This window comes from Ceratotherium simum, chromosome 21, assembly GCF_057802395.1.
Source record: "Ceratotherium simum simum isolate JZ-2026a chromosome 21, ASM5780239v1, whole genome shotgun sequence".
In the NCBI taxonomy this organism is placed as follows: domain Eukaryota; kingdom Metazoa; phylum Chordata; class Mammalia; order Perissodactyla; family Rhinocerotidae; genus Ceratotherium; species Ceratotherium simum.
The window spans coordinates 27,687,812-27,810,118 of NC_141920.1; the positions used below are offsets into that span (position 1 = coordinate 27,687,812).

The window sequence follows — 122,307 nt, forward strand, 5'->3', positions numbered from 1 at the left end:
TCCTTCTGACTGATGTGGAATCCATTTTGGGGGAGGGATTACAGAAACCTTAGCACACTGATTAAAAGCAATAGACTAGAGGAAACAACCCAAATGTCCACCAACTGATGAATGGATAAATAAAATGTGGTAAATCCATACAATGGAGTAGTATTCTTTAATAAAAGGGATGAAGAACCAATACATACCACCACATAGATGAACCTGAAACGTTATGCTAAGTAAAAGAAGCCAGACTGGAAAGGACAAATATTGTATGATTCCATTTATGTGAAATTTCCAGAATAGGCAAATCCACAGAGACAGAAAGTAGATTGGTGGCTTCCCGGGGCTAGGGGTGGGGGTATGGAGAGTGACTGCTAATGCAGGGGGTTCTTTTCAATAAGTTCATGTCAGGTCAGTTGTAGCTAGGCTCAAGTGGGGTCTTTGTCTTCCTCTGGGAGTAGGAAGAAGGGAATCCCTTGAAATTCCATCCTCTGCATTTGCAGTGGGCAGTGGCTTGGTGCCTCGGCCAAGGTACTTTAATATTTGAGATTTTTCTATTTTAAAAATATTTTTAAATTACAAAAATAATACAAGCTTATGACAGAGTGACAGTATATGTTAGTTGCTGGACATTCATGACATCATTTAATCATTGCAGCACCCTTACCAGGCAGGTGCTATTATTTCCCATTTCCAGATGAAAAAAACTGAGGCTCAAGAGAGGTGACAAGATTTGCCGAAGGTCACAGAGCACAGTTAAGATTTGCAGCCGGATCCATCTGGGTTCATAAATATATGAAAAGTGAAAATGTCCTATTCCTCCCATCGCACCCCATCACCAGTCCCACTCCTCGGTTTAAAAATAAGAGCTAAGGGCTGGCCAGTGGCGTAGCGGTTAAGTTCACGAGTTCTGCTTTGGTGGCCTGCAGTTCGCCGGTTCGGATCCTGGGCATGGACCTACTCATCGCTCATCAAGCCATGCTGAAGCGGTGTCCCACATAGAAGAGCTAGAAGGACCTACAACTAGGATATACAACTATGTACTGGGGCCTTCGGGAGAAAAAAGAAAAAGAGGAAGATTGGCAACAGATGTTAGCTCAGGGCCAATCTTCCTCAAAAAAAAAAAAGAGAGAGAGCTAAAAGATGAGTGTGTGTCCTTCAGAGATCTTCCAATGCAAATACAAGCCCTCATATTGCTATATCTATACACACACACATATATGTATTTTTATATTTTTATATATGTGTGTTTGTTCACATATTTTATATTTCTCATTTCAAAAGTAATGCCTTCTTGTTAGTAATATTTGGAAAATATGGGAAATAATGAAGTAGAAAAAAATAACTATAACCTAGCCTTTAGAGGCAACATTTCCACTATTAACATTTGAGTCTATTTTCTTCCAGTCCTTCTAAAATTGGTTTTATTAGCTATTGAGTAATACATGTGTATATATACATATGTATACACAAATATATATATACACATATATATGTAAAATGTATAAAATATATAAAGAATAACAAGGCAACTTGGGGCTGGCCTGGTGGCATAGTGGTTAAGTTCACATGCTCCACTTCTGCAGCCCGTGGTTCACAGGTTCAGATCCCAGGTGAGGACCTACACACTGCTCATCAAGCCATGCTGTGGCGGCATCCCACATACAAAATGGAGGAAGATGGGCACAGATGTTAGTTCAGGGCCAATCTTCCTCACCAAAATAATAGTAATAATAATAATAATGAGGCAACAAACTCTGTGTACATATGTACAATTCAGTTTAATAAGGACATTTCCATTACCTTTCAAGCTCCCAATTTTATCCTGTTCCCCAGTTCATCTTGTACCCTACCCTGTTAATGTGTAATGGCTATCTTGAATTTCGTGTTTATTATTTCCTTACCTTTCTTTGTAATTTTACCACATAGGTATATATCCCTGTATTAGTTATCTATTGCTGCAGAACAGACTACTCCCAAATTTAGCTTAAAATTATAAACATTTATTATCTCATAGTTTCTGAGGGTCAGGAATCCAGCTTAATGCAGTGCTTCTGGCTCAGGTTCTCGAGTAAGGTTGGAGTCAAGTTGTCGGCTGTAGTCATCTGAAGGCTTCACGGGGCAGCAGGATCCTCACATGGCTGTTAGCAGGAAGCTTCATATCCTCACCACACATGGGCCTTTCCACAGGGCTGCCCACAACATGGTAGCTGGCTACCCCAGAGTGAGTTATAAGAGGGAAAAGAGAGTGGTAACCCAGTCTTGGAAGTGACATACCATCAACTCTGCCATTTGCTATCAGTCACATGGAACAACTCTGGTACAATGCGGGAGGGGACTGCACAAGAGTGTAAATACCAGGAGGCAGGGATTTGGGGGGGCCATCTTGGGAGAAGCTGGCTACCACAAACTCTCAACAGTATGTTTGTTAGTTTTGCCTGTTTTCAAACTATATATAAATGGAATCATACTGCATTATTCTTTTGCATTTTTTTCATGCAAAGTATTTCCGAGATTCTTTCATGCTGTGTAGCCAAATCCACTTATTTTCTTACTGTATCATATTACTATATATGAACATACTCCTATTTGTTTAACCGTTTTGCTATAATGGACACTTGGGTAGTTTCCAAATTTTTGCTATTAGAAGTAGTGCTGCTATAAACATTCTTATACCTGCATCTTGCACATGTGCAAGAGTTATTTTAGGGCATATATCAAAGAACAGAATTGCCAGGTCATAGGTCATGGGCACTTTCAACTCCACTAGATAACAATAACTTTTTTTCCGAAGTTATTTCACATTCTTGAACCACACTTGATTTGATCAGATTTTCTCAATTTTGCCAATCTGGTGAGTGTGAAATGGTATCTCACTGAGGTTTTAATTTGCATTTTCCCTGATAACTAGTGAGGTTAAGCATCTTTTCAGGTTTACTGACCACTCTGGTTCCGTTCCTCTTTAGCATCTGTGCAAGGGTTTTTTCCATCTTTCTTTTGTCTTTATCATATTAATTTCTCAGCCTTTTTCCTATGCATGGTATTTAGAGTTGAGATCACATCACACATCTACTTTTGTATACTTTTATTTTTGTATAAGCGTTTCCTCATTGTCTAAATCTCAGCAAACATGTTTTTAAATAGTGTTTTCTAATTTAAAAAAATACAATCATGTTCGGATAATACAGAAAAGTATAAAAAATAAAATAAAATCATCCATAATTTGACTACTCAGCAATAACCACCTTTTTGCATTCTGGTATAATTCCTTCTACTATATTTTGCATGTAACGTACGTTTTTTATAAATTAGAATAATTCTCAGTAAACCTATTTTTTTTTACAAAGTATTATGTTTTGAGCATTTTTCCATGTCATTAAATATTCCTCAATTACAATTTTAATGTGTGAATTTAACCCATTTAACCATCACCCTATTTATTGAAATTCTCAGTTTTAATTTTTCTTTCCTGTGTTATAAATAATCTTGCATAAACATCTCTGTGGATAAATCTTTGGCTGTATTTCACTTCTTTTCTTAAATTAGATTCCAATCAAAGATCATTTCTCAATGATCTTTCCAGAGCTGTTTTTAAGGCTCTTGATAAATATTATAAAGTTCCTTTCCCAAAAGACTCTATCCCTATTTCCAAAATATAAACCTCTTCATGTCCTTTCTGTTCAAAAAGCCTGGTAGGCTCCTCCGGTACCTATTTAGTGTCCTGCACATTCGAATACACACATACATTCAGTCTCCTCCACCACATTCTACTCTCAGCCATCCCAGTTTATTTCTAGGACACACCATGGGCTCTCGCATTAAACCTCCGTGGCTTTGCTCAGGTGGTGCCTTCCACCTAAAATGCCCCTTACCTCATTTCTCTCCCAGGCAAAATCCTATTCTCCCTTTAAGGGCCAGTTCAATAAAAACCATGTTTCTGGGCAGAGTTGATCTGCCCTCTGCTGGGCTCCCAAAGCACATCATAGACTTCCATAAGGATAATTTTCACATTGAAATAATTGTGACACCACAGGTTTTAAAAGTGGAAATCAGATCATGTCCTGCCCAGTTTAAAACCCTTCCATGGAATATAATAGAAAGTTCAGAAATTGACCCAAATACAGTTGGGAACGTAGATTATGACAATGGAGACATTTCAAATGAGTTGGGAAAAGATGATAATATTGAGATAACTAGGTAGTTATTTGGAAAAATTTTTTGGATTCCTGTCTCAGACCTTAAAACAAAGTAAATTTATGGTGGAACAAGGATTAAAATGTAAAATATGCAACCATGTAAAAACTAGAAGAAAATAGAGAATTATTTGTATAATATCAAACTGGAGAGGGTCTTCCTAAGAATGGCATAGAACCCGGAAGCCACAAAGGAAAAGACTGATACATTAGAATACATACAAAATAAAAGTTTTTCCATGGTAATAAATAATAAACTGGAAAAATATTTACAACCTCCATATAGAAAAAAAGGATCAAATTTTCTATAAATCAATGAGTAAAAAGTTCAACAGAAAGCCCAACTGAAAAAAGGGCAAATGAAATGAACAGAGAATTCATTAGAACAAGACTCCTCCCCCAAAAGACTCACAAATATGAAAAATTAGTCAACTTCACTCTTAATAAAAATAAAAATAAAAAATGAAAGTGTCTCCGTTTTTATCTATCTGATTGGCAAAAATAAAAAGCTTTGATAACACTGTATAGTTCAGGATGTGAGGAAATAGGCACTCTCATATTTTATTTGTGGGAGAACAAACTGGTACAACTCCTATATAGAGCACTGTGCCAATATCCATTAAAACGCAACGAAAACATTCTTGTTTATTGGTGATTCCACTTCCAGGGATTTACCCAACAGATAAACTGCCACATGCAAAATAAGGAATGGACAAGTTATAACTTTATTCGTAATAGGAAAGGACTGGAAACTACCTAAGTATTTCCAAATAGGGGATTGGGCAAGGAAATTATGACATGTCTTTACAAAGTTGTGCATTAATTTAAAAAATTGAGGCAGACCCAAAATACAGAGCTCATGGAAAAAAGCAAGATGTGAAGTGTTTATAGCAAGCTACCATTTGTGTAAAACATTTATACACATAAATTTGCTTGTGAATATAGCAACCATCTCTGAAAGACTACAAAAGGAAGGGGTTAAGAGTGATGACCTCGGGCAGGCCCCGTGGCTTAGCGGTTAAGTGCACACGCTCAGCTACTGGTGGCCCAGGTTTGGATCCTGGGTGCGCACCGACGCACCGCTTCTCCGGCCATGCTGAGGCCGAGTTCCACATACAGCAACCAGAAGGATGTGCAACTATGACATACAACTATCTACTGGGGCTTTGGGGGGAAAAAAAAGGAGGAGGATTGGCAATAGATGTTAGCTCAGAGCCGGTCTTCCTCAGCAAAAAGAGGAGGATTCGCATGGATGTCAGCTCAGGGCTGATCTTCCTCACAAAAAAAAAAAAAAAAAATGAGTGATGACCTCTGTGAGGGGAACAGGGGACTGGAAAGCAGGGGTGGGAAGAGGACTTTTTCATCCTATGCTCTTTGGTATATTTTTAATATTTGGTGTTCCTGTATACGTACCTATTTTTAATCAATTACATTAACATAAAATAAAACAAAACACCTTTCAGTGTTTAGAATCAAGCGCAACTCACTTCCATGGTCAGCTTTCCAACTTCCTCTCACACCGTATTTGCCCTCCCTCACTACCTTCCAGTCACATTGCTTCTGGAACATGCCAAGATCTTCCTGCCTCAGGACATTTTACACAAGCTGTTCCCTCTGCCTCTGTTGGTGTTCTCTAGGCTCTTCCCATGAGTTGGCATTTTCTTATATTTCAAGTCTTGTGTTCCATGTCATCTCTTCAAAGATGCCATCCTTGGCTACCCTACAAAACAATTGTTGAAAAAATGCCTCCCTCCCTCACTGGGCAGGGAAGGCTGGGCTTACCTCCCTGAGCCTCAGTCTAAAGCAGCACCTCTCCCTTCACCCTCTTTACAACAATGCCCTGATTTATTTTCTTCATAGCACTAGTCACTATTTGAAATTACCTCGTTTGTGTAGTTTCTTAGTTGTTTACTGTCTCTCTCCATCTCAAGGGTTTAAATCTCAATGAAGGCAGGGACTATGGCTTGTCTTGTTCCTAAATCTACCTTCAGCAACCCAAACAATAAACATTTGTTGAATGAATTTATGCAGCACATCCTATGGACGGTGAACTCTTCTATGGACTTTACAAATAACTCTTTTAATCCTCACAACAACGCAATGAGGGAGGTTGTTTTTTACCCATTTTAGAATTAAGGAAATTGAGGCACACAGCAGTGGAGTAACTTGCCCAACTGGCAGAGTTGGAATCCCAGACGCAAGCTTGTTAGCTACAACGCGATGCTTTTTCGATCTATAAACTGACGGATGGATGAAATTGACTGCATGGAAATGTGAACGTAAACGTGGATTTTTTTTGCGTCTCGGGATTCCCCAGCTCTACAGCAAGGGGGCGCTCTCTCCCAGGTCTTGACGCCGGTCCTCAAGGCGCGCACTCCCTGTGCGTCTCGGGCTCGCGCGCGCTACCGCGGCACCGGAAGTGACTGAGCTTGCAAGTTCCCCCGGTCTCTTCAGGGGAAACTGAGGCCGGCTCGTTCGGAAGAGACAGCGCGAGCCGTCAGCCAGGTAGGCCGGCCCGGGTCCGCGGCGCGGAACTCGGCCGCGAAGAACCCTCCCGTCTGGAAACGACTTGGCCGATGAAGGGGGGATGTGGCCCCCTACGGCTGGCGGGCCGCGCAGGTGAGAGCGCCGCCTCCCCTACGCGTGGCAGGCGCTGCGCCCAATGAGAGCCCTCGCCGTTCCGCTTCCGTGCCGTCTGGGCTCGCTGATTGGCTACGCTGGGGCGGGCCGCCGGGGGCGAGACCCCTCCTCCCAGAAAGGTCTAGGGGGCGCCCCTGAGGGAGAGCGGTTGCCTAGCAACTGGGCGGTGGCCCGGCGGGTACCCGGCCTAGCGCGCGCGCGAAGCCGCGAGGCCGCAGCCCACCCACTGCGGCCGCCGGAGAGGTGCTGCCCCCGGCCCCCAAGCCTTCCTGGGGGCGGCACGAATCTGCCTTGGGCCTGCTCCCAGGAAAACGTGGTCTTAGCCGTGGGGGGCCTCGAGCAGGCCTCGACCCCTCTCCCTGACCCGAGGAGAGGCCCGGCGCCTCGCCCTCAGCCGGTCTTTGTGCAGGGTGCCGGCGGCCATTGTGTCCGTGCCGGGAATGGAGGACCCGGCAATCCTCCTTTGCCACCGCCACGTCCAGGGCCTTTGGGGAATTCAAAGAAAACCGGCGGCGTTTCTGGGAGGTCCCCGGCCTTCAGCCTCCCAGAAAGGCCTGGGGATGGCCTTTCCGAAGTCACACCGCAGATCCGAGGCAGTTTCCCCCTCCCCCCGTCCCTCATCGAAACCTTGAGCCCCATTGAGAAGTCCCTTCAGGGTTTCGGAAGCCTCACCCTGGGCTGGTACTTAAATAGGAAAGAAAAAAAAAAAAAAAAACAAACCCTAAACCCCACACCAGCCACCTCCGGGAGAGTTCTCCTGGCTCCCAGTAGGAGGCGGAGAGCCAAGGGGCGTGCAAGAGCGAGGGGGCTGGGCTCCCGGGTGGCAGGAGGCCGCGGCTGCGAGCGGCCGCCCTCGATCTGGGCGATGGAGGAGGAAGCAGGCGAGGGGGCCGGTTCCTGAGCTTCGTAATTCCTGTGTCGCCTTCTGGGCTCCCAGCCTGCCGGGTCGCATGATCCTTTCAGCCCGAGCTGGTTTTTTTGCCAGCCGCCGCGAGGCCGGCTGAGTTACCGGCATCCCGGCTGCCACCTCCTCTCCCGACCTGTGATACAAAAGATCTTCCGGGGGCTGCACCTGCCTGCCGTCGCTTGAGAGGGATTTGAATGTAGGTGGTGCGGAGGCGGGGGTTAGGGGCCCGACTGCCCAGGGGGGTGATTTTCCGAGGAAGGCATTTCGGAGAAAAAGGGGTGGCTGGCGTAAAAAAGGCCGGTGTGATGATTCAGAGCCCACTGGTGCTTTCAGTTTGACTTCATTGAAGTGTCCTGGAAGCTAGACCAGACCTTCAGAAGAGCCACAAAGAAACCAGTTCTGGTACCTGGAGGGGGAATGGGATGTTTGTAGGGTAAATGGCATGCATATTAATTTTTTTTTCCTGAAGCTCTTTCTCTCCCTTCAGAACCTTATCTTGGCTTTGGATCTCAGAAGAGAAGCACCAAGCAGAGACCAGACTCTGTGAGTGAGCAGGTGTTTTGGACAATGGACTGGTCGAGCCCATCCCTATTATAAAAATGTCTCAGAGCAACCGGGAGCTGGTGGTTGACTTTCTCTCCTACAAGCTTTCCCAGAAAGGATACAGCTGGAGTCAGTTCAGTGATGTGGAAGAGAACAGAACTGAGGCCCCAGAAGGGACTGAATCAGAGATGGAGACCCCCAGTGCCATCAATGGCAACCCATCCTGGCACCTGGCGGACAGCTCCGCGGGGAATGGAGCCACTGGCCACAGCAGCAGTTTGGATGCCCGGGAGGTGATCCCCATGGCAGCGGTGAAGCAAGCACTGAGGGAGGCGGGCGATGAGTTTGAACTGAGGTACCGGCGGGCATTCAGCGACCTGACATCCCAGCTCCACATCACCCCAGGGACAGCGTATCAGAGCTTTGAGCAGGTAGTGAATGAACTCTTCCGGGATGGGGTGAACTGGGGTCGCATTGTGGCCTTTTTCTCCTTCGGTGGGGCACTGTGCGTGGAAAGCGTAGACAAGGAGATGCAGGTATTGGTGAGTCGGATCGCAGCTTGGATGGCCACTTACCTGAATGACCACCTAGAGCCTTGGATCCAGGAAAACGGCGGCTGGGTAAGGACCACGCCCCTTGTGTGTCCCTTTTCCTTGGCCTTTGGTCAGAGAGATCCCCAACAGCCTCTCCCCTCTATCTCTTTATGTTGTGCTGGGTGATTGTTGGAGATGTTTTTTGTCAAGGAGATGTGAGTGGCCTCATTGCACCACAAGAGGTTAACTGTTCTGAAATACAGATGACCCAGATCTTGAAGGACCAGGCATCTTTCATTCTAGTCACCCTCATGACCCCACTCTTTCATACTTGTGTTCCAGTTTCTCAGCAGAGCAAAAGACAGCCTGTGTGTTCATTTGGCCCAAAACCTTTGAGAGTGGGAAGTTAGTCCACTGTTTTCCTCCCCCTAATATAAAGGCTTGCCACGCAAAGGGGGGATGAGTACAATGCCTGGAGAAGATAGTATCACTGACCCACAAGCTCCTCCATTCTTACTCCCCCGGGATGTCAGTCCTGTCCTGGGCTTCCCTCCCCCAAATCAAGTTCCCTTTTTTTCAGGGTTTGCATACATGGTACTCTCCTCTCAGAACAGGGCATGGCCAGGCAGGAGTTCCCCCTGGCTTGGATGGCTGAGGATGGTCTGATTTTAGGGCAATGTAAGCTGTGCCAGTGGGGCAGTTGTGTTTGTGCTGCTCGCCTATGGTCATTTGCTCTGAAGTGTGCAACTTTCTGCATGGTTGGCCTGTTTGCGGAGCTCTTGCTGTGTCACGCATTAGGCCTGGGGACTTTGCACCTCACTGCCTAGGGTCGGTTGGGGAGCTCTAGCTGTTCCGCCTGTTGCTTTCCGGCCAGGGCCCTGGGGCCTTTTCACCCAGCACTGTTTGCTGGCAAAGCAAGAATCCGGTCTGTGGGCCTCTGTGGGACATTGAGATTCAGTGACAGACTTAGGAAACAAACTGACACATGGGTGTGAGTCCCAGCCCTGTCACTTAACTAGCCGTGTGACCTTGGACAGGCCAGCTTACCTTAAGCCTCAGTTTCTTCCACTAAAAAAATGGGGCAGGCTCTCCTTTGCTTGCAGAGTATTGTAAATCTTGGAGCTAACGTGAGCCCAGTGACTGACACCAGTAAGTTTGCTGTGGTAGTTGTTATTGGTCCCAGACACTTTCTGGGCCCAGGAGTCATGCCTCACACCTTTGCCAGGGAGGGAGAATTCTCTTGCCCGTCACCAAGTCAAGATGAGATAGTGGTGAGAGATTCTTTACCAGTGGTCATTGTAGGCAATTTTTGCTTTTCTACAGTGGACTCAGTCCTATTTCCTTGCTTATCTCCCTGCCTCCTGCCTTGGGGAGGGAGGTGCAGGACTTATGAGAGGTATTCTGTCTCCTCAGAATACCCAGGATATCAAGCAGGGTGTGGAAAATAAGTCATCTATTGAAGGCGCTGAGGTGGAAGGGGGCCATTCACCATGGACTCAGGAATGTCAAGAATGCAATTATCCATAGGCTGGGCCTAGGGTGTGGCAGGCACTTCAGTTTACCAGTGAGCGAGAGACCTCCGAGTATGCCCTGGAACCCCACCTCCTGTCTTATTTCCCATTTCTTTACAACTTTATCAACTTTTCCCACTGCCAGTTCTTGTAAAAGGCAAAGGGGTCAAGTCAGTAGAGGTCAGATGACTAGGGTGGGGTTGGGGGAGGTAAAGGCAGAGGGCTCTCTTGAGCTAAGGCTGACCAGATTTGAAAGCCATTCTGTAAATGAACTCCCTGGGGGGATAATGATTAAATAGTTCCTGTTGGTTTGTGCAATGACCTCTCTTATTCCCTCCTGCTTTGATTCTCTTTGGGGGCAAATATTTGTTCAGCTGATTACAGGAGGGACAGGATTCCAGCGCTTCAGACACACCCTCTGAGGCATCTCCAAGAAGAGACTTTGGCCATTTGCCTGCTTTGCCTGACTATTGTCTTTGGCCAGTGGTCCTAATACCAAGTGGGTTGTTGCCAGCTATTAACAAAAGGCAATCTGGAAGAGGTGCCTGGTCTGCCAGCCAGCCTCTGCAGAGGGCTACCTGGACCAGAGAATTGCTGGTCGCCCAGTGTTGCGCGTGGAAAGAGGTTTTAGACACAGCAGCACTGGGCAAGTTTATTAGATCACCAGTGGATTGAAATTCCATCTTCCCTCTCTTTGCTCAAGAATTATCAGAGCCCGTTGGACAACATACCATATGTTACTTCCTCTTGGTGAACAGAGGGGATGTGTGCAGAAGAGCCAGTTATGTCAGAACAATTTCTGGGCACACATTCTCCCTGACGCCAGGAGGTAAAGAACATTTGACTGGGGATCCTTTGGGTAGAAGGTACCCGCCCACTTCCCTCTCAGGTACCGTCCTATTTGAGCTGCACAGATTGGCTACTGCAGTGGCATCTCATAATCTTCCTGGAGGCTGTGGCTGGGGGATCCATGAGTGTAAGAGTTATGGGCCATTCCACTGTGGAGTATGCTCTAAATTTAGCATTCCTACAGGAAAGGGAAAGGAAATGAGCCTTTATGGGGTACATCTTATGTGTGAGGCATTGTGTTAGGTTTTGTACTCATGCAACCAAAATTTATTGAGCATCTCCTATGAGGCAGGCACTGTACTAGGTGCTGGCCATAAGCCAGACATGGTACCTTCCCTCTTGGAAATGACATGCTATTTCATATATTCCACACGATAACCTTCCAAGGTAGATGGGTTTATTCCCAGTTTACATGTGAAACTCCTGGTAGCTAAGTGGCCCCAGGTGTCCCTCAGCCAGTTAAGTCACTGAGTGAGAATTTACACCTAGGTCGGCCTCACTCCAAAGTCTAAACTCTTTCCATCCACATCAGGCTGTCCAGGAGTAGTAAAGCGATCCGGACATACCGGCACAGAAAACCAAAGATGCTCTTGGGCCAAGCAAAACATGCTCGTGAAGGTGCTCATTCTGGTCTGTGATCCTGGTGTTGTTCAGGTAGCTGCAGGAAGAACAGTGCCTTTGTTGGCAGTAGCAGCTTCCCAAAGGCGTGTGTGTAGTCTCAGATTCTGGCACTGGTAAAATTCAAGTGGGTATCAGGGTATTGCCCAGTCAGAGTAGGCTTCTTGTTAATTTTTTCATTGTTAAAACCCTCTCAGGCCCTACCAATAGGTAAGAATCATTTGGGTGTGCGGTGGCCTACCCCCAGGTATGTCTACTTAATTGTGGCTGATGCTCCAAAGACTGGAATTCCAGACTCATAACCACACCACTGCCTGCCTGGAGTCACCTGGCAAGACGCTGAACCTGTTTGTCTCTCCTGTCCATCCTTCATTCCCACCTATAAAATGGAATAATGATAGCCACCTGCCATAGCTTGACTCTAGTAAAGGATCTAGAACAAAGGCCCTTCCTGGGCCTTAATTGCAGGGTGGAAGCACCCCTTTTAATGAATGGGCTACTTGCCTCAGAAAACTGAACTTTGCCCTGAGAGTTTCTCAGGAAACAAAGCCAGCCCCTGAGATATTTACCTAGAATGGTTTATAGATGATGTGACCTTCTCCAAAAGGACAGAGTGTTTCTGGGGCTTTCCATTGGGAATGTAGACAGTTATGGGGCAAGGAGCCAAGTGGGCCAGACCATTTTGGGATCACTGTTCCTGGGAAACCCCTTAGCTTGATGGAAATGTCATTGTTGAGAGTAATGAGCTGGGAGTAGGGGCAGAAAACATAATTTGGCCTTTTCCAGTCTGCAGGGCTCTGTAGTCTTCTAGTTTTTGTAGGTTTCTTCTTGCCTGTTCTGGCTTCTTTGATTTGGATATATGCTTAGTTGAAGCACCTCAGCAGTCTGTGCAGATCTCAGCAGCTGTTGGCAATTCTGCGGTTTTCTTGGGGAAACCCCATTAGAAACCCCAAAAGTGGAAATTTTTAGTAATCTCATTCAGGTCCCAAAGTGAGGTAGAAGTGTCTCAGGGACTCCCCCTCAAAACAGCCAGTTCTTCTGGATGTACATTTGAGGTTACTCTTAAAACTCTGTTACCACCACAGGGTTTTCCAGACTTCCTAGGACTGATTTCCCCAGTAGCCCCAAAGAGCCCTCAGCTTCTGGTAGAAAATTACCCAGGTATTTTTTCAAGGGGCCCTAGCGGAACCCAGAGGGTTTTCTTGACTTTTGTGTGGGCTGTCACCAGATTTATTTGGGCTGCAGGAAGCAGCAGTTGTTAGTTGTTGCTTCCCCACCGGGTATCTGTCCTGAAACCAGTGGGCTTGAGCATCCTCCTCTGTGCCCAGCCTCCCTGGTTTTTCCAGTGCCCTCAGCCTTCCGTCTTGGGCCTTTCTTTCAGCAACTGTGGTTTTGTCTGGGTTTAGCATGGATAGATTCAGGGGTAATTTCCAGTGAGCTGCTCTTCTACAGAAACATAATCTTCTGCTACCTTAATTAGCAGGGCCCTGTCCCCACCCCCAGCCTAATTCTACGGAGTCCTCCCTAAGGACTCCCTCTCTTTTCTTTGAAGGAGTCACTCTGCTCCTGGATCCACTTCTCTTCTGTCCCTCCAGCCAACAGTCTGTCTTCCCTGTTCCCATTTGGCAGACCTGAGTCAGACAATCCCACTGGGTCTTTTTGTTTAGCCTGGGGAAGAGAAGACCAGGGAGAATATGATCACTGGTTTCAAATATCTGAAAGAAGAGGAGCTAAGCCTTTTTTATTGGTATAATACCCAGCAGAATTTGGATAAACCAGAGGAAAATAACAGTGGTAGAGTTTAAATTAGTTTAAGGAAGACATTTCTAGCACTACCATATCTCTACCAGGTTTAGGAGCTTCCTGAGGGCGGAGTCCACATCTTGTCCGTACTTGTTTCCTCAGCCCTGAGCAGAGGTCTTAGGCATAGCAGGCGCCTAGTGAAAGAGAAACCCACTAAATTTCTGAAGAAGCAGACGCTTATCAAACCAGAATAATAGTAATGGGAATTGCCCTTTACTTAATCATTTAGTCATTGATTCAAACAATATTTATTGAGCTCCTACTATGTGCCAGGCTGTCCTAGGTACTAGGGGTACAGCTTTAAACAAAACTAAGTTTCTGTCCTTGTGGAGCTCACATTCTAGTGGGGAGAGACGGGTGTAAACGTGTAGTTATATATATATACACAACATATATCAGTTGATAGTAAGTGCTATGGAGAAAATAAAACAGGTTGAGCTGTAGGGCACACCTAGCCAGGGAGGTGGGGCTGCAATTTTAAAAGAGTGGTCAGGGAAGACATCTCCAAAAGGTAATATTTGAGCCAAGACCTGAAGAAGGTGAGGTGGTGGACCATGAGGGTGCCTGTAGAAAGAGTGTTATAAGCAGAGGGAATAGACTCAGGAAGGAATAGGCTTGGCATTTTCAAGGATGAGCAAGAAGGCCAGTGTGGCTGGAAAAGAAACAGCAAGAGGGGGAGTGGTAGGAGGTGAGAGGGGAGAGTGGTTGGGATTGAGCAGGGAGAGGTAGCCAGAGGCCAGATCATACAGGGCATTACAGGCCATGGCGAGAACCTGGCTTTAGTTGTATGAGAGAGAGGCCAGGAGAAAGTTTGGAGCAGGGTTGAAGGGATCTGAATTCTGTGAGGGTAGCATCTGGGAGCCCAGTGAAGAGGCTAGCGCAACTGCCAGGTGAGAAAGAATAGTGGCTTGGATCAGGAGGTGGAGGTGGAAGTGGTGAAAAGGGCGCAGAGAATAAGACCAGGCTTGCGCGTGGTGTATTGATGTGTCCAGCCACCTTGGAAGTCACATTTGTTAACTGCTTGGAGGTCATAGAATCAGGGCTAAATAAGCTAGATGTTCTTCAGGGGTAGTTCTCTCATGTGGTATCCTGAATGGTCCTCCTCCATTCTAGCAGTATTTCTGTCTGAATAACTGCACCATCTCTGGGTTCAGGTCCCAGCTCATGTACATCTAGCTGTGTGATCTTGGACAAGCTCCTCGAACTCTGAACCTTGAGGCAAACAATACCTGCTTCCCAAGGTCATGACAAAGACCTAATGAGGTGTGCCTGAGGTGCATAGAGCCTGGTGCACGTTGGTATCGTAATTCTTACCATCTCAGCCACAGAACTCGTGTCGGACTTCCATTCACAGAATCTTCAGCGTCCATTCTCCTTTTTTGGACTTCACAGTGACCCTCCAGCACATCCTTAGGGCTGGCAGGCCCTAGCAGTGTTCCTGTCATGGCAGCAGCTCTATAGTGTTCCTATGCTGTGTTGGTACAAGGACTGGTCTTCGAGTCGGGATTCCAGTCCTACTCTCCATCTGCTCCAGTTCACAGTCTCACCTTGGCCAAGTCACTTCACCCCCAGGCCCCAGTTTCCTCATCTGTAAGGTGGAGAGTTGAAGTAGGCAGTCTAGGAATCTGGTTCTTACTGGCCTTGAGCCTTGTGGCGGATTCTGCCATTATGGCGTAGTTCACATTAGTTACCTTTTAGGATGGCTCTTTCCTGTCAACAGCTGCAGCACTTCAGCTGCAAAAATTAACTAATCTCAGTGTCAATGTAGGGTAGTTTATCACTGACCCTACAGTAATATTCCACACTTATGTAGCAGTTTAGGGCTTAAAGAGGGCTTTCATATCCACCTTGCCTTTTTGATGCTCACAGCCACCCAGGGAGGTGAGCAGGAGGGAACTCAGGCCGAAGATGCAGGGTTTGGACTTTCAAATCTGGATCTTACCACTTACCTACTGTGTGACCTTGGGCAGGCCTTTTAATTTGTAAATGGGTATACTAACAGCACCTTGTTCTGAAGATTCAGTGAGTTAATTCTGTCTTAAGGCTCTCAGAATAGTGACTGTTAGTATCAGTAGCCAACAGCAGCCGCATCCTGGGGCTCCCTTAGTCACATCATCTGGCTTCCATTTATTACATATTGATTTTTGCAATAGTATTTTTGCAGAAAGAAACTGCCTTTGGGACCTTCTGCTACTTGGTTTCATCCCTGATGAGACTCTCAGGCTTGGGGCCTTACAGCTAGCTCCAAGCTACAGGACTTTTTGGCAGACTCCAGAGCTCCCCTCGGAACTAGAGGTTTTTCTCTCGCTCTTCAGGAAATGCCATTGCAATGACTTCCATGGACTGCTTCCTGTCCCAGCCCTGCAGCCGGATTCCTGCTGGTGAGAGTGTAGAAGCTGGAAAGTAATGTCCCTAAAGGCTCCCCACTACAAACTACTTTTTTTGGACATGTCCCTCCCTTTCCTCTTGTCAGTTACTTTCTTGACTCCCTCCCCCTTCACCCTTCACCTAGCTTCTCTCTCTAGCCTGTGATCATCCCTTTAAGATATAGAAAATGCATTTCCACTTAGTTCTGTCAGACTTTTCCCCCCACCTCTCGCTAGGGGGTTGGTCACAACTCCTGGGTTTTGTCCATGGTTCCCTCACTCAGTAGCAGTTTCAGTCTTAGACTCCCCCTAGAGGAACATTAAGCCTGTCACTTGCAGTGCCTTGTGTCATCCATTAACCCTGAATTCCCCCAGGAGTCCCTACCCCACCCCTGCACAGGACGGAGACTCCTAAGAGAGATCTTAGAGGTTTGGCACATATAATTCCTGCCTCTTGGAGACTGATGACAAAGGGTAGAGTGAAGCGGAGCCTGCCACTGCCTCCCACACAGTCACCTTTCAGGAGGAAGCTAGAAGGTTGAAAACCTTGTTGGACAATCATCTGAGGAATGGGAGCTAGCTTGGGAGGGGTTTGGAACGCACTCAACTATGCCTCAGATCCTTTGTTCCGCTCTTGAAAGGGAAATACTCCCCTCCCTCCTCCGTGGCCACACACACGTGCCTTTGTTCCCCCGAGTCAGGCAGGGCCGGGAACACAGTGTCCCTTCCAAGGAGCCTGACTTGCCTCCCCAGAGGCTGGCCTCCTGGTCAGTAGGACTGGAATTTTTGCTCAGGAGCCTCCGGTCTCGTGCCCTTTCTGTAGAAGAGTCTCTCAGACACGGAGAACTTGCCTACAAACAGCTGCCCACAGACTTCCCTGGAATTATTCCATGGGATGCCCGTGTCCCAGGATTAAACAGTCCCTCCCTCTTATTCCACTTGGTGATTAATATTATTGTTAACATTGCTATTAATAGCACCTAACATTTATCAAGTGCTTACTCTGTGCCAGGCATTGTTCAAAGTGCTTTACGTGTATTAATTTGTTCCATTCGCACAGCAACACTCTGAAGTTGGTACTATTATTATCCCCATTTTACAAATGAAGAAACTGAGGTACAGAGAGGTTAAGCAACTTATGCAAGGTGGCACAGTTAGTAAGTGGCAAAGCCTGGGAGGGTAGCTTCCAAGCTCCCATTTTTAAACACTATACTGTGTCCCCTTCCCCTGCTGTACCAATGTCTGGGTGATTGTTGGCATTTATCCAGTGCTCACTATGTGACAGGCCTTTTACCGACATCATCTCTGTGTTACTATCCCAACCACCTTATCATTATAGGACACTGAGATTTGGGAGGGCTCAGTTAGCAGCAGGCAGAGTCAGGATTTGAAACCAAGTCTATCTTACTCCGAAGCCTCCAAGTCTGTCTTACTTTGAAGCCTGTGTTCTTTATCTCTAATTCTTCTTAAAAACCCTACAAGGTAGGTGGTGTTTTATGGTTGAGAAAACAGAGGCTCAGGGAAAAGTGACGTATACAGGAGGACCTCACCGGGACGACCTGGGATTCAAACTCGAGGTGTTTGACTTTACAACACTTTACCACCTTAGTAGTCTGCAGCATGATGATAATTGCTTTTATGTGCATGATAACACTTTATAACTTACCAGACTGCTTTGTATACATCATTTCACAGTGAGATAAGTGAGGTGGGTATGTTCAGTCCCATTTTAGGGAGGAAACTAAAGCAAGGGGGTTTGTCCCACAGTAAATGACAGAGCCAGACTTAAAATCTGTGTTCTGGCTTTTAACACAGTGTTATCTATGTTGCTGGCGTTCCTTAAGGCTGGATTCTTTGCTCAGAGCTGTCCTCAGATTTTTGTTTCATTTGTTAAATCAGCAAATACTGATGAATGCTTTGTATGTGGTAAGTGCTGGGGTTACTATGGATACTGCGCTGAGCGGGACTGGGTCCCATCCCTAATGGTCTGTTTCCGTGCCCCACACCTTGGGCCTTGCTGGTATCCTTCTATTATCTGAATCAGGCTGTGTGCATCACCCATCTGTGTCCTCACCTCCCAGTCACACCAGGCAAGGTGTTTGTTATAGTTAGTATGTATTGATCACCTTCAACAAACCCATAGATAAAACTCTGGACTCAGATTTGAAACTTAGCTTGTTTTCTTGCTGGTGGCATAACACTAGGCAAATCAGCTTCAAATTCTCCTCTATTAATCTGAGAGAATAATACCAACCTACCAGCGTAAGCAAGGCTTAAATGAGAAAGTGAGAGGCAGAAGTGTCTTTTTTTTTTCTGCTTGAAGAAGATTAGCCCTGAGCTAACATCTGTGCTGGTCCTCCTCTATTTTGTATGTGGGTCGCCACCACAGCATGGCTTGATGAGTGGTGTAGGTCTGTGCCTGGGATCCGAACCCACGAACCCAGGCCACCGAAGCGGAGAGCATTGAACTTAACCACTACACCACAGGGCTGGCACCAAGAAGTGTTTTTTAGTAATAATAACAGATACTGTGTGTTGAGTGCTTGCTCTGTGCCAGGTGCTATGTTTATGCCTTTGACGTAATCATCTTGTTTGGTCCTCACAACTTCTCTGGTGTGAAGATGGAGCATCCAGAGCTTCCAGAGGCTTTATAATGTGTCCACAGTAACACACTTTGTAAGAGGCAGAGCTGGGTTTTCACTCAGATGTATCTGGTGCCAAAGCCTATCCTCAAGCCACTGCGTCATTGCCTCTTTGCAGGCCTGGACTGGCTTATTTTACCCTGAGTACCTGGCACAGAGCCTGGGGTTGGGCAAGGGCTTGGCCAGGGTCTGCTCAGTGAACATGAAGGGTTGTTATTGTTAGGTGCAGATTAGGCTACAAAAATGTCTCTGTCCTAAGGAAGCAAACTCATTTGAAGTAGTAGGAAAAGACCCAGAACACTTGATGAATGGCTCCAGGCAAACTGTGCCAAATCTGTGGTGTAGACTCCAGAAGCGGAAGAGGACAGACCCACTGGCTGCATCCCACAGGTGCCCTGGGCCTCTAGCAAACTGGCCCACTTCCACCATAAGCTACTCAGTTGATGACTCGGCCCAGAGGTCTCCACCCCCAGCCCGCATCGTCCGTATGCGCCTTCTCCCTCGCCAACTGTATCACCAACCAGAACCTCTTCTGTCCTAGTAGTGGAAAGTGTCAGGAAGAGGAAAGGTCACTAGAGGCTTGAATAATAGCCTTCTCAGCAGTGTGGCTTTATGCAGTTCACACTGAGTCCTCAGTTTCCTCATCTGTAAAATGAAGATAATAGTCATCCCTTAAGATAATAGTGGTAATCTCTTTCTCAGAGGCTTGCTGTGTTTCTTCTGCCTGGATCACTCTTCCCCTAGATCTGATCAGGGCTGTCTTCTTATCATTTAGGTCTCAACCTAAATATCACCTCTCCAAAGGCCACCCTTGTTTACATGTTTACTGTCTGTCTCCTCCAGTAAAACCTAAATTCCCAGAGTGTGGGGGCTTTGTCTCATTTTTTCCTTCATCCCCAGCATCTAGCAGAGTCTTGGCACATAGGAGACACTCAGCAAATATTTGTTGAATGAGTGACTGACTTGGTAGCCCACCTAGCACAGTGCCTGACATACAGTATGCTCAGTCAATGTTAGGCATCATTATTACCTAGTAGGAAGATGTGGACCATGAAGGCCTTCAATAGGTGAAAAGAATGTGGCAAGGGCAGGCTCAGTAGGTAAGAATCACCCAGACAGATCTGAAGAGTAGAATGTGTATGAAGCATCTGGGAGGCAGGGAGGAGCCAGACTGGCTGAAGAGGGTCTGGGTTATCAGTAAAGCTGGTCAGGCAAAACGGAGCAGTGACTGATGGTGGAGGCCTTTGGGCGGAGGAATGGGCATGGTTGATGGTAGGGCGGGCCCAATGGGGAGAGGCCCAACACTGGAGAGATGCAGCCAGGTCTCCCGTAACCCCTGGGAAAGAGAATCTCTCGCCAGCTGGGGCTCAGCAGGCAGAGCTGCAGGGAGATAAAAGCCAGAGGCACCTGCGACCTGCAGATCAGGTAGGCTGCCCTGGTTGTTATTTTGGGGCTCCAGGCCAGGTGCAGATTCAAAGGCTTGATTGAAGCCTTTTGGCAACTCTGGTCTCAGCAGGGTAAACATCACCTGTCTCCTGCCACCTGTGGCAACAATGCCAGGAAGGTACCCTGGGCAGGTCCAAAGGGGCCCAGCTTTCTTACTGCCCTCATGGAACAAGAAATACCCTCCAGGAGAGGCCACTCCTTCCCTGTCCCACAGCTCCCTTTCTGAAGGGCTCAGGTGGCAATAAGGTGCCAAGAGGCCCCCATGGTTCCGGCCCGTGGAAGGCAGGGGCGGGGCACTGGGAGCGGTTGACAGCTGGGCCCAGCTGGGGGGAGGGGTCAGTTTGGGAGCAGGTGCAGATTTCGAGGAGGGCGGGGCCTGAAGGGAAGTAGGGATATTGGTAGGCTGCAAAATTTCCCTCCCCATCCCCCATCACCCAGCCACAGCTGGCTTCTCCAGGAACCTGATGACCTAGTTACAATGCCTAGAAATTGTTAGTTTAGCTTACAGTTCAGGGCTGTGCTAGTCTCTCCCCTCTGAGGCTTCTTGGGTCCAAAAGGTGCGTGGCATTCCCCCAAGCGGGTTCCATGTGAAGGACACACACCATATCACATGTACAGGCTTCTTGCCCAAGAAAGGAAACAACCAATCAGGCTCCTTCCCTTTTTCCCTGGTGTGCCCCCCCATCTCAAGGCGAAAAGACTCCCTGCCCCCACCCTCACCCCTTTCTGTTTCTCTCTGGGGGATTGGTGGGTGGCAAGTGGAGGTCACAAACTTCTTCCCTGGAGGTTCAGCAGAGAGAGAGAGACTCCTGTTACCCTAGGGATAGCTCAAGCATACCTAACCCTTCCCTCCTCACCTTCCCATCTCTGTGTGATGTTCAGACCTGATGGAAGAGGGTGAGGAAGAATCTCTTGGGGGCTCTGTCAGCCCTCCCAGGCGGCAGCTGCTCCTGGTATTCCTGGTGTCTGCCTCTCCACTGCCTCCTTGGGAGAAATTCCATCACTCTTAAGAGTCAGGTACAAAATTTGACAAACCAATGCTGAATCCCACTTGCTCTATAGTTATCTTTGGGGGAATTACTTAATCTTCCCCAGCTTTAGTTTCCTCATCTATAAAAAGGGGATAATAATGTATAGTACTTTTCTTGAGAGCATGAAAATAATTAGTAAGATACATGAAGCACTTAGCGTGAAGCCTGGCATAGAGTAATTACTCAGTATGACAGCTATTATTACTGCTGTTATTATCAGATTGCCTTCATAGGTGATCAGGTTGCTGTGATCACTATGGGAAATATTCTCCAGGAGCAAACTTTTAGGCTGACAGAGTATGTAGATATCCTTTGAACCAAGAGCTTGGAGATTTTAAGATTCCTAAAGCTGGGGACTGTGGCTCATTACCTTGTCCCCACCTCCTCCGCTAGGGCCCCAAGTCATGCTTTGTACACATGCTTTGTAGGGGTTTGGCCAGTGTTGCTGACTAGACATTTAGCAATGGAGCATATATTCTTCGATTTTTGCCAAGTGCCTCCAAGAAGGCAGGGACCTCTTCCTGTGCTTTATTCACTGCTGTGTCCCTAGATCCTACCACAGAACCTGGAACATAGAAGGCGCTCAATCACTATTTGTTGATTAAGTAGAAGACTTAATGAGTTGAATACTTCAAGTGCTTAGGAGCATGCCTAGCACATAGTAGGTGCTTGTCCCATGTTTGAATGATTAAACAAGGTGTCGTGGGACTCTGAAGTTTTTCCAGTATGGCCCCACTCCTTGTTTGCTCTGTGGCTGTAAGCCTCTTGCCCAACCTCTGCCTGTTGCCTCATCTGTTGAAGGAAGATAACACCCGCCTTGCCTCCCTCGTGGGCTGGCTGTGAGGCCCAAGGAGCTGATAGATGAAAAAGCACTTGGAGAGCTATAAATGTTTGGTCTTGTTGCTGCTCCTTGACTGAGGTCACAGCCATAGCTGTGTCATTCATTTCATTCATTAATTCATTCAGCCAACAAGTATTTTGGAGTGGAAGCAGTATCCTACCTCTCTCACATATCTGGCTTCATGAATTTGGACAAATTGCTTCTCTAAGCCTGGACATCTATAAAATGGAAGTAATACTCATTTCATGGGATTTTGGGGAGAAAGACTAAGCAAAGTGCTCTGAGCTTATTGAGGGTGGAAACAGTGTCTCATTCACTGTTATCTGTTAGGGCTAGCACTCGGTGGTGGAGTGTTTAGTGACCGGGTTAACCAACATTCATAACGATGAATGGTGTATGTAAAGTGCCCTGCACAGTGCCTGGTGTAGAGTAAAAGCTCACAAAATGCTGGGTCTTTCCTTTTCCTCTCACTGTGAAGTTTGGTCATTCATTGATTCAGCCATTGCTTATCTTCTGCAGTCAAATTACCAGGCAAGGCCAGACCTCTGAGTGTGACTCAAATGAGAAGTAGAAATGAGTATTAGCTCCTAACCCCAGGATGTCCTCGCCCGCCTGTGCTGGACTGCTGAGTGGGAGCTCTGACCTGGCCAGGATCAGTGCTGCTTCAACGTAAAATTATGAGGCCCAGCAGGCCTCACCCTATGCTCACCTCTGACTCAGAACAAGAACAACCACCCCTTGTGCTACCCACTCTCCGTCTGCTACTCAGTGAGGAAAATTTCCCTTTGCTCACAGCACCCACATTCATATGGAACCAAGGGGTTACCATATCAAGAAAGTCCCCAGGGAGTCACTCAGAAATGGCCCTTTGGGGCAGGGTCCAGAGAGGGAGCCCAAGTCTAAGGCTCAAGGTCTCCTGAGACTGGGTCAAGGAGCAGGTGCAAGCATGAGGCCCCAGGCTGGTGGCTCAGTGATGAAACTGAGAGATATCTAGGGCCAGACGAGAAGTCAACCCAGAGGAAACTGTCCGCCTGTCCATGCAGGTGTCTGGGCACCTGGGGTCAGTTTCTGGGTCTGATTTAGTGGTGGAAGTTGGGGTTCCAAATTAGTACTCCAAGCCTCGGTGAGAGGAACCCGTGGAACTCCAGAGCAAAGCCTGCAGTTGGCACTCAGGTCAGTACCTTTGAACCTTTCTCAGACCCCTTCAGGGTGAAAGAGGCCCTTCCTCTGGGCTACACAGCACCTACTACTGGAAGATCTCCAGGGACAATGGAATAATAACCATAGTGCTCTTTATGGGGCCCGTGCTGTGTCATGGGCACTGTGCTGGGGGCTTTTTAAGAGAATGGGATCATTTCCTTGCCAGAAGCATGGGCTCTGGAGTTCGACAGAGCTGAGTTTGCATCTGCGCTCCATCACATACCAGCTGTTTGATCTTGGGCACATTCCTTCCCCTTTGTGAGCCTCAGTTCCCCTCTCTGAAAAATGGAGATAATAATACCTGCCTCATAGGGTTTTTGTAAGGATGAAATGAGATCATACATGTCAAGCTTAGCACAGATGTTATAATTTTTAATAATAGCTAACATTTATTGAGCACTTACACTTGTGTTTCATGTGTATTAATTCATTGAATTTTAAAAACAGCACCATTGAGGTAGGTACTCTTATTATTCTCATTTTACAGAGGAGAAGAGTGAGGCATAGGGAAGTTAAGGAATTTTTCCAAAGATGCACAGCTACTAAGTGGTGAAGTCATGATTTATACCCAGGTAGTCTGGCTCCAAAGCCCACATGTTCTACCTCTGGATAAGGAGGGCCTAGCAAATGTTGCTGCTGTTACTCTTGTATCCAGCATCATAGCTCTCTGTGGTTTTTGGTCTTTCTGCTGAATTCTGAGCTCAGTGAAGGCAAGAAACCTATCTTAATCACCTTGTATCCCCAGAGACAACATAGTACTCATAGTCCTCATTAATATTTGCTTAATGGCTGAGAATATTCCCTCTCTTCATTAATCAATCACTAGCTCTTTATCGACCATTTCCTGTAGGCTAGATTTGAGCTAAATCCTTGGAGGAATGCAAAGGACAGCTATGCCTCTGTAAACGGAAGATTGGGTGTGTGTATGTGGGGGGGAGCATTCCAGAGCACTGTGTCATTGGCAGAAACTTCCACACAGGAGGCAGAAACAATACAGGTGGCTTGGGGATGTTTTCCAAGCTGGGATTCCCACCCCTCCCTGATTGGACCACTCCCTCCATCTCCTGCAGAACAAGGTGACACAGATTCCCTCCTCCTCCCCAGAGCAGAAACCACTCCTTCTCTTTGCTCCCTCTCTGGTGAGGAGGATGCATCTTTCTTGCTCAGGCAACCAGTTCATGGGAGCCTAGAATGACAGTGAAAAAGTCAGAAGTTTGGAACAGGGAAGAGACCTTAAAAAAGCGCTTCTGCCCCAACACTGCAGCCAGAGTGATCTTTTAAAAACCAAGTTCAGATCTTATAACATTCTTGCTTACAGTCCTCCATTCACTTGGAATAAAACCCAGAGTCCTTACCCAGTCCTCTAAGGCCTGCATGATCTGGTACTGGCTGCCTCTGCATCCTCCGTCACTCCACCCCTCCCTCTCTGCACTCAAGCCACAGGGGCTTCTGCTGTTCCTGGTTCCTGGCACACTTGTCCCTGCCTGAGGGCCTTTGTAGCTGCTGTTTCCTCTGCCAGGAATGCTCTACCCTAGTGTTTGCCTTGCTGATTCTTTCAGTTGACTCAGCTCACAGGTCACCTCCTCTGAGAGATTCTCTTTGACCTTTGGTCTAAAGTAGCCAAGCTACTTCTAAATCACTCTTTAGTGTGTTACCTTTTTGTGTTTTTGTCATAGCGCCAACATCTAACTGAAATTTTTTTTTTTTTTAAGATTTTATTTACTTATTTTTCCCCTCCAAAACCCCAGTAGATAGCTGTATGTCACAGCTGCACACCCTTCTAGCCGCTGCATGCAGGACGCGGCCTCAGCATGGCCGGAGAAGCTGCGCATCAGTGCGCGCCCGGGATCCGAACCCCGGCCGCCAGCAGCGGAGCGCGCGCACTTAACCACTAAGCCACGGGGCTGGCCCGTGAAATTTTCTTTTTGTTTGTTTACTTGTTTTTTGTCTCTTCTACTAGACTATAAGCCCCATGATTATAAGGACTTTGGATTATTCATCATTATATCTCTAGTGCCTAGAACTGTTTCTTACAGGTAGTAAACATTCAGTGAATGATTTTGGAATGAATGATTGAACAAATGAACAAACCTAAGATGTTGTTTTCATTTCACACGTGAGAAAACTGAGGCCTGGAGAAGAGAGGGTATAAGAATTGAGAGTGTTCTTTCAACTTTCCTTTTGCATGCTCACTACCTGCCAAGCACTATACTCAGTGATTCACATGCATTATTTTTGTCGCTTATCTTTAATTGTTATAATGAGTTGTTTGGAACATCATTTTTTGTACACCATTGTAACATTGGAAAGAAAACTGGACCAACTCTTATTTTTTATTGAAATCTCACTGTTTTACAAAGAGTTGGAAACAACTTAGGAAAATTCATATAACCAAAAGGATAAAATATTTAGGAGAGTCAGGTGAAAGGAAAGTCTGGGTGAGAAGACAAGAGCTAGAACTAAGATTGGTTCACAGAAATGGGTACCGCACAAGTGCCTTTGAACTGAGCAAAGTTTTTCTACTATTCGTTATGATTGATAACTAAATTGTGCCCAGATGCTTTAAAATGATGGTTTTTAAAAAATCCAGTCAGACACATGACCTTGGGATTGTCCCAGACTGCATATGATAGTCCAGGATTTGCTGGCTCCCTCCCTGCCTCATCAGCTGGGCCCCTGGACTGAGGCAGCATGATCTCTTCCTCCTCGTTTACCAAAAGGACCAGTCCAGCGGGGAGGAGCCTGGCCCTCTCCCCAACCCTCTCTGGACTTGGCCAACTTTGTTTCAAAGAGAGCCTTTTTCCCAGAAGGTTTATTAATTGAGATATCACCATTGAAGACCCAGTTCTGCTCTCAAGACACTTCGAATTGCATTAGAGAGAAAAGACAATGCACGTGAAAAGAGATCTTGTGAAAGCCAACAACAAATGCTAAATGCCAAATAAGAGAAGCATTTCACAGAAGAGGTGAGATTTGTGCTGGGACTTACCATAGAGACAGGGAAAAGAGGGGCTGGTGCTCCCGGCAGTGAATCCATGTGAGCTAAGATGTGCAGGCTGGGATGGACTCTCAAGAAGAGACCATACGCAGTGGCAGTCCAGTTTGGAGTATGTGTGAAAGGGTCTCTCTTATTAGGTGACAAAGCCAGAAAGGTCAGCTGGAGCCAGATTTGTGGGAGCCTCAAGTGCCAGGGAGAGATTCTGAGGCCCTCCCTCTGCAGTCCTGGTATCCCAATAGATGAGTCATTGCCAGGCACGGATGCCCATTCTGGCTGCCTGTTGGTCCACTGATTCCCAGGTAGAAGTGACAGCATCTGAAATGGGAGCCAGGACCTTGAACTGACAGTGAGCAGAGGAGTAAGTGTGGGGCCCTTGTCAGTTTAGCCTTTGGCTGTCCCAGGTGCCTTCATTCATTTGGTGATTCAGCAGATGTTTATTGAGCACTAAGTATGAGCCAGGCCCTGTGCTAAGTGCTGAGGGTGCTATGATGAACAAGACAGTCAAGGACACTGCTCTCATAGAACTCTTATATTAGTGGGGGCGACAGCTAGCCTGAGAAACAAACAAATAAGATGATTTCAGGTAGAGAGTTAAATGCTGTAAAGAAAATGAAACTGAGTAATGGAGTATCTAGGAAAGCAACTTTATACAGGGAGGTCAAGGAACGCCTCTCTGAGGAGGTAACACTTGACCTGAGAGTAGATTAAGGAGAAAGAGCTAGCCTGGGAAGATTTGAAGCAAGACTTTGCAGACAGAAATGCAATGCAGGATTGAACTTGACTCGTCCAAGCTTTGGGCCCATGTAGATACTCAGCTCTGACACTGGTGGGCCCAGTCTGGGCCTTTGTTTCCCTTTGTGTTATAGATGAAGATGATCTTTCACACCTCCCTCACAGAGATCCAAAGGAAATGATGGTGACTACGATTTATTGAGCGCCCATCCCATGTCAGGCACACTACATGCATTTTCTCATGTAATTCTCATTACATGAGAATTACCTGTGTAGTAAGTGGTCTGTTGGCCCCAGTTTCTTTTCTCCTGAGAAAACTGAGGTTTGGAGAGATGAAGTTCCATGTCCAGCTTCCTGCCGCTTGTACACGGTGAAACCTGGATTCAGATTCAGATTGGTCTGGCTGCAGAGCCAGGCTTCTTTCCACTGCTCCACCCTCAGAATAAATGAAGCATTGTTAGTTCAGTACGTGCAGAAAGCTGCTTAGCAAAAGAAGCTAAGCATCTTTTAAAGAAGGGAAGCATCTTGGAATGAGGGCCTTAGACACCTGCTGTCCTCCCAGCTGAGAGGACTCTTGTTGCTCCTCTGCAGGAGGATGCCCCAGAGCCTGGGGTTACTGTTGGCCTTTGCCAGAGGCATGTTCAGACTTAGCCAGTTGAGTATCCCCCAGTTTCCTGCTTTTACCATCTCAGCTGCTGGTCAGGAGGTTTGGGAAGGTGACATCATCTAGCTGAATCAGCTGCTGGTTCTAGACACATTAACGGGAACTGAAAGTCATTGCCCCTTCCTTCCCACTCTGCAAGTCTTTTCAGAATGAGGCTGGGGTATGGGTATTCCACCCGTCCACGGGCTCTTGGCTGAAACAGTGCTCCCCACTTTTAAAAAGCTGGAAGGTGCATTTTCTTGGAGAAAGCTATCCTCAAAGCTTCTCAAGCTAAGGGAACAGAGTGCCCTTGCAGGATAGGAGGATTCACAGGACGGCCCCTATCCCTCTCTTCCACCCTCTTTTAGCCCTGTGACCTCAGCAAGAACTCCTGACCTTTCCGATCTCCTTTGCCCAAATCGAAGGCTCAGGCCCAGCCCTGTAGGATGGGCAAACAAAGTCTTATTTGTGGACTTTGACCTTAAGGCATTTGGAGTCCGCTCCAGGGGACAAAAAGACAGCTTAGATTTAAGAGCAGAGCAGCCACCACACTATGATCTATTGCATATCCCCCCTTGACCAAGGACTAAAAAGGAAAAAAAATAAGTGAAATACATTAAAAAAAGAAAGTAATAAAAAGATGGCTGAGTGCCAGGTGAGTAGGACCACAGACAGCTTCCTTGCTCTGTGACTTTGCCTCTCTCAGCTTCACTGTTTTCACATGTAAAATGGATGTCACCAGGGTATGTGGCTCCGTGGCTCATTTGAATATTATATAACACATGTAGAGCATTCAGCAGTGCACTCAGCACCCAGGGAGTGTGCAGTGAATGGTAGCCCTGTAGATAGGTTCTTAAAAGAGAGACAAGCCATTGGGTAAGGTCAGGGAAGGCTTCCTGGAAAAGGTGGGCTTGGAACTGGACTTCGGAGCTTCGGAGCCTAGATAGGCTGTGGATGGATGCTGGCTGGAAGTAGCCTATTCAAGTGGGAAGAGGACAGACTTTGGATGCTGACAGTCTGCTGTACAATCTTTGACAGGTGACTTTACCTCTTGGAGCCTCAGTTTTCTTCTCTAAAACGTGGCTACTGCTAGAACCCAGCTCACAGGACTGTTGAAGGGGTTAATGAGTTGCTATATGGATAATGGAAACCGCTGTGTAGAATCCCCAGCATCTGCTGTTGCTGTTTCTCATTTGGCAGGGGAACTAGCCTGGTTAAAGGCTAGAAGTGGGATGTGTGCGGGCACAGCTATTGCTCATTCCCCCTTTCACCTGGACAACTCTCCCACCTGTCTCCCTGGTTCTGCCTTTGCCCTCGTCTAATCTGATACCCACATAGCAACCAGTGATCCTTCTATAATAGAAGTCAGATTCTGTCATTCTTCAGTTCAAAACCCTCCAATGATTCTTCATTCGAGAGACTAAAAGCCAAAGTGTATACAGTGCAGGAACAAATGGAGGACAGTCCCCAAGAAATAAGTGCCCTAGGTTCATTTCTTCTCAGAAGCAGCCCTCTTCAGCTCCCGTGTCACTGCGTATGTGCATGTGTGCAGGCACACATGTGATGACACAGTGATGATGCTATGCACCTAGGACATTTCGTAATAGGGAAGGACATTGACCACTGCCTTGGGGTTGCCAAAGTTCATCAAGGCTGAGAAAGCTAAGGGCACTCAGGCAGGCCTTCCTCCCCTCTGAATCTGAGTCATTTCCTGAGAGATGTTGGTCATTCATCCATTTGTTCATTAACAAATGTTTACTGAGTGCCTGCCATGTGTTAGGCACTGAGCTATAGGTTGGGCATACAGTGAACAAACCAAAGTCCCTGTTTTCACTTTAGGAGCAAGGGCGGGAGCAAGAGACCAGTAAGAAGCTGGGCGGGTGATGATGGTGGTTTGTATGAGGGTGGAGACGCGGTGGAAGTGGTGAGCAGTGGTCAGAGCTTCAATATAATTTGAAGGTTGGGCCAACTGAATTTGCTGATGATTGGATAAGGGGTGTGAGAGAGAGAGAAGAGTCCAGGTTTTTGGCCTGAGCAACTGGAAGGCACTTGCATTTAATGAGAAGAGCAAGAAGTCGTGGCCAGTAGTGGTTTCCTGCAAGGGCTGTGGAGTCCTACTGCCTGCATTCAAGTCCTCTTTTGCTTGGGCAAGTGTTTAACTTTACCAGGCCTCAGTTTCCTCAAATGTAAACCTACTGCCTAGGCCATAGGGTGCTATGAAAACTATTTAGGGGTAATTTGTGTGAAGGGTTTAGGACAGTTCCTGGCATATAGTAAGGCCTCAGTAAGAGTTAGCTCTGATCATTATTATTGTGGAAGGCAGGGAATCCCGTGACCAAGCAGGCAGCAGGTCCCACCCCACCTCCACCACCCCCTCAAGGAGCCCACCCTCCAAGAGGCAGCTCAGACACCATCTGTCTAGCAGAGAAAAGCCACAGGGAGACAGCTTTTGGGGGGGCATTAGTTAGATGAGCCCTTCCCAGGAAACCTAATCTCATTCTCAGCAGGTGCTAATCCCAGCAGCCTCCCTTGGTATCTGAGCCCAGCCCACCCAGTTCCTTCCCCACCCCCACCATGAGTCCCAGACCCTCTTCCCCTTCTCACCAGCTCCAAGCTGCTCCCAGCACACTTCCTTACCAGATGGAGGGGCTCCTACAGGAGGAGGCCACCATCCGTCTGACTGGGCCCAGTTCCTTACATGTATCAGGTCACCAAGGGCTTCAGGTGCCACCTGTCCAGAGGCTCCCCCACCTCCCCCCCAGGTGCCAGTTCCTGGGTGTGGTGCTTGATCCAGGCAGATCCAGGCTGGAGCCAGCTGGAGCCAGGGACTCCCACTGTGCTCCAGCTGCTGCCTGCCCTCCCACCCACAGGCCAAGAAACAGGCTTAACCCTTTGGACACCACACATGTAATCAGAGTTAGTGGTTGCAATTGTGGCTCTGAGGATTGTACTGTTCCAGCATCCTTTTTTTTTTTAAGAAATGTATCATAAAAACAGCAGAGAATATCTAATGCGTATGTTAAATTTCAAGAATAGGAAAATGATCACCTATAAACTTATCACCCAGTTTAAGAAATCAAACATGTATTAAACCTTAGAGCTGCCTGTGTGCCCCTCTCCAATCACAGCCACCCCCACCCATTCTCCTGAGATTTGTGTTTATCATTCCCTTGCCTTTTTAAAAAAATAGCTGTACTACATATATAGAGTATTCTTCTACGTGATTTTAAACTTCATTTAAATATCATACTGTGTGTATTCGCCTGCAGTTTGCTTTTTTCACTTACGTTGTGAGATCCATCAATGTTATGTGTACAGCTGTAGTTCGTTCATTTTCATATCCCTTTGTATGATTATGTTTCAAGTTATGTATCCATTCTACTTTCAGTGGTTGTTTGGGTTGTTCCTTTGTTTTTGCTGTTTCGAACAATGCGGTTTTGAACATTCTGCGTGTGTCTCCTGCGCATGCACATATTCAAGAATTTCTCTGGGGCAGTGGTTCCCAGATTTAGCTGCCAGAATCACTGGAGGGCTCCTTAAACAGATTGCTGGGCTCAACCCCCACCAGTGTTTGATTCTGTAGGTCTGGGTTGGGGCCCTGAGAATTTGCATTTCTAACAAGTTCCTGGGTAATGCTGCTGCTGCAGGTCCTGGGATCACTCTTTGAGAATCATTGCTGTAGGGTTTATACCTAGGAGTGGAATTCCTTGATGGAACATAATGCCTGATTGTTTTCCTATGTGTTTGTAAGAATTTATGCTGCCACCAGCGGCATGTGAGTTTCCATTGCTTTACATCTTTGTTAATACTTGATACGGTCAGACTTTAAAATTTTTATAGAGCTGGTGGATGTGAAGTGGTATCTTGTGGTTTTAATTTGCATTTCTCAGATTACAATTAGGGTTGAGAATCTTTCCTCACATCTATTGACCATTCATATTTCCTCTTTTGTAAAATACCTGTTCAAGTCTTTGCTCTGTTTTCTTTTGATTTGGCTTTTTCTTATGGATTTGTAGGAGTTCTTTATATATTCTGAATACTAATCTTTTGTCTACAGGTGTTACGAATATAGGCTCTCAGTTTGTAGTTTGTCTTTTCACTTTTTATGTATGTCTTTTGATGACTAGAATTTCTAAATTTTAATCTAGTTGAATATTTTCTTCTATCATTTACATCTTTTATGTTTTGTTGAAGAAATCCTTTCTCAACCTCTAGTCCTGAAGACATTTGTCTATATTTTCTTCTAAAATTAGGTTTTAAAGTTTTGCCTTTCACATTTGAGTCCTTAATAGAACTGGAATTGACTCTCGTGTCATCTTAGTATTTTAGTTGGTGGAATACCTTTATTTCAGTAGGTTTTAAATGTCTACAAATTTGAATTATTTGTAACTTGAGTTGTACCTAGAGCTTATTATATACACTGCATTAATATTTCATATTGAACAAAGGTGCCTTCTTTGGGAAAGAGTTTTGATCACCTTTAAAACCCTTTCAAGATTTTTGTTGGATTTTTCAAATTTTAGATATGATAATGGTATTGTGGCTATGTTTTTTTCTCCTCTTTAAGATTCCTTATTTTTTAGAAATACATACTGAACTATGTCTGGAATTTGCTACATGGGTGAGGGAGAGTGGTTGAGCAATAGATGAAATCAGATTGGTACTGAGTTGATAATTGTTGAAGCTGAGTGATGGGTACATGGTGGTTCATTTTATCATTGTCTACTTTTGTATGTTTAAATAGTCTCATAATAAAAAGTTAAAAATATCCAAGGACTATTTCCAGGGTGATTTATGAGGTAAAACATCTTTTCTTATATTTTATTAGCCATTTGTATTTCTTCCAGAGCCAGTTGGATCTTCAGCTACTTGCAGGATTCCCTGATAGAGTGTTCTTAGCATGCAGGCAAGAGATTAATTGTAAAGGAAAACAGGAGGAGTAGTGGTAGGGAGCTTAGGGGAAGACAGGTGAGAGGAGGGGGTTCTCACACCTAGTTGCCAGCCCTTCCCCTAGAGCCTGACTGCCCCCACTCCCTCCAGGACTAGGTTCCCTCCCTTCCCTTTTTTCTTCCAGGGCTATCAGGGATAATTTTTGTTTTAACTAGAACCTTCTTTCCCTATTATTCTACCTGGACAGTCTTAACCTAGAAGATAGAGGAACCTCATCATGGATCCTTGTCCTCTCCTAGCTTAACAGCAACCAGGGACAAAGGGTCAGAGATGGTGGCAACCCTAGTGCAGTTGGTCACACAGTAGTGGTGTTGTTTTGGTGTTACAGGATGCAAGTACCAGAGTTGTCATTTTTCTCTGATGGAGTAATAACTGGCCAAAGAGTCTGTCTCTGGGGAGTCCCAACTGCTTCTTGTGGGAAATTCTCTCTTTCTCTTTTGCCCCACCCCCTTTAATTTTTTATTTATTTTCTTGGAATAGGTAGTATATTGATGTGGTTCAAAATTCGAAAGGAAATGTCTCCCTCCCACCCCTGTCTCCTAACCATCCAGTTCCCTTCCTGGGAGAATAAACTCTATAGACACAAGCAAACACATATATGTTTCCCCTGATTTTTGCACAAATGGTTGTGTGCTGTACATGGTTTGCTGCCTTGATTTTCTCACTTAATAGTGGCTCTTAGAGATCATTCCATATCAGTCCATCAAGAGCTTTCTCATTCTTTCTAATAACGGCATAGTATTCCTTATCTGGTACTGTCCTCTACTTTATTTAACCAGTTCCCATTGGTAGACACTTTTTTGCAGTCTTTTGCAGTTATAATAGTGATACTCAGTGAACAGCCCTGTATTTGTCATTTGTCCCATGTGTGAATGCAGGGTATCTATGGGAGCTAAATCCCTAGAAGTGGAATTGCAGGGTGAGAGGGTGTATGCACTTGTGATTTTGATAGATATTGCCTACCTGGGCTGTAGCAGTGGTGCCAGTTTACAGGAGTATCTTCTCTCTGCACACCCCTTCTACTGGGGCAGGGTTTGATTCAGCACATTTATTGAGTGCCTGCCAGTGCCAGGCCATGGATACAAAGATAACACTTTCATGTATCAAGTGAAATTGTTACCGTGTGCCAAGCACAGGCATATTATCTGGTAATACGCATAGCTACCCAACAAGGAAGGTTTTTAGATGAGAAAACTAAAGCTCAGAAATGTTAAAGAGTGTGCCATGGTCACTGACCCAAGCTAGTAAGTGGTAGAGCTGAGATTTAAACCCAGGTTTGAATCTTCTAGTGCCTGTGCTTTTAAAGAACGCCCTTGACTGCCTCTGAGGAGGAATAACATATGGTCCTGGAGTCTAACACAGATGAGGAATCAAGCTCAGAGAGAGGAACTGGCCAAAAGAATACACAGCCAGGAAGCTGTGGAGCCCCCCGGGGGAACCCACATATGTCTGGTCTGAGGCCTATGGTCTGTACGGAGCTGCCTGCCATCCTTCCATGGAAAGAATTTCCAAATCTAATAGGATTCCATCAAGAGAACTTTCTCCATCCAGAGCTCCAGTTGCTATAGAGAGCCATGTCACTGGTTCTTGGTGTGCATCTGTTGGCCATCAGAGGGGCTCGTAGACATAACCCATCTATGATTAATATACTAGTGACAATATAGTTGCTGCCATTCATTGAGTACCTACCAGGTGCAAGATGCTGTAAGGTGTACTGTGTTGTGTTTTTAACCCTCACAATAGTCTTGCTTGGGAAACATATTATTGTCCCCATTGTCCAGATGAGAAAACTGAGAGTAAAACAACTTAAATAATAGCCCCAAGTCAAGTGCTAATAAGGACAGAATTCAAATCCAATCTCTTAGACTCAGAAGCCCTCACTCACTCACTCTGGTGTCTGTGGGTTTCCCTTGGCTCTCTCTACTTCTACTTTTCTCTATTATTTGGTGCCCTCTACAGAGGCTGAGTCTGGCTTCTCCAACTCAGTGTCTGCTGTAGAGGGGAGGGCTTATAGCTTCCATCCCCCACCACCACACACACTGCTTAACACGGGGTAGCCAAAGAGTGGGCTGCCACGTGTCGCCTGGAGATTGGTGGGCAATCGTTGGCGATGGCCCCCACTGATACTACTTCAGAAAGGACCCATCTCCCAATCGTTTAACAGGTGCTCTTTGTACACCTGTCATGTGCTTGCTGCTCCAAGGGAGGAACAGAAGGATAAAGTACAGGCCTAGCTCTCAACAACTTAGATCATGAGACTGCAGGTACCAAAGTAAATGGAAAAGACTACGGGGGTTAGAGGAGTTCAGAGGAGAGAGGAAGCATAACATAATTACAATAGTCGCAAACATTTATTGAGCACTATGGGGTAGGTCTTATGCCCATTTTATAGATGTGGGTCCTGAGACTCAAGAGTTTAGGTGATCAGCCCAGGGTTACACAGCAAATAAGTCTCAGAGTTAGGACTCTGAACCCCTCCACAGCCTCTCGGGGAGAGCACTGTAGACTCTGTGCTTGGTGGCTTGGAGGCTCCAGGTAAAGGGAGTCTGGAAGGATGGACCAGATATGGACAAGAAGGGAGAGGCCAAAATGTTGTAGGACGAAAGGCTGAGAAGTGAAGCTGTAATATCCTTAAGATGTGGGGAAACCTTTAGATTGTGGGGAAACCCAGGCTTGGATCACATAGTAATGGCACGGGATCATTAACTAAGGTTTGTCTGGTGCTTTTTTGTGTCCATACATTATGTCATTGAGCCTCTGGCCATGCTGGGAGGTAGAGGAGGTCTTCCTCTTACCATGGAGGGAACTGAGGTCTTCTAACTTTAAATCCCAAGTCCTTTCTGCTATCCATGCTGCCTCCACATTTCTATAGTGGGAGAACACAGGCTCTGCAATCAGACAGACCTGGGTTTGAACCCCACCTCCTCCATTTTGTGTCTCTAGAATCTTAGGGTTGCAAGCTGGGGCAATTCCAGGGTAAAGAACAGGCCCTTTGGGAGGCAGGCGTATGCTAAGGAGTGAACGACATAAGGGAGGCATAATAACACCAGAGTTCCTACAGTGCTTTTTTTCAATGCACTTTCAAGTCTTTGATTTACATATGAAGAAAGTGGAGTGCCCCCAGAGGTGAAGTGACTTGCCCAAGATCACACCGTGAGTTAATAAATGGCAACGCTGGGATTAGAACTTGGGTCTCTTGTCTCTTAAGAGCGCTTACTTTTTCCTTACACAACACTACTCACCTGAGGGAGTACAGGAGCAAGGCCTAGGGACAGGATCATAGCTCCTTTGGAGCTGGAGAGGGGGCCTTAGAGATCATCTGGTCCATCCTCCACACTTGACAGATGAGAAAAGGAAGGCCCAGGGTGCGTAACTGACATGTCCATAGCCGGATAGAGCCACCACAGAGCAGGAGCAAACCCACGTGTCCTGACTCTGAAGTCCCAGGTCCTTCTCACACTACCACGCAAAACTTCCAAATTGCCTTTTTTCTCTGTAAATCTAAAGCCTCACTCCAAATGCCAGCAGTTTACAATTAGAAGAACTGTTGAGTTTGGGGAGTTCTTTTTCCAAATAGAGTCTCGTTTTCTCTCTCTCAATTCTTACTGAGATAATATACTAGAAAAGGAAAAAAAAAAAAAAAACTTCAGTCGAAGTACTTGATAGAAAAAAAGATAAAAACTTGATAGAGTCTCTCAAATCTATGGAGGTCCTCAAAGCCAGGAAATAATTTAGAGGCCAGCCCCGTTGCCTATCCCAGCCAGCTCACCACTTGTCCTTCTCTACTCACAACAGGTCTTCGGAAGGCCCAGCCTTCCCTTGGCAGCTGCATCTGGTGAACACCAACGGAAATCCCTGGTATTTTTCTTTGCATGCAACCAACCATGGAGATGTAGGTCAGGCATTGCTGGCCTGGCAGTTAGAACAGCTCAGCTTTACCCCCTGCACCTGCAGCCATGTTTGCTAAGCCCCACGGGGATGGGAAAAGGATGTGCCCCTCCAAAAAGGGATCAAATCCTCAAGGCCCCTTGTGGGTGGAGCTGGCTAGGGCTTAGGAGGGTGCTAGAAAAGACCATCTGGAATGTGGGAACTAGGAGAGTGACTCTGTCTCTTTCCGCCTTAATGTCTGCTGTGACTACTAGCAGGGTTGGCAGTGTCTCTGCTGAGCTCAGCTTAGAGTCGTCATCACTGACAGAAGGGACTGGGAAGGTCTCATCCTCCCCCTGGGCTCAGCTGGGCCCTCAGGCCTGCACCTGAACCCCCACGCCTGTCTAGTGTTTACGGGATTGAAGCTGCCACGCTTTGGGACCTAGCCTGTTTTCATTTTTGCTCTCAGCTGTCTGGTCTCCATGGACCTCACCTACAGGTTTGTGCGTGCCAGTCCTCCACCATGCAGCCCCCTGAGGCTCCTCCAGCCCGGCACACTCCTCTTTGGCCTTTGTTCTCTTCAGCAGAGCTGCCAGTTCTGAGCCTGACCCAGGGGAGAGCTTCCCTGGCCCCTCAGAAAGGCTCTGTTGGTCCAACCTAGCTCCCCCTTCCCAAGATTCAGTCTCTGTCTGCACTCAGTGGGGCAGGGCTGTGGTTCCAAGGCACTCAGGGGGCACCTGTGTGGCCGCTCTGGACCGGCCTCCAATTGGCTGGCTGATTCTGTCCTGAGCTTTCTCCTACCCTGGGCCTCATGTGTCTCCTTTGTAAAGGTGTGGGACCAAGATTGGTACACATACCATTGATCTTCAAGATAACTTATAGGTGATATGCAAATGAACATTTTAAAGATTTTATTTATTCAGTTTTTTCCCCCCAAAGCCCCAGTAGATAGTTGTACGTCATAGGTTCACATCCTTCTAGTTGCTGTACGTGGGACTCGGCCTCGCGTTGGACGTTGGACGGAGAAGTGGTGCCTCGGGGCGCTCCCGGGATCCGAACCCGGGCCGCCAGCATCAGAGCGCGTGCACTTAACCGCTAAGCCACGGGGCCGGCCCGCAAATGAACATTTTAAAAAAAATTTTAATAGTGTTTTTATTTTATCTGTGGCAAATAATACTGGCTTTCTATTTATAGTAGTAATAATATAAGTTGCCTTTTTGTTTCATTTATTCATTTAGCAAATACTTATTGAGTATCTACCCTGTGCCAAGCACCATTCTAGCTACTGGGGATATCTGCCTTAGTGGGGTTTACATTCTAAAAAGACAGAGAGTGATGGTGGGGGTGGCTAGGCAGCTTTTGGTATTTGTTTGTTTTTTTAATAAAGAGTGATTGAGGAAGGCTTCTCTGAGGCATGTGAGCAGAGATATGCATGACCTGAGGGAGTAAACCATGTAACAATCTGTGGTAAGAACATTCCAGACAGAGGGAGCAAGTACAGTGGCCCCAAGGTAAGAAGGATGTGCTTGGTGTGTTTGAGGAAGAGCAGAGGAGATGAGTGTGGCTGGAACAGAGTGAGCAAGTGGTAGAAGGTGAAGGTTTGTGTGAGCCATGGTGAGACACTGGCTCGTCCTCTAGGTGAGATGGGAAGGCAGTGGAGTGTTTTGAACAGACAGGATCTGACTGCTTTTAGAAGGACCCTTTTGGCTGCTGTGTGGTGAGGGACCATATGGGGAGGTAAGAAGCTGGGAGACCAGTAAGAAGATTGTTACAATAGAGGCAGAAAATGATGTTGGCTTGAACAAATGGTGGCAGTGGAGGTGGTAGGAAGCAGTGGGATTCTGGATAAATTTTGAATATAGATCCAAAGGAATTTGCTGACAGATCAGAGCTAGAGAGGACTTACGGATGACTCAGGGTGTTCAGGCTTCAGCATGGAAGGATGAAGCTACTACCATTTACTAAAAAGGGGGAAGATGCAGGAAGAACAGGTTTTTGGGGGGAAATTAAGAATTTTCGGGGCTGGCCCCGTGGCTCAGCGGTTAGGTGCGCGCGCTCTGCTGCTGGCGGCCCGGGTTCGGATCCCGGGCGCACACTAACGCACCGCTTCTCTGGCCATGCTGAGGCCACGTCCCACATACAGCAACTAGAAGGATGTGCAACTGTGACATAACAACTATCTTCTGGGGCTTTGGGGGAAAAATAAATAAATTAAAAAAAAAAAAAAGAATTTTCAATACGTTTAAAAGCGAGTCAATTGATAGAAAAATGTTAATAATAACGATTATACCTGGATAAGGCCCGAACAGTGATATCTGCAGTTGTGGGAAGAGTGGACCGGGTGTGGCTGTGCTTCCTTCCAGCTCTGAAATTCCGCTTTGGTGATTTCAGACCTCACGTCTCCCATTCATGAAGAATGGGAACTTGAGACTCTGCCTAGAATGTAATAGAGCCAGAAGGAATGACACGAGAGGAATCCCATGGACCAGGCTTACCTCTTGTTAGTTTGGAAGGACTTGAGAAGTCCTTGCGCACAGTCCTGGCCTCCTGGCACTGCCTCACTCACTCACTGAGCACCGTCTGCCTAGTAGGTCCCGGACACAGCCTGGCTCCGATGCCCCTTCCCTCCTGATATAGATGGAGCTACCCCCACCCCCACCCGGGCCTAGCTACTCCACGGCCCTGCACGTGCCTGGTGGTCTCCAGTCATGCATCTGCTGAAAGTCGGCAGCCACAGCCTTCCCTTTGTCTCTGTCCAGCTCCAGCCTTCCTCCTCTTATTGCCATTCACCACTCAGGGGCTGGAGAGCAAATGGCTTTACTTCCATGAGAGTAGAAACGGTTTTGTCTCTTTCTTCATCCCATAGGGTTCCCATAGTTATCAAGCTGGAAAAAAATCCTCCAAGGCCTCTTCCCCTGGCTTTTGTAGATGAGAAACAGAAGGCCAGAGAGGCAAGCAACTCCCACAGTTGACATCCAATCCATTAGCAAATCCTTTCAGCTCTACTTTTAAAAATAAATTCTGAATCTGACTGCTTCTCACCAGCTTCCCTGGCACCATCCTGGCTAAGCCACCATCATATTTCTCCTGCGTGACGGCATTAGCTCCTCACCAGATCTCCTGCTTCCACTCTTGCACCTGGAGGTCTCCATCCAGCAGCCAGAGGGACCCTGTTAAAACCAAAGTCAGATCATGTCCCTCTCCTGCTCAGAACTCTACAGTGTTCTATGTCACTCAAAGGACAAACCCAAGTCCTTAAATGGCTTTCAAGGCCCTGCACAGTCTGGCCCTTGGCTACTGTCAGACCCCATTGCTACCATTCTCTCCTCATTCACATGGCTTCAGCCACACTGGTGTCCTTCCTGTTCCTGGAGCACCCTAAGTATGTTCCTGCCTCAGAGCCTTTGCACTTCCTGTTCCATCTGCCTTTCCTCAGAACCTTGTGATGCCTGTTCCCTCACTTCTTTCAGGGCTCTGATCAAATGTCACCTCCTTAAGAAGCTTTCCCTGACCACAGGTTCTAATCTTTCCCTCTTGCATGTTTCTCTCTAACTCTTTTCTCTCATTTATTTTTCTTTTTAGCACTTACCACCATCTGTGGCATTTATTTATTGCCTATCTCTTCCCATTCAATTGTAAACTCATGCAGGTAGGAATTTTCATCTGATTTAGTCACGGCTTTATCCCAAGCACTTAGCATAGTGCCTGGCATTTAGTGGGCACTTAATAAAGATTTAAGGAATGAATGAGTGTCCAGAGCTAAGCAGGGCAGCTTGTCTGGTCCTTCCTGCAACCCCACAGGTCAGGCCCACAAAGGGGTCACAGTCTGTCTTAGAAAACTCAGCTAACAGCTCCACCGAAGCTACTTGTCATCACTTTTGTTTCCAAGACAATGACCAGATACAGGGAGGGACTGTGTCTGCAAGGACTGGCCTTGCAAGGGCTGTGTTGGGCGTAGGGAGGAAGCACAGAGCAGCCGTCAGCACACCTCTTCCTTTCCCACCCCCAAGGTACCCAGGGAACCAGGGGGCATGCCTCTTCCCTGCCTTCAAAGTCATTTCTGACTTCCAGGGCCCAAGAATAGCAGATCCTCAGTAAATAGTGGGCGGGTGGGTGGTGCAAAGTGGGAAGGAAGGGTTTGGTAACATCCCTCTGCGTCTGTCCCGTTGCACTGGCAAATGCAACGTGCGGTGGAGTCACACACCCTCGCTTGGTCAGTGGTGATCTCAGGCAAAGTCTCATCGCCTTTCTGAGTCTTAGTTTCCTCATTGGTAGAATGGGGACAACACCTACTTGCAAGATTTTGAGAATGCAAGCAGGGGCTCAGTAAACATTAGCTGTTATTTTTTTGTTTGTAGCTACAAATAATGAGATACACCATGAGAAGCACAAATAGGGCCACTCATTTTTAGCTATAAAAAATAATAACAGCTAACATTTCTTGAGCACTTTCCATGGATCATTTAATTCTTGCTGCCAAGCCTGTGATAGAAATAGTGTTCTCACTTTACAGACAGGACTCCGGGCTTGGAGAAGTAAAGGGTCTTGCCCCAGGTCCCACAAGTAGACAGTCATAGAGCTGGGTCAGAACCCACACTGCCGGACTCTGGGGTCAGGAGGCCTTGCAGGGGAGTCCCTTCACCTCTTGTGGGTCTCAGTTTCCCATCTGTTCAGGGAGAGGGGTTGAACTGCTCTGTGAACCACAGATCATGACACATGATTTCTGGGTGGTCCGCATGCCACATCAGGTGGGACAGTGAGTTGCTTTTGGGGCTCCTTGTGCTGATGGTGGTGGTGGTCTTCTGCAGTTCATTGGTGCTCTGGGTGTTGACTGTGAACAGCAAACCTCCAGGTGGCACCTCCTTGGGCATCATCAGCTACAGAGTCCTCCAGCTCTCCTGGCATCATCTCAGGCATCTTGCTATTCTGCACCTTGAGGGGGCTGGTGGACTGGGGTGGAGATGAACCAGGAGAAGAGTAGAAGGAACCGGAATGTAGGAAATGCAACCCCGTGGGAGCCTTCAGCTGAGTTTTTGGTTACAAGGGGTGTGTGTGAGAGCATTCACATGTACAGTGGGAGGGAAGGGTGTTGCAAGGATTTGCTCCTGTCCCCAAATCCTCCAGAGCTGTTGCCTTCTGTGGAATTCCAAACATTTCCGATCAGATAAAGGTGGCTGAAAATACCCGGGACTTGTCTGGACTAGTTGGAGGCGGTGCTGGGGTTGAGGAGGTTGAGGCCATAGGGGCAGAGCCCAGCAAGGTCTGGCCTCTCTGAGGAGCTTGCCCTGGGTCACAGATGTACCCATTGCCCTTTTCCCCCTGGAATCCTGCAGGTTTGAGGGCAAGGCTCAGCAGGTTTTGAGGTGGAGGAGGATCAGACCCTTTCGTGACAAGTCCTTCTACTCCAGAATGTCACCTCTCACCTTCCACACTAATTACTGGATCTTTTGGATACCCCTGAGAGAGAGAACCCAAGTTGTCACTCATTTGTCCATGTGCGAGTTACTTTCATCCTCCTCATGCTACAGCACTAGTAGGAGCCCTTTGAGATGATCCCCTTCATTTTACAGGTGGAGAAAGTCGCAGACTTTCCCAGCATCCCAGACAGGGGATTGGATTCACCCCAAGCAAGCCAGTGATAGAGCTGGGACTCAAAACCCACGTTTGCTGACTTCTCAGCCAGTGCTCTTTTCTTCACAGCGTGTAGCGTTGATCAGCACCAGACGAGGGAGTGGGGACACTTGGGGCAGAAAGGAGGAGGGAGTGGCTGCTTTGGACCATAGAGTACCTGGAGGCATAGACCCCAGAAGGAAGCAGAGTTTTAGGGAGGGGATTGGCCCCAGAGACCAAGCCCCTGTTCCTTGTAGGTTGCTACCCCAGTCCCTCCTGCCTGTTGCCTCAATACAGTGCAGAAGATGCTTTTTTCAAAACCTCCCCAGAAGCTTCTTGTCTCCCTTCCTAAGCCTGGGAGAACTTGGTGTCTGGAGAGTCCTGAGCACCCTGCCCAATCTCCTTGTGTCTTGGGGCCTCCTCCTAATTTTGCCAGGTGGTGAGGGTGGGGTTGAAGAGACAGGGAACTGGCCTTTCTTCTCTTCCCTTCTCACTGTCCATCAGTCAGCCATACTCATCACCACCTTCTCTGGGCCCAGCACGGGCTAGGCCTGGGGGATAGAGCTCATGGTCAACAATGAGCAGCTCAGCAAACTGACGAGAGAGCTGAAAGGAGACTTGGAGGCAGAGAGCAGGAGGCCTCCTTGAAGAAGTGGCCTACAGGTTAAGACCCAAGAGATAAGTAGGAGAGAGCTTGGCAGAGGAGCCAGCATGGGCAAAGGTCCTGAGGCTGAACAGAACATGGCATGTGAGGAATGAAGCAGCCTGGCCCTAGACAAAGCTGAGGAAAGCCTGCAGGGTCTTGCAGACTATAGAGACGGCTTTAAGACTCAAGCTGGGGGCCAGCCCCGTGGTGTAGCGGTTAAGTGCGCGCGCTCCACTGCTGGCGGCCCGGGTTTGGATCCCGGGCGCACGCGCCCACTTGTCAGGCCTTGCTGTGGCGGCATCCAACATAAAGTGGAGGAAGATGGGCACGGATGTTAGCTCAGGGCCAGTCTTCTTCAGCAAAAAGAGGAGGATTGGCATGGACGTTAGCTCAGGGCTGATCTTCCTCACAAAAAAAAAAAAAAAAAGACTCAAGCTGAGCCTTGGTCTAATGATAAGAACAGTAATAATAACTGACATTTACTCAAAGTCTGCTGTGCACCATGCACAGTTCTAAGAGCTTTACATGTATTACTATTGAATCCTCACAATGTTCTTGTGAAATAAGTACATTTTTAATCCCCATTTTATAGATGAGGTCCAAAGCTGAACATCTTAGTCTAGTTGTAAGACTTATTGGGTACTTGCCTAGCCTTTGCTCTGGCAGCCCAGCTCAGTGGAGAAATAGAAGTTAATTTGTCACCAGCCTTGGCCTCATCCAGATAGCACCGCCATTTTACAAATGAGGAAACTGATACTCGGAGAGGAGCAGGACCTGGTCCAGGGCCCAGAACAAGGCCACCAAAGCTTCCTCTGCCAGCTCGTGTTGCCTTCTTGGGCAGCCCTTGGGACACAGTTGGACGAGAGCAGCAGAGGAGAGAGGACCAGAACTAAGGCCAGCCAGTGGGGGGAGGTAGAGGGAAAGAGGCAAAAGTTCTCCAATAGAGCTGTCCGAACATCAAATGCTCCACCTGGGAGGGAGGGAGCCCCTTATCACAAGTGTGTAAGTGGAGAATGCCCTGGAGATGACTGTCAACTCCACAGGTATGATGATCTGGAGTGAAACAGACCACTACGTGACCTGGGCACTTCTCCTTTCTGAGCCCCATCTGCAAATGAGGATGTTAGGATGAGCTTGAGCATCACATGAAGGTTGGATGAGTATGTTGTAAGGTCACTTTTGAGGCTCTGACTCTATTTCAAGGGTGAGCCTTGGTCCTTCTCATCCTGAACACTGGGAGAAGAATGAAAGGCTGTGGCTACTTGTAAAAGAATGGGGAGTCACCAGGGATGGGATGAGAGAGGGTTGAGATGAAGGGAGGCCTTGGGATTCCAGAGAATGAATGCATATGAGCCTGTAGCAGCTGCCCAGGAGCCATTAAGTGCTTGGGCTCTGGAACCAGACTGCCTGGATTCAAATCCCAACTCTGCCATTTATGAACTGTATGACCTTGGGAGGGTCACTTGACCTCTCTGTGCCTGTTTCCTCATCTGTAAGATGGAGAGTAATAATAGTACTTACTTTATGGGTTTATTGTGAGGATTAAGTGAATTCATATAAACGACGAAGCTCTTAGCACCATACCTGGTACACTGTAAGTGCTCCATAAATGTCAGCCATCACTCCCAGGCAAGGAGGTCATGAGCCCCTAAATGAGCATCTGTGCCCCCAGTAAATGCATTTCTGCATTCTCTCTCTCTGCCTCCAAGACTAGCTCCCTGGTTCTGAGCTGAGGAGGTGGAGAGCCCACGCTCGCACTGCTGGGCCCTATAGCTTTCTTGATTCCCCAGCGGAGGTATTATCTCCTCCCCGCACAACCACTTCCTTTTCTGAGAAATGAGCACATCTGTCAGGCTTAGCTTCTTAGAACTAATGGTGGGGGAGGAGGCGGGGGAGGAGAGGCTCCAACTAACAGGGGCAGAGTTGGAGAAAGATTAACACGAAGTTTGCTGTGAGGATGCCTCCAAATATTCCCTAAAGCCCAGATGGCTTGGGCCTCCCGTGACACTCTCTTCAGCCAGTAGCACCAAGGTCATTTTGCTTTACCAAGTGCTTTCATCCCCTGTCTCACCACCGCTGCCTTGTGAGGTCAAAGCAGGAGAAACTGAGGCTCAGAAATAGAGAGGCTTGCTGTGGCGCCCACAGCTGGGCTGGCTAGACGGAAGTGTTGGCCCCAGCACAGTCTGGCCACCCATCTCTTTGCCTCTGCCCCACTGAGCTGCCTCTCTAAGTTGCCCACATCCAGGTCCATGTTTCCCCTGCATAGAGAGAGGCTGCATTCCTCTCACATTGCTGAGACCAACAGCTCCCCCGGGAAAGCCAAGGGAAGTGGATTCCAACCACAAACCTCACTTCTTCCAAGTCTCCGCCTGCAACTCCCTGCCAGGAGAGTGATAAGGCCTCTCATTTCCCCACCCCCACTTCCTGCCATCTCCCTGGGATCTTCCTGCCATCTCCCAAGGCCTCATTTGTCTACTCAGCAGGCATTTATCAGCCTCTCCCTCAGGGAAACTGAGGCCGGGAGCAGAAAGTGACTCTGCAAGTGACTCACGGCCTGCCCATGCAAAGGGCTGTGATGAGGCCAGGGCAAAGTACAGTCCTGACGTCCCTGGCACTTTCCCTGGGCTGCTGGGAGCCCCTTCCTCTTCTCCACCTACCTCTTTCTCGAAATAACCAAGCAGGAAGGAAGCGGTGGGCCTGGGCCCTTCAGAGTCACCCTAGAGGAAGGAAGAGCCCGTCTGGCACAGGCGCTTGTTCCCCACTGAAGCCAGGACGGAAGGGTTTCACTTTCCCTCCTGATCTTCGTCACATCCTTTTCCTGTGGCACCCAGTTCCCCTCAGCTGGCTGGGGGCCAGAGCTCATTCATTCAGCTGGTGGCCTCAGGCTACCTTCCCCCTCCTAGAAGGACTCAGGACTAGAGCCCTGGCCAGAATATGAGATTTGCTGCTGCACATGCTGGGGCTTGAAACTGGCTTCCCCACTTACCCACTTTGGGCAGGTCTCTTGGTATCTCTGAGCTTCGATTTACCTGGCCTTAGAACAAGGACCTCCTTCAGTAACAGAAGTGCATGCACCTGGCCCACAATGGGGCCTCGAGAAGTATATTCCTTCTGAAAGTGAGCAGAGGTTAGGAACAAAGGCACTGGAGCCAGATTGTTGGTGCAGGCAATCCAGCCGGGTCACCAGCTCACTGTGTGACCTTGGGCAAGTCACAGATCTTCTGTGGGCCTCAGGTCCATCAGCTATATGATGGGTTAACAATAGTACCCACTGACCGACAGACTATGGAGACAGTTAAATGAACTAATCCATAAAGAGTGCCCTGCAGGGTAGGTGCTCAGGAAATAGCTGCTGCTGCTGCCACAGAGGAGGGTAGTTCTCTGTGGGTAGAGGTGCAGAGACTGAGATGGCACAATTGGACATCAGAACAAGCAAGAAGCGAAACTCAGACGAGTTCCCACCACTTCCTAGTTAGAGATTGTGGGTGACCCCTGAAGCTGCCATTTCCACATCTGTAGAACGAGGCTATTGATAAATGTTACGAGGATTAAATGAAAATAGTCATTCTCTTGTTCATCTAAAATAGATTCATTTAGGGGCTGGCCCAGTTGTGTAGTGGTTAAGTTCACGTGCTCTGCTTCGGAGGCCTGGGGTTCACAGGTTCAGATCCCAGGCGTGGACCTACACACCGCTTATCAAGCCATGCTGTGGTAGGCGTCTCATATATAAAGTAGAGGAAGATGGGCACAGATGTTAGCCCAGGGCCAATCTTCTTGAGCGAAAAAAAAAGAAGAAGAAGAAGAATGGCACCTGCTGTGTTCCAGGTACAGCAGCAGGTTCTGGACATACAAGTGACAAAACCACACACAGTCTAGTGGGGGAGACAGGACAAAGAGTAATCACTCAAATGCATGTGATTATGCACATGATCACGGACTATAGCCTAGTCAGGGTAACATGCCGTTTAGCTCAGTGCCTGGCACAGGTAAAACACTCAAATGTGGAGTAAAGGTCAGCTGCCATAATAACAGTTACGATTATTTTATTGTTATTTAACAAGTGAGGACACTATGGGCCAGGGAGGTGAAGGAGCCTGCTGAAAGTCACACCTCTAGGAAGAAGTGTGGACACGTGAGAGGTGAGAGGAGTAGGAGGGGAATCGGAGGACTGATCAGATTCAAGCAGGGACCGCACTTCAGCCCCTCGCAGGGTGGGCGGTCCGCTGGCACTTGGGCCGCTGCCCAAGGGGCATCGTTGTGCCAGCCTTTTCCTGACTTCTCCAGGGCTGTAGGTGGCTGCAGGGTGACCTGCACTGTTCAGTTGGCTGTCCCTGGGCAGAGACCTCGCTGAAGTCAGTCTGTGCCTGTCTGGATGGGCGCCTGGCTTCAGACCTGGGTCAGACTTGGTCCCTGCCTACACTGAGCCCCCAGACTGGTTGGGGAGACTGACACACATACAGAGGGCCTCAACCTAGCGACACCCTGCCTCTCCTTCCTGCCTCAGGACCTTTGCATTGTTGCTTTTGCTGGAACATGCTCTTTTTCACCCAAGATTTTTGATCCTCCCTTGGCCACCACTGCCTTGTCATTCAGGCCTCAGCTCAAACCTCACTTCTCCAGAGAGACCTTCACTGACCACTGCACCTCTGTCAATCTCCCAGGTGTTCTCTCTCGCTTCCACATGACTTCCTGTCTTCAAAACCCCATCATCTCTGAAATTGTCTTGTTTCTTATTATCCTCTCTGCTTCCCACTAGAACAGTGTCTCTCAACCTTTTTTTTTTCCCCTTATTACCACTCCCCCAAGGAGTCTTTTTAGACATTTTTGCCTTCCCCTGACATTTGAATAGCACAGCTGTACTGTGTCTCTCTTTATGGGCTGTGGCCCTGTGGAGAGCCACACACCACTGTCATATCCAGGAATTTTTTGTGTCGCCCCGTCGGAGGTGGTGGCAGCCCCACTGAGAATGCATGGACTAGAACATAAGCTCCATGAAAGCAGGGACCTTGTTTGTCTCTTCCCTGCTGTGTCTCCGGGACTGGGCTTGGGGCATGGCAGGCGCCCAATAAATATTTATGGTGTGAATGGAAGTTCAAAAACCCTGGGAGCACGAAGGAGACATTTGTCCCCGAGTTGGAGGAGGGACGAGTAGGGAAGGCGTCTTGGAAGACAGGACTCCAGAGTGGAGTCTTGTAAGCTGAGCAAGGGGTGGCTGACTGAGAAAGGGAGATGTGGGGAGGGTGACCAGTTGGGGGAGGACACGGTGTTGGCAAAGGCTCAGGGGCATGAAGCACTCTGGAGTATGTGGGGTGGGGCCACTCCATATGTGCGGCCAGGACTGTTGGAGGCAGGACCTTGAAAGTGGTCCCAGCCTGGGCTTCTCCTGGGTACCCTGGTTCTTGTCTCACTGCTCTGAAGGGCCCCGATGCCAAGTCAGGAGACCCTGATTCCTAGTTCAAGCTCTACCACAAACCAGCTGTGTGAAACTGTAGAATGGGCGGGTGGATTGGCCTTGCTGACTTGTGTGGTCTGCCTGGCTAGGAGTTCATGATTCTCCCATGGAGCTCATTAGCCACTGCCTATCCCCAGTGGCCCCGAAAACCTCCACATGGATCTCCATGGTTGTGGTCACAGCTAGAAAGGAAACTTCTCCCACTTTGCTCTAACCCAAGCTGAGGATGCAGACTGTCTCAGGCTTGGATCTCCTGAAAGCCTCTGTGACATCAGAGACCTGCCTACAACCCACCCTTACATCTCACCCCCTGCCCACCATGCTAAAACCAGTGGGAGCCACTGAAGAGTAGTGGGGTCTTATCTCTGCTTTTCCAGACCAGGGCTGCTCTGCAATCCTGTTTATTTATCCAGAGCAGCCGCCTGCTGAGAAAATGGCTGTGTTTGTTTCCAAGTGTGTCGTGTGAACCATGGGCTAAATATACCCACACCACTGCCTCCCCGGCACCCGCCCTGGAACAACATGCCCCATTTTGCTTGTGCTGTCTCTGCAAAAGCAATCCCCAGAATCCATGGCCCTTGGAAATCCTACTCCCCACTCCCCAGGAGGAGCTCCTGAAATGGAGATGAAGGTTATCCTGGCCAGGAATGCATGAGTGGGGGCTGGGCAGGTCAGAGCCTTGTTCTCTATGGCACCAGAATGAGAATGTTCCCTCCACCCTGGAATGACTGTTCCTGGACAGTGAGTGCTTTGTGTCCTTGCAAGGACCAAGCCTGTTTACTCCAACCCAGCCTCAGAGCTGAAAATTTCCTGTGGCTGCCAGCCGTCTACTTCAGGAAAGTTCCCATCAAGGGAGCCAGGCCTCTCCCACTTTGGCTGCAACCCCAGTGTCCCTGGTTTCTTGTGGGACATTCAGCCCCTTGGGATAACCAGGGCCTCCTGGCCGGGGCCTCACTTCTCCCATGCTCCCCACAGCCCCGGACTGTCCCCCCTCACAGATCAGTCTTTTTTGTGGCTCCATCTGGGCCTACTTCACTTGGGACGAGAAAAATTGAAACTCCTGTAAGAATTTTCTTGTCCGCCCACACCCCTGGAGGCTAGTCAGGATGAGGGAGGAGGGACAGGGAAGCATATCCACACCAGCCATGCCTGGGCGGCAGCAAGGCCACAGAGCTCGGAGGCTACTGCCGCCACTGCCCTTCTCTCTGCAGACGCAAGGCTCCAGCTCAGCCCCACCCCCACATCCCGTTTCCTCAGAATCCATTCAGCACTAGTGACAGGACAGGTCCTCCCCAGCACCTCACACAGTGGAGTGTCCTGCTGTAGCAGCACTCCCTTTGGAGCTGGCAGTCCTGGGCCCTGATCCTGGCTCTGCCACCTGTTAGCTGGGTGAGCCCAGGCAAGGTCTCCCCTATCCTAAACCTCAGTGTCTCATCTGTGACCTGGAGCTCAGATCTCCTCCTCTGGGAATTCTGATGAAGGAGAGATAGGATAACAATGCCTGGCACTTAGTAGACGTGCAGTACCTTCATTCTACTCATGTGTTTATTGGGCACCAACTATGTGCCAGATGCTGTTCCAGGCACTGGGTGTATAGAAACAAGGCAGGATCTCTGCCTCATCAGCCACATGTAGTGCCGGAGACAAATCAAAACAGAAGCAAAGTGTAGACTCTGGTTATGAAAAGTGCTGAGAAGAAAAATAAAGCAAGGTAAGGGGAGACGTGGAGAGAGGTGGGGGTGGGTACCGTTTTAGACAAGGTGTCCGGGGAAGGCCTCTCTGAGATGACACTGGAGCAGAGTCAGGAGTGAAATGAGGGAGTGAGGTGGGTGATGACATGGGGTCGAGTGCCCCAGGCAGCTCCGGAGCTCAGCAGATGTCCGAGAAGCAGCAAGGAGCCAGTGCAACTAGAGTGGAGTATGCAGTGGGGAGGGGCTGGGTCCCATGAAACCTTGCTGGCCTGGTAAGGACTTTATTCCAGGTGTGATGGGAAGCCGTGGGAAGGGTGAGAGCTTGGAGTGACATGGTCTGAACGGAGGGGCTTCCCCGACCTGCCTGCTGTCCCCCATGCCTTTTCCCCAGCACGTGGTAAGCTGTCTGGTAGGGGCTCTGACTTATGTGTCACTGCTGCCTCCCTAACGGCTTAATAAATGGTGAGGATTCTTTGAGTCAAGTTGGCAGCTCAGTGCGTGTGGCACTCTGCTAGGTACCAGGGATGTGAACAGAAATGACACTGGCTTTCTAAGTGCGAGGGAGAGCTGTTGGAGGACTTTAAGCACAGGCATGCCATAATCTGATCTACATTTTTAAAAATCTTCTGTGTGGAGCACGGCCTGAGGGGTGTTGTCAAGACTAAAAGTGGAGGGGGTATCACGGGCGGGTATCACAGTGAGCAAAGTGGCAGGAGGCACCTGAGGCCAACTGGAGTTGGTAGGCACTATCTGAGGGAGCAGCCATTGGGACCAGGTGGAGATGTGGGCCCAGGGTGCAAGCTCTGGGTGCAGAGGCAAAAACACAGGCTCTGGAACCAGGCGTGATCCATTCCCTCCCTAGACATGCACAGCACACTCACTTCTAGGTGCCAGACACCAGGTTTGGACTCTGGTTCCACCACTGACAAAGCTGGGTGACCTGATAAGTCCCTGGGCCCTCAGAAGCCCAGCTTCCTGGTCTGTGAGTGGGAGAGAGAGCCGGCATTGCAGCACTGTTGGGAGGATTGGAGGACAAATGGGTGCGAAGCTCAGCCATTAAAGGGTGCTCCAGCTCCCCTCTCCCCGCCCCCAGGCCAGCTCCGCCCTGGGCTGGGTAATTGAAGCCACAGCCCCTCCTTCCCACATCATGTGCTTCCCTCCTGACTAGCTTCAGGGCAGAGGGCTGTTGCTCACCTCCTCTTGGGCTCAGAGTCACGCCCCCCTGGGGTGGGGACAGGGACAGGGCCTCATAGACCCCAACCCAGTCTTGCGTTGCTGTTACCGTCTCTACTCTGCCCTGGCCAGGGCCTCCCTCCAGAGGGAGAAGGAGCCTCTGGCCAAGGGTCCTCAGACCTGCTCTTGCCCCAAATCACCCTGGGAACCTCGCCCTGTCCATTTTCTTTCCTTTCCTCCCTCGCTGCAGGAGTGGAAAGGCTGAGGCCTAGTGGTTCCGCACTACCCTCAGACTCGACTCCAAGCTGCTCCGTGGCTTCCAGACCACACATGGTCCAGCTCTCGCTCACCCCTGCACCCTCATCTCCCCTGTCCCCTCCTCTCCTGCACTCTGCTCCAGCCACCTGGCCTCCTGTCAGCTCCCTGACCCTGCCCATCTCTTTCCCACCTCAGGTTCTCTAGTACCACTTCTGACTGTCTGACCTTGGAAGAAGCTCTTTCTCCACTTTGCACCTGTTCTCTCAGCAAGAAAATGGGTTGGTCATCCCCAATGAGGGGTCAGGAAGGGGGCAGCCCTTAACCCTCTATCTGGCCCAAAGTGGCACAGATGGCTACAGTTTTTCAAATCACCAAGACCATTGCATGCATTGCATCCCCTTCCTCCCTCCTACCCACATTACTGTTTGAGGACTCAAACAGCACCTTCCCTTCTCTTCTCTCGCCCTGCAGGACACCTTTGTGGAACTCTACGGGAACAATGCGGCAGCCGAGAGCCGGAAGGGCCAGGAGCGCTTCAACCGCTGGTTCCTGACGGGCATGACTGTGGCTGGCGTGGTTCTGCTGGGCTCGCTCTTCAGTCGGAAATGACCAGACACTGACCACTCACTCACCCTCCCACCCCCGTCCTGCCGCCAGCACGTCCCTCCGTCTAGCCACCGTTGCCACCAGGAGAACCACTACATGGCAGCCCACAGCCACCCACTCATCACAGGCTTGGGCCTAGACCTGGTCCCCCGCAATTAGTTTTCTAGAATCTACCATGCTTCTGTGAGAGCCACCTTCCCCCACACCTCAGTTCTCCTGGCCTCGAAACCCACCAAGTTTCCCCCAAAATCTGCCCCATGGAAGCTGACAGGTGATGGGGGGCGTGGTTTGTGGCTGGGGGCTGGAGGGCCCTGCCTGATTGATGGAACCCCCTTACCCCTTATCCTCCTGAAAATGCTTTCCTGCCAGGGAGCTGGAAAGTTTTCTAACACTTTTCCCCAAAAAGAGAGACTAGATTGCCTTCGTTTTGATGTTTGTGGCCTCAGAATTGATCATTTCCTGTCCACTCCCCAGGACCTGGGCTCCCCTTCCTTTCATCCCCACCCTCCAAGAGCCACTTAGGGGCCACTTCTGCCTAATTTAGGGATTCAGGCTGCTTGGGATAAAGAAACAAGGACCAGGACCCCCTCCCCACCTCTGGCCTGGCCAAAAGTCCCTGCCCCCAATCCCAATGTCCTCCAGAGGCCTCTGGCTAGAGGTCAGCCCTTCCTGGCAGGGAGGAGGCTGTCGCTGCAGGAAGCACCCCATGCCAAAGCTAGGGTGGCCCTTGCAGTTTAGCTCCACCCCAGTTCCCTTCCCCTTCCTCTCCCCTGGCTCCTATGACCATGACTGAGGGACCAACTGGGCCCAAGACAGGCGCCCCAGAGCTGTGAGGGCCTCAGCTGCCTCACTTCCTGCAAGGAGATCAGCCTGTGGCATCTTTGCCTTTGGCTGCTGCCCATGGAGTCCGGGGGTTCAGGGGCCTTAGCCCAGAGGTGAAGGGGAGCTACAGGGAGCAGCTGTGGGAGCCCTAGGGTCTTCCCTACCTCAGGCAGGAAGGGCAGGAAGGAGAGCCTGGTGCATGGGGTGGAGGTGGGGCTGGCTGGAAGGGCCGGTCCTGCCTGGCCAAACAGATTCGTGCCCTAACCCCATTCAGCCTGGGCAGTCAGTAGCCTGGCCAGGAGCCCTTCAGGCCTCCATCTCTTCTCTGCTCCACCCATGGCCTGTCTCATCCCTGGGGGTCCCGGCCTAGCCCTGGCCACCCAGGGCTCTCTGCTGTACATATTCAAGACTAGTTTTTATTCCTTGTGAAGATGATATACTATTTTTGTTAAGCGTGTCTGTATTTATGTGTGAGGAGCTGCTGGCTTGCTGTGCGTGTGCACGTGGAGAGCTGGTGCCCGGAGATTGAACAGCCTGATGCTCCCTCCCCTGCCCTGGTCCAGGGAAGCCAGCCAGGGGTCCTGGCTCCTGCGAGGCACCTGTCCCTCCCTCAATCCCCACCCCACACTTGTTCCAGCTCTTTGAAATAGTCTGTGTGAAGGTGAAAGTGCAGTTCAGTAATAAACTGTGTTGATTCAGTGAACGCAGGGCCTGGGCTCTTGTGTGTCTGGGATGGGAAAGGTGGGGTGGCTTGGCTGGCAGAGAGGCTGCAGGAGAGCTGGGGACTGTACTGGCTCTGCTGCCCTCAGGGGAGGACCTTGGACAAGTCCCTTCCTCACTCTGGGCCTGAATTTCTCCACCTGTACTTTGAGGGGTTTTTATTGAGCACCTGCTGTGTGCTGGGCATTAGGGCTGTGTGTGAACAGGACAGACACAGTCCATGCCCTCCAGCTGACATTCAGTCAAATAGCCACTTGGCAAGTGTTTACTGACTGAGCCCTGCTTGGCACAGACAGCCCTAGGCACTGGGAGTTGTGCGGTGAACAACCATTGCCTTTACGGAGCTTCCATTCTAGTGGGGGAGACACACAGGGCAAAGGTGGCAAGAGGATGACCATGAGGGAGCGTGGCAAGACATGTAGGACCTAATGGGACAGGAGGTAAGAAGGGGTCAGACTTGAGATAACATTTTAAAGGTAGATTTCACAAGATTGGCTGATGGGTCAGAGATAGCTCTAGAGAGAAAGAGGAATCGGGTGATTCGAGTTTTTGGAGTAGTGATGCCATTATAATTACAAAATGAAGCACAAGTCTGAGGCCAGTGCAACCCAAGAGGCTCATTGTGAGTGTTCCGTCAGCATTTAATATGGCACCTGAGCTTGTCTGGGAGTCAAGAGTCAGGGAGGACTTCCAGGAGGAAGTGACATCAGAGCCAGGGCCTGAAGAGTGTATAAGAGTTACCGTAAGTATATAAGAGTTGTATAAGCAAATGCACAGGATGAACAAGCGTTTTCTTCAGGCTGAAGGAAAATGGCTGTGTCTGGAGTTGAGAGGGGTCTCCTGGGTCAAGATGATGCCAGAGAGGTGGGGTGAGGGGACTGAACTTGATCCTGAGGGCAGTGAGAGCCAGAGGAGGGTTGTAAGTCAGGGAGTGACATGCCCCCTTCGAGCCCCTGAAGTGCCCTCTGGCTGCTGTATGAAGAAGGCTCTGGAAGGAGAGCAGAGTGAAGAAGCCATGGTTTGCTTAACGCTCCAGTTCTGAGGGTGGACAGGCCAGGTGTGTATCCTGGGTCACCATTTCTGGTCTTTGGGCGAGTTATCTAACCTCTCTATGTCCCAACTCTCCCTTCTATGAAATGGGTTTGTTGCCAGTATCCATCTCACACGACTGTGGTCAAGATTGAATGGGATAACCCAGCAGAGCTGGGGGAGGACTGGATGTTGAAAGGGCGCGGCAGCGATGATCCCGCCATTAGGTGGGCTCCCCAGGAAGAGGGATGAGATGCTCCTCACGGAGTTCCACGTGGCTGTGGCCGGAGGTCGGGGAGGGAGGGGTCTGGGAAAGCGAGTAAGGACTCCAGGGACGGGCGCTCCAGCTGGGGGACGGGCCTGGAGGCGGGACCTGCCTTGGGCGGTCCGTCTCGCCCGCTTTCAGGAGCGAGCTCGACTGCCCCCTGGTGGCTGGGGGGGGGGGTGCGACCTGACGGCCACTTCCCGCCCCAAGATGCCCGCGAGCAGTGCCCACGACCTCTTGTGTCCTGCCTGTCTTCCTTTCCCTGGTATCGTCTATCCTCTGCCCTGCTCACCAGAGGACATCTACACTTCTAACCCTTGGATGCTGGATTCGGAGCTTGCGACGGCTCTCCCGGGGCTCAGGATCACCATTCTCCTTAGTTCAATACCAAAGCCTCCAGCCTCCCACCCTTTCCTACGCCCACGATGCATCCCTGGCCCCTGGCCCTTACCCTAGCCACTCAAGTCCCCTCCCCAGATTTTTGATATCCTTCCAGAAATGTCTTTTCACATACAGTCAAATACTAGATATAAATATATTTTGATCCTCTCTTTTTTTTTAAACAAATGGTAACAGACAGACTGTCCCTTGCTTTTTCCACCTAAATAATGTATCTTATAGAGGTTTCCATATTCGTATATGAATCCCCGCATACTCATCATGCAGTTTCAACAGTTAACAATTCATGGCAGCTTCATTCTTTTTTCTAGCTGTGTAGTATTCCACAAATTTGTGTGTGTGTGTGTGTGTGTGTGTGTGTGTGTGTGAGAGGAAGATCAGCCCTGAGCTAACATCCATGCCAATCCTCCTCTTTTTGCTGAGGAAGACTGGCCCTGGGCTAACATCTGTGCCTATCTTCCTCCACTTTATATGGCACACCGCCACAGCATGGCCTGACAAGCAGTGCCTCAGTGCACGCTTGGATCCGAACCCAGGCCACCAGCAGCGGAGTGCACGCACTTAACCACTACGCCACGGGGCCGGCCCCTCCACAAATTTTTTAACCAGACCTCTAACTCAGTGATTCTCAACCTTAAACATGCCATGGCACACAAATAAAATATTGGAATCGTGCACTGAGGGAGAGCTGGAAGGGGTTTTGGACTATGTGGGTCCTGGGGAAAAATTCATTCCATTTCTATATATTATATGTATTTTTATGATAAGAGAAATGAAAAACAATACAACATATTTCATAGAAAAGATATGAAGTATTAACTTTGATTAAAACACTCAAATACATATTTAAAAATTTATTTCTTAATAAACTTGATCTTGTTCCTGTGAACACAACTCCTGAGCTAACATCCACTGCCAATCTTCCTCTTTTTATATGTGAGCCACCACCACAGCATGGCCACTGACAGATAAGTGGTGGAGGTCCACACCCGGGCACTAGGCTGGGACTGCCGAAACAGAGCATGCTGAACTTAACCACTAGGCCACTGGGGCTGGCCCTGAATGCAGCTTTTTTATGTGAGGTTTTATAATCGAAATGGTTTACACAATTCCTGGTCAAAGCTTATTAATGGTGATCTCAGGGCAGGCCCGCTGGCATAGTGGTTAAGTTCGTGTGCTCCGCTTTGGCGGCCCAGGGTTCGCAGGTTCAGATCCCTGGTGCCGACCTACACACCACTCATCAAGCCGTGCTGTGGCGGTGACCCACATACAAAATAGAAGACTGGCACAGACGTTAGCTCAAGGCCAATCTTCCTCAACAACAACAACAACAAAAAGATGATCTCTTCAAATTCTTGGTAGTCAGCATCCACAAGAGACTTTGTAACCTCAAGTAGGTGATAAAGGAAAATTTTAAGCCATTCCGAAGCTTACAGTTAAAATTGTATTTAATGCTCCAATAGATCTTCCCTTTTTTTAATTGAAAAATATAATGCAGTAAATCAAGTGGATTTCAAATCCAAATGAACTTTTTCATTTTGGGCATTTGAAACTAATGATGAGTTCCAGAACATAGGAAATGATGTAAAGCTTTCAAACTTTTTTTTTTTTTTTTAATTATAACTGTTTTTAAAATTAGGCAAGGCTGTATAGCACAAAGGAAGAGAGAGGGAGGGAGGGAGGAAGGAAGGAAGAAAAAGGAGGGAGGGAGGTAGGAAGGGAGAAAAGGAAAGGGAATTCTAGGCCAATTTACTTTTGAACACACAAGCCGAAGTTCGAATTATAATATTAACAAATAGAATCTGACAACATAGTAAGAGTAAAATATGTCATGACATAGTAGAGTTTATTCCAGGTAAACAAGATTGACTCTCACTATACAAAATCTTTTGATGTAATTCATTATACTGAAATATTAACAAAGAAAATCCTTATGGCATTTCAGTAGATATCAAAATAATGTTTTGTAAAATTCAACATCTATTCATGATTCAAAAAAAAATCTTTTAGCAAGCCAAGGATTGAAAGTTAGCTTTCACTTTTTTGTACTCTTCTGAATTCTATAAAAGTTTAAGATAATGATTGTGTGCATTGCTTGTGCAATTTTTAAAAATTAACAAGTCATGCTGAAAAACCAGCAACTTATATCATGATCAACTTCATTACATAACGTCCAGCTCTCCATTTTTCTATCTCCACCATCACAGCCTTTGGCATGAGGCAAAAATAACAAGAACTTTTTCTTACTATAAAATGAACATATATGATCTCTATAAATTTATGTCTTCTTTGATTTTTAATAAATATCCATGTACCGATGTTAGAATTCTGGGCATACGAAGTATTAATTCCCTCCTAAATTATATAAACTATCCCATTTCAGTAGGTTCATACATGAATAATTAGCTTGAATAATTCCATGATAAAGAGCCTTGTGAATTCTTATGAAATTTAAATGGTTTTACTACAAAGTTTTAATACGTCAATCTTAAAATTTGAGGAAGTCATCCTTTAACACTATGGTACAGAGACTATGGACACAAAGTAAGAAAAGTGTCTTCTGAAAATAAAATAAGAAAGAACATAAACATAATGTAGTGGCCTAACCAACAAGATCCTTTGTAAATTTGTTGCTGAATGGGAAATGACCAGTCCCCACATCAGGAAGGCTTGGCTCAAACTGCACTGATATAAAAAACGCACCCCCCCAACCCCCACCCCGCAACCCGCCAAGCAAAACAAAACAACCATTCTGTGTCCTATTGCATTGTAAAATAATAACAATAGGGCCGGCCCTGTGGCTTGGTGGTTAAGTGCGCGCGCTGCGATGCTGGTGGCCCGGGTTCGGATCCCGGGTGTGCATTGAGGCACCACTTCTCCATTCATCCTGAGGCCGAGTCCCACATACAGCAACTAGGAGGATGTGCAGCTACGACACACAACTATCCACTGGGGCTTTGGGGGGAAAAATAAAATAAATAAAATCTTTAAAAAAAATAAATAATAATAATAACAATAGACAAAAATAATGATAAGGCCTCCATTTGCAGACCATTTACGTGGTGGAGCATCCCTCTTCAGCTGGGTTGGCCATCCGTCTTAGGCACATCAGTCTCACCTGGGCTTCATGCCAAGCTCCCTGGGCACCTGGGAAACAAATTCCTCCAGTAGCTCCATGGACTTGGTGGAGGGTCCTTGGGGAGGGTGAGTGGCCCTCCCAGATGGGTGGCCACGTGCTCTGTGGCTGACCACTGCAACAGATGTCTAGGAGGGAAGAGCCCGACCTTGGCTGTGCTCAGCTCATCTTGGTGCCGCGGCAGGGGCCAGAGGAGAGACAGGCTGTGTAGTGGTTAAGAGCAGAAGTCTGAAACCAGACTGCCTGGGGAAGTTGGGTGCTCTTGGACAAGTGACTTAACTTCTCTGTGCCTGAGTTTCTTCACCTGTAAAATAGGGATGATATAGTCCTAATGGGGTGGTTATGCAGATTTTATGCTTATAAACCGTGCTTAAGAGTGGTATCTGGCGGGCCAGCCTGGTGGCTCAAGCCGTTAAGTGCGCATGTTCTGCTTCGGCGGCCTGGGGGTCGCGGGTTTGGATCCCAGGTGTGCACTGCCACACCGCTTCTCACGCCATGCTGTGGCAGCGTCCCATATAAAGTAGAGAAAGATGGGCACAGATGTTAGCTCAGGGCCAATCTTCCTCAGTGAAAAAGAGGAGGATTGGCTTTGGGTGTTAGCTCAGGGCTGATCCTCCACACACACAAAAAATGGTATCAGGCACCATAAATACTATATAAATTTTATCAGGCTGTGCTATCAGAGCCCCCACCTCTCACCACCACTGCTCTAAGGACCACTGAGGGGACTAATCGGGGGACTCCAACTGTCCCAGGCTCTAACCTGGATATGGATATCCCCCAAGAGCAAAGCTTAACATAAGGATTCAGATATAAGTAGTTTAAGTGGTGATCCCAGGGCAGTGGGGACAGTGAGGCAGGGAAGGACAGGAAGACAATACAGGGGGCAATGATGAGCAAGTTGCCACCTGAGGCAATGTAGCTCATTCCCAAGGGATCCTTTGAAAGACCCGTGGAACATTCTAGGGGCAAGAACACCGAGGTATTTATCCACCAACTCCCATCCCTCATCAGCCGAGGGCTGCTCCTAGGTTATTTCTCCTCAGCATTTGGCACTTCCTGCCTGCCCTGTGCTTGGGCTAAGCATAAACTTATGGCCAAAGAGACATGGGCGCCTATTCCCTTGAACGAGAACTGTCCACCAAAGCTGCACATGCCCTCTGAGGTGGGCTGAGGGTATATGGCAGGGCACCAACACGTCTGCCACAACTTGTGAAACTTTGTGGCGCACAGGTTGGGAAACTGCTTGAGGGAGGAACAATTTGGTAGTTCTCAAATTTTGCTAATCCAAACAATACTGCAGTAAACAACCTCACGTATCCATCATTTTGCACACGCGCGAGTGGATCCACAGGATATTTGTAGAAGTCGGATTGCTGGGCCAAAGGGTATGTTCATTTGTTGTTTTGATGGAGACAGCCAACACCAGCATCCTGTGACACTGCCTGTCTCCTGCACCCTTGCCAACATCCGTGCTAACGCTCTTTGATCTTTGTCAATCTGGTTGATGAAAAAATAGTATCCCGTACTTTGAATTTTCATTTTCCAAACTGTAATTGAGGTTGGCATCTTTTAATAATTTGAAAGCCATCTGTACCCCTAATAAGTTAATGAATCTACACAATGACCAATGGAGGCTGCAAATAGCACAAAAAGACAGGTAGGCATCTTGTGCCTCCTGGCAAAGGAACACAGCACATCCATGAAATATTCTTGCCAAAAAGTCAAATCTGAATTTGACCAAAGCCTTTAAACGTAACCATCATTGATGGAAACTACAGGGGACAGAGGGACGTAATAAATGATACATGGGAATATAATCAGTAAAATGCAGGCTGGGGGGACTTCTCAGGACAAATAATCCCACTTCTGCACTTCCACTTCTGAGAAGATGGAGCAGATGTACTTTTCCCTACCTCTCCTGCTAAGTAAAAGCAAAAACCATGGACACTGTATGCGAAACAAGCATAAGAAAGCTATGGGGGCTGCCCGGTGGTGTAGCGGTTAAGTGCGCATGCTCCACTTTGGTGGCCCGGGGTCCGCAAGTTCGGATCCCAGGCGTGCACCGACGCACCGCTTGTCAAGCCATGCTGTGATGGCGTGCCATATAAAGTAGAAGAAGATGGGCATGGATGTTAGCCCAGGGCCAATCTTCCTTGGCAAAAAAAGAGGAGGATTGGCATCGGATGTTAGCTTAGGGCTAATCTTCCTCAAAAAAAAAAAAAAGTAAAGAAAAGAAAAGAAAGCTCTGAAAGGTGGAGAGAAAGCAGACCCGCCAGGGACCTCAGGACCTGAGGAACGACATGGTGGTGAGTTCTCCGGGTGTTCTTTCTGCCTCAGAGATCCCAGACTTAGAGCTGAAGAAGCTGGAGCTGGCTACCCAAAAAAGCCAATGGGCAGAGCAAACCAAAAACAGCCCCAACAAACGCCTGCACTCTCTAGTCAAAGGATTAGGAAAGGAACAACCTAGCAAAACAGAAAATTTTTAGACAATAATAGCTCTACTCCAGCCAAATACCACTGAAAAAACTATGGCTCTATCCACATCAGCAAAGGCCGAGCGGACAGCCCCCACTTCCACCCTCACGAGTCAAAATGCTCCAACACCCCTACCAATGTGAGGTGTTGTGAGATAAGACCAAGGGAGCCAGGACTTGATCTCTGCTGCCAGTAATGAGCCCTATCCTGCCACCTCCTCTCCCTGAAATGTCAATGGAGATCACATTGGGAGCCTGGAATTCCTCCCCTATCTGGCAATAATGAAAGTGGGTAAAGGGACATAAAGGAAGGTAAAGTTTCTATACCTCACTCAAACTGGTAAAATGATGACACCAGTAGACTGTGTTATGTATAAATAATGTAATACCTAGTGCAATCAATAAAAAAAAATTATACAAAGAGACACACTCAAACACTATAGATAAATTAAAATGGAATTGTAAAAAAATATTCAAATAACCCAGAGAAAGGCAGAAAAAAGAAAACAGGGAAATGAATAACAAAGAGAACACACAGAAAACAAAAGTAAACAAAAATTGAAAGATATGTCTTAACATATCAATAATTATATTAAATGTAAGTGGTCTAAATATACCAATTAAAAGATAGATATTGGCAGAGTGAATTTAAAAAACCAACTATGTGCTGTCTGTAAATGATTCACTTCAAATATACAGGCAGGTTGAAAGAAAAAGGATAAAAAAGATATATCATGCAATTACTAATCAAAGGAAAGCAGCAAAACTTGATAGAATTAAAAGGAGAAACAGACAAATCCAAAATTAATACCCTTCTCTCAACAATTGATAGAACAACTAGACACAAAATCACCAATGATACAGAAGAATTCAACGACACCATCAACCAACAGGATCCAATTGGGATGTTTATAGGACACTCAACAGCAGTGTAATACACATTCTTTCCAAGTGCCCACAGAATATATACCAAGATAGACCATATTCTGGGCAATAAAACAAACCTCAACAAATTTAAAAGAATTGAAACCATACAAAGTGTGTTCTCTGACCACAATGGAATCAAACTAGAAATCAATAAGAGAAAGATAATATGAAAATCTCCAAACATTTGGAAACTAAACAACACATTTCTAACTAATTCATGGGTCAAAGGGGAAGTCTCGAGGGAAACAAAAAGTACATTAAATTGAATGAAATGAAAATACAACATATTAAAATTTGTGGGACACAGTTAAAGCAGTGCCAAGAGGAAAATTTGTGCAATAAATGCATACATTAGAAAAGAGAAAAAGTCTCAAGTCAGTGATCTAAGCTTCTACCTCAAGAACCTGGAAAAAGCAGAACTCAAAAAAGTAAACTCAAAGCAAGCATAGGAAAGAAATAATCAAGAGCAGAAATCAGTGAAATCTGAAGACATACAGAAATAAAGAACTCTGATGAAGATAACTACATAGGTAAATATAAAAGGAATATTATTGGATTTTTGGTTTGTAACTCTATTTCCCACATGATTTAAAACACAAATGCATAAAAAATTAGAAATCTATATTAATGGGCATACAATGTATAAAGATATAATTCATGACAAATATAATATAAGAGGGGAGGCATGGAGCTGTGTAGGAGCAGTTTTTGTATGTTATTGAAGTTAAATTGGTATGAATTCAAACTAGATTGTTATAAATTTAAGATGTTAATTGTAATCCCCATGGTGACCATTAAGAAAATATCTTAAACATATACACAAAAGGAAATGAGAAGAAATAGAGGACTTGCAACACTATACACCAATTAGACCTAACAAACATCTATACAACATTCCACCCAACAACAGCAAGATACACATTCTTTAGTGCACACGTAATATGATCCAGGATAGACTGTATGTTAAACCACAAAACAAGTCTCAATAAATTTAAAGGATTGAAATCATATAATGTATCTTCTCAGACCACAATGGAATGAAGCTAGAAATCAATAACAGAAAGAAAACTGGAAAATTCACAAATATGTGGAAATTAAACAACAAACTGTTAAATAACCAATGAATCAAAGAAGAAATCACAAAGGAAATTAGAAAATACTTGGAAACAAATGAAAACAAAACATACCAAAACTTATGGGAAGCAGTAACAGCAGTGCTCAGAGGGACATTTATAGCAGTAAATGCAACTTATTACTTGAAAAATACAAACTACGAATATGAAATAGATCATTTGAATAGCCCGGTAACAGTTAAGGAAATTGATTTCATAATTTAAAAACTCCCAACCTTCCAAAAATCTCTAGGCATAGATGATTTCATTGGAGAATTCTACTAAATGTTTAAACAAGAATTAACACTGTTTCTACACAATCTCTTCCAAAAAACAGAAGAGGAAGGAAGTGATTACCGTGATACTAAAACCAAAGATTCAGATGAATCAACTGCAATGTTTAGATTTAAGGTGGATCCTCATTCTAAGAAAATTCAAATGAGTAAAACTTCTTTTATAAGGAAATTGGGGAAGTTTGCATACTGACTGGATATTAGATATTAAGAAAATATTAGTAAGACTTTTTATGTATATTAATAGTATTTTGGTTGTGTGTATTAAAATAGTCCTTCTTGGGCCAGCCCCATGGCTTAGTGGTTAAGTGCACGCTCTCCACTACTGGCGGCCCGGGTTCGGATCCCGGACATGCACCGACGCACCGCTTCTCCGGCCATGCTGAGGCCGCGTCCCACATACAGCAACTAGAAGGATGTGCAGCTATGACATACAACTATCTACTGGGGCTTTGGGGGGAAAAAATAAATAAATAAAAATCTTTAAAATAGTCCTTCTTGTTTAGAGACACATGCTGAAATATTTATGGATGAAATGATGTGACACCTGGGATTTATTTATTTATTTATTTATTTTTGTGAGGAAGATCAGCCCTGAGCAAACATCCATGCCAATCCTCCTCTTTTTGCTGAGGAAGATTGGCCCTGAGCTAACATTCGTGCCCATCTTCCTCCACTTTATGTGGGACGCCGCCACAGCATGGCCTGACAAGCAGTGTGTTGGTGCACCCCCAGGATCCAAACCCGGGCCACCAGCAGCGGAGCGCTCGCACTTAACCTCTACGCCACGGGGCTGGCCCCTGGGATTTATTAAAATCATTCAGGCATGGGGGTGGGGAAGTGAGTGGGCCGTGAGCAGATAATTGTGGACGCCAGGGAGGCACATGGAGGTTGTTAGACTATTCTTCTCTGTATGTTTAGAATTTTCCATAAGAACTTTTTATGCCACTTGTTTTCTTTTTTTGTACTCTCCCTGGTCATGACTTTTGCAACACTTTCTACTGCATTCTTGTTTTTTTCTTACTGATTTGTCGGGCTTTTTTTTTAAACTTATTAAGGAAATCAGCCCTTTATCTCTCATACAGATAAATACTTTTTAGTTCTTTGTCTTTTGAGTATCTTTCTCTTTTTTCACAGAAAATTTTAAAATTACGGGATATTTTGACCCAAATGTTTTGACCTTGTAGATATATTTCCCCCAAGACTATTTTGACTATTTTGAGTTTTGAATCCAAATATTTTTGTCAGAATTATACTAATCCAAATACACTAAGAAAGAGTTTTCTTGAGGAAGCTGCAGGAAGCCAATTTAATTCCTCAATCAGTTATTTTATGACCAAAGTTAAATTGTTTCTAATGTCTCCTATTTTGAATTTAATTTTCCAAAATTAGTATTTCATGAGAATGACTTGGTTTCGTGGAGTAAATGCCAGCACGAAGATTTAATTATTCTCTCAGTCATTTTTAGTCTACATCTGATTTCACTGGTTTCCTGCCATTGTGTGTTGTCTACTGTGTCCATTATTTCTAATTGGTCCAAATTTTCGGGTCAAATTTGATTCTCTAATTGTCAAAATTTTATTCTCTGTTTGATCAGTCAATATCCAACTTAACGTGGTTTTAGTTTCTGTCAACTTGATTTTGTGTTGACTATTTCTACACATCTGTGGTAGGTTGTACTATTTGCTCACAATTATGCCTTCTCTCCCCACACTCACCACGAGCAGTCTGCTGGAGGACATTTCTCTATCCATTGATGTTGGGCTTGACTGTGGGTGGCAGACTATATTTTCCAAAGATGACCATAACAATATTTCCCATCTCATATGCATCTCTCATCTTACACTGTGATCTTGACATACTCCCATCAAGTAGGGAGATTTATGGCATCTCCCTCTTGTACCTAGGTGAAACTTTGCAAGTACCTTGACCAACAGGGTTCTGCAGAAGTGATGCTATGTGTTTTCTGAGGCTAGATCATGAAAATGCAATACGCTTCCCTCTTGCTCTCTTGGAACCCACCTACCATGCTTTGAGGGAGCCCAAACTAGCCTGCCGAGAGAGAGCACTTAGGGATGGCACAAAGAGATGTTTCAGTTGACAGCTCCAACTGAGGTCCCAGCAGATAACCAACATTGACCACCAGATATGTGAGTGAAAACACCTCCAGAAGGTTCTGGCCACAGCCTTTGAGTGTTTCCAGCTGAGGCTCCAGATGTTCTAGAGCAGAGGCAAGCAGTTTCCACTGTGACTTGCCTGAACTCCTGACCTGCAGAATCAGTGAGCATAATAAAATGGTCGTTTGATGCCTCTGAGTTTTGGGGTGTTTTGTAATACAGCAATAGTAACTGGAACACCATGGGACCTCAGAAGGTGACAGTATTTGGAGACAGGGCCTTTAAAGAGACAATGAAGTTAAAATGAGGTCATTAGGGAAGGCCCTAACCCAATCTGACTGATGTCCTTATAAGAAGAGGAAATCTGGACACACAGAGAGACGACGAGGGATACACACACACACACACACACACACACACACACACAGGAAAGACTGAAGACACAGCAAGAAGATAGCTGTCTGCCAGCCAAGGAGAAAGGGATCAAAAGAAACCAATCCCACTGACACCTTGATCTTAGTCTTCTACCTCCAGAACTATGAGAAAATACATTTCTGTTGTTTAAGCCACCCTGGCTGGGTATTTTGTTATGGCAGCCCTAGCAAACCAAAATGCCAACCCGCAGTCCAGAACTAAACCTGGTGGATCCCAGCAGAGCCTCAGCCAACCCACAGGCCCATGAAGGATAGAAATAAATGCTCAAAGTTGTAAGCCACCAAGTTTTGGGGTTGTTACACAGCATTATTGTAGGGGAAAAATTGACTAGTACAACATCTAATCTTTCCCTGGGCCAATTTTGACAATTTTCTTTATTATCCACAACATGATTCCTTAACAATTTATTAATCTAAACAAATTTTACTGCCCACGTATTTCAACATCTTCAGTTATGTCCAAACTGCTCCTGCTGCTAGCAGAGCATCGGGATCTGGATCAAAACATATCACCAAATATTTCTTTTTTCAGTTTTATTGAGAAATAATTGACATACATCACTGTATAAGTTTAAGGCCTACAGCATTATGGTTTGATTTACATATATTGTGAAATGATTACCACAATAGGTTCAACTAACATCCATCTTCTCATACGATACAATAAAAGAAAAAACGAAAAAAATTTCTCCTTGTGATGAAAACTCTTCAGATTTTCTCTCAACAACTTTTCTATATTTCCTACAGCAGTGTTAGCTACAGTCATCACATTGTACATTACAACCCTAGTACTTACTTATAAGCGGAAGTTTGTATGACTGTGTCCATGCCAGTCCCACCCAACGGGCTGGGAGACCTGGAGGGCAGGGCCCCTGTCTGCTCCATGTCTGGATCCCCAGAATCTCCCATGCTAAGGCGGTGACTAATAAATGGATCCCTCACGCCAGACAGAGCCTGGGATCAAGGCAGCTGCAGGCAGCTGCCAGTAGAGGGTGCTGGAGGGGCCATTTCAGGAGGAAAGGAGGCTTCTCTTCCTGGTTCTGGAATGTGAGTGTGTGTGTGTGTGTGTGTGTGTGTGTGTGTGTTATTGCTCCTGCCGTGTAGTTGGTCAGATAGAAATTAAATGGATGTTCAAGGCTCCCCATACTCTGGCCCCATATACCCCCCTCTCAATCTTTCCCTGCTTCCCCCAGAGTTGTCTCTTCAGTAGAAGCAGCAGAGACTCCAAGGCCCTGTGAGTCTCCCACCTCCCTATCTTCCCTGGTCCATTTCTTCCTTCTCCTCTGACAGTCCATAGACTCCTTTTATTTCCTCTATCATGCCATGGTCCTCACTACCACATGGCCTTTGCACATGATTTTCTCTGCCTAGAATGCTGTTCCACCACCGCTTTCACCTAGTTTACACCCAGTCGTCCTTCATATCTGAAGTCTGAGGACACTTCCTCCCCAATTTCTGTAGATTACGTCAGCTCCGTCTTGTTGGTCAGTCCAAGTCCCATGGACCTCCCCTTCCTAGCACTCATATGTGCTATCATTTATTAGGGTGACCATCTAATTAATGTCTGTCTCCCCACCCCTGACTTTCAGATCCATGAGGACTGAAATGAGGTCTCATCCTCTCTATTCCCGAGCCCAGTACATAGTGGATGCACAATAAATATTTGTTGATTGAATGAATGTTGTTGTCCCAGCTGCTCTGCTAAATCCCTCCTTTGGCGTCTAGGGTGTCCATGGAGGTGTGCTGCTCAGATGGCTCTTCAAGAGAACCTTGAGGAGGTTATGAGGAGGGTATGCTGTGAGGAGGGTGGTTGTATGACCACCTCCAGCTGCTGCACTTTCAGATCGGCTGCAGCGTTCACGCTGAGGCCACAGTCTTCGGGGACTGCTCCCAGCCAAGGGCTGAGCACAGTGGGGTTCTAGGGATGGGTCAATTTTGCACAACACAGGACTTGCTCTGGGGCACCACATTGTCCTGGCAAAGACTTTCTCAAAGATGCTGTGCCAGCTATCAATTTATTGCCTCTCAGCCCCAAATTCACCCTTCAGTGCCTGCTCTACTATAATGAACTGGGCTCTTTGACCGTTGCCTCTTTTACAGCGAGATGCTAAGTGTTGCCACTAGAGGGTGCTGGAGGGGACATTTCAGGAGGAAAGGAGGCATCTCTTTCTGGTTCTGGGGGGGATGTGTGTGTTCTTGCTCCTGCCGTGTGGTTGGTCAGCAGTCTGTGAGAACATCTGGACCATCTGCTGCAGCCATGAGCAGCCTTGCAGTCCCCAGGCCTGGAGGCCATCTTCTTGCAACCCTCCTAATGCAGATACCACATACTCTATGCCTCACATCTGCAAAGTTGCCCCAATCCCACCCGCCCACCAGCCTCAGCTCCCTTGAGCCTCTGAGGGCTGCTTCCTGCTTGCCCAGTGACAATGGACCAGCTCCGGCCCAGGCAACCCAGGAAACTTCCCCACCATCCAGTGGGCTTCAACCACACCTTCTCCAACGAGGTCTGAACCCCAGCGTGGGGAAGGCACCCCCCCCAAGGTTATCCTTCCTTGGGCATGCTCCCTAGGATACCCTTTAAAGTTCTCTTTACATCTGTATGGTTACTCTCTTGTGTAAGCTTAATAATTCTTTAATATAAAGAATTACAGCCCTTGTTTACATACTGTGTGTTTTGTCTCCTGCTTGGACTCAGACTGATAATAGTGCACTGAAGTCTGAGGCTCTTCCCACCCAATCCTCCTTCCTTCCCTCTCTCCTCCCACAGGGCCAGGCCTGTGTCACCACCTAAAGGTTCTCACCACCTACTCCTGACCCTCCCCCCCCTTTATCCTTCACAGGCATTACCTCCAACAAGTCTCTTCACATCTTTAACTCCTTCTTGGCATTTGCTTCTCCGAGGACTCAAACTGGTGCAACTTCCCATCACACTCAGCATAAAATCCCATGAGGCCCATAGAATATGCTTTCTGCCCCAAGACCAACCCTCGCCCCCCACAGGTATCTTCCTTCTACTCTCCAAGTCATTCCACTCCAGTCACTCCAGTCCAATGGAGTCACTGTGGCCTCCTTGATGTCCCCCATACATACAAACCAGAATCCCACCTCAGGGTCTTTGCACTTGCTGTTCTTTGATACAAGGCTTGTTCCCTCATTTCTTTCAGACCTCTTCTCAAACACCACCTCCTCTAAGAGGCCTTGACCTACCATCCCCCAAGCTCCCTGGAATTCCGTCCCTTTATCCTGTTCTGCTTTCTTTCTTCATAGTACTTATTACCATGCAACATGCTAGATATTACACTTACTGATTCATTTTTGTCTCCTCCATGAGGCCAGAAACTTTGTCTGTCCTGTTCACTGCTGCATCTCCCGGGGCCTGGACTAGTACCCAGCACACAGTACGTGCTCAATAAGTATTTGTTAATTGACTGAATAAAGGAGTGTCCTTGCCTTTGTTCAGGCCATTCCCTCCACCTGGACTGCCTTCCCTTCTCCTTCCTGCCTTTCCTAATCCCTCCTATCCTTTAAGACTCAGCCCTAGCCCCTCCTCCTCCAGGGAGCCCTCCCTGACAAGCTGGGCTCTGAGCCCTTAGAAAGTGGCTTATTCTTGCCCCTCACCTACTATACTAAAATTATGCCTAATTTTAGGTATCGTGTAGGCTTTGTGGCAGGTAAAGACTGAGGTGGAGAGTAAAGGCAGAAGAGAACAGGCCAGCTTTATTGGGGTGAAGGAGAGGCTCTGGGCCGGGGTAGAGCTGCAGGGAGAGCAGCCTGGGACGGCGTCACTTCTTCCACTCCTTCTTCTCGTAGTCCCACTGGGAGGCCAGGCCCTGCACAGGGTTGCCCCTCATGTCCAGGATGCGCTGGAGCTGCCGGGCCTTCCACTCATCCGTCAGGGTGATGGGCTTCTTAGGGAACACTGCCAGGAAGGCGTGGGGCAGGGACACGGCAGCTCAGCACCCTGCCAGGCCCGCCCCTCCCGCGGGGCCAGGTCTCCAGGCCCAGGGTTCCAGTGCTCTGCACTGAGGGGCTCCCTCCACCCTGCCCGTCCCCCCACCACACTCCCTTCTGAAGCTTCACTCCAGGGACCCCTGGGTTCTGATCCCAGCTCTGCCTTAGATCGCTGTGGGAACTGGGCCAAGGTCCTTCCCCATTCTGAGCCTCACTTTCCTCACCTACTCTGAGGCCCAATGACAACAGGAGCACTGGTTTTGAGTCTGTCTGGTCCAAATCCCATCTCTACCATTCCCTTGCTGTGTGACCTTGAACAAGTCACTTCATCTCTCTGAGCTTCAGTTTCCTTACCTGTCAAAAACAGGTCCTATCCACTAGGGTTGTGGGGATTGAATGAGTTAGTATTTGCAAAGCAATTGGCACAAGGTGGGACAGATATCAAGCCCCTAATCATGATAGCTACTATAGTTATAATTACTGAGTTGGCTCCCACTTGTTGGGAAGGGTCCAGGATGAGATCATTTCTTTTACTGCCTGAGGGGTTGGGAGTAGGAGGTGGTGTAGGCGTGTTCACTTTAAAAATCTGGGGAGAGAATATTAACGCAAAGGCTGAAGCACTCATGGAGGCATTTTAGGTGCCTTGATGTGTGGATCAGGGAAGGCCTGGGGGCCAGAGCCCCCAACACCACACATATCCTACTTCCAGGTCCATCTGCCCCTGAGGCTGACTCAGCCTGACCGCCTTTCCTGGTATTTTCTATCCCAGTGGGTGGGCAAGAAAGAAAAGATCTATATGGGCACCTATTAGTACCAAACATTGGGCTAGACTAGAATTGTTTCCAAAGGCTCTGTCATGTTATTCTCATGCAAGGTAGGAATTCCCATCACACTTTTACAGAAGAAGAAACAAGATCAGGTGAAGTCAATTGAGGCAGAGCCTGCCAGCTCTTCCCCAATCTCCTCTCCCCTTCTTCCAGAGCAGTGCTTCTCAAACCTGAGTGGGCATCAGAATCAGTTGGAGGTCTTGTTTGTGTGTGTGTGAGGAAGATTAGCCCTGAGCTAACATCTGTTGCCAATCCTCCTCTTTTTGCCGAGGAAGATTGGCCCTGGGCTAACATCTATGCCCATCTTCCTCTAATTTATATGGGATGCCACCACAGCATGGCTTGACAAGCGCACCCGGGATCTGAACTCACGAACCCTGGGCTGCCAAAACAGAGTTGAGAATTTAACCGCTACGCCACGGGTCAGCCCCTGGAGGTCTGTTAAAGCACTGATTGCTGGGCTCCACCCTTAGAGTGACTGACTCGGTAGATCAGAGTGGGGCTGAGAATTTGCATTTCTAACAAGTTCCCAAGTGAAGCTGTTGGTCCAGGGACCACACTTTGAGAATCACTCTTCTGTGGTAATAAATGGTCAGTTGGGTATGTGGCCACCCAGCTAAAGACTACATTGCCCAGCTCCCCTTGTGGCTAGACATGGTCATGTGATCATTTTTAGCCCATAGGATGTGAGCAGAAGTGGTGTGTGCAACTTCTGGACCTTAAAGAGGAATGCATCCTCCCTTTTCCTCTTCTTGACTGGAATGTAATCTTTATGGCTGGAGCTGGAGCAGCCATTTTATATGTCAAGAAGGAAGTTACATGTTAAGGATGTCAGAGCAACAAGACAGAAGGAGCCTGACATTGTGGAGTCCCCATGCTCCCCCTGGCCTTTTTTGTGAGAGAGGAACAAAACCTCTACCTTCTTTAAGCTCTTGTATGTTGCGGACTCTTTGTTACAGCAGCTGAAACAATATGCTGAAAAATTCATGGTTAATAAAAGCAATCAGTAACGTCATTCATGACTACGTGCCAGGCACTGGCCTACAGCTCTCATTAAATCCTCACGGGAACCCTGAAATGTAGGCACTATTATTCCCATTTTACAGATGAGGAATGGAGGCCCAGAGAGGTAAAGTCCCCACATCCCAACCCAGGCAGCCGTGCTCTGCTCTTCTCCCTACACCTCTTTGGGGGACTTTTCAAAACTCTTCAGATGAGTGCCCGCATAGTTCCCTTAGAAGAGCTTGGCTGGTGGCTGCGGTCACAGGGATGTGGCCCAGGGCTGCAGCCAGGTAAGGTGTTGCCACTCACCATAGACCCGCTGCCACCAAATCAGCAGAGCTGTGAATCCAAAGAAGAAGAAGACACCGCCCATCACTGTCTTCCACTCGTTGGAGCGACGGTTCATCTCCGCGAAGGTCTCATGGAACTGGAGACGGTACACTGGAGGCAGGTGGGGGGTAGGGAAGTGGGGGCCTCAGGTGCATCCATTCCAAGGACCCTGGCCAACTCTTGGCCTCAGGGATCTCCAGCCTCCCCCTCCCCCTCTCTGCAGCAGATGCGGTCCATTCAGCAAATTCTTATTGAGCATCTACTGTATGCAAAGCATGGCCAGCTGGTGACAAGGCTCCAAATATCAAAGAGTCAGCCTGGGGCACTACTGGTGGGCAGGACTTGGGGTCAGACATCTCTCCTGCTCCCCAGGGTCAGGCCCCTGCTCCCTCCCCACCTCACTGCTTCTCTCTTCTCCTTCCTCCCACAGCACTCACTGATGCCTAGGACCTTCCATGCTCTCCCGCTCCCATATCCTTCCCTATGCTGTTTCCACTCCCTGGCAGCACCCTTGTCCTCACCATTCAAGGCCAACTGGAATGTGCCCTCCTCTGGAAGGCCCACCAGGATTCTATCTCTCTCTCCTTTGGGTCCTCATAGCCCCTTGAACGCACCTCACCCTAGCCACATATCCTGCATTACAGTTATCTGGGTTTGTATTGGTTCCCCCACTGGACTGGGAGCATCCTGAGGGCAGAACCCATCTGGGTGATTCACTTCTTTGTCCCCAGCATCGCGTAGCATAAGGCTGTGCACAAATAGTTGAGTGAATAAAAGAATGAATGAACAAGGAATGCACTTCATGCCTCAGGTATGCATTCAGGTGTCTGGGGGTTTCTGGCTGTCTTGAGTGGGGGGTGTCTCCCTGCCCACTGCTCTTGACAGACCCTTCTTTTCAAAGTCACCCCCAGGCTACTCTCCCCGGCCAGCCCCACCCTGAGACCTACAGGCCACCTTCTCAGCGTGGCTCAGTTGGGTCCAGCTGCCCTTCTCCTTCTCCTTCAGGGCCCGCTGCTCCGCGTTGAGCTCTGTGCAGAAGGGCTCGTCTGGCATGGGGTAGGAGCGCTGGGCGTGGTAGTTGGTGTAGGGGGGCATCTTCCCCTTGCTGTGGGCTGCGGGCACAAGGGAGGAGCTGAGTTCAGGCTGCCCCTGGGACATCCCAGCACTAACCATGATATTAACAGAGGGCTGCGTTTATTGCGCACTTACTGTGTGCCAGGAGCCATTCTAAGGCCTCTAGGTGAGTGTACTCACTTACTTCGCATCACTCGGAGCCAGGTGATATTGTTATCTCCATTTTACAGGTGAAGAAACTGAGCCGCTAAGTGACTTGCTGAAGTTCACAAAGCAAAAAGGAGCAGGGCCAGGGCTGCAATTCAGCCAGTCTGGCTTCAACTCCCGTATTCTCCGGGAAGATCTGAGGTGAGGAGGGCATGTCAGGCAGAGGCAACGGGTGGGCACAGGCTCAGTGAGGTGAACCTAAGATGACAATGTGAAATCGCTCTGCACACTGCAAAGGGCTATCCATCTGCCTTTACTGAGTGGTCAAGGGCACGGATTTGGAGTCAGCTGGAACCCAGTTGCATCCCAGCCCAGCTCCAACAGGCCCCTTACCTCACTGTGCTTCAATATCCTCACCTGGGAAGCAGGGATAATAAGAGAACCTGCCTCATACTGTTGTGGGAGCTTCAAGATTATACAGTCAAAAGGCTTAGCGCACAGCAGATGTTCTGTAAATACACTGATACAGAGAGGCTGGTTTTACTACTGGCTTCCATTCCTAGAAGCTTTCCCTGATGGCTAAGCCCTCGAGGGCTCCATGTGGGTGTCCAGAACAAGGCTGGGCATGAGGAGGGTCTCAACAAAGCTTCTTCTGTTTGTCACCAGAGATGTCCACAAGGAGGGCATTGGTACCACCTTGCAGGATGGCATTAGAACTGCCTTGGGCAAGGAGTCCTGGCTCTTTTAATATCTAGGTCTCCAGGCCTCAGTCTGTTCATCTGAGAGATGGAGATAACAGCACAACATCCACCTCACATGGTTGTTGTGAGATAAATGTGTTAATCTGTGTAGAATGTTTATCACAGCTTGGGGTACACAGTAAGGGCTCAATAAATGCTATCTGTTATTATTCTCCTGAGGGTCAGGACAGCCCTTCTGCTGTCTGGCTGAAGTCTCTCCTGCTTTAGGCCTCGTTCTTCTGACGAGCACTGACATCAGGGTCTGGAAAGGAGGTCCAAGGTTCTGTCAGCACCCTCCACCTCAGGACACAAAGGCCCAAGGGGCTGAGGTTTGGGCATTAGGCCCTGAGCAAGCTTGGAATGGAGGGAGCTGCTGTCTGCTCACCCTGTGAGCTCCATTTCTTGGAGGGAACATGGCCCAGGACCAAGGAGTGGGACTGTGGGAAACGGTTTTGGGGTGGGCCCAGGGCAGCATGGAAGGGAACGGGGCAGCCTGCAGAGGACTCCTGCCCCTAGTCTTGGAGTTAGGCAAGGGAGGGGGGTGCCCAGGTCTTACCGGTGTCTCCTGGGCTGTGGATCCCTCGCATTCCAAGTCTTCCTTTCCTCAGCGCCAAGCTCCAGGCAGCTCTGAAGAACATCTAGGGTGTGCGTGGATGAGTCCTGCCCCCACAGTGCCCTCCGCCCCTACCCCTCAGGGCCCAGACAGCGAAACCCTTTTTCAGGTGTTGTGGAAAGGGGGCAGGATTTCAAGGTCACCCTCAGGCCCATGACCCTTCTAATTTTGCCTGATATCCCTATGGGGGTAGATGGGGGTCCGAGACATTTGGAGCCCTCTCCTGGGACCTCAATTACCATCTGAGAAGTGGGAGGAGGCCTGACTCTTAAGGCAGGATCTGAACAGTTTGGGGCTGGGGGCCTGGGTTCTGGTTCCAGCCCCAGCTCAGCCTGGCCAGGTTGGGAGACCTCCTTCAGTTGTTTGACCCCCAGAGGAAACTGGGTGGGAGTCCAGGTAGGGAGGGAGCAGGTCCTGGGGCTACCTCTCTTCCCTACAGGGCCATCTGCCAAGGTCTTGGGCAGATGGTCTGGCCCCCACCCCTTCCCCCCTAATTGGCTGCCTACGTGCACTGCACAGAGAGCCTGCTCAGCTAGATCTGGTGGGGGAGGGGGACAGGCAGAGCCCAACTCCCCTCTCCCCCCGGGGAAGTCTCAGGGTCTGGCATCCCATGGGGGTGGCTTTAGAAGAGGACAAGGACCAAACTGGGTCAGAAGGAGGAAGAGGAGCACACATCTGGGGACAGGAAAGGGGTATCCCACTCTGGAAAGAGAAAGCGCCCCTCACATCTGGGGAGAGAAAGGGGCACCCAATAAGTAGAGGGAGGGGGTATACCATATGTGGTAAGTGGGAGGGGGCCCCCACATCTGGGAAGGAAGGGCTCCCCATCAGTGATAAGTAGATGAGGGAGCGGCACACATGGGGAGAGGGAAGGGGTAATCTACATTTGGGGAAAGAGATGGTGCCCCATATACGGACAGAAGATAATTCCCTAGGAGTCCTCAACTCTGAGCTGCCAGAAGCCCCCCGACCCTCTTCGATGGGGCGACCACACGGGCCCTGACGGGGTGTTGAAAGCCGGAGACCAAGCCGCATCCCCACCCCCCAGCCGGGGCTCTCCCACCCACTCACTCACCTCGCAGCTCGTGGCAGCAGGAGCACGACCCGGGTCTGCCAAGCGAGTAACAGAGAATGAGCTGCTGCAGAGGGACCAGAGCGCTGGCGCCCGCCGGCCCGCCCCACAGCCTTTTCCAGGGCCGCCCCCTCGTGGGAACGTCCTGCCTCGACCGGGCGTGGGAGCGCCCAGCCAGCGTCCCTGGGGGCGCCCCAGCCCGCAGCCTGGGGAGAGGGACTGCAGAGTGACTCCCCGCCTCAATTTCCCCGCCCGCGGGGGTCCTGCCTCTGGAGAGCCCCAGCGGATGGCGCCCCTGGGACCCAACTGGCTGTGTGTCCCGGGCTGGCCCAGCCCTGAGCTGGGAGGTCCCAGGAGCTGGATCTTGCTGCCTCCACACCTTTGCTCATTGCTGTTCCTTCCACCTGGGATGCTCTTAGGGCCTTTGCAGACCCAAGTCTTGTGAGCTTTCCAGCCCAGACCCCAATGCCTCTTGCTCCAGGAAGCCTACAACCATCTAGAATCTAGCAGCTGGCCTGTGGTCTACCACCTCACTCCCACACCCCCATAGTCAATGAGAGGTGAGAAGAGCCTCCCTCTAGGGTTCAAATCTTAGCTGAGTTCCTGGGCTTTTTCTATAAAAGGGAGCTAATGATAGTTCCTACCTTATGTGGCTGTGGTAAAGATTAAATACGTCAATAGAAAAGCATCAGGCACATTTATTCAAGAATTATTTATTAAGACCTATTACAGGTGGCATTTATTGAGTGTCTATTGTTTACCAGGTTAAATGCTTGGGGATATAGAGCCAAACAAAACCAAACACAATCCCCACCCTTATAGGGCTTACAATCCAGTTCCAAACAGAAAGAAAGGCCTGTGCAAAGGCCCAGAGGCAGAAACACACAGGTGTGTTCCAAGAACAGAGAGAAGCCATCTTGGCCAGAGTGTAATGGGCAAAAGGGAGAGTTGGAGAGAGCCGGCCCCGCGGCTTAGCGGTTAAGTGCGCTCGCTCTGCTGCTGGTGGCCCGGGTTCGGATCCCGGGCGCGCACCGAGGCACCGCTTCTCTGGCCATGCTGAGGCCATGTCCCACATACAGCAATTAGAAGGATGTGCAACTATGACATAACAACTGTCTACTGGGGCTTTGGGGGAAAAATAAATAAATAAATAAATAAATAAATAAGGGAGAGTTGGAGAGGGGCTGGACCACCAGCAAGGCCTCATAGGCCATGGTGTGGATCTTGGATTTTATTTTAAATTTGCAGGCCGGCCCCGTGGCTTAGCAGTTAGGTGCGCATGCTCTGCTGCTGGCAGCCCGGGTTCGGATCCCGGGCTCGGATCCCGGGCTCGGATCCCGGGCTCGCACCGACGCACCGCTTCTCCGGCCATGCTGAGGCCGCATCCCACATACAGCAACTAGAAGGATGTGCAGCAGTGACATACAACTATCTACTGGGGCTCTGGGGGGAAAAAAATAAATTAAAAAAAAATTGTTTTAAATTTGGGAGGCCACCAAAGATAGTGGTAATGATGTGGTTAAATGGAGCAGAGCATGACTTCAGTAAATGTGGCCTGGAATTGTTGGGAATACTGATGGTGGACTGATGGGTGAAGGCTGTGGGTCCCTTCTGTGGCCTGGAACCAGAGCTTTCTAGCTCTCCTGGCTCTGGATTCATGAGGTGTGCCCAGTGCCCACCCATCCATCAGGGTTCTTGTAGCTCAGTGAGGCCATAGGGACCCACTCCAGCCAGTGTCTGGAGGATCTTAGTCCCTGGGGGGCAGATGAGCCTAGAAGGGCAAGGACTCAGGGGAAGGTGCTAGAGAGACCCTGGAGTGGGCAGGATACACATCACCTCAATTCTGGACTTTAGCGGCCACAGACATAAAGCCATGAGAAGGCAGTGTGGGAGGCTCTCCAAGAGACCCCCAGCTCCTAGGACTAGCCACGGTTATTCTTTTTTTGTGTGTGTGAGGAAGATCAGCCCTGAGCTAACATCCATGCTAATCCTCCTCTTTGCTGAGGAAGACCGGCTGTGAGCTAACGTCTATTGCCAATCCTCCTCCTTTTTTTTTTTTCCCCAAAGCCCCAGTAGATAGTTGTATGTCATAGTTGCACATCCTTCTAGTTGCTGTATGTGGGACGCGGCCTCAGCATGGCTGGAGAAGCGGTGCGCTGGTGCGCGCCTGGGATCCGAACCCGGGCCGCCAGTAGTGGAGCACGTGCACTTAACCGCTAAGCCACGGGGTCGGCCCCCATGGTTACTCTTGAGAGCTGCTCCTCCCCCTCCCCCATGACCAAGGGAATTCCAGATTTGAGAGACCCCCAAGAGGACCACCTTACCTCAAGGATGCTGACTAGGGTGTTGTAAAGAGCAGCCCTAAAGGGCCGGCCCCGTGGCTTGGCGGTTAAGTGCGTGCGCTCCGCTGCTGGTGGCCCGGGTTCGGATCCCGGGCGTGCACCGAGGCACCGCTTCTCCGGCCATGCTGAGGCCGAGTCGCACATACAGCAACTAGAAGGATGTGCAGCTACGACATACAACTATCTACTGGGGCTTTGGGGGGAATAAAATCTTAAAAAAAAAAAAAAAAAAAAAGAGCAGCCCTATGGACAGAGGACAAGGGAAGACCCTCCTTTGGGCAACCTGGGGAGAACACTCCTTGAGTCTTGTCAGGCTTTTCTGGGGGCAGGCGGGTGCTGGCTGCACTAGAGTGACTAGCTGATGTGTAGGCTCTACTGCTGCCATGCTGGCAGCCAAGCGGTGCCATTTCTGGGCCTCAGTTTCCCCAAGCCTCACAGGGCCTCCCAAGGGAAGGCATTTGGGGAACATGACCCTCTGTTCTGCCCTGCCCTCTCCCACCCCCGCCTCTGTGGGAACTTCAGGCCCAAGATGTGGGGTGATGCTGTGATGAGGAACATCTGTTGGGGAAGCCCGCCCCCAGAGCTGAGGGCTATGGGGTGGAGGAAGGCCATGGGCTGCTCAAGGTTAATATAAGGCAGCACCACCGCCTGCGGGGCTATGCAGAACAGTGTCTCGAGGTCCCGAACCTGGAATGGACGGACTCTCCCATGGGGTAGGTCACTCAGGTGTCCCGGGGCCGAGGAGTAGGAGTCTTCCCCAGGAACCTTGGCGGGCACAAGAGAGAAGGGGGCTCTGGATGGAGCATTACAGGCCACTCATCGCAATGTGAGGGCCCTACGTGTGAATGCAGGATGAGACTGCAGAAATAGAGATAGGAGGTGAGAGGAATCTGTCCCTTTCTGCCGGCCCTGAGGTTCCGATCCGCCAGTGGGCGCCCCTACAGAAAGGGGCAGCTAGCATTCACTTGATCAGATCGCATTCACTTGATCAAAGCCCACGAGATTCTGCCCAGACACGAAGACCTGAGCCACGACCCCAGCATCCTGCCGCTACGACCGGCCTCGCCAGCCCAGAGCGGACAGTGAAGAAGACCTCGGCCTCACGTAGGACCCGAGAGCGAAAGTAAGCAGAGGTGTTGGACAAAGCGTTGCACACCTCGACCCTCGGCCCCTCAGGAGCCCTTGAACATGAGGAGGAGGTGTGGTACGGGGGGGCGGGGCCAATGACTGCGGGGCGGGGCCAGAGATGGAGGGTGGATGGGGCCTGGGATACAGCGGCGGGAAAAGGTGGGCGGACCGTACCCTTAGGGGCGGGGTTGCACTGTAAGGGCAGGGTCAGGGAACAGCAGCAAAACTGAGGCGCTAAGTGAGTGGGACCACTTGGGAGGAGGGCGGGGCCGGTGAACAGACGGGGCGTGGTCAGGAATGGAGGGCGAAGCGCCCCGCTCACCAGCGGGAATGCGGGTTAAGGCGCGGGCTCGGCGGGGGCGCAGTGATTCCGGAACGCTGAGGCCTGCAGGGCGACGGGCAGCGCCAGCGTGAGGGTGCCCGGGCGGCAGCGCAGACTCGGAGGAATCGCGCGAAGACCCTCAGCTTCAGGGCCCAGCCCAGAAAGCGCTTCTGCAACAGTGTGGACAAGAGGACCGGGTCAGAACCGACGCCGAACCAGGGCTGCCACGGGGACCGCCACTAAGGGCGGGTTTCCCGGCCCTGGGACCTATCCCGTGGCGCGATCAGGGGCAGGTGGACGCCCTTGGACTGATTTCATTGGGACGAGACCGGTGACCAGATGGAAACGTAGAAGATGGAAACCTCCTTCGGGCGGGTCTGATCTCTCTGCAACGCCTCCGCCTCAGGGGGGACACACTCAGGCTGAGGGAGGGGTCCGGCTGCTGGCAGCCCGGGCAGCAACGGCGAGCCATCCCTCACCTGGGGCACGAAAAATGCGCGAAGCTAGCGGTGTTCAGCCGGAAGCGGAGTTCTTTGCAGAGCCGCAGGGGCGATGTTTGGGGCCGACCCCTCTGGCTGTCACTCATGGCCCCTTAGCCCCCGCCCTCACCACCCACAAGCGTCCCTTATTCCAGGTCCGCCACCTGGTTTGTCATTCATACTACAACGCCTACGTCCCCGCGTCTCCTCCCTCCTTCCCGGCCTCGAGCTGCCAGTCATCCCTCCCGCGCCCCTCGGACAGTGATTGTGCCCTCTTCTCGCTGGGCTCCACCTGGTAGTCCCGCGTTGCGCAATCTCCAGCCCTACCCTGTCCCGTCAGTTATCGCTGGCCCCGCCCAGCTCGCCTCGCTGTCCTAGCTTAGCCCGAGGCCGGCCTCGCCCCTACCTAAAAGGCTCCTATCGCTCAGCCTCGGCCCCCTCCTGCCCTGTCCATCACTCGGGCGCTGCCTTCATAAACCACCATAAGCCCTCGCCGTGGCCCGAACCTTGCTCTTTTGGTTACCTCTGGTCCCGCCCCCGCACGGCGCCCGCCTCCCCTCCCTAGCCCTGCCTTCCTGTCATCCCGCTCGCCGCAGCACGCGCCAGCCTCGCCCCACCCTGTCAGTCACTCAAGCCCCGCCCCCGAGGGGCACAACCCCCCCTCCCCTAGATCCGCCCCCGAGGTCCCGCCCTGTCCGTCACTCCGCTCAGGCCCGCGCCGGCTCCAGCCCCGTCCCGACCGCCACGCAGGCCCCGCCCCGCCAGTCACCCGGGCCCCGCCCTCTCCAGCCCGCTCCGCTCCCGCCCTCACCAGGCGGTCAGTCAGGGTGCAGCCCCGAGCCCTCACGTTGAAGGCGACCCCCGCAGCCCAGGGGGCGAAGGCGTTCCCCAGGCGGGGGAGGACCGTGCGGCCCGCAAGCTCTGACCGCCAGAAGGGCGCCGAGCCGCCCGACAGGTATCCGAACTCGCCAGGAGGGGCGTGGCGGTGGGGGTTTCAGCGGCAGTGGAGTCCCGGGGCCCGGGGACTGGGTCCTCATCACCACCCCCTCACCTGGGCGGATGTATACAAACGACAAGCAAACGACCCCTTAGCGAATATCGGGGGCGGTGAAGCTGGGCCCCTGGGAGGATTCTAGTCCCAGCTCCATCCTCTGCTGATTTCACTGCCTCCTTGCTTCTCCCATGGCCTCGGTTTCCACACCTCTGTAGTGCCAGTCACACCCAAGCTGTGCTTAGGAGCCGTGAAGGTGAATGCGATGATCTGTGCGACGACTCTCCGAGAGGCGCCCACAACCGCGCCATACCAGCCAAGCTATGGGTGGAGTGGGCATCACCTTGAGGTCCAGCCCAATGCTCTGCTCTGAGCAGCAGCAGCACCACCACCAGGAAATAGTCCGACTTGGCAAAGGGCTGAGGTGGTGGGATCCTGGGGGTGCAGGAGGTCAAATCAGCCCTGGGGTAGGCCCTGGTCCCTTCAGATCTGGCTCTGGGACCACACACTAACCTGGAACGGTCCGCAGCTTCTGCTCCAGGTCTTCCGGGGCCTTCTGCACCACAGGTCAAATGAGGGGGTGCACAGGGCAGGATGTGAGGGACACTGGCCAAGCCCCAAGGCCGGGGCCCTTGTCTTCTCTGGGACACAACTGGTTCATAGGCATGGGGATATGGCGCCCTGAGGTGGCCCAGGCCTTTGTGGGGACAGCCTCATGGCCTCCTTGAGCCTTTATTAGCACCCACTTGCTTCCCAGTAACCTCCTTAGCCTGACATTCAAGGTCCCCTGCCAAACTGTCCAAATGCAGCTCCCCCATCAACCCCTCCCCAGCCCTGCTGGCCTCCAGTTCTTGGAACACACTCCACTCTTGCCCATGGCAGGGTCTTTGTGACTGCTCTTCCCTCTGCTGATGTGCTCTGCTCTCAAAAGCAAGACTCATTTATTCCCACTTGCATGTTTCCAGGTGAGAAAGCTTTACTGGAGCAACACACCTCTTCTCACCCACAGACCTAGGCTCTGCCCTACAAACCACTTTATCAGTAATTGTGGCCTCAACAAAAGCTCCATTTCCACATACTCTTTTTACAATGTGACCTTGACACTCCTGCCATCCAGTGGTGGGATCTGTGTCCCCATTCCTTGTACCTGGGTGTACCTCTGTGACAGCCTTAAACATTGAACATCGTGAAAGTGATGCTAAGTGATTTCCAAAGCTAGATCATAAAAATGCCATGCACTACTCTCTTGGGACACTCTCTCTTAGAACCCACCCGCCATGCTGCAAGGAAGCCAAACCAGCCCACATGGAGAGAACATACGGAGAGGTTATATGTAGGTGTTCTGGCTGGCAGCCCAGCTGAGGTGCCAGCCTACAGCCAGCCTCAACTTCTAGACATGTCCATCTCCAGATGATCCCAGCCCCTAGCCATCCAGTCCCCCTCAGCCGTCAAGTCTTCCCAACTGAGGCCTCAGACATCACGGAGCAGAGAGAAGGCATCCTTGCTGTGCCCTTCCTGAATTCCTGACCCACAGAATCCGTCAGCATCCCACAGCTGTTTTGCACACTAAGTTTTCAGGTGGTTTGTTAGGCAGCAAGAGGAGCTGAAACAGTAATCAGATATTACTTTGATTTCAATATACCTGACTCCTCATTTGACTCAGTTGTTTCAGAACTCTTGGGCAAGAAAGAGGGTGTTAGGTATTGACACCTAAAATCCCACCCTAGTCCTTCAAATTTCAGTTCAAATATCATTTCCTCAGAGAGACTTTCCCTGGTCCCTATGGAAAGTGCCCTCCCTAATCAGTCTAGATGTATTTTCTTCCCAGCACTTTTCATTTTTCAAAATTACACACATAGGGCCGGCTCCGTGGCTTAGCGGTTAAGTGCGCGCACTCTGATGCTGGCGGCCCGGGTTCGGATCCCGGGCGCGCCCCGAGGCACCACTTCTCCGTCCAACGCGAGGCCGAGTCCCACGTACAGCAACTAGAAGGATGTGAACCTATGACATGCAACTATCTACTGGGGCTTTGGGGGGAAAAAAATGAATAAATAAAATCTTTAAAAAAAAAAAAAAAAAAAAAATTACACACATAGAAACCCACAGCCTTCTTGGCCTGCACGTCTACACACGAAGCCTGGGCCGACCCCGTTGCGTAGTGGTTAAGTTCACAAGCTCTGCTTCAGTGGCCCGGGTTGGTGGATTTGGATCTCGGGCGTGGACCTACACCACTCGTCAGCCATGCTGTAGTGACGACCCACATACAAAATAGAGGAAGATTGGCACAGATGCTAGCTCAGGGGAAATCTTCCTCAAGCAAAAAGAGGAAGATTGGTGATGGATGTTAGCTCAGGGTGAATCAAGCCTGTTCACTCAGGTCCCTCCACTTCCAGACTGGGATGCAGGGGGATCTGGCTGTGCAATGGACTGAATGTTTGTGTCCCCTCAAAATTCATATGTGGAACCTAACTTCCAATGTGATGGTATTAGGGAGTGGGCCTTTGCGAGGTGATTAGGTCATAAGGATGGAGCCCTCATGAATTGGATTGGCACCTTTATAAAAGAGACCCCAGAGGGTTCCCTCGTCCCTTCTGCCATGTGAGGTTACAATGAGAAGACGGCTGTCTATGAACCAAGAAGCTAGCTCTCACCAGATATGGAACCTGCCAGCACCTTGATCTTGGACTTCTGGCCCCTAGAACTGTGAGAAATAATTTCTGTTGTTTATAAGCCATTCAACCTATGGTATTTTGTTCTAGCAACCCAAATGGACTAACACAGGCTGTTAGATTGATATGTCACTGTTTAATTTTTATTGGTGCTGTTATAAATGAATATTTTAAAAAATTTTCAATTTCCAGCTGTTCATTGCTATTATACAGAAATGTAACTGATTTTGTATATTGACCTTACGTCCTATGATCATGCTAAATTCATTTATTAGTTGTACTAGTTTGCCAGGGCTGTCGTTATAAAGTACCACAGGCTGGATGGCTTAAACAGCAGAAATTATCGTCTCACAGTTCTAGAAGCTAGAAGTCCAAAATCAAGGTGTCTGCAGGTTTGGTTCCTTCTGAGGGCATGAGAGAAGGATCTGTTCCAGGCCTCTCTCCTTGGCTTATAGATGGCGGTCTTCTCCCAGCATCTGTTCACACTATTGTCTCTCTATGAGTGTTTCTGGGTCCAAATTTCTCCTTTTCATAAGGAGACTGGTCATATTGATCTTTTCAAACAGCTTTTCGTTTCATTGTTTTTCTGTGTCTAGTATCATTGATTTCTGCTCTTTATTTCTTTCTACTTGGTTTGAGCTTAATTTGCTTTTTCTTTTTCTAGTTTCTGAAGGTGGAAGCCTGTATTATTGATTTGAGACCTTTCCTCTTTTCTCATGTAAGCGTTTCATGCTATAAAATTCGCTCTTAGCTCTGTTTTAGCTGCCTCTCACAAGTTTTGATATGTTGTATTTTCATTTTAATTCCGCCCAAAATATTTTCTAATTTCTCTTGAGACTTCTCCTCTGACCCGTGGGTTATTCAGAAATGTGTTGCTCAGTTTCCAAAAGTTTGGGGTTTTTCCAGATGTCTTTCAGTTCTTGATTTCTATTTTAATTCCTGATGATCAGAGAACATATTTTGTATCATTTAACTTTTTAAACACTTGTTCAATGTAAAAGGCCCAGAATATGGTCTATGTTGGTGAATGTTCCATGTGCACTTGAAAAGAATGTCTTCTGTGCTACTGTTAGGTAGAGTTCTCTGTTAATGCCAGTTAGGTCAAGTTGGTTGATAGGGTTATTCAGCTCTTTCGTATCCTTGCTGAATTCCTGTTTTATCAATTACTGAAAGAGGTGTGTTGACATCCACACGTATACTTGTGATGTTATTTCTCCTTTCAGATCTATCAGTTTTTGCTTTATATATTTAGAAGCTTTGTTGATAAGCACATACACATTGAGATTGTCGTCTTCTTGGTGAAATACCCCTTGAATCATTATGTAATGTTCCTCTTTATCCCTGGTGATTTTTCTTGTTCTGAATTCTACTTTGTCTGTTATTAATATAGCCACTCCAACATTTTTTCTGATTAGTGGTTCCATGGTATATCCTTTTCCATCCTTCTTCTTTTAATCTACCTATATAATTATATTTAAAGTGGGCAGAATATAGGTGCATATTGCTTTATTTTTTTCTCACTCTCGTCCAATTGTTGTCTTTTAATTGGTGCATTTATGTAATAATTAGTACATTTATGTAATTATCGATAAGAGCAAATTTAGATCTACTATTTTATTATTATTTTTGATTATCTCCTCTTTTCCCCCCTCTGTTCCTCCTCTCTGCCTTCTTTTAGATTATGTGAGTATGGGCCGGCCCTGTGGCTTAGCAGTTAAGTGCGTGCGCTCTGCTGCTGGCAGCCCGGGTTTGGATCCCGCGCACGCACTGACGCATCGCTTGTCCAGCCATGCTGAGGCCGCATCCCACATACAGCAACTAGAAGGATGTGCAGCTATGACATACAACTATCTACTGGGGCTTTGGGGGAAAAATAAATAAATAAATAAAATTATAGATTATGTGAGTATTCTTAGAATTCTGTTTTAATTTATTTATTGGCTTTTTGGCTGTATATCTTTGTATTAATTTTCTTTAAGGTCTCTGGTTTCCCTAGGGATTACAATATACATACTTAACTTTTGACAGTCTATTTAGTGTTAATAATTTACCACTTCAAGTAAAACATAGAAGCTTTACAACCATACAGGTGCATTGACCTTCTCCCTTTATGTTACAGTTGTCATGTATTACATCTACATTCATTGAAATACCCCAGAAAATGTTGTGATTTTTTATTTCAAGGCATATATTTTAAAGAACTTGACAGGAGAAATTTAATCTATTATACGTCCTCATATATTTACCTTTTTGTTGCTCTTTCTTTATTACTAAAGTTCCAAGTTTCTTTCTGGGATCGTATCCCTTCAGCCTGAAGAACTTTCTTTAGCATTATTTTACAGCAGGACCACTGATCATAAATTCTCTTAGTTCCCGTCACTGAGAATGTCTTTATTTTGCTTTCCTTCCTGAAGGATATTTTTGCTAGGCGTAGAATTCTTTTTTTTTTGTGAGGAAGACCAGCCCTGAGCTAACATCTATTGCCCATCCTCCTCCTGTTTTCCCCCTTTTTCTCCCCAAAGCCCCAGTAGATAGTTGTATGTCACAGTTGCACATCCTTCTAGTTGCTGTATGTGGGACGCGGCCTGAGCATGGCCGGACAAGTGGTGCGTCAGGTGCGCGCCCAGGATCCGAACCCGGGCCACCAGTAGCGGAGCGCACACGCTTAACCACTAAGCCACCGGGCCGGCCCCTAGATGTAGAATTCTGGGTTGACAGCTTTTTTTCTTTCAGCTCTTTAAAGATGCTGTTCTGCTGTCTTCTGGCCTCCATGGTTTCTGATGAGAAATCTGCAGTCATTTGGATGATTGTTTCCCTATATGTAAAGTGCTATGTTTTTTCTGGCTGCTTTCAAGACTTTTTCCCTTATTGTTGGTTTTCAGCAGTTTGATTATGAGGTGTCTTGACATAGCTGTCTTTGAATTTATCCTGTTTGGAATTCGCTGAGCTTCTTGAATCTGTAAATTTATGTTTTTCACCAAATTTGGGAAAATTTCAGTCATCATTTAAGAAAAACTTTTTCTACTCCAATGACATGAATATTAGATCTTTTGATATTGTCCCACATGCCCCTAAGTCTCTGTTCAGTTTTTAAGCTATTTTTTCTGTTTTGTAGATTGGATCACTTCTATCTATCTAGCTTCAGGTTCACTGAGTCCTTTGTCACCTCTCCTCTGCTATTAAGCCTATCCAGTGAATTTTTAAGATCTGAGATATTGTATTTCTTCAGTTCTAAAATTTTCATTTGGTCATTTCATTCTTTTTTTTTTTCCTCTCAGTATAACTCAGTGATTCTTTTTCTTCTTTAATCATTTTATTAAGGTGTAATTGACATACAAAAAGCTGTAGATATTTAATGTATACAACTTGATGAGTTTGGAGATAAGTATATTGTCATGACACCCTCACCACAATCAAGACCATAAATCTATCCATCACCTCCAAAAGTTTCCTCCCCCTTCCCCTTTTTTTTAATATTGATTTCCCTTTTGTGGTTAGAGCACTTAACATAAGATCTACTCTCTCAGCAACTTTTTAAGTATACAATACAGTATTGTTAACTATAGGCCGTACGTTGTGCAGTAGATCTCCAGAACTTTTTTGTCTTGTATACTGAGACTTTGTAGCTTTTGACTGACGGTTCCCCATTTTTTGGTTCTTTTTTTTTTTTTTTTTTGGTGAGGAAGATTGGCCCTGAACTAATATCCGTGCCCATCCTCCTCTATTTTGTATGTGGGACACTGCCACAGCATGGCTTGATGAGCGGTGCATAGGTCCAAGCCCAGGATTCGAACCTGTGAACCCCAGGCCACCGAAGTGGAGTGCACAAACCTAACTGCTACGCCACTGGGCCAGCCCCTGGTTCTTTTTTTTTTTTATAATTTCTGTTTCTCTGCTGAGAACATCTGTTTTTCCATTCATTTCTAAAGTGTTTATCTTCCCCTCATGGAGGATGGTTATAGTAACTGCTTTGAAGTCTTTGTCTGACAATTCCAACATGGGGGTCTTTTCATGGTTGGCATCCATTGATCATCTTTTTCTTTGAGAATTGGTTGGATGTTCCTTGTTGAGTAACTTTGCGTTATATCCTGGACATTTTAAATATCATCTCATGAGAGTGGGTATGGTTAAAAGCCTCTGCAGAATTCTTTTTTTCAGCAAGCAAAGCTAGTTAGGGTCAGAACGCATGTTCTATGCCACCTTCTGTGGGCAATGGTGCTAATATCTATTTTATTTTCAAAGCTTTGCTTTGCTGTTGGGGTGCGCCTGGTGCAGGGATTAGTCTGGGGCCTGGGCAGTGGTTTTTCTGGTCATTTGGTACTCAAAGTCTTGGTCATCCTTCCTGGGATGTGTTCCACACAGCCACAGCATGGAGTTGAGCCCAGGACTTGTGTGGGTTCATATGCAGAATTAGAGGGTTCCCTTTATTCCTCTCTCCCTCTCCAGGATTTTCTCTACATTCTCTGGCTCCCAGGGGCCCCTTCTCCTGGTCCCTGGTCAGAAATAGGAAGTTCTCTCAGAGTTCTAACCACTGGCACTGTCTCACCACTCTGCCACTGGGCCTGCCCTTGGGGCAAAGCAGCAAGACAAGAGAAAAAAACGAGGATTCGTCCCACACTATTCACACGACAGGGGCCCCTTTTCCAAGTTCTTTTCTCCCGAGGGTGGGTTTTCTCTCTCAAGGGGACTGGGAACTGCAGAGCAGACAGGGCTGCCCTGGCACAGGGCCAGTGAGAACAAAGATTGGATGAAAATACTAACAAGGATTCTCCTCACACTCTCTGGCTCATGGGGGTCCATTTTCCTGGGTCTCTGGCCAGAACATTAGGTTTTGCTGTTGGAGTTTTTGCTGCCTGTGTCAACTGCGCGGTGTCCTGATTCAGACCACCCTGGCTCAAAGCCAGAAGATACAAGCAGAAAACTTACCAGCAAACTCACCACTGCCGTACTGGTTATTCTTCACATTTTGACTTTTTAACCCCAATCTGCTCTCTATTATTTACTCTACAGAGTTCTTCCTTAAGTAGTTGCTTTTTCTATTTGTCCAGTTTTTAGTTGTAATCAGTGGGAGAGATGGGCTGTAGGAGGCTTACTCCTGCTTAGCCTGCATTCCCTCTCTCTCTTTTATTTTAATGTCTTTTATCCTTTTGAGATAATTTTAGACTTACAGACGTTGCAAAAACAGTACAGAGAGTTCCTCTATGCCCTTCACTCAGCTTTCCCTTTTGTCAACATCTTACAAAATGATAGACTCCTTATCAAGGCTAAGAAATTAACCTTGGTACATTACTATTATCTAAAGGAGAGAAGTTATTGAGATTTCATTGGTTTGCCTACTAATGTCCATTTTCTGTTCTAGAATCCAATACAGGACCCCATATCACATTTCATTGTCATGCCTCCTTAGTCTCCTCCAATCTGTGACAGTTCCTCAGTCTTTCCTTCCTTTTCATGACCTTGACACTTTGAAGGGTACCAGCTGCTCGCTATTTTGTAGAATGTCTGTCAGTGTGGGTTTGTCTGAAGTTTTCTCATGATCAAATTGAGGTTATGCATTATCGGGAAAAATGTCACAGAAGTGCGGTCACACCTTTCTCAGTCAGTGCATCCTACCAGCGGCGCACGGTGTTGATATATAACTGGTGATGTGGACTTTGATCACCTGTCTAATGTGGTGTCTGCTGGATTTCTCTACTGTAAAATGACTATTTCACTCTTTGTAATTATTAAATACATTAAAGGAGATGCTTTGAAGCTATGCAGATATCCTGTTTCTGCTTAAAGTTTACCCCATTGAAATTATCATCCTTCAGTGGATCATGATCTTTACAGTCAGTGCTCCATAAGTTAGGGTCACGGTGATGACGACAATGATGGACTGGATCCCAGAAGAGCACTGGCTGGCCATGACCTGGAACTAGTTTTTCCTCCTGGAGCCTCAGCTTTCTCATTCATACACGGGATAATTGTGGATCGGACCTCACTGGGCTGTGGAGGTGTTGACATGAGGTACCGGCTGCAAAACACCCAGCACAGGGCCTGACACACGTAGACTTCCAAGTTTCTCTCTGGGATCATATCCCTTCCGCCTGAAGAACTTTCTTTAGCGTTCTTTTAGAGCAGGACTACTGATGATAAATTCTCTTAGTTTCCGTCACTGAGAATGTCTTTATTTTGCTTTCATTCCTGAAGCTGTCATTGCTAGGGCCCTGAATTGTGGGAGGGAGGGCTCTGTGTGCAGGTTGGGAAGTGGCAATATGGGGCAAGGAGGTGCTCTGAGGGCACCGGGTGGGAGTGATCTAAGAGGAATCCCTGCAACTGATCTAGAAAATGGTCAAGAAGCTGCCGAGGGGATGTTGTTTCTGGAGGTCGGGAAGAGAGCCTGGAAAAGTTCCCAAGCTGGACCAGCTTTCTGGACAAGACGACTGCAGATAAAGGAGGCTTGGCTGGGACATAGAAGAGAGGCCATGGCAGGTGGGCACTTGCTGGAGAGGCCCTGATGCCACAGTGGGCTTTGGTGACCAAAGACACTCTCAGTACCCCCTTCCAGGGCTAGGAACGGGGCTGCCAAGGGATGGCAGGAGGCTGGGTGCCCCTCTTCCCAAGGTATCTGTAGGATTGTCCCAGAAACCTCAGCCAACAGGTGAAGGGAGCTGGGCCCCAGAGTGTGGTGTGCATACATCTATTCACCCACTCTCTCATTTATTCAACATGTATTTATTGAGCACCAACTGTGTGTCGGGCTCTGCGCTGGGCAGTGGGCATACAGCAGAGAACAAAGTAGCTCATGGAGCACCCATTCTAGAGAAAGGAGACACGATAAACAAAGAAACAAATTAGATTGTTCTGGTTACGTTCTATAACCAACTACCCCAAAACTTAGTGGCTTAAAGCAACAGCCATTTTATTATATCTCACAGACCCTATGGGTCAGGATTCAGGCAGGGCTTGGTTGGGCCATTCTTCTGCTCCCTGTGGCATCAACTGGGGTCACTTAGTGGGACTCAGCAGACCGATGGGCTAGTCTGGAGGATCCAAGTTGGCTTCGCCCAGACATGAGTGACTGGAAGGTGAGCTCAGCTAGAAGTGCCATCGGAGGGCCTACACACGGCCTTGCCAGCATGACGGTCCACCATGGCAGGCTCACGTGGTGGCTGCCTCCTCCAGAGTGAGCACCCCAGGAAAACCGGGCAGAAGCTGAATGGCCTTTCATGGTGTAGCCTTGGAAGTCATAGAGCATCACTTTTGCCTTAATCTATTGGTCAGAGCAGTCACAAAAGCCCGTCTAGTTTCATGGGGAGGGGCTATGGACCCACCTTCTGATGGGAGGAATGTCAAAGAATTTGTGGCCATTAAAAAAAAACTGCCACGAGGATAATAAGCCGTTCTAAGTGCACAGGGAGGTTAAGCAACTTTCCCCAAGTTCAATTACATATGTGAATGACACTAACAAAGGAACCAAAACCAGGGTGAATGGCAGAGAACGAAAGGGGATGGTGTGGTCAGGGAAGATCTCTCTTAGGAGGTGACATTTGGGCCGAGACCTGAATGACAGGAAGATTTACGGGGCATAGAATTTCAGGCAGCAGGCAGAGCACATGCAAAGGCCTTCCAGTCAGGACAGAGCAACTGGAAGGAGACAAAGTGACTGGAGGGCACTGATAAGGGGGAAACTTCAGGAGAAGTGGGAGGACATAGGCAGGAACCAGACTTTACCGTGCCTTGTAAGCCGTGGTAAAGAATTAGGATTTTATTCTAAGAGCAACTAGAGGCCACGGGAAACTTTCAAGCAAACAGGTGATATGATTTGCCTACATTTTAGAAGGATCCCTCTGGCTGCCGTGTGGAGAACATGGGGGGACAATAGTCGAAGCGGGAGACCAGTGAGGAGGCTACTGCAATGTCCAAGTGAGAGATAATGGAAACCAGGGGGATGGGCAGAAATGTGCGGATTTGGGATACATTTAAAGGGCTAGAATTGGCTGAACTTGGCGATGGAATGAATGTGAATGTGTGTGTTTGTGGGACTTTTTTTTTTTTTTTGGTGGGGAGGAAGACTGGCCCTGAGCTAACATTTGTTGCCAATCTTCCTCTTTTTGCCTGAGGAAGATTCGCCCTGAGCTAACATCTGTGCCAGTCTTCCTCTATTTTGTGTGTGGGTCGCCGCCAGAGCATAGCCACCAATGAGCCATGTAGGTCCACACTCGGGAACTGAACCCGGGCCACCGAAGCAGAGTACACTGAACTTAGCCACTAGGCCACCGGGCCAGCCCCTGTGGGATGGTTTTTAAGGAGCATCCTGTGTTTCTACTTTGTCCAGAATTCTAAACCAGCCCAGATGACAATCTTAAAGGAAAAATAGTCTTGCTCATCCTCAAAACGGGAAGGAAGTATGTTCTCATTCTGCACCCGCGAAATTACTTCCAGGGCTCTGACCTTAGCCCAGGAGGCCAAGACTGGGGGACTCTGGGCAAGTCACTTAGCCTCTCTGGGTTTTCCTTTTTTTTTTTCCCTTTTTCTCCCTCCCCAAAGCCCCAGTAGATAGTTGTATGTCATAGTTGCACATCCTGCTAGTTGCTGTATGTGGGACGCAGCCTCAGCATGGCCAGACAAGTGGTGGTCGGTGCATGCCCTGGATCCGAACCTGGGCCGCCAAAAGCGGAGCATGCCCACTTAACCGCTGAGCCACGGGGCGGGCCCCACGGGTTTTCCTTTTCTTATATCTGCAATGAGTGTGTTGGGTTAAGTGGTATGTAAGGGACCTCCCAGTTCTGGCTCTTCTGTTTAATCAAAACAGACTCCAGTGCAACCGAGTAACATTTAACCTGTGCATGCCTCGTGATGCAGCCATCTCACTCCTTCTCACACCTGTTCACTGGGAGACCCATACAAGGACATTCAGAGCAGCACTGTTGATAACAGCAAAACCATGAAACAACCCAAAGGTCCATCAACGGGAGACTGGGTAAATAAATCACATCGTGAAATACTATATGGCAGTGAAAATGAGTGAACTAAGGCCACACACATCAATATGGATGACTCTCATGTAATTCACATTGCATGAGAAAGCAAATTGACAGAAAATTGCACACAGTGTGCAATTTATATTGCACATAATATATAAAAGGCAAAACCAAGTGAAATTAAGCAATAGATTATTTAAGGATGCATACTGGTACATATATGGAAAATATAAAAGAACAAATGATTGATGAGCACGAAGTTCTGAATAGCGGTAAGTCTTGCAGGGAGGTGGGATTTTATTCAGAGGGGCACACAAGGACTTCGAAAGAATTAACACTGTTTCTTAAGCAGGGTGGCTGGTACTTAAGTGTTCGTTTTATTATTGTCTTTAAAATGCATACATTCGTATTATCTACTCTTTTGTATGTATAATACATTTCACAATTTTTAAAAAAAATTTCAGGAATTTGCCTAAGATCTCCTCCTCTCCTGGATGAGGTAATGAGTTCTCAGAGGGGGCTGTCATACAGCAAGGAAGAAGAAAGAGGATGAAAGAATGAGGCAAAGAGTAGCGAAGGCTTTTATCAGAGCAGGGGCTGAGGGTGGAGATCTCTGGATTCGTCGCCTGCTGTCTACTCTTACATAGACACATTCACTTCCAGACACACGGATACTCTCCCAGTACATGCCCAGCTCCGACTGCAGTTTCTAGATTGTCCGCTAGAGGCCGCCAAGGCACCAGCCTTCGCCGCCCGCCGGAACCCTGCCTCATTTCTCGCCTGCACAGGCGCATTTCCGGCTTTTTCCCGGGAGAGGGCGCCAGTGGTTCAAGGAAGGCCCGAGCGGGCACAGCGCCCACGTGTACTGGTGCGTGAGCGAGCTCAGCTGTGCTGGAGCGCACTGGTCTACCCAGCTCTTCCTTGCCGTTCAGAGATCTCCGGCCCAAGCTGAAGAAATGGGTGGCACCCGAGGACATGATTCTGCTCCGCCTCCTGCAGCCGTGCCTTCAAGCTTGGATCTTGCTGCGCCCCCTCTGTATATGTAGGGGAGAATCTACGTTTTGTGGGGCCTAGATTTTTGCAATCTACGCACAGCATTTTGCAAAATTTACAAAAACACACAAAAAACATGAACACATTGCTAGGGCTCTAACGGAAGACTTGAAGTTTAAGCTTCAGTAATTTCCGGGTAAATCCACCTGTGGTTATACATATGCATATTTATATACTGTGTCTTCTTCCACTAGAATGTAACTTCCAAGAAGGCAAGGATTTTTATCTAAATTGTTAGCTCCTGCAGCCCCCTTCCTAGCACACTGTAGACGTTTTATAAGTATTTGTTGAATGAACCAGCTGGGGCTAGTACAGTTTTCCAGGTAGAGATGACAATGGCCTGCCCTGGGGCTTGAGGAGTGGATGGGATTGAGATGATGTCACTGAAACCTCAGAACAGCGACTGTTACACCCATTTTAAAGCTGAGGATGCTGAGGGCAAGGGAGGTGAAGTAAATGGCCAGTCAGAAGTGGCACTAGGCCTAGAACCCAAATCTGCCTTCCTTTGCCTCCTCTTGGCCTGCGGCCACGGCCCCCTACACCCCAGCCCTTGCACAAGGCCCTGATGCAACCCTGTACTGGCCCCAGGGCACCCCTCTTGGGGGCAGCGCTGGGAAAAAGATTTTGCAAGAGTTGGGGCAGGAAGCACCAGCCAGGGCAGGTCCCAAGAAGATAAGGGTGTCCCAGCCCCCTCGTGTGCCTCCAGGCCTTCTGATTTCCTCTCTTCCCTTCCCTTCCCTTTCCCGGAAGGTGGCGCCGGGACCCTGGCCTGGCCCTGAGTCACCGCCTTTCCCTCTGGCAGCCAGGCTGCGATCCCAGGCCCACTTGTCACTGGAAAACCTTGCTGCGTGTGACCCTGGGCATCGGGGAGCCTTCTCTGGCCGGCAATTCCTGGAGCTCAGTGAGAGTAGCTGGCATGAAGAAAGGTTCTCCTGCTGAGCCTTAGTCTCAGGAGGCAAAATGTGGGGGGCTTCAGGGGCACCCCCCCTATTACACCAACCTTGAGGTCTGGGATGACTCCAATTGGCAGATGTAAGGTTGGGGTTTGTGTGTGAGGCACCCTTGACCCCTGCGGAGGGGGGACTGTGCAGCCAGAGGTCAGGGCCTGGTGACCCCTCAGCCTCCAGGACAGAAGCAGACATTTCCACAGTTTGGTTGGTCACTACCTGGTTCAAGACCTGTGCCCACTGTGTGACCCGTCCTCTCAGAACCTGGTCTCACAGGACCGGGCCTGGGACCCATTAGAGGTCAGAGAGCCTGGGCCGTTTTCATCTTTCAAGGCTGTAGATTTTTTAGATTAAGAACTGCCAAAATGTGGGTCGCAAAAATTGTGATATATATTGTCTTGCATTTTTCCAGTTTGCATGTTTAAAACAAAAATATATAATAACCAGGTATGATTTCAATCAGAAATACGATGGAGGGGCTGGCCCGGTGGTGCAAGCAGTTGGGTGCGAGCACTCCACTGTGGCGGCCCGGGGTGCGCTGGTTCGGATCCTGGGCGTGCACTGATGCACCGCTTGGCAAGCCATGCTGTGGCGGCGTCCCATATAAAGTAGAGGAAAATGGGTATGGATGTTAGCCCAGGGCCAGTCTTCCTCAGCAAAAAGAGGAGGATTGGCAGATGTCAGCTCAGGGCCTATCTCCCTCACAAAAAAAAACAAACAACAACAACAACAACAACAACAAAAAATACGATGGAAAGGCTAAAAGGCTAAATTGGACGTCCTGTGGGAACATGAAGCCCCTCATAAGCCTGGTTTGGACCAGCCTATTTCTGGAAAGCCCTCTAAGTCAACATCCAGTATAGCCTTGGGTGGGTCACCCTACCTCTCTGATGCCTCCCTTTTCTCATCTGAAAAGTAGGAATAGCCATGGGCCCACACCCCTGATACAGCTGATGAGACAATCCCCTTAGTAGGGGCTCAAAACATTTGACACCAACATATACTAAGTGTCTACCACGAGCCAGTCACGGTGCTAAGCTTTTTATGTGCATCGGTTCAATTGATCCTTGAGCCCGAGGTTCCAGAGCCCATTTTCTAGATGAGAAAGTGGAGGCTCAGACAAGTGAAAAGCATCAAGGCTGAGTCAGAGGCTGTGTTCTACCAGCCTCCCTACTAAAATGTTAGCTGAGTATCACTGCTGTTGCTGTTATTGTTATTATTAAAATGAGCATATGATATCACTGCCCCCATACAGCTGTGAGAAGGATTAAATGAATTAATTTTTTAAAAGAGCTTAGTATAGTGCCTGGCACATCATAAGCACTCTCTAAGTGTTTGTTAAATAAAATAAAAAATACTTTACGTTTTGGGCCCACTGCCCTGGAGAGGCAGAGTCCAATGTTGGAGAAATTTTGTCGTGGTGTTTCTCTGGGCAGGAAGGGTTAAGGAGTTAATGATTTCCCAGGCAGCGGCTGGAAGGAGCAGGGTTTTGTGTGCTACACACACACACACACACACACACACACACACACAGTCTCTCTCTCTCAACACACACACACACACACAGTCTCTCCCTCTCTCTCACACACACACACACACACACACACAGTCTCTCCCTCTCTCTCAACACACACACACACACACACACACACACACACACACACACACACACACACACACACACAGTCTCTCCCTCTCTCTCACACCCCCCGGGCGGCCTCTGTCCCCTCCCTCCGCGAGCCCGGAGCCTCTTGTGCAAGCCGCCGGCGCCCGCCCGTTCCCAGGCCCCGCTGCAGCTGCGGGCGGAGGGGCAGGGCGGGGGCGGCGCGCTGTTTGTCTAGCGCGGCCGTGCCAAAGGCGGCGGGCCCCAGACAGCCAGGCGCCTCCGTACACCTGGGGATGCTCAGGTTAAATAGCTCCGCATTCCTCGGGCCCAGCTGATGGAAACGCTCCCAGGCCGCCGCCGAGCCGGCTTCCAGATGGGCTGGGCCTGGGCCAAAGGGGAAAAGAGGGAAACGTGGAGGCCAGAGTGTGCCTGAAGGGCGGGGGAGGTGGCCCGGGCCCCCGCCACGGCCCCCGCCTCCCCTGGAAAGAGGCCCCGCCGTGGGGGAGCGCACGCGGGGACCCGCCCACGTGCCTGTGGGTGGGCTCGCAGGCGGGGGGCCGCACGCGGGAGGGAGTGGGTGCACACGTGTGCCGCTGAGGACACTCCAAGGACACGCAGGCGACAATTAATAATGATAATTTGTCATTACCAAACACTACGTGCTAAGTGCTCTATTTCATTTATTCTCTACGACAGTTCTGTGGAGTTAATGCTATAAAACAGCCGCGGGCTGGGGCGTGGAGTCGGGAGTAGCAAAGGACGCAATTTACCTCCCGATGTGTGTTCTTTGATAACGGCCACCATGTGCTTGCGGAGGGGGTGGGACCGGTTTACTGTTAGTGCTCAACAGATGATAATTTTGTTGTTGTTCATCCCCTCTGAGCCTCAACTTCTCTTATAAACCTGGGATCAGAATCCTGCCTTTAGCCCCACAGGGGTCCCGGAAATCCTTTCTGGAAGGCGTTGAGCATACAGTCGGTATGCTCATAGTGCTAGGTGCTATGTATTCTCTTCCATTGTATTTATTGACAAAATGTATTAATAGTCCTTACCCTCTCTGGGACAAATTCTTTGCCCAGTTTCATCCTGTGTAATATAATACATGGGAGCTGACCTGGTGGGGATACTTAAGGGGTGGTGTCCCCAGGGAGGAACTTTTGAGGAAAGGTTTGCTTAAACACAGCTGCCCCCAGCTCCCCCCCAGACGAGCAGAGACCCAGAAAAGCCAGCCAATCTACAGAACAATTACACACTTAGAAACCCACAGTGTGGTTCTGCACCCCTAGACACAAACCCATCCGTCAAGCTAGACCCATGCAGAGATGCCCACAATGTATTAAGGCAGAACACACAAGCCCAAACAGCTGGAAGTTGAACACTTATCTGCAGAAAATATGTGCTCACATTTGTCCTTCTGCATACACCCCCATGCATATCCTCATCCACACCGCCAGGCCAGTACACCAGCTGATGACCTAGCTCCACGGGGGTAACTATCAGTTCACTCATGTCACATACACAGGCCCAGACACCCATGCACTCCCCCGTGAGTACAAACACACACATGTCCAGGCAAATAGGTCCTTGCCAATGACACATTTTTCCTGCTTGGGAGCTGGGGACCAACTTGCCCACTCCTCTCCTCAAAGCCCACGCAGAAGCCCTGGGAGAGGGAGAGGACATTCCTGCAAGCTGCTGGCATAGCCAGGCCAGGGTGAGGGGGCAGAGTCCAGACCCAGAGCAGGTGGCCCAGCAGCTGTGCCCAGGCTGGCCCTGCCAACTTGCTCACCCACTTGGACAAGCTGGGAGCCCCAAGGCAACCTGCTGGGATCCAGGGCTAGGCAGCCCGATCGGGGAGGCACCTCCTACTGGGGAAAGGGGCAATAGAAGTCCTGCCTCCAACTGGCTGAGGCTCTGGGCAAGTCCCTTTTCTCTGGGTCTCACTTCCCCCATCTTGGCCAAGATGCAGGTGGTCCATCGACGGGGTTCTCCAACTTAATTGACGTGTTGAATCCTCCCAAACCCAGAGGGAGCTTTGCAGATTGATCTGCATTTTAACAACCTCCCAAGGTGACCCAGATGGCCCAATGACCACTTTGAGAAACCCTAGAGGTCTAGGATTTAACTTTATGACACTGGTGAGCACGGAAATGGCCAGGGATAGGGGGAAAGAATAGACTTTAAAGACACCGGAAACACTCATTTCAGGCCGGTAAAAAGCGACAGTCCAGATGTGGCTCTCCAGTCCCCCTCCTCCAGCACCAGCTGCGAAGAAGAGGGTCAAGGGTCACCTCCCAGCCCAGGCCCCTCCCCTCAATCCAAGAAGTCACTGACTGCAGCTTTACCACCATCTAAAGTATTTGTTTAATAACAAAAAAAAAAAAAAAAACACCCCACAGAACTATTGTAAAACAATATTCTCAGTCGGTGATCATTGTAATATACAATACAAAGCAATTAATTTCCTCAGAAATCTGAGAAGCACCAAACGTGACCATTTTTTAAAATGTCTGCTTTTCAAAAAATAGAAACACACGGGGGAAAATCTCCCTCCAAGTCTCTGGTGGCTGGTAGGTGTGGAGGGAGGGTCATCCTGCCCCCTCCGTCCCCCAGGCCTGGGCTGGATCCAGCAAGCGCCCCATGGCCTCCGGATCTCAGTCTTGTTCCTCCCCAGCTCCAGCGAGGCGCTTGAGAACCAGAGAGCACTATTCCTCTCGCCCCCGGAAGGCTGGGGTCCTCCGGTCCCTGCGGGCGGCGCTTCAGCGACACAAGATGCGGTCGTCCGCTGGAACACACGCCGCCTGTGAAACGAAAAAGAGGTGAGACCGGCGAATTGGAAGGCACAAAACTGCAAACCACCCTTCCCCAGAAGACACTACGAGGGAGCGCTTTTTCCCCTCTCCTTGGACATCCTTGCATAGCCAGGTGCCCGAAAGGATGGGGCAGACGTAGGGCCAAGACTCCCTCTCCGGGCCTCAGTTTCCCCATCTGTAGAAGGAAAATGATCTCGTGCTCCAACTGGGATCTCACCTCGGCCGCCAGGGCGCTGCTGATCTCGCCGTTGAGGGTGCTGAGCGGAGCCCGGGCGGGGATCCCCCGGCCCCCGGGGGACCCGACTTGGGATTCCGAGTTCAGCTCCAACTCCAGGTCCCAGATGTAGTCGATGACGTGCTGGAGAATCTCCACCCGGCTCACCTTGCGGTTCTGGGGCAGGGTGGGCACCAGCTCCTTGAGGCGCGAGTAGCAGCCGTTCATGTCGTAGAGCAGCACGTTCACCTGCTGCTCGTCGAGGAGGGCGGGCAGGCGCGCCCCGGCGCCGCCGGCGCAGCGCGAGATGGCCACGCTCTGCTCCGACAGGCAGCGCACCACCTCGCCCGCGCCGCCCGCCGTCTTGCCGGCCTTCAGTGCGCAGCTGGGGCCCGCGGCGGGGGCGGCGCTGCCACTGGCGACCTTCATGATTCCGGCGTCGGGTAAGAGAAAATGAGCGAAGCGGTTGGCGGCGGCGGACGCTGGGCGTGCGGAGACAACCAGAGCGGTAAAAGGACGACGGTAAACTGCGAGAAAGGAGTCCTCCAGCCCGACTTTTATAGAGACTCGGCGGCGCCCCCAGAGGGGCGGGCTCAGACGTTCAAAAGCAGCCAATGGGAGGCATGGGGCGCGGCCTCGAGCGTCTCTGGGTCCCGCCTCCCGCTCTACTAGTGCACCCTGGCGGGGGTGGAAAGGGCACCCGAGTCTCAAGAACGGAGAGAGTGGGAGGGCACGGGCCACGGTGGCTAGTGAAAGCGAGGGCTGCCTCGGGCTCCTCGGGAAGGAGGCAAGGAGACTAAACCAGTATTGCCAATAACGAAAAGACTTCAATAATCAGTTTTCCCAGATCCTTTTCCCACCTCTCCAGCCCCATTTTACAGATGAGAGAAACTGAGGCCCAGATGGAGAAGCGGCTGGCTCCGGGTGGCCCAAGGAGCCCAGTACTAGAGCCAGGGCTTCTGGACTCTATTGGAAGATTACCTCTGAGACCCTGATCTGCCAAATATTTGGGCCGAAATTTATTTGGGCCCTCTTTTACACTCTGCTCCCTGGGGCTGGTCTCCCTTTCCCAATTCCTAGATAACGTTGCTGGTTCATATTCCTGGGACCAGGGGGGGCTTGCTTACCCAGGCCCCTTGGGGTGAGAGCAACTAATTCGAGAAACTCTTCCTCTGTGATTGGGGGCTGGGCCTCTGGGACCTGAACTAGAGAGAAGGCGCCCAGAGTGGGGTTGCGTCCCCTGGTTCTACCCTGAATTTGCAGTCCCTTGCAAAAATTCCCCAAATCTGCATCAGCTAGTAATTTAAAAATTTTTCTTTTTTCCGCTTTTTTTTTCCCCTAAAGACCTCGGATCAGGGTCTCCCTCCCACGGCGCGGCAGCTGCGGAGCTCAGGTCTCCCCCCCTTCCCGGGCTGGTCTGTGTCAGCGTCTGAACAAGCGGCTCAGACCGTTAGACGCCAGGCCCGTGACGTCACCCATTCATAAAACTCGGACGGGCTGTCAGGCTGGCGCCGCGCGGGCGGTCGCCATGGAGACGGCAAACTGGGCCGGAGCGCTCCCCGGCTGCCCCCAGCCCTGCCGGTCACCTGCGGACCTCGGGCCGGAGGCCTGGGAATGCGCTCCTCGCGGGCGCGGTCGTTGGGCAAGGGTGACCTTACCTACCCGCCCCACACCTGGGAATCTCCTAGCCAGGCCGCCAGCTTGGACCGCTTGGGAGGTTTCTTCGCCGCCCCCTTCCCCACGCCTAGCTCCCCCCTCCCTCCTGGGGAAAGAGGTCCGATTCCAACTCTGCTGCTGGGTGAATTTATTCGACTCTCGGGCCCTCTCTGAGCCCTAATATCTGCGTGGTATTTCGATAGTAATAACAAAGGTGACGATTTATTGCGTTCTTACTTCGCGCCGGGCACTGTGTGAAGAGCTTCCTTTTATCATCTTCCGTAATCTTCGCCACAGCTCTAAAGAGAGGGGCTGCTTGGTTTCCTCATACAAAGGAGGAAACTGAGGCTCAAAAAGCCTCCCAAGAGCCAAGGGCTGCACTATTATACAAGGGCACTTGATGTAATGCTGACCCTTCCTGCCGGGGCAGGCAGTCCGCCTCCAGAGCCCTAGATCGGCCAGAGGTCCGGGAAACTGAGGCTCAGAATAGCCACCCACGGCCACACGGCATTAGCAGGGCTAAAATTCTGTGCTCACATAGGAGAGAGTGATATTATAGCCCCTCCTCCCCCCAGCAATCAATTCGCTGGGTATCAGCCGGTTTCTTTTCCCCACAAAAGTTTGGGGGAGGGGCCGGTAAACCAGCCCCCTGCCTCCACATCAGGAAACCAGAAAACTCATCAGTGAGACAGCTTCAAAGGAGAGAGACATCATTTATTAATTAACTGGTCTCCTCATCCCCTCACCACACCCCCCAAACTCTCCAAACTCCCGTCAGCCTTGTTTAGCAATCCTCTGACAATTGGAGGGAATATTTTGCTGTGCAAAAGAATTGCTAAAGAATTGGAAGGACAATGACCAACCAGAGGAAATTAGAATGTTAATTCATTACTGAGTGTTTATTAATTGACCCCGCAATCCTACTTGCTGGAATCAATTCCAGAGAAACCTACACACGGGCACAAAGATGTCTGCTCAAGGATGTTCATTGAGGGGCTATTTTCAAGAGGGAAAGTTGAAATGACCTACATGTCTATCAACAGTGGCATTATATACACTATGAATGGAACATCAATGCTGTGGACTGGCTATGCAGCAGGTGGGAAATATGGCTCTGAGAGATATCTAGATCCTACTGTTGGCGGTGAAAGCAAGTGTTAGTCTGCAAACATACTGCTCCAGAGTACACGTGTATCTGGAAATGAATTTAGAACAAGAGAAGAAGTTATGCTGCAGAAAACATTTCAAACACAATACTGTGTGATTTCTCTTGTATGAAGTTCTAGAACAGGCACAACTAATGTATGATGAAATAAACCAGAACGGTGGTTGCCTCTGGGAGTGGAGGGTGGGAGTTGCCAGGGAAGAGGTGTAGGGAACTTTCTGGAGTGATGGAAATGTTCCATATCATGAAGAGATGTGGGTTATACAGTGTATGAATTAGTCAAAACACATTGATTTATATACTTTGGTGCATTTCATTGTATTTAATTTTATTTATTTATTTATTTTCCCCCCAAAGACCCAGTATATAGTTGTATGTCATAGCTGCACATCCTTCTAGTTGCTGTATGTGGGACGCGGCCGGAGAAGCGGTGCGTCGGTGCGCGCCGGGGATCCGAACCCCGGGCCGCCAGTAGCGGAGCGCGCGCACTTAATCGCTAAGCCACGGGGCCGGCCCCTCATTGTATTTAAATTGCACCTCAATAAAAAATATTAGAAAGCAAAAAAAAAAGGAGAATTACTCACCAAATTACTAATGCCACCACTGTGAGGAATGAGAGGGAGAGCAATGTCAAATAAGAATTTCACTTTTATCTGCACGCAAGTACTTCATTCCTGTTTTTTTCCTTAAACAGTGTTATTGAAGTATGATTAACATACACAAACAGCCATATATTTAAAGTGTATAATTCGGTAACTTTTTTTTTCTTTTTTTTTTTTTTTTGCTGAGGAAGATTCGCCCTGAGCTAACATCTGTGCCAGTTTTTCTCTATTTTCTACGTGGGTCGCTGCCACAGCGTGGCCCCTGACTGGTGTAGGTCCGCGTCCGCATCTGGGATCTGAACCCGGGCTGCTGAAGCGGAGTGCGCTAAACTCAACCACTAGGCCAAGGGGCCAGCCCTGATAACTTTTGACATACATATATACCCATGAACCACCACCACAATCAAGAAAATTAACATACACTTCATCACCCCTAAAAGTTTTCTTCTATTTCTTGTAACCCCTCCCTCCCTGCTCCTCTACCCAGTGCCCAGGTAACCACTTACTTGTTTTCTCTTTCAATTAGTCTGCATCTTCTAGAATTTTGTATAAATGGAGTACAGTATACACAGTGTATATAATATTATATTATACAGCATATACTCTTTTTTTGTAGCTTTTCAGCCTACTTTCTTTAACTCAGCATAACTATTTTGAGATTCATCCATGTTTATTCCTTTTTATGGCTGAGTAGTAGTAGTGTACGGATACACCACAATTTGTTTATCCATTCACAGTTTGTTGATGGACATTTGGGTTGTTTATAGTTTCTGGTTAGTATAAATAAAGCTGCTATGAACACTTGTATACAAGTGTTTATATGAATCTACGCTTTCATTTCTCTTAGGCAAATAGTAGTGGAATGACTGGGTCACATAGTAGATATTTATTTAACTTTATAAGAAACTGATAAACTGTTTTCCAAAGTAGGTGTACCTTTTCACATTCCAGCAGCAATGTTTTGTTTTTTTTAATTTTTATTTATTTATTTTTCCCCCAAAGCCCCAGTAGATAGTTGTATGTCACAGTTGCACATCCTTCTAGTTGCTGTATGTGGGACGTGGCCTCAGCACGGCCGGAGAAGCAGTGCGTCGGTGCGCGCCCGGGATCCGAACCCGGGCCGCCAGTAGCGGAGCGCATGCACTTAACCGCTACGCCACGGGGCCGGCCCTCCAGCAGCAATGTCGAGAGTCCAGTTCCTCGGCGTCCTCTCTAACAGTTGGTATGGTCAGTCTTTTTTAGCCATTCTACTAGCTGTGTTGTGGTATCTCACTGTGGTTCTAAATTGTGTTTTCCTAATGACTAAAGATGTTGAGCATCTTTTCATGTGTTTATATGCCATCCATACATCTTCTTTGGTGAAGTGTCATTCACTTCTTTTGCTCATTTAACAACATTATTTTATATAATTGTAGATTCACATGCAGTCCTGAGAAATAATACAGAGAGATCCCTCATATCCTTCACCCAGTTTCCCTAATGGTAGCGTCTTGCGTAACTACAGTGCAGATCACAACCAGATTTCACCTGACTTCTGGTGAATTTCACACTTCACCAGATTTACACGCACTCAGTGTGTGTGTGTGTGTGTGTTTGGTTCTATGCAATTTTATCATGTGTGTAGATTCATGTAACCACCCCATAGTGAAGACAAAGAACAGTTGCATCAGATCTGCAAGGATCCCTCATGCCCCCTTGAATCTTTTGCCCATTTCTTTTAATATGGTTGTTTGTTTTCTTATTGAGTTTTGAGAGTTCTTTATATATTCTTTATACATATATTTCTATATTTGAATACAAATCCCCGGATGTATGATTTATAAGTACTTTCTCCAGTCTGTGTCTAGTCTTTGTATCCTCTTTTTTTTTTTTTAAGGTTTTCTTTGTTTTATAATTTTATTTATTTTTTCCCCCAAAGCCCCAGTAGATAGTTGTATGTCATAGCTGCACTTCCTTCTAGTTGCTGTATGTGGGACGCGGCCTCAGCATGGCTGGAGAAGCAGTACGTCGGGATCCAAACCCGGGCCGCCAGCAGGGGAGCGTGTGCACTTAACCACTAAGCCACGGAGCCGGCCCCTTTCTATCCTCTTAACAGCATCTTTTGAAGAGCGGTTTTAAAGTTGAAGTCCAATTTATCCATGTTTTATTTTATGGATCATGCTTTTCTTGTCATATCTAAGAAATTTCTGCCTAACTCAAGATCACAAAGATTTTCTGCTATATTTTCCAGAAGTTTTATAGTTTTAAGTTTTACATTTAGGTCTATGATCCATTACACTTAGGTATTTTTTGAATATATTTTTAAATAGAAATGTATTCTGTACTACTTTGGGTAATAAAAAGCCAACTGCAAATATTTAGCATACCTGCCTCTGGTCTGACTGCTGGTCGGGAGGAGGTGGAACATCAAAGACGCTTTACAGGCAAATAGGAGAGAAAGAAGTCAGGGGACAGTAAGGACCCCTAATAGTTAAATGCACTTAGCATTCAAGAGCATCCACCTCCTGCCCTGAGGCCACAGGAAGGAATTATTCTCATGTCAAGACTATATGATGCAAATTTCCTGCTAGGCGCCCTAGCAACACAAAGAAAGGATGAGTTCTACCTGGGAGTAAATCAGAGAGGCTTCCTAGAGGAGGTGACATCCTCTGGGCATTCTATGTGGTAAAGGCACAAGGAGAAATGGGGATACTGAATGAAGACGTATGGGGATACAGGTGTCTAAACAAATGTAAAGCTTTGACAGCTTGAGCAGAAACAGTTGGCTGTGGAATAGTTGAAGGGGCTGGGCCTCTGGATCCAACAATTCAGGATTCAAATCCTTGTTATACTATGTGACCTGGAGCAACACCCTTCACCTCTCTGAGCCTCTGCTTCCTCATTGGCAAAATGACAGAAGTTCCTACCTCCCTAGGTTACATTGAGGCATCGTTGAGATTAGCCTCACAAAGCAGCTATCAAGATCTTGGTATACAGTAGGTGCTCACTAAACAGTGGATAGTAATTGCATCTGTTCATTGCCAGGCCAGGCCCCCGAGGACCCATTTGGTTGCAGTTTTGCTTCCAGGGGTTTTTAGTGAGCTTACAGACCCCCTGGAACATTCCTTTCATTGTGCTGCTTTCAAACGTCCCGCCTGAAACAATGACACCCCCTATACACACACGCCCACCCCAGGCCTGTGTGAAAAGTTGGCTTCATTTAATTCCAAAACCTTTCAGGACTCCCAGACTCTGGTTCTTCTCTCTTACCTTTTTAAGGCCTGACAAGGAGTTAAATGCAGACTGCCTGTTTCTCTTGCTGTCGGGGGGCATTTCTCCGGCTCTCTCCTCGGGAGTGTGACTTGAGTGAGCACGTGCCTCCAGTCCTACGGCCAGGTCAGCTCAGGAAGGCAGACCCCTCTTTTGATGGCAGGAAGTTGGGCAGGCTCATTCGATGAAGCCCCACGGTCGCAACCCAGGGTTCATGCTGCGGTCTCTTAGGAAGCCCTCTGCGCACACCTGGCTCCGTCTGATTTTCGCAGCTGCTCCCGGGGGCTGGTAGCAGCTGTATTATTATTATGCGCCATTTCACAGATGGAGATACTGGGGCCCAGAGAGGAAAAGGGACCGGCCCTCCACACTTTCAAATCCTGGATCTTCCATTGACAAGCGGTGCCTCAGTTTCCTCATCTGTAAACTGGAGCTAATGCTCATTCCTCTTTGTAGAGTGGTTGTGAGTGTGAAATAAGACGTGCCAAGAGGTGACTGCAGCCCCAGGTGATGGGTGGGAAGAACTTTTCAGTATTATTTCTGTCACCACACCTGCCTTTCTGCCTTTACGAGCCCACCTCTGCCTCCAGGGCTCAAGGCAAATGGCTGGCATTTTCTAAGTGCTCGCTCACTCTGTGTCAGGCGTGGTGAGCTTCGGAGGGCAGGGACAACGCTGTGCTCTTCCCCGCTGGCACCGGAGGCCTAGCGCAGGGCCCTGCACACAGGAGGCACTCCATGGATATTTGCTGAATGAGAACAAAACAACTCGTGACATAGGTCCCCATAAAATTATGTCCCCTTTACAGCTGAGGCCACAGAGGTCCAGAGAAGTTGAGTGACTTGCTTCAGATCACACAGCTGAGATGTGGCACTGAGCCCGGGCCGTCTGGCTCCCGAGGCAGTGGCTGTGTGGGGCGGAGGACTCGCGTGCACGCGTCTGCATTGCGGAGTGCATCTTTGTTGACGCGTGCTCACGTCCAGCATGTTCCCCACCGCCCCTCCCTGGAGCGCTGGCCTTGTAGGCTCCAGGGCAGGCCTGCCCCGAGCCACGTGACCTGCTCTGGCCCCGGCCCGGCAGCTGCTCCCCAGATGTGCCCACAGCTCGGTCTTCCCGCCGCCAGGCCGGCGCCTCTGGGCTGGGACTGCTGGAGCTGCGGGGGAGAGACCTTTGGCTCTGGCTGTCCCGCCCCCCTTGTAACAGGAGACCACAAGCGCCCTCCACACTGCCCCCAGAACCCTGAGCTCAGCCAACGCTGCCTCTCTGCCCATCACACTGGGAGTAAAATCCCAACTGCTCCCCAGCCAGTGGCCCCTGCCCACCACCACCAACCCCATCTCCTGCCCCTCCCTGTCTCTCACCAGCCACACAGCCTCCTCTACTAAACCGGCGCCGGCCTACCTCAGGGCCTTTGCCCTTGCTGTTCCCTCTGCCCAGAACCCTCATCCAGATCTTTACAAGACTTCTCATTCTTCATGTCTCAGGTCAAATGTCACCTCTTCACAGGCCTTCTTAGATCCTCCCTTGGCTATTCACTTTCTTTCACATTCCTCTGGTCTTGATTATTCATAGAATTTATTACCATCTGAAATGATCTTTGTTTCCCCAGGCTGAGCTCTAGAAGGGCAGGAACCATGGCTCCTTTAGTCACTGCTATGTCCCTAGAGCCGAGCACAGGGCCTGTCCCAGAGAGGGTAAGCGACTTGCTCAAGGTCACACAGCATAGTACTTAGAATAGAGTAATATTTAGGGTAATGTCTGTTAAATTAATGAATTGTTACCTCAGGGTCCTCAGTTTCCTCACGCGCAAAATGGAGGCAAATTTGAACGTAACCCACAGAGTTACGACACTTCAGTACTTAGCACAAGAAAAGCACTCAGAAATGGGAACCAGAGTAGACAGTTTCGTGTCCTTCCCAAAGTCTCATTTTTCCATATCCCAAACCCAGCAGGAGGCTGTGGATGGGCACATGCAGGATGTGGAGGCTTCAAGCTCTCTGTCTTCAACAGGCTGTGAAACCTCTGCTAAGTCCCTTTCCCATTCTGGACCTCAGTTTCCCCATCTGCAAAATGGGGACTGTTGCTGGCCCTCCATCCTAAGGGTTCTGTGCTGGGCTCCTGGGTCATGTCAAGGAGTGTAGGGGTCCAGGCTTGGGTCCACCTTTTGCCTCCCATCCTGTTTTCCAAAGAAGCCCCAGAACAATGGACAGGGAGGCTGGAGCCTGCCAGTCTGGGCCCCTCCCTGGGTCCCCCGCAGATGGAGGGGGGGGCCTTCCTGCCGCCTGACAAAGGACCGCTGCTGCCCTGGGATCTCAGAGGCCAAAGGGAAGGGCAGAGTCAGGGCCCAGGGGGCTCCCATCTTAGGTCACTCACATATGCAGGGCTGCACAAACACACTGCTACACACACCCAGAGAGCGACACAAATGCACATACCTATACAACCAACACAGCATATACATGTAAACTGACACAACTGACTCGTCCGACTGACAGCACCACCTCAACACACGACCACCAGCGCAGCCTGCCAAAATGCACAACACAGCAGGACACCACTACATGCAATCAACACACCGACCCCAAGCACACAACCAAAACCCAAATCTGCACAACCAACACACCGACAAAAAACAGAGACTAAGGAGGCAGCACAGCAAAACGCCCAACTGTCACACCTAACAACCAGGCAAAGGCAACACACCACAATACCCTCAACAAACACAACACACAGATCCACGCACCCTATACCACAACACACACATTCACCAAGCACAACGTACACTTACACCCGTATCAGTATTGCTCACACCAAGACGCCGACACACAATGCCTACATCCTTGGGGAAAATGACCAAATGCAAATCAACAAGCCAGCTTCCCCTACGTGCCCCCTCCCCACACTGCACATACCCAACCAGCACCTGCCTTCACCGCTTCAAAGACCCCACACTGCCTCCCACTACCCCCAAAGTCTTTTTAGACGTAGACACCAACGCCCAACACACACACACACACACACACACACACCCGAATCCTGCACAAGCCCCAAGGACACACAACCACTCCACTACACCCACCCAGACCCTGGGAACTCGTGCCCGGGAAGAGAACACGGGCCTGGGCCCTGCTCAGGGCAGAGGTTTAGGAGCTGGTCTGACTCCAGCGGCCCCAGAAGCTGATGCCACCAGCTATGCCCTCTGTAGAGCCCCTGCTTCAAGGCCCACACAGGACCACTGAGGTGGAAGCAAGGAGACTGGGCAAGAGGCCTCTGTTGGGGGGCTCTGGTGGTTTCCCCATATACCCACTGGGGGATGGACGGGGGCCCAAGAGGCCCCTGCCAGAAGCAGTACCCCCCTCCCCTGCCTGGTGCCTAGCCCTGCCCTCCCTTGACTCACCTGCCTCCCATCCACCTGGCTCCCCTCCTGCCTCAGGGCCCGGAACCAGGAACCAGCTAAGGGTGCGTCTCTCAGGGCCCGCCCAGCTCCCCGCCCACCCTGAAGAGCCTGGAGCAGTCCCCACCCTCTCTGCTCACCCCAACCCTGAGTACTCTGTCACCAGGGGGTGGCACCTCCAGCTGCACCCCTGCCCCAGGTCACGGGCGTGCCTATACTCCCCAAAAACTGTGACTCAGGACAATCTCTTAAGTCTTTTAACAAGCGTTATTTTTTGCTGATGCAAAAGCAGAGCTGTTCTAGTTAAAAGGAAGTTGACGTCTCAGAAACACTTAAGGAAGAAAAGGACGCTTTTCCTGGAAGACAGCAGAGTGAGGGCTCTCAGAGCCCAAGAGCCCTGGGCTGGCGTCCTGGTCCACTGCGTATGAGCTGGGTGGCTGTAAGTCTCAGTTTCCCCATCGGTGAAAGTGGGGATGGTGTGAGTGCCCATCTGTCCGAGGACCAAGGTCAGTCACAGAGAGCTTAGACCAGTGCCCGGCAGAGTCGGCCGTCAATGGACACTCGTTATTATTGTTGCTGTGACTAGTCCACCTCTCCGAGAGGGAACCCTGTTAAGTCATCGGGTCTGTGCTCCACCACTGACTTACAGGGCTTTAGAATCACCAGATGCCAGCCGTTCATTCCATAAACAATTAGTGCTCGCCGACTTTGAGCACCGCCCAGCACAGTGGTGAACTAACAAGGTGCAGGTCTGTGCTATTCTGGAGCCATGTTCCGTTGGGAGGAACCAAATGGACTAAACAACACTGGCCAGGCGGTTGGTTCCTGGCTGCTGTGTCCACATGCTGGGGACCCAGATGTCACCAATAGGATATGTGGGCTTCTGCCAACCCAAGGGGGCACTTTGTAGGAATTAGAGAAGCCCCTTATTTTGAGTAGATGAAGCCTTCCAGGAGCACCCTCTGTAGCATCTTTGTGCTCCTCGAAACCTGCTCAGTGGCCCTGCAAACACGGTCCCTGCCTGGGGATCTCACGGTCTGGTCGGGGAGGAAATCACCCTCCAGGCTCCCAGTGCTGAGATGGGGAAGCACATATGGCTGTGGGAGGTGTGGCATGGGAGAGACTCCAGTCAGCTAAGGGAGGTCAGGGAGGCCTTCTTGTAGGAGGAGGCGATATCCCAGCTGAGAAGAAAAAAGGCGAGGAAGTGCAAGGCAGATGCTCCTGAGTCCTGGCATTACACGGGAGACAATTGCCACATCAAACTGCAAAAACTTCAAAGTTCGATAATATAAAACGTGGTGAGGATGTGGGAAACAACTCTCATCCACAGCTGGTGCGTGTGTAAACCGTGTGATCACCTGGGAGCCCAATTTGGCAACATTGAGTAAAAATGAACACCGGAACACCCTGTGACCCAGCAATGCCCTCCCACGGACAGACCCTGAAAGTCCTGCACACGAGCCGCCAAAGACACCAGCAAGAAGGTGGCAGCTGTGTCTACAGCAGCAGCAAACTGAAAACTACCTGCTTTCCCTGTCCCACAGCAGGAGAACAGGGAAATGCGATGACAGGGGAATAGTATACAGCAGCCAAGACGACTGACTGAGACGCACATGCATTCTTTCTGATACATGCAAAAATATGTTGCTTAGGGAAAATGCAGAATGATTTTTTAAAATAAAAAAAAATTTTTTTAAGTTTAAAAACACACACGCAGACAATACTAACACATATACATGCAGTAAAAGTAAAAGAAAAATGTCTGGGAAGAAAACGTGCCCAAGTCATGATGCTAGGTGGGGGCTGGGTGGAGGGGGTGGCAAGCAGTCCTGGAGGGAAGGGCAGGGGGGTACCGGTGACAGGAAGGCTAGCACTGTGTGTGAAGTTTATTCTTTTTTTTTTTTTTTTTTGGTGAGGAAGATTAGCCCTGAGCTAACATCTGTTGCCAATCCTCCTCTTTTTGCTGAGGAAAACTGGCCCTGGGCTAACATCCCTGTCCATCTTCCTCTACTTTATATGGGACACCGCCACAGCATGGCTTGACAAGCGGTGCGTCTGTCCCCGCCTGAGATCCGAACCGGTAAACCCCCAGGCAGGGCCGCTGGGAACTTAACCACTAAGCCACCACCAGGCCGGCTCCTGAAGTTTCTTCTTTAAAGAAGAGGGGAGGGGAGCGAATACAGCCAACTGCCCAGTTGTCAGCTCTGGTGGTGGGAACAATGGAGGAACATTGTCTCGTTTCATCTCACAGCCACCCTGCGCAGATCGCTGTATTTCTCGGCCATTTTTACGTTTCATCCAAGTAGGCAAGCAATGAGGAAAAGGGGCGTTTCCAGGCAGAAGAGCCCGCGCAGGTCAAGGCTCGGGGGCTAGAGATGGAGGGTCGCAGTGGAACCCCGAGTGTGCGGTGTTGGCATCAGAGGTGGAGGGGGCGGCGGGAGGTTGGCAGACGGCCCTCCGGGAAGCCGCCCTTTGCCCCAGCACCCGGGCCGTGACCTTGGGCCGAGCGGGCGGGGAGAGGACCGCACCCCGGGCTTTGTTCGGGGCGCGCACCCGCCTGAAAGGCATTCCTGGGCGCGGAGCCCCGCCCTCGGGGCCGCCCGGGCTGGACCCGCCGCGCCGGGCAGATGGGCCGCCCGGCTTCCCGCGCTCGGCCCGTGGGAACCGAGCCCGGCGCGCGGGGGCGCGGGCGCCGGGAACCGCCCCGGGGGAGCGGCGCGCGTGGGCGGGGCCGCGGGCGGCGGCAGATGGGTGCGAGGCCCTGGGGCCCGGCGACAAAGGCTGAGGGCAGATGTTTGCGGCCAGATGTTCGCGGAAGGGGGGGAGCCTGGGAAAAGCAGCTCGCCCTCCCGCCGCCCTCCCCTGCGGCTGCTTCGGGCGGGCCTGGAGCAAGGTGCGGCTGGGGTGGCCACCGCCAGGGGCAGCCGGGGACAGGGTCTAAGGGCTTGTCTAGTGGAAGCATTTTACCTCCAGCGGCCGCCTGTACCCTCTACCCCAACTGTCCCACCCTCTTGCTGTAAAATACCACAAAGACTTCCCAGGAATTTGATCTGAACTCCCCTCCCCATGTGTGTTAGTGCAGTATCCTGCATGCGGAGGTGTCAGCGCACCCCCAGCTGCACCGCCGCCGCCGCCGCCGCCGCCGCCGCCCTAGCAGCAGCGATGCTGGCTGACATTTATTAAACCATTATCTCATTTCATCTCACAGCCACCCTGCGCAGAAGGTGCTCTAAGTAACACCTCCAATGGACGGACGAGGAACATGGAGGTCCTGAATGATAAGTGACTTGGCGAAGGTCACAGCAAGAATGTGGCAGGGCTAGGGTTGGAGTCCAGGATTCTGGAAGCCCATGGTTCCCATATACCACACCTCCTTTGGCTTCCTGTGTGCTAAGTGCTCTACAAACTCCATTCCTTCATTCAATCAGCAAATATTTGTGGAGCACCCACTGCGTGCCTGGCTGGAGGCCAGCACTGGGATGTTTTAGGGAACAGAATAGACAGAAGTCCCCGTCCTGCAGAGTTTACATTTGGAGAAGGGAGTACACAGTGAGCAGCGTAAGTGTAATATATGTTATCTCATCTGGTGATAAATATTATGCAGAAAAATAAGTCAGGAAAGGAGGACATAGAGAAAGCTGGCGTTGAGATGGGTTGCAGTCTTAAATGGGGGTGGTGATGGTCAGCAAAGGCCTCTTTGAGAAGGTGATATTTCAGTAAAGAACTTGTTCTCTCACTTCCTTCAGCTATTGGGGGGAAGACATTCTAGGCAGAAGTCACAAGCAGTGCAAAGGTCCTGAGGCAGAAGTGTGCCTGGTATGTTCAGGAGGCCAATGTGACTTTAGCTGAGCGAGCAAGGAGGAGGGTGCTAGGAAGTGAGGTCAGGGAGATATTGGGGGTGGGGGCATAGCTGGATCACTGAGGCCCAAGCAGGCCACAGTGAGGACTTTGGCTTTTCTCTGGGGGAGACAGGAGCCATGGAAGGTTTTGAGCAGAGGAGGATTGTGGCCTGACTCATTGTGCTGAATCTCAACAACTCTGATCCGACTGCTGCAAGGTTATTATCCACACTGTATGTGAGGCATGGCCCTGCTCATCAAGGGCCTTGTGTTTCTCTGTTTGTATAATGACAGCAGTTGGTTCAGTTCAGGGTTTTGTAATTTTGAGGCTCCTGGGGTGGGTTTCAAAGTTGGGTGAATTTGATGTGTCTTTTTGGAGGGAAAGGATCCAAGGCTTCTAACACATTGCCAAAGGGGTCTGGGAGGGTGTAAAGTGTTCTTAGCAGCCTGTTCATAAGAGCAGCCAATTGGAAACAGCCTAAATGTCCGTGAAAGGAGAATGGCTAAATCAACTTTGAAATACCATGTGGCCCTGGGCAATCATGAGACAGCACCTCCACTCTCAGGAATTTGTACTAAGGATACACTCAAATGTGTGAAATGCTGTAGGTACGGGAAGAACAGCCAGTTGGGAAAAACCCATGTGTCCATCACTGGGGGTTGGTTGAATAAAGGGTGTTCTCTCCATAGAATGGAGCACATGCAGCGCTTAAAGAGAACAGAATGGGGGAGCTCCCTGTTACCTTGACCTGCTAAGTTCTCAAAGGTACATTGTTAAGTGGAAAAAACCAAACCAAAGCGAGCTGCAGAGCAGTATGCAGACTGTACCTCTTGTGTTTACAAAAGAAGAAAAAGAAAAGATAAAAGATCATATACGTATCTGCTTGTATCTCACTAGGAAACTGACCATGGCTGCCTCTGAAGGGGAAAAGGGAGATGTTTGTACTTTTGAAGTTTTGTTCCATGAGCATGTATTACCTATTCAAAAATGAAATGAAATGAAAGTGTAGAGGGGAAAGGTCTGGACCAAGAAAAGATTAAGGAAGAGTGCTGTGTCCCTGGGGATCCCCCCCCCCCCACCCTCTGAGATTGTGTGGTTTGGAGACATCTGTGAATAACGAGTGAAACTCACCTGGACCCATGATTGGGCCTGAGAATTGCTCACACTCAGAGCCGGCTGGAAGTGGGCCAGGGGGCTTGGAGGTAGTGAATGCCTGTGACTGGGCTGGGGGCCCAGAGACAAGAGCATTTCCAGAATTTACTTTCTTTTCTTTAACAGCTTTGAGATTATATATATATATCTTATTATATTGAGATATAATTCACATATCATACAATTCCCCCATTTAAAGTGTACAACTCAATGGTTTTTAGTATATTCATAGATTTGTGCAGTCATCACCACAATTAATTTTAGAACATTTTCATCACCCAAAAAGAAATGCCATACTTGTTAGCAGTTATTCCCCGTTTCCCCTACCTCCCAGCCGCTGGCAGCCACTAATCTACTATCTACTTTCTGTCTCTATGGATTTGCCTATTCAGGATATTTCATATAACTGGAATCATACAATATGTGGCCTTTTGTGACTGGCTTCTTTCGTGTAGCATAGTGTTTTCAAAGTTTCTCTAGAATATACTTTCTAAATACCCAGAGACACCAGCAAGCTGTAGTAGGGCTTACCTCTGGGGTTGGGGAGGCAGAGAGGGAGGGGGACTCAGAGTGAAAGTGGACTTTCCCCTTTTTTAAAATTGATTATTTTTTTATTGAGATAACACTGGTTTATAATTTTTTTATTATTATTTTTCACTTTCCTCTTTTTGTTGCATGTACTTCTGTGTGATTTGCTTTTTCATAATAATGTATGCCTTGTATTAAAGCTGAGTTAAATGATAACATATTCATTATAGAGAATTTGGAAATACAGATCAGCTCTACACAAAATTAAAATCATCCTTAATCTTATCCCTATGCTCATAAATGCATAGAGAAAACTGAGTATTTAAGTTGGGGGGGGGCTGGATTTGGGCAAGGGGCAGGAGATGAAATTTCTGCCCTGGGAAACAGCAGGAGCTGTGTGTGTGGGGTGGATCCAGTGATGTTCAAGATTCCATTTAAAGAGGCAATGATTTTGATTTTTCTGTTACTTGCTGTAATTGGTAAATATCCTTTCTCCCAGAGGCCTGCTGTGAATGCCCTCTCCATCTCCCCCCCATCTCTATTACTTATCACAAGGTGGAATTATGTATTTATTTGGGGAATTATTTATTCATGAGTATTTGGGTTTCCGGAGGGTATAAACCAAGTAGGAATAACAAGTCCAGCGCCGCGCAAAGAGCAAGCAATGCGGGCAAAGACTGAAACCGGCAGGGCCCGGCCTGGCAGACAGCAGATGCTCAATAGAGTGTAAGCAATGAGGAGACAGACTCCGTGACCTGAGAATAAAGATGTGTGTTTCATTTCTCAGTTATCTCACTTGTTCAATCCTCACTTATTAAGCACCTACTATGTGCCAGGCTCTGGCCAAGTCCTGGAGAAACAGAGATGAGTAACATTTAGGGCTCCTTCCCCTCCTGGCTTCCTTAGGGACTTTCGTCTGGCCTTTTCCAAGATCATTATCTAATTCAATAATTGTGATGATGATAATGACGGTAATGATTGAACGTAGAGGTTGAGATTTCAGGCTTTGGGATGGGGCAAAACTGGAGCCAAATCATGGCTCTGCTGCTTTGGGGCCTGTGGTGCTTCGGACACACAGTCCACCTTCCCTGGGCCTCAGTGACTCTTCTGCAAATGGGATTCTAGCAGCGCCACCGGCTAGGGTTGTGGTGGGGACGCACTGTGACAATGACGCAACGTGCTCCGCCCTGCCTGGTCCGGCACAGACAGTGGTGGTTCCTGAGAGTTTATCATTGGTCCCACTCTCCGTTTGTCCACAGCCCACAGTTCCTGAGCCTGTCACTTAGCGCCGTTCCCAACGGCATCCTCCTAGCTGCACTGTGACTCAGGTACCATCACCTCCACTTTGCAGATGAGGAAACTGAGGGTGCAGACTGCTAAGGACGGACGGGGGGTTGAGGACATGGGCGCCCTCACCGTCTGACTCCCAGGACCAGGGGGCAAATGGGGCTGGGGGTTGGGGGAAGGGGCTCCTCTCCTCCACCCTCTCCCTCCCTTCCCTGGGAAAATCCAACAGGTGGTGGGGCCGCAGCGCTGGGGGCCATTGTGCGGGGGCCTGGGAGGGTCGGAGGGCCCAGTGTGTGTCTGGGAGAAGATGGATGCCTTCATTACCATGTGAATCCTGGGAAACTGCCGCCCGGGCTAGGTGGTGGGTGGGCATGGGCCATGGGGCCAGGGGCTTGGTGTTCTCAGGCCTGGACCACACAGCAGCTGGGAAGGGGGTCCCCGTGGAATCCTGAGGGAGCCATCAACAAAAACAGATAATGGGATTTCCCCTCTTGTTTAATTTCTTATTTTAGGACATCTCCATCCGGTGGGGCTTAAAAGAGACACAGATTGAAAACAAAAAGATTTTTTTAAAGGAAGAAAAACGCTTTTTTCCCCTCGCAGTTGCAACTTTCCCACCGATTGCGCTGCACATTCGGGCCTGAACAGTTCAAGCCGGAGCCTTTCACAGCATGCGCACAATCAGCATCTCTGTGGGGGCATTTCCCAGCGCTATTCCCTGAATGGCTCTTTCATTCATGTAAAATATGTGCTAGGTAAATCCTGGGTGATTAGCAAATAGTTGCCGAGCAAATTGGGAGAAGTAAGTTTTAGGCTTAAAAAACCAAGCTGTCATCAATTTGGCTGGAGCAGAAAGGACTGGCCAGCACTTGGAAAGGCAGCAGGTAGAGAGAGAGAATAATAGTAATCAGAATAACAACAACAATAACCAGTGACTATGTACCTCCATTTTACAGATGGGAAAACTGAGGCTTCAGAGTGACCCAGGCAGAGGGGAGCATGGACCACAGAACGAGAGCCGGAACACACAGACTCACATACATGTGGGCAGAAAGAAGGTCGAACAGCACACATTCCCCAGCTCGTACAAGCAGAGCCTTTCCAAACACCCTTTTACAAACCCAAACACTCCCACAGTCACACATGATCCCTCTCTCTCTCACTTTCTTTCTCTCACACACCCACCAATGCAGGCGCTTGCTCACAAAGGTTCTCACAACCACACACTCCTAAATACACCAAGATCGCTCCAGATGCATAAGCCTGAGTAAGCAAACACAACCAGGTAGAAGCCCATCTACGACACCGTCCCACAGAAGATTCAGCACCCTCACACTTACCCACACACTTGTACCAACCCAAACAAGAACACACACACTCTCTTACTCACACATGCTCATAACTGCATAGAGAACCTGTCAAGCGGAGAGGACCTGGGTCAAGCAGAAAGGCGCTCAGCCCCTGTCCCAAACCCCACATCTTGGCAGCTGGCTTACCAGCCTTGGCCGCATGAGTTTTCTTCACTCTCCCCACCATCTGTGACACGTGCGTCTCCTGTGCCTCCACCTGCCCTCCCCCACTTCAGGGCCCCAGCTGGACCCTGGGGTAGCCCGAGGAGGGGTGGGCACCTGCCTCGGGGGGGGGGGGGTGGTGCGGAGGGGACAGGCACGTAGAGGCCTTGAATGCAGCACCAAAGGGCTCAGCCTTATCTGGGTTCCCTCCCCCTTCCCCCTGGGCTGGTCCCAGGCAGGCACAGGGCCGGGCCACAGCTTTGAGGAGGGCGGGCGCAGAGGGGAGGAAGGGCCCCTCACAGACCCCAGCAGGCCTCATCCGCCACGCACGCAGGGGTCTGCCTTACACATGCAGATAGGCTGTTTGTCTCACCTGGTCTGCCTTAAAATGACAAAGAGGTTGGATGCTGTCTGGGTACTAGATGAGATGACAACGGACCAAAATAGGGAGGGGAAGGTTGTTAACTGTGGAAACAAAACAGATGTCAAAATAGTATGCACCGCAGATAGGATTTGTGTTAAAACATACATAATAAACAGAAAAAAAATCTGAAATCTATGTTAAGGTGTTAATAGCAGTGATCTCTGGATGGCAGGATTATGCTGTTTTAGTTTCCTAATTTTTTACACATATTTTAATTTTCTACAAGGTATGTGTATGCAGCTTCTGGATAATAAAAGGTTTTATAAACGAATATTTAATGGCATGAAAAATGACAAGGGGGTGGTGGCCTCCTGTGAGCCCAGAGCTTCGGCAGGCTCCTGATTGCCGTGTGGGCAGGGCCTTCTCTGCGCCTTTACTTCCTCATCTGTATGATGGCGACTCATCACGTGGAGGGTGATGTGCGGGGTAAGGACATAATGCATGGAAACACTTGCCGTGGGGCTTGGCACACAGTAAACGCTCAGCGATGGTAACTGCTGTTCTTCTTCTTCCACGAAGGTGTCTGTTTGCACTGCCGAGTAGAGACTGGACACCTCCTGGGTGCCTGCAGGGATGGGTGTACATGAGTCCCCCAGGCTGGCTCACGTGCAGGTTCATGCACATATAGGTCTGCCCATGCACATAAGTGTGCCTTGTGCACACCTAAAGTGTGTACATTGCACGAGGCACACTGCACTCGTGTGAGGCATCAGACACATACACAAGTGTGTGCAAACAGGATGGCTCTGAGAACACCCTGGGGAGGGGGAAAGTGCTGTTTCAATTTCAGTTCTCTATCCCCCGCCCCCCCTCCAACTCAGCTCAGGGCTGCTGGGAATTTAGGCTTCTTCCTGGCAGCTGACCAGACCAGGGGCCTGGAGGGGTCTTAGGACATTTTTGTCCTAAGCGGGACAAAAATGGTCGGAGTGGAGCAGATTGAGTAACTTCCAAGGAAGAGGAAAGTGGGTAAGTAGCGTCCGGACACCTGGGTTTGTGGCCCTGCCATGCGGCTGAGGGACATCTGGATGACCCTGGGTCCATCCTCTGGCCTGCTTTCAGTCCTCGGTCTCTCCTGTCCATGCACCCCCATGGGCCATTGCCCATTTATCACTCAGAGCATCATCCTCATCACTGGCTTGGACTCCCATCGTGGCTTCCTGGCCTTCTCCATTTCTAATGCTTAGGAAGAACTACGTCGCTCCCCTGCTGAGACTCCTTCCTTGGCTCCCACTGCCTTCAGGAGAAAGCCTAAGCTCCCTGGCCGGGCCTGGCGGGATCTGCTCCCCTTTCCTCCTCTCTCCTTTCTCCCTCTTCTTCACTCTGCTGGCCTTCTCCCTCTGCTCAGACTGGCACCCCCTCCTGGAAGCTGTGAAGGGTAAATGAGGGAGGGGAGCTTCCTCTTCTCTTTGTATTTAATTTGGAGTCCAACAAATTTGCACTCGAATCTCATCTCTGCCATTTTCTAGCTCTTTGTGACCCTGGGCAGGTTTCGGACTCTGAATTTTAGAGGCCTCCTTTGCTAGATGGAGATAACAGTTAATATTTCTTTTTGCTAGGGCTGGATTTATTTCAGTTTTCAATTGTATTTGTTTTTGAAAAAATATGTTCACTTGGCTGAAATATTTAAAAACACAAAATATACAAAAGATTACATATACAGCAAAAATTTCCTTCCAAGCCACCCAGTTCCTTTGTATATTCCTTGCCCACAAATTTACTCAAATAGTATCTCTTTTTACATATCTTCTAGACACTTCCATAAATATCATCTACTGAGGACCTGCTAACGTGCTCTCCATGGATTGTTTCACTCAGTCCTCATAGCCGCCCATGAGGTCGACAAGGAAACTGAGGCTCAGAGACAAGAAGCCACTTGCCTGAAGCCACACCTTTGGTAAGCAGTAGACCCAAGGTAACGTGAGCGTGTCCATTTATGAAGTGCCTGCTATGTGCCAGGCCCCAGGACTGGCCCAGACCTGGGACACTCTGCTGGTCATTCAACAAATACTGAGTGCCTTCATCTTTCGGGCACTGGGGCAGGAGCTGTGGCTACAACGGTGTGTGTGTGCGGGGGAACAAAGTGTTCCGCCCTCCCAGAGTTTATATCCCAGTGGAGACAGCCCATCGCTGTCGCCCCATTTTCCGGGTAAGAAAACCACGGAACAGAAAGAAAAGAAACTGCTCTGTGGTGACACGGTGATACGAATAGAGCTGTGATAAGCACCCTCGCTTTATTGGTGGGAAAACTGGGGCACAGAAAAGAGAAGTGACTTGTCCAAGAAAACCTAGCCAGTAGGTGCAACGCCGGGATTCGACGGCCCACGCGGGCTGGCCCGACCACGCGCGGCGGCCTGGCCCCTCCCCGAGGAGGGCGTGTCCAGCCGGACCCGCCCCGCCCCGCCCCGCCCCGCGCGGACGCGTTCCTGGCGGCCCCGGCGGCCGTTTCCTGCCTGCGTCGCTGGGCGGGCGGCCGGCCCATCTGGCGGCCCCCACGGGGCGGCGCGGGGAGGCGGCCCAGACTCGCTGGAGCCAGGCGCCGGCTCGGGCCCCCCCGCCCGCCTGGAGAGCCCAGGTGTGGCCGCGGCGGGGGTGGGGGTGGTGCCTTCCTTCCCGCTCGGCCCTTCCTGACGCACCCGGGCAGGATGCAGCCTCCTCCCGCCCCCTCCGCAGCCTCCGCCTCCCGCGACCCGGCCCGGAATCGGGGCGGGAATCCTAGCGGAGGGAGAGCGGGTGGGCAGGGAGCAGCAGGCCACGCCTCTGGCATCCACTCCTTATGACGCCCCTGGGCAAGTCTTGCCCTTTTTTTGGGGGACTGTTTTCCCATTTGCGCAAAGATAGCAGAACTCTGACCCCCTGGGTCTCACAGGTTCTTGCCTTGTCCCTCAGGGAACCCAGACAGGATTGTGGGGGCCCGGGGCACCTCTCCTGCCTTAGGTCTTAACATTATCATTGACTTGACATCCATTTATTCGGCCATTTCAAGTCTGTCTCCCCGATCACAACTTCAGCTCCAGAGCGGGCGCTTGGCCTGTGTTCCTTGGTGTGCCAAACGGCTTGACCGGCGCCCACCTCATACTGGGTGCTGAGGTCTGAGAGGGCATCTCAAGGCTTTACCCCCAAAAGTTGGAGTCCCCCTTGGGAGGGTCTTACCCATTTCACAGCTAAGGAAACAAGATAAGAGTGGGCAGCCCGCCCTCTCCATCAGACGCTCACCTTCTCCAGCACCACGCCAAGCAGGGAACCCCAGAATCCAGTGTCTTGATTCATGTCAAACAGCACATCTGGTGAACATCATAGTCTTGGAAGCCAGGCACCCTAGTTCAAAACCCCCTGAGGCACTTAATGTCTCTCTGCTTTAGTTTCCTTTATCTGTAAAAATGATGGTACCTACCTTGTAGGGTTGTTATAATGATTACATAAATATTTCTAAAATACATAGCATGATGCTAGAGATGTTACATACAAATGAAAGTGTATACTGGGGGCTCTCAGCAGGGCTGGGCTTCCCCCCTTGGAGCGCCCCACCTACTGTACTCAAAGGAGACTGAAGCCACAGAGATGGACAAACCAGGGGCAGAACTTGAGAGTTTTGGAGCAGTTTCCAGAGCATCCACCCCCACCCTGGGGTGAGGCTGGCACTAGGCCCACCCAGGGCCCTGGCCAGCCACCCACCCTGCCTCTCCAGCGTGCAGGCCCAATCCGTGCCCGGCCTGCTGCCATTTTTCCATGGGACTCTGGCGGTGGCAGTTCACATCTGGAGTCTAGACTCGGAGGCTCTGCGGGCCGGGCCTACCGCCCGGGCTGGGCCACCGCTGCCCGCTGTTTGCTCAGCTGAAGCTGGTTAATTGGAATTAGAGTGGCCTCTGCGGTGCTGGCTGGCCGGGCGGGCCCTGGATGGCCGCTGCCGAGGTCTGTGGAACATCTGGCCAGGCCAGGATGGTCATTAGGTGGCAGGCGCCCGGCGCCACTGCCACCTCAGCCTCAGCCGGGGGCCGGCGGTGACTCAATGAGGCCTTTGTGGGCTCTGGGCTGCAGAGCCAACCGCGCTGTGTGCCTGGGCTGCCTGCCCCATCTGCCGCCCTCAGAGAGGCCTTGTTCCAGGACCACACGGCCTCCCCTCTGGAGGCGGTAGAGATCCGAGAAGCCCCTGAAAGGGACCCCCCTGGCTGGGAGAAGCCTTTGAGATTTTCTATGCTTCTTTTCCTTTCCATAGACTTGTATGCCCAGAGAAGTTGGGTGGCCGGCTCAAAGGTGCCCAGCACACCAGCCACTGTGACTCAGGCCCAGGGCTCTGGAGAGGAGTTGCACAGTCCTTAGGACCTCTGGAATTCTAGTTGGATTGCTTGAGATGGAATCCATGTCTATGGGCAAGCTGCCTCAACTCTCTCATTTGCACAATGGGGTGAATACTGGCACCTATAGCCCAAGACGGAGAATTCAGTGAAATCCTGTGCTGAGGTGCTCGGTACATGTAACAATCAATCCCTAGTGAGAGTATTACAGCAATACTTCCAAATGTCTGCTCATACTTGTCCTTCAGCCACCTCCAAATTGTCTGGAAGCCACTGTTATTTTCAGCCTTTGAACCTGAAGCTTGGGCAAGGGAGAGGCGTGGGCTGGGAGTTGGAGGCCTGAGTCTTAGGACAGTAGCCACCCTCTCCCACCTCACTTTCTCCACCGAGTGACTCTGCACCAGGCAGGTGGATGAGGGCTGTGCCTACTCCTCGCCTGGTTGACTGGGGGTTCTCCT

The 122,307-nt window shown here is 49.2% G+C and overlaps 3 protein-coding genes across 10 annotated transcripts; 1 reads left to right on the top strand and 2 right to left on the bottom strand.

The window, feature by feature from the left end:
* Positions 1-6,584: 6,584 nt before the first annotated feature.
* On the top strand, positions 6,585-53,259 carry BCL2L1 (BCL2 like 1). 7 transcript variants are annotated; one of them, XM_087445445.1, is made up of 4 exons: positions 6,585-6,683; positions 8,213-8,888; positions 36,227-36,289; positions 51,600-53,259. In XM_087445445.1, exons 2-4 carry the CDS (start codon positions 8,325-8,327, stop codon positions 51,735-51,737), a joined length of 765 nt encoding a protein of 254 aa, XP_087301571.1. In that variant the 5' UTR covers positions 6,585-6,683; positions 8,213-8,324; the 3' UTR covers positions 51,738-53,259. The 7 variants fall into 7 exon arrangements, with proteins under 7 accessions (XP_087301571.1, XP_087301569.1, XP_087301572.1 ...); XM_087445443.1 differs by having other exon boundaries at positions 6,634-6,797; XM_087445446.1 differs by lacking the exon at positions 6,585-6,683 and adding an exon at positions 6,689-6,797 and having other exon boundaries at positions 8,195-8,888.
* A 15,897-nt stretch (positions 53,260-69,156) lies between these two features.
* Positions 69,157-75,469, bottom strand: COX4I2 (cytochrome c oxidase subunit 4I2). 2 transcript variants are annotated; one of them, XM_087445448.1, is made up of 6 exons: positions 75,225-75,469; positions 74,093-74,174; positions 72,523-72,687; positions 71,555-71,686; positions 71,163-71,218; positions 69,157-69,384 (listed from the first exon to the last, which is right to left on the bottom strand). In XM_087445448.1, the coding sequence occupies exons 2-6, from the start codon at positions 74,172-74,174 to the stop codon at positions 69,358-69,360; spliced, it is 462 nt and encodes a 153-aa protein (XP_087301574.1). In that variant the 5' UTR covers positions 75,225-75,469; the 3' UTR covers positions 69,157-69,357. The 2 variants fall into 2 exon arrangements, with proteins under 2 accessions (XP_087301574.1, XP_004442556.1); XM_004442499.3 differs by lacking the exon at positions 71,163-71,218 and having other exon boundaries at positions 75,225-75,412.
* Positions 75,470-98,064: 22,595 nt separating this feature from the next.
* ID1 (inhibitor of DNA binding 1) lies at positions 98,065-99,280 on the bottom strand. The gene is made up of 2 exons (XM_004442500.2): positions 98,755-99,280; positions 98,065-98,525 (listed from the first exon to the last, which is right to left on the bottom strand). Exons 1-2 carry the CDS (start codon positions 99,178-99,180, stop codon positions 98,484-98,486), a joined length of 468 nt encoding a protein of 155 aa, XP_004442557.1. The 5' UTR covers positions 99,181-99,280; the 3' UTR covers positions 98,065-98,483.
* Between the last annotated feature and the right edge of the window lie 23,027 nt (positions 99,281-122,307).

Excerpts from the sequence above, each read along its gene's own strand:
- BCL2L1 (XM_087445445.1), top strand. The coding sequence starts at position 8,325 with ATGTCTCAGAGCAACCGGGAGCTGGTGGTTGACTTTCTCTCCTACAAG. Across the intron at positions 8,889-36,226 it reads TCCAGGAAAACGGCGGCTGG|GTCTTCGGAAGGCCCAGCCT; the intron begins GTAAGGACCACG and ends TACTCACAACAG. Across the intron at positions 36,290-51,599 it reads AACACCAACGGAAATCCCTG|GACACCTTTGTGGAACTCTA; the intron begins GTATTTTTCTTT and ends CTCGCCCTGCAG.
- COX4I2 (XM_004442499.3), bottom strand. The coding sequence starts at position 74,174 with ATGTTCTTCAGAGCTGCCTGGAGCTTGGCGCTGAGGAAAGGAAGACTT. Across the intron at positions 72,688-74,092 it reads CCACAGCCCAGGAGACACCG|CCCACAGCAAGGGGAAGATG; the intron begins GTAAGACCTGGG and ends TTGTGCCCGCAG. Across the intron at positions 71,687-72,522 it reads CCACGCTGAGAAGGTGGCCT|TGTACCGTCTCCAGTTCCAT; the intron begins GTAGGTCTCAGG and ends ACCTGCCTCCAG.
- ID1 (XM_004442500.2), bottom strand. The coding sequence starts at position 99,180 with ATGAAGGTCGCCAGTGGCAGCGCCGCCCCCGCCGCGGGCCCCAGCTGC. Across the intron at positions 98,526-98,754 it reads GCAGCGCCCTGGCGGCCGAG|GCGGCGTGTGTTCCAGCGGA; the intron begins GTGAGATCCCAG and ends TTCGTTTCACAG.